Source organism: Coregonus clupeaformis, chromosome 9 (genome assembly GCF_020615455.1).
Source record: "Coregonus clupeaformis isolate EN_2021a chromosome 9, ASM2061545v1, whole genome shotgun sequence".
Taxonomy (NCBI): Eukaryota; Metazoa; Chordata; class Actinopteri; order Salmoniformes; family Salmonidae; genus Coregonus; species Coregonus clupeaformis.
This window is the reverse complement of record NC_059200.1, coordinates 14,514,452-14,658,630: the sequence shown is the minus strand read 5'-3', so window position 1 is coordinate 14,658,630 and position 144,179 is coordinate 14,514,452. Positions and strand designations below refer to the sequence as shown.

Below are 144,179 nucleotides of genomic sequence, written 5' to 3'. Positions count from 1 at the left end.
ATTACAGACAGAAATACTCCTCAGTTTCATCAGCTGTCCGGGTGGCTGTTCTCAGATTATCCCACAGGTGAAGAAGCTGGATATGGAGGTCCTGGGCTGGCGTGGTTACACGTGGTCTGCTGTTGTGAGGCCGGTTGGACGCACTGCCAAATTCTCTTCAACAATGTTGGAGGCGGCTTATGGTAGTGAAATGAACATTACATTCTCTGGCAACAGCTCTGGTGGACATTCCTACAGTCAGCATGCCAATTGCACGCTCCCTCAAAACTTGAGACATCTGTGGCATTGTGTTGTTGTGACAAAACTGCACATTTTAGAGTGGCCTTTTATTGTATTTTATTTCAGCTCATGAAACATGGGACCAACACTTTACATGTTGCGTTTATATTTTTGTTCTTTATAGTTAGAAAATGGTTACATTTATTTTATGGAAAAGAGATGTTTAAAGTTTCTGGATGATGCACCATGCTGCCTTGTTGACAACACCACCGAGCGGTGCAGATTACTGTTCCATGCTGCCTTGTTGACAACACCACCGAGCGGTGCAGATGACTGTTCCATGCTGCCTTGTTGACAACACCACCGCTGGTGCAGATTACTGTTCCATGCTGCCTTGTTGACAACACCACCGAGCGGTGCAGATTACTGTTCCATGCTGCCTTGTTGACAACACCACCGAGCGGTGCAGATGACTGTTCCATGCTGCCTTGTTGACAACACCACCGCGCGGTGCAGATTACTGTTCCATGCTGCCTTGTTGACAACACCACCGAGCGGTGCAGATTACTGTTCCATGCTGCCTTGTTGACAACACCACCGAGCGGTGCAGATTACTGCTCCATGCTGCCTTGTTGACAACACCACCGAGCGGTGCAGATGACTGTTCCATGCTGCCTTGTTGACAACACCACCGAGCGGTGCAGATTACTGTTCCATGCTGCCTTGTTGACAACACCACCGAGCGGTGCAGATGACTGTTCCATGCTGCCTTGTTGACAACACCACCGCGCGGTGCAGATTACTGTTCCATGCTGCCTTGTTGACAACACCACCGAGCGGTGCAGATTACTGTTCCATGCTGCCTTGTTGACAACACCACCGAGCGGTGCAGATGACTGTTCCATGCTGCCTTGTTGACAACACCACCGCCGGTGCAGATTACTGTTCCATGCTGCCTTGTTGACAACACCACCGAGCGGTGCAGATTACTGTTCCATGCTGCCTTGTTGACAACACCACCGAGCGGTGCAGATTACTGTTCCATGCTGCCTTGTTGACAACACCACCGCGCGGTGCAGATTACTGTTCCATGCTGCCTTGTTGACAACACCACCGAGCGGTGCAGATTACTGTTCCATGCTGCCTTGTTGACAACACCACCGAGCGGTGCAGATTACTGCTCCATGCTGCCTTGTTGACAACACCACCGAGCGGTGCAGATGACTGTTCCATGCTGCCTTGTTGACAACACCACCGAAGCGGTGCAGATTACTGTTCCATGCTGCCTTGTTGACAACACCACCGAGCGGTGCAGATGACTGTTCCATGCTGCCTTGTTGACAACACCACCGCGCGGTGCAGATTACTGTTCCATGCTGCCTTGTTGACAACACCACCGAGCGGTGCAGATTACTGTTCCATGCTGCCTTGTTGACAACACCACCGGGCGGTGCAGATTACTGTTCCATGCTGCCTTGTTGACAACACCACCGAGCGGTGCAGATTACTGTTCCATGCTGCCTTGTTGACAACACCACCGGGCGGTGCAGATTACTGTTCCATGCTGCCTTGTTGACAACACCACCGAGCGGTGCAGATTACTGTTCCATGCTGCCTTGTTGACAACACCACCGAGCGGTGCAGATTACTGTTCCATGCTGCCTTGTTGACAACACCACCGAGCGGTGCAGATTGCTGGGGAAGAGCAACTGGAGAAACTTGCAGTCCTTTGATCACATGATTTTTGTGAAGTTCATGCAGTTGACACAGTGTTTTCCCCCTAACACCGGTATGTACACAGTGTTTGTTCCCCCCTAACACCGGTATGTACACAGTGTTTCCCCCCTAACACCGGTATGTACACAGTGTTTCCCCCCTAACACCGGTATGTACACAGTGTTTTCCCCCTAACACCGGTATGTACACAGTGTTTGTTCCCCCCTAACACCGGTATGTACACAGTGTTTTCCCCCTAACACCGGTATGTACACAGTGTTTGTTCCCCCCTAAAACCGGTATGTACACAGTGTTTTCCCCTAACACCGGTATGTACACAGTGTTTTCCCCCTAACACCGGTATGTACACAGTGTTTGTTCCCCCCTAACACCGGTATGTACACAGTGTTTGTTCCCCCTAACACCGGTATGTACACAGTGTTTGTTCCCCCTAACACCGGTATGTACACAGTGTTTGTTCCCCCCTAACACCGGTATGTACACAGTGTTTGTTCCCCCCTAACACCAGTATGTACACAGTGTTTGTTCCCCCCTAACACTCCCTCTCTGATTAATTATTATATTCCTGCACCTATCCATTGTATTGCTCAGCCAGTAACTATCCATTGTATTGCTCAGCCAGTAACTGTAGCAATTGTGGTGTATGTTTATTGTGTCAACGTCTGTCAATTTGATTTCCTTACATTGTCTAAAACGATGATCAATTGATGCGCCTGTTGAAAGTGCTCATTGGTTACGGTTTTTCTCCTAAATTGGGTGCGCCAGTTACGGTGGGTATATATGCCCATTCTTTGTCATAAGAGAGGACTGCTTTGAAGGTAGCGTGTTCATTCTCAGTTGTGTGTGCATCCTAGGCCTGGTGTTTTATAGGTGCTCTGCCATTTCTAGCCGTTTGGTTGCTACTTTGTGCGATTGTTTGGGCAATTTGACGTTTTGTCTTTTGTCGAATGCAATACCAGAAAGTTATTTTTGGACTCAACCATTTTGTAAATATCTTCACCTTCACTCTCTGCACTTGTAAATAAAACCTTAATTTTGCAACATATTTGTATGGGCTTGCTCTTTTGTGCTAAAAAATCCTGGTAAAGACTGCCGGATCCAGTTAGATCTTAACACCCGTACTGTAAGTTGTTGACAGTTTCACCAACTGAGTTACAAGGTGGTCACCCATCGTTAGGTTGTCGTACAGGAAGTGGTGTGTTTTACAGTCCGGAAAGGGGATACTATATCCCGTGGGTGACTGTGACCCGTGACACATGCATAGGCCATCGGATACCGCCATATTGGATTTCAGCCATCTCCCTCCACCAGGAAATTACTGTAGAATAGATTACTACAAACTGGGCCTCCATCCCCCAGGAAATGACTGTAGAACAGACGACTATAAACAAGGCTGTTCTTCTTCCCAGAGGATCAGGTGACTGTACTACGGGGCGGCAGGTAGCTTAGTGGTTAAGATTGTTGTGCCAGTAACCGAAAGGTCGCTGGTTCTAATCCCCGAGCCGACTAGGTGAAAAATCTGTCGATGTGCCCTTGAGCAAGGCACTTAACCCTAATTGCTCCTGTAAGTCGCTCTGGATAAGAGCGTCTGCTAAAATGACTAAAATGTAAAATGTTACTATAAACAGGGCATTTCTGGATCAGATGACTAATTTCCATCATTCTCTCTGTGCTTGTGAAGTGGTACGGTAGTTAGTTTTCTCCCTACATAGTGCACTACTTTTGACCAGGGCCCGTGGCCGGTAGTGGGCACTGTGTAGGGAACAGGCTACCATTTGGGAGGTAGGCTGCGCTTGAACAAGCGAAGTGGATACAGTGATATGCCTTTGGTCTTTAATACCGTTTTCTCTTCCTCAGGACAACTGTCCTTCTACAACGCTGAAACCAAGCAGTTGATCCACACGTTCAAGGCTAAGTTTAGCCAACCTGTTGTACCAGCCTTCATGGTAAGTTCTGTCAGTATCGTATCGTCGATACGCTTATCTAACGGCCAGTCCCTCATAACTGTATTTCGTACCGGAGAACTTGTCCTGTCATAAAGACCTAGATAAAACCAATAGGTAACAAAGTTACTTTGACTACATTATCCGTAACACATTTATAACACATCTATAAGCATATCATCATCATCATTATTAACGCATTCATGTTATGCTATGCAAGAGCTCATATTTAGGTGTCTTAATAGATGCACTATTACAATGACGTAGTGTCATCCTTCTGGCTGTTCTCAAAAGTGTGCTTCTGTCATGCCAGTGTTAGTGAATATGCCAAATGGCCAAACCACGTTTTTGAAATGATGCTGATATACTGTATAGCCTGTACCGGCCCCATTTCCCCCACCGGTCGGTATAGGCCAACGACTTACCTTCTCTTCTCACTGAGGTCAATGGTGCATGAAGATCCCCACAGGGCTGAGTCCTCAGGGTACATTTTACAGATCTGTCACTTGTTATTTTTCAATCTCTTGTATATTGGTCACATACACATGGTTAGCAGACGTTATTGTGTAGCGAAATGCTTGTGACACTACTATGTCATTGTAATAGTGCATCTATTAAGATACCAAAATATGAGCTCTTGCATAGCATAACATGAATGTGCTATGGATACTCTATTGATATACTTAATTAACCTTTAATAATGCGGTTGTGACCTGTTATAACGTTCATAAAATGCTTATTGATGTGTAATAAATGCGTAACTTATTATTATTATTTTTTTAAATTCAGACGCTCTTATCCAGAGCGACTTACAGTTAGTGAGCGCATACATTATTTTATTTTTCATACTGGCTTCATGAATGAAGTTGAATGAACATTGCAGAAAGGAAATTAATGGTATACTTCTGAGCCCAGAAGATCCAGCTAAACATGGTACAGTGGGGGAAAAAGTATTTAGTCAGCCACCAATTGTGCAAGTTCTCCCACTTAAAAAGATGAGAGAGGCCTGTAATTTTCATCATAGGTACACGTCAACTATGACAGACAAAATGAGAAAAAAATATCCTGAAAATCACATTGTAGGATTTTTAATGAATTTATTTGAAAATGATGGTGGAAAATAAGTATTTGGTCAATAACAAAAGTTTCTCAATACTTTGTTATATACCCTTTGTTGGCAATGACACAGGTCAAACGTTTTCTGTAAGTCTTCACAAGGTTTTCACACACTGTTGCTGGTATTTTGGCCCATTCCTCCATGCAGATCTCCTCTAGACCAGTGATGTTTTGGGGCTGTCGCTGGGCAACACGGACTTTCAACTCCCTCCGAAGATTTTCTATGGGGTTGAGATCTGGAGACTGGCTAGGCCACTCCAGGACCTTGAGATGCTTCTTACGAAGCCACTCCTTTGCTGCCCGGGCGGTGTGTTTGGGATCATTGTCATGCTGAAAGACCCAGCCACGTTTCATCTTCAATGCCCTTGCTGATGGAAGGAGGTTTTCACTCAAAATCTCACGATACATGGCCCCATTCATTCTTTCCTTTACACGTATCAGTCGTCCTGGTCCCTTTGCAGAAAAACAGCCCCAAAGCATGATGTTTCCACCCCCATGCTTCACAGTAGGTATGGTGTTCTTTGGATGCAACTCAGCATTCTTTGTCCTCCGAACACGACGAGTTGAGTTTTTACCAAAAAGTTATATTTTGGTTTAATCTGACCATATGACATTCTCCCAATCCTCTTCTGGATCATCCAAATGCACTCTAGCAAACTTCAGACGGGCCTGGATATGTACTGGCTTAAGCAGGGGGACACGTCTGGCACTGCAGGATTTGAGTCCCTGGCGGCGTAGTATGTTACTGATGGTAGGCTTTGTTACTTTGGTCCCAGCTCTCTGCAGGTCATTCACTAGGTCCCCCCGTGTGGTTCTGGGATTTTTGCTCACCGTTCTTGTGATCATTTTGACCCCACGGGTGAGATCTTGCGTGGAACCCCAGATCGAGGGAGATTATCAGTGGTCTTGTATGTCTTCCATTTCCTAATAATTGCTCCCACAGTTGATTTCTTCAAACCAAGCTGCTTACCTATTGCAGATTCAGTCTTCCCAGCCTGGTGCAGGTCTACAATTTTGTTTCTGGTGTCCTTTGACAGCTCTTTGGTCTTGGCCATAGTGGAGTTTGGAGTGTGACTGTTTGAGGTTGTGGACAGGTGTATTTTATACTGATAACAAGTTCAAACAGGTGCCTTTAATACAGGTAAGTTACAGGTCTGTGAGAGCCAGAAATCTTGCTTGTTTGTAGGTGACCAAATACTTATTGTCCACCATAATTTGCAAATAAATTCATTAAAAATCCTACAATGTGATTTTCTGGATTTTCTTTTCTCAATTTGTCTGTCATAGTTGACGTGTACATATGATGAAAATTACAGGCCTCTCTCATCTTTTTAAGTGGGAGAACTTGCACAATTGGTGACTAAATACTTTTTTTCCCCACTGTATATATTGATTGATTTTAAGATTATTCTACTGGTTTTTAAATCAATCCAAGATTGTGCACCCCAATATACGTTAGACATGCTTTTAAGTTATGTACCCAGTAGGTCCCTCAGGTCCTCTGGCACTGGCCTTTTAACTATCCCAAAGCCTAGGACCATGGAGAGGCAGCATGTCACACCCTGATCTGTTTCACCTGTCTTTGTGATTGTCTCCACCCCCCTCCAGGTGTCGCCCATCTTCCCCATTATCCCCAGTGTATTTATACCTGTGTTCTCTGTTTGTCTGTTGCCAGTTCGTTTTTCCCCTTGCTCCGGTCTTCCTCAAGTTCCTGTTTTCTAGTTTTGACCATTCAGCCTGCCCTGACCCTGAGCCTGCCTACCGTTCTGTACCTTGTCACACCACCCTGGATTATTGACCTCTGCCTGTCCTGTCCTGTCGTTTGCCTGCCCCTTGTTTTTGTTATTAACTTTTGTTACTTCAACACTGTCTGCATCTGGGTCTTCTCCTGAAACGTGATAGTACGAACTGGCCATGACTGACCCAGTAGACTCGGACCAGCTCCGCAACGCCATCTCCTCCCAAGGAGCCACCATTGGAAGGCACGAGGAGTTGCTTCGTGGTCTCATGGAAGGGTTCCAGACCTTGGCCGAACGCCATGACCGAGGATATAACACATTGCTGGAGCAATTCCGCGGGTTGTCTGTTAGGCAGCCTACCACGACGGTAACCTCCCAGCCCCTCGGTAACCCGGCTGTTAGCAGCACGGCCTCCCCGGTTTCCCGAGAACCCTGCTTACCTACCCCGGAATGCTTCGCTGGAGAGTTGGGAACCTGTCGGGCATTTCTCGCTCAGTGTTCGCTCATCATCGAGCTGCAGCCCTCTAAGATAGCGTACCTCATCACGCTGATGTCCAGGAGGGATCTCGCCTGGGATACGGCGGTGTGGGAACAACAGTCGGCCGTATGCTTCAGTCTGGAGGTGTTCGTGCAGGAGGTAAAGAAGGTTTTCGATTCTCCATTTTCTGGGAGAGAGGCTGCCTGGAAGTTACTCCAACTTCGGCAAGAATCCTGCAGTGTGGCAGACTATGCAGTGGATTTCCGCACGTTGGCAGCTGAGTGTGCCTGGAACCCGGAAGCGCTGTTCGACACGTTCCTGCACGGAGTATCGGAGGATGTAAAGGACGAGCTTGCAGCTCGGGAACTACCGACGGATCTTGACTCGCTCATTGCCTTGACCTTTCGGATCGATGGGCGACTACGGGAACGAAGGAAAGAGAAGAAGTCCGGTTCCCCCTCGCCTCCGAGGCCTCTCGGAAGTCCCCGACGGCTCCGTTGCCGAGAGAACCCGAGGCAACCCGAGGTCCCCCGAGAGTCTCCGAAGTCTGCCGATTCATCTCTTCCCGAGCCGATGCAACTAGGCAGCCGAATGGCAATACAGGCTTCACACAAAGAATTGCCTGTATTGCAGGACTACTGGTCATTTTGTGTCCACCTGTCCACTAAAAGACCAGGCTCACCGGTAGGAGCGAGTACTCTGGTGGGCCATACGGATAACTTTTCCTCTCCCCTTACTCGTACTTCCTTTCATGCCATCTTGCTGTGGGGGAACCAGTCAAAATCTCTCCGGGTACTCATCGACTCTGGGGCCGATGAGAGCTTAATGGACGCTACCCTGGCGTCCGAGCTAGGCATCCCCACTCAGCCCCTCTCCGTTAGAGTACTGGACGGGCGCTCTATAGGCCGGGTCACTCTCAATACCACCCCCATCAACCTACGAGTGTCAGGGAACCACAGCGAGACGATCCAATTCCTGCTAATTAAGTCTCCTCAGGTTCCCGTGGTTTTGGGTTTCTCTTGGCTCCAGCGACACAACCCCTTTATTGACTGTTCTACTGGTGCCATCATGGGCTGGAGCCCGTTCTGCCACGCTCATTGCCTGAAGTCAGTGCAGCCTGCCCCGGGACGTCTTCCTGGGGGCTCGGAAGTTGCCTCGGACCTCTCCGCCATTCCCGCGGAGTACCAGGACCTCCAGGAGGTGTTCAGTAAGGCCCGGGCCACTTCGCTTCCGCCGCACCGACCTTACGACTGTTGAATCGACCTTCTCCCAGGCACCACTCCGCCCCGGGGATGACTGAACTCGCTGTCGGGTCCAGAGACCAAGGCTATGGAGACCTACATTGAGGACTCCCTAGCTGCCGGGTTCATCTGTACTTCTGCCTCCCGCGCCGGCGCAGGGTTGTTCTTTGTGGAGAAGAATGACAAAACCCTGCACCCGTACATCGACTACCGGGGCCTCAACGACATCACGGTGAAGAACCGCTACCCGCTACAACTCATCTCCTCGGCCTTCGAGCCGCTCCAGGGGGCCAACGTATTCTCCAAGCTGGACCTACGGAACACCTACCACCTGGTGCGGATACGGGAGGGAGACGAGTGGAAGACTGCCTTCAACACGGCCAGCGGTCACTATGAGTATCTGGTCATGCCATCTGGCCTTACCAATGCTCCAGCTGTGTACCAGGCCCTGGTTAATGATGTTCTCCGCGACATGTTGAACCGGTTCGTCGTCGTCTACCTCGCGGACATCCTCGTCTTCTCCTGCTCCGCCCAAGAACATGTGCTCCACGTCCGACAAGTCCTCCAACGCCTCCTGGAGAACCAGCTTTTTGTGAAAGCGGAGAAATGCGAATTCCATCGCTCCACCATCCCCTTTCTGGGCTACATCATCGCAGCAGGGAGTGTACAGATGGATCACGGGAAGCTGAGAGCAGTGGTGGATTGGCCCCAGCCTATGTCCAGAGTGCAGCTGCAACGTTTCCTGCAACGTTTCCTGGGATTCGCCAACTGCTGTCCCCAGCTGCTGACCGGGCGTTCCGGGACCTCAAACACCATTTCACCACTGCTCCCATCTTGGTTCATCCTGACCCGTCCTGCCCGTTCGTGGTGGAGGCCGATGCTTCGGATGTCGGAGTGGGGGCGGTCCTGTCCCAGCGTTCAGCCCCGGACCTTAAGTTACATCCCTGCGCCGCCTTCTCCCATCGCCTCAACACCACGGAGAGGATTTATGATGTGGGGAATCGTGAGCTTCTCACGGTGAAGATGTGGAGGCACTGGCTGGAGGGGGCCGAACATCCGTTCATTGTGTGGACAGACCACAAGAACTTGGAATATCTCCGCACCGCCAAGCGTCTCAATTCCAGGCAAGCTAGGTGGGCCCTGCTTTTCACCCGGTTCAACTTCTCCCTCTCATACCGACCGGGATCCAAGAATGTCAACCAGGTGGCGCCCCTGATCTGTTTCACCTGTCTTTGTGATTGTCTCCACCCCCCTCCATGTGTCGCCCATCTTCCCCATTATCCCCAGTGTATTTCTACCTGTGTTCTCTGTTTGTCTGTTGCCAGTTCGTTTTATTTCGTCAAGCCTACCAGCGTTTTTCCCCTTGCTCCCGTCTTCCTCAAGTTCCTGTTTTCTAGTTTTCCCGGTTTTGACCATTCTGCCTGCCCTGACCCTGAGACTGCCTGCCGTTCTGTACCTTGTCACACCACCCTGGATTATTGACCTCTGCCTTCCCTGACCCTGAGACTGCCTGCTGTTCTGTACCTTTTGGACTCTGATCTGGATTACTGACCTGTGCCTGCCCCTGACCTGTCGTTTGCCTGCCCCTTGTTTTTGTTATAAACGTTTGTTACTTCAACACTGTCTGCATCTGTGTCTTCTCCTGAAACTTGATACAGCCTTTAGTTACTATGCCCCCCTGCCTCTGGAATAGCCTGCCAGAGAACCTGAGGGGGGCTGAAACTGTAGACATACAGTACTAGTCAAAGGTTTGGACACACCTACTCATTCCAGGGTGTTTCTTTATTTTTACTATTTTCTACATTGTAGAATAATAGTGAAGACATCAAAACTATGAAATAACACACATCGAATCATGTAGTAACCAAAAAAGTGTTAAACAAATCCAAATATATTTTATACTTCAGATTCTTCAAAGTAGCCACCCTTTGCCTTGATGACAGCTTTGCACACTCTTGGCATTCTCTCAACCAGCTTCATGAGGTAGTCACCTGGAATGCATTTCAATTAACAGGTTTGCCTTCTTAAAAGTTAATTTGTGGAATTTCTTTCCTTCTTAATGCATTTGAGCCAATCAGTTGTGTTGTGACAAGGTAGGGGTGGTATACAGAAGATAGCCCTATTTGGTAAAATACCAAGTCCATATTATGGCGAGAACAGCTCAAATAAGCAAAGAGAAATGACAATCCATCATTACTTTAAGACAAAGGTCAGTCAATCCAGAACATTTCAAGAACTTTGACAGTTTCTTCAAGTGCAGTCGCAAAAACCATCAAGTGCTATAATGAAACTGGCTCTCATGAGGACCGCCACAGGAAAGGAAGACCCAGAGTTACCTCTGCTGCAGAGGATAAGTTCATTAGAGTTACCAGCCTCAGAAATTGTAGCCCAAATAAATGCTTCACAGAGTTCAAGTAACAGACACATCTCAACATCAACTGTTCAGAGGAGACTGCGTGAATCAGGCCTTTATGGTCGAATTTCTGCAAAGAAACCACTACTAAAGGACACCAATAAGAAGAAGAGACTTGCTTGGGCAAAGAAACAAAAGCAATTGACATTAGACTGGTGGAAATCTGTCCTTTGGTCTGGTGAGACCAAATTTGAGATTTTTGGTTCCAACCGCTGTGTCTTTGTGAGACGCAGAGTAGGTGAACGGATGATCTCCGCATGTGTGGTTCCCACCATGAAGCATGGAGGAGGAGGTGTGATGGTGTGGGGGTGCTTTGCTGGTGACACTGTCTGTGATTTATTTAGAATTCAAGGCACACTTAACCAGCATGACTACCACAGCATTCTGCGGCGATACGCCATCCCATCTGGTTTGCGCTTAGTGGGACTATCATTTGTTTTTCAACAGGACAATGACCCAACACACCTCCAGGCTGTGTAAGTGCTATTTGACCAAGAAGGAGAGTGATGGAGTGCTGCATCAGATGACCTGGCCTCCACAATCACCCGACCTCAACCCAATTGAGATGGTTCGGGATGAGTCGGACCGCAGAGTGAAGGAAAAGCAGCCAACAAGTGCTCAGCATATGTGGGAACTCCTTCGAGACTGTCGGAAAAGCATTCCAGGTGACGCTGGTTGAGAGAATGCCAAGAGTGTGCAAAGCTGTCATAAAGGCAAAGGGTGGCTACTTTGAAGAATCTCAAATATATTTTGCCATCATGTTTTCAGTGTTCAGGCAAGTGGCTTCCTTGACCTACCAAGAGGGAGGAATACTGGTTTAAGTTCAGTCCATAGCCCTGTTCACAATGCCATAAAGTGGCAGCAGTTCCCTAGCCTGTGTCTCATAACTCCTCAGTGTCTCAGATCATGACGATGATAGTGTTCTTACAATGTGTGTTGTGTTGTTCCAGGTATGGTGTGGAGGACTGAGCCTCAGTACAGGGATGCAGGTCCCCAGTGCAGTCAAGAGTTTCCAGAAGACCGAGAACGGCCTGGGAGGATCCAACAGCAGCCTCAACAGCATGGCCCAGTAGCCCACACTCACTGTCTGAAACCGCACCTTATTCCCTATGCAGTTTCTGGTCTAAAGTAGTGCACTATGAAGGGAATAGGGTGCAGTTTCTGACGCAAACCAATGATGAACTGAACTCGCACCTCTGACTTCCTGGTTCCTTTTGCAAGTACCACCCCTTCCTGTTTCTGATCTGTCAGTCAAACCGAGCTGCCCGCCGCAGAGGAAACACTGAGCCTTGGAGGAACATAACCAGCCTTTAACCAAGCAGCTCCAGACCCTGAATCATCAAGCATCAAGCTCTTAGGGGCAGGGCTCTCCAAGCCTGTTCCTGGAGAGCTGCCGTCCTGTAGGTTTCCTTAGGGGCAGGGCTCTCCAAGCCTGTTCCTGGAGAGCTGCCGTCCTGTAGGTTTCCTTAGGGGCACGGCTCTCCAAGCCTGTTCCTGGAGAGCTGCCGTCCTGTAGGTTTCCTTAGGGGCAGGGCTCTCCAAGCCTGTTCCTGGAGAGCTGCCGTCCTGTAGGTTTCCATAGGGGCAGGGCTCTCCAAGCCTAGCTCTTCAGTAGCAACAATAACCCAGCTGCAGCATTAAGGGTTAGTGGTACCCTCTTAACCATGTTCCAGATCTCTTAGGGGATGGAACACCCATAGGATTCTCATTCTGTATCAGGAATGCTAGACGTTTAATCAGGGAATAGACGAGTGCACTTTTGTTCTTTTTTTTTTAGTTAGAATGCTGAGTTTTAAATCATTCTGTCTCTCTCTCTGAAGTGTGAAGGTGTGTTTTGGCATGACGAGAAACCCTGTTGATTACTTACCAGCTCTATATTGACTCCTATATTTCTGTGTGTGTGTGTTTTTATGTTGTGTATGACCATGGCAGTGTCAGTGAATGGATTAGAACCCCTTCCTCTCTCGTAGAGGCTTCGTTTTGGTTTGAACCCCCCGAACAATATCTTGTCAGAACAAAAAACTGCAGGTTTGCACAAAAAAAAAATACAGTACGTGAAAGTAGGGTTGACTTAAATGATGGAGGACTGTTGCAACAGGGCATGATACTGTATGATGTAGTTCTGATGTTTTCTTATTCTGCTGACATGTTCTGTTAGTCGTTGGACCAGGCTGAGTGCAGGCGTCCCAAATCACACTCTATTAGCTATATATAGCGCACAACTTTAGACCAGAGCCCTACGCGCCCACTATATAAAGACTAGGGTGGCAATTGGGATTCAGCCTGTCAACCTGGACGTCGGAGCGTGTTTGATCTGTGTCATCGGGAATTGTGTGTTCTTATTCATGTCTTCTGCTTCCCCAAATGGTACCCTATTCCCTTGATAGTGCACTAGTGCCCTAGGGAAAAGGGTGGCATTAAGGACACTTCTATTACTGTACCCCTTTATAAAGTGTTTAGAATTTCATCTCATGACTCATGGCTTCACAAACGCAAAACGGCAGTTCTTAAATGAGGTACCTTTTTTGAAAAGGGTGATATACAGTGTGAAAAATGTATGCGCTCACTAACTGTAAGTCGCTCTGGATAAGAGCGTCTGCTAAATGACAAAAAAATTTAACTACACACTGAGTGTACAAAACATTAAGAACACCTTCCTAATGTTGAGTTGCAGCCTCCTTTTGCCCTCAGAACAGCCTCAATCCGTGGGGGCATGGACACGGTGTCGAAAGCGTTCCATAAGGATGCTGTCCAAGTTAACTCCAATAATTCCCACAGATGAGTCAAGTTGGCTGGATGTCCTTTGGGTGGTGGACCATTCTTGATACACACGGGAAACGGTTGAGCGTGAAAACCCCAGCAGCGTTGCAGTTCTTTACACAAACCGGTGCGTCTGGCACCTACTACCATACCCCGTTCAAAGGCACTTAAATATTTTGTCTTGCCCGTTCACCCTCTGAATGGCACACATACACAATCCATGTCTCAAGACTTAAACATCCTTCTTTAACCTGTCTCTTCCCCTTCATCTACACAGATTGAAGTGGATTTAACAAGTGACATCAATAAGGGATCATAGCTTTCACCTGGATTCACCTGGTCAGTCTATGTCATGGAAAGAGCAGGTGTTCCTAATGTTTTGTACACTCCGTGTATACATGATTATATTGATACATACGGTCATCATCAGTTGGAATGAGATGTCTGTCTAATTGTGTCAAAACCACCACCCAATATTGTTTTTAGTGAGGTGAAATTGAAATGGGGAATACTTTATATTCTGTCTCCTGGTGTCTGGATGATGTCACTGCAATAATTCAGCCAGACAGATCTCTTTTTTTCATACATTACATTTCATACTTTAATTAGTTTTGGATTTTGTTTTTAAATAATCTCAGTGGTCTCGTTGCTGAATTATGTCACATTTACCTGGATTATTAGAGCTAGACTGAGAACTGACCCTTTTCTGTGTGTCGTTATCACGTTATGTGTACTGGTCGAACTCTTTTCAATGTTTGGTTAGTTCATTTTCTACCATGCTGTTGTTCTGTTCTGTGTTGGGCCCTGGAGGGGCATTTCCTGATGTTTTCATGTGGGCCAACCTTTTCAGTAATATTCACACTTTACATATTTTTTTGTGATATTTGACCACTCTTTAGATATCTCCTCCTCTCCGTTGAACACCAGATAAACTGTTTCCACCCCTGGCAACCTGGCAATGTGTTGCTTTATCATTCTAATAAACTGTTTTCACCCCTGGCAAAGTGTTGCTTTATCATTCTAATAAACTGTTTTCACCCCTGGCAAAGTGTTGCTTTATCATTCTAATAAACTGTTTTCACCCCTGGCAACCTGGCAATGTGTTGCTTTATCATTCTAATAAACTGTTTTCACCCCTGGCAAAGTGTTGCTTTATCATTCTAATAAACTGTTTTCACCCCTGGCAAAGTGTTGCTTTATCATTCTAATAAACTGTTTTCACCCCTGGCAACCTGGCAACGTGTTGCTTTATCATTCTAATAAACTGTTTTCACCCCTGGCAACCTGGCAAAGTGTTGCTTTATCATTCTAATAAACTGTTTTCACCCCTGGCAAAGTGTTGCTTTATCATTCTAATAAACTGTTTTCACCCCTGGCAACCTGGCAAAGTGTTGCTTTATCATTCTAATAAACTGTTTTCACCCCTGGCAACCTGGCAACGTGTTGCTTTATCATTCTAATAAACTGTTTTCACCCCTGGCCCTGGCAAAGTGTTGCTTTATCATTCTAATAAACTGTTTTCACCCCTGGCAACCTGGCAAAGTGTTGCTTTATCATTCTAATAAACTGTTTTCACCCCTGGCAACAGTGTTGCTTATCATTCTAATAAACTGTTTTCACCCCTGGCAACCTGGCAAAGTGTTGCTTTATCATTCTAATAAACTTTTTTCACCCCTGGCAACCTGGCAACGTGTTGCTTTATCATTCTAATAAACTGTTTTCACCCCTGGCAACCTGGCAAAGTGTTGCTTTATCATTCTAATAAACTTTTTTTCACCCCTGGCAACCTGCAAGTGTTGCTTTATCATTCTAATAAACTGTTTTCACCCCTGGCAACCTGGCAAAGTGTTGCTTTATCATTCTAATAAACTGTTTTCACCCCTGGCAAAGTGTTGCTTTATCATTCTAATAAACTGTTTTCACCCCTGGCAACCTGGCAAAGTGTTGCTTTATCATTCTAATAAACAGTTTTCACCCCTGGCAACCTGGCAAAGTGTTGCTTTATCATTCTAATAAACTGTTTTCACCCCTGGCAACCTGGCAAAGTGTTGCTTTATCATTCTAATAAACTGTTTTCACCCCTGGCAACCTGGCAAAGTGTTGCTTTATCATTCTAATAAACTGTTTTCACCCCTGGCAACCTGGCAAAGTGTTGCTTTATCATTCTAATAAACAGTTTTCACCCCTGGCAAAGTGTTGCTTTATCATTCTAATAAACTGTTTTCACCCCTGGCAACCTGGCAACGTGTTGCTTTATCTTTCTAATAAACTGTTTTCACCCCTGGCAACCTGGCAAAGTGTTGCTTTATCATTCTAATAAACTGTTTTCACCCCTGGCAAAGTGTTGCTTTATCATTCTAATAAACTGTTTTCACCCCTGGCAACCTGGCAAAGTGTTGCTTTATCATTCTAATAAACTGTTTTCACCCCTGGCAACCTGGCAAAGTGTTGCTTTATCATTCTAATAAACTGTTTTCACCCCTGGCAACCTGGCAAAGTGTTGCTTTATCATTCTAATAAACTGTTTTCACCCTTGGCAACCTGGCAACGTTTTGCTTTATCATTCTAATAAACAGTTTTCACCCCTGGCAACCTGGCAAAGTGTTGCTTTATCATTCTAATAAACTGTTTTCACCCCTGGCAACCTGGCAAAGTGTTGCTTTATCATTCTAATAAACTGTTTTCACCCCTGGCAACCTGGCAAAGTGTTGCTTTATCATTCTAATAAACTGTTTTCACCCCTGGCAACCTGGCAAAGTGTTGCTTTATCATTCTAATAAACTGTTTTCACCCCCTGGCAAAGTGTTGCTTTATCATTCTAATAAACTGTTTTCACCCCTGGCAACCTGGCAAAGTGTTGCTTTATCATTCTAATAAACTGTTTTCACCCCCTGGCAACCTGGCAAAGTGTTGCTTTATCATTCTAATAAACTGTTTTCACCCCCTGGCAACCTGGCAAAGTGTTGCTTTATCATTCTAATAAACAGTTTTCACCCCTGGCAAAGTGTTGCTTTATCATTCTAATAAACTGTTTTCACCCCTGGCAACCTGGCAACGTGTTGCTTTATCTTTCTAATAAACTGTTTTCACCCCTGGCAACCTGGCAAAGTGTTGCTTTATCATTCTAATAAACTGTTTTCACCCCTGGCAAAGTGTTGCTTTATCATTCTAATAAACTGTTTTCACCCCCTGGCAACCTGGCAAAGTGTTGCTTTATCATTCTAATAAACTGTTTTCACCCCTGGCAACCTGGCAAAGTGTTGCTTTATCATTCTAATAAACTGTTTTCACCCCTGGCAACCTGGCAAAGTGTTGCTTTATCATTCTAATAAACTGTTTTCACCCCTTGGCAACCTGGCAACGTTTTGCTTTATCATTCTAATAAACAGTTTTCACCCCTGGCAACCTGGCAAAGTGTTGCTTTATCATTCTAATAAACTGTTTTCACCCCTGGCAACCTGGCAAAGTGTTGCTTTATCATTCTAATAAACTGTTTTCACCCCTGGCAACCTGGCAAAGTGTTGCTTTATCATTCTAATAAACTGTTTTCACCCCTGGCAACCTGGCAAAGTGTTGCTTTATCATTCTAATAAACTGTTTTCACCCCTGGCAAAGTGTTGCTTTATCATTCTAATAAACTGTTTCCACCCCTGGCAACCTGGCAAAGAGTTGCTTTATCATTCTAATAAACTGTTTTCACCCCTGGCAACCTGGCAAAGTGTTGCTTTATCATTCTAATAAACTGTTTTCACCCCTGGCAACCTGGCAAAGTGTTGCTTTATCATTCTAATAAACTGTTTTCACCCCTGGCAAAGTGTTGCTTTATCATTCTAATAAACTGTTTTCACCCCTGGCAAAGTGTTGCTTTATCATTCTAATAAACTGTTTTCACCCCTGGCAACCTGGCAAAGTGTTGCTTTATCATTCTAATAAACTGTTTTCACCCCTGGCAACCTGGCAAAGTGTTGCTTTATCATTCTAATAAACTGTTTTCACCCCTGGCAAAGTGTTGCTTTATCATTCTAATAAACTGTTTTCACCCCTGGCAACCTGGCAAAGTGTTGCTTTATCATTCTAATAAACTGTTTTCACCCCTGGCAACCTGGCAACGTGTTGCTTTATCATTCTAATAAACAGTTTTCACCCCTGGCAACCTGGCAAAGTGTTGCTTTATCATTCTAATAAACTGTTTTCACCCCTGGCAACCTGGCAAAGTGTTGCTTTATCATTCTAATAAACTGTTTTCACCCCTGGCAAAGTGTTGCTTTATCATTCTAATAAACTGTTTTCACCCCTGGCAAAGTGTTGCTTTATCATTCTAATAAACTGTTTTCACCCCTGGCAACCTGGCAAAGTGTTGCTTTATCATTCTAATAAACTGTTTTCACCCCTGGCAACCTGGCAAAGTGTTGCTTTATCTTTCTCATTGACTCTGTAATCTATGAAGCGTAATGAAGCAGGGTTGATTGAAACGTGAATCAATTCTCTGTGTCTGTGTTTTAGCTTACGAACATGTTGAAATGCAATGATTTTTCTAACTGATATGTTTTCCACATGGTAGAGTTATTGAATTCGCTGTATGTCCATGTGGCATTATGAGTCACTCGCCTTGCTGCATGCCTACTACTGCCATTACATTTAATCACAGAATGCCATTTACACTCCAGCCCAGCAGGTGGCAATGTGACATCATAGTGACTGATGGTAAACGACTTCACTGACAGAGAGGAAGCTACAAAGATAAAACTGCCTTCGGTAAATTAAAATGCCATTCACTTATGTTCGATCTATGACCATAATTATCCAGCTAGCTTTCTTTTTCATCTCGTTATAAAAGTGTTCTAAGACTCTGTTAATTCCATGAATGCTGTGCTGAGCCCATGCTACACTATATATATAGCAGTATGTGGACACTCCTTCACATTAGTAGATTCTAATTCAGCCACACCCGTTGATGACAGGTGTGTAACATTCGAGCTCACAGCCATGCAATCTCCATAGACAAACGATGGCAGTAGAATGGCCTTACTGAAGAGCTCAGTGACTTTCAACTTGGCACCGTCATAGGATGCCACCTTTCCAACAAGTTAGTTTGTCAAATGTCTGCCCTGCTAGAGCTGCCCCGGTCAACTGTAAGTGCTGTTATTGTGAAGTGGAAACGTCTAGGAGCAACAACGGCTCAGCCGCGAAGTGGTATGCCACACAAGCTCACAGAACGGGACGGCCGAGTGCTGAAGCGTGTAAAAATCGTGTGTCCTCGGTTGTAACACTCACTACCAAGTTCCAAACTGCTTCTGGAAGCAGCGTCAGCACAATAACTGTTCGTCAGAAGCTTCATGAAATGGGTTTCCATTGCCAAGCAGCCGCACACAAGCCTAAGATCACCATGCTCAATGCCAAGCGTCGGCTGGAGTGGTGTACAGCTCTCCACCATTGGACTCTGGAGCAGTGGAAACGCGTTCTCTGGAGTGATGAATCCCGCTTCACCATCTGGCAGTCCAACGGACTAATCTGGGTTTGGCGGATGCCATGAGAACGCTACCTGCGCCAATGCATAGTGCCAACTGTAAAGTTTGGTGGAGGAGGAACAATGGTCTGGGGCTGTTTTTCATGGTTCAGGCTAGGGCCCTTAGTTCCAGAGAAGGGAAATCTTAACGCTACAGCATACAATGACATTCTAAACGATTCTGTGCTTCCAACTTTGTGGCAACAGTTTGGGGAAGGCCCTTTCCTGTTTCAGCATGACAATGCCCCCATGCACAAAGCGAGGTCCATACAGAAATGATATGTTGAGATCGGTGTGGAAGAACTTGACTGGCCTGCACAGAGCCCTGACCTCAACCCCATCGAACACCTTTGAAATGAATTTGAACGCCGACTGCGAGCCAGGCCTAATCGCCCAACATCAGTGCCCGACCTCACTAATGCTGTTGTGGCTGAATGGAAGTAAGTCCCTGCAGCAATGTTCCAACATCTAGTGGAAAGCCTTCCCAGAAGAGTGGAGGCTGTTATAGCAGCAAAGGGGGGACCAACTCCATATTAATGCCCATGATTTTGGAATGAGATGCTCGTCGAGCAGGTGTCCACATAATTTTGGTCATTTTGTATATGATCCAGAAGTTAGCTAGCTAGATTTGTTTTGTCCGAATAATTTCAGGGCAATTGTAATATTTCTCTTAATTACACTAAATGTAGCTACTTCTAAGGTCGAAGTTACCATCAGTGTGTCTAACATGAAATACAATGCTGCGTTTGTGCAGTAGAGATGGGAGATGGAGCCTAAGTGCAATTGATCATAAATGAAAAATAATCTAACATCAGTGTTTCCCTTATATTAATGTATCAGTGGCGGGCTGCACAGCATCACTACTACTGCTCTACCACAGTAGTGGACCACCTCAGCATCAGCATCACTACTACTGCTCTACCACAGTAGTGGACCACCTCAGCATCAGCATCACTACTACTGCTCTACCACAGTAGTGGACCACCTCAGCATCAGCATCACTACTACTGCTCTACCACAGTAGTGGACCACCTCAGCATCAGCATCACTACTACTGCTCTACCACAGTAGTGGGCCACCTCAGCATCACTACTACTGCTCTACCACAGTAGTGGACCACCACAGCATCACTACTACTGCTCTACCACAGTAGTGGACCGCCTCAGCATCACTACTACTGCACTACCACAGTAGTGGACCACCTCAGCATCACTACTACTGCTCTACCACAGTAGTGGACCACCTCAGCCTCACTACTACTGCTCTACCACAGTAGTGGACCACCTCAGCCTCACTACTACTGCTCTACCACAGTAGTGGACCACCTCAGCATCACTACTACTGCTCTACCACAGTAGTGGACCACCTCAGCCTCAGCATCACTACTACTGCTCTACCACAGTAGTGGACCGCCTCAGCATCACTACTACTGCTCTACCACAGTAGTGGACCACCTCAGCCTCAGCATCACTACTACTGCTCTACCACAGTAGTGGACCACCTCAGCCTCAGCATCACTACTACTGCTCTACCACAGTAGTGGACCACCTCAGCCTCAGCATCACTACTACTGCTCTACCACAGTAGTGGACCACCTCAGCCTCAGCATCACTACTACTGCTCTACCACAGTAGTGGACCACCTCAGCATCACTACTACTGCTCTACCACAGTAGTGGACCACCTCAGCCTCAGCATCACTACTACTGCTCTACCACAGTAGTGGACCACCTCAGCATCACTACTACTGCTCTACCACAGTAGTGGACCACCTCAGCCTCAGCATCACTACTACTGCTCTACCACAGTAGTGGACCACCTCAGCATCAGCATCACTACTACTGCTCTACCACAGTAGTGGACCACCACAGCATCACTACTACTGCTCTACCACAGTAGTGGACCACCTCAGCATCACTACTACTGCACTACCACAGTAGTGGACCACATCAGCCTCAGCATCACTACTACTGCTCTACCACAGTAGTGGACCACCTCAGCATCACTACTACTGCTCTACCACAGTAGTGGACCACCTCAGCCTCAGCATCACTACTACTGCTCTACCACAGTAGTGGACCACCTCAGCATCACTACTACTGCTCTACCACAGTAGTGGACCACCTCAGCATCACTACTACTGCTCTACCACAGTAGTGGACCACCTCAGCATCAGCATCACTACTACTGCTCTACCACAGTAGTGGACCACCTCAGCATCAGCATCACTACTACTGCTCTACCACAGTAGTGGACCACCTCAGCATCACTACTACTGCTCTACCACAGTAGTGGACCACCTCAGCATCACTACTACTGCTCTACCACAGTAGTGGACCACCTCAGCATCACTACTACTGCTCTACCACAGTAGTGGACCACCTCAGCCTCAGCATCACTACTACTGCTCTACCACAGTAGTGGACCACCTCAGCATCACTACTACTGCTCTACCACAGTAGTGGACCACCTCAGCATCAGCATCACTACTACTGCTCTACCACAGTAGTGGACCACCTCAGCCTCAGCATCACTACTACTGCTCTACCACAGTAGTGGACCACCTCAGCATCACTACTACTGCTCTACCACAGTAGTGGACCACCTCAGCATCACTACTACTGCTCTACCACAGTAGTGGACCACCTCAGCATCACTACTACTGCTCTACCACAGTAGTGGACCACCTCAGCATCACTACTACTGCTCTACCACAGTAGTGGACCACCTTAGCATCACTACTACTGCTCTACCACAGTAGTGGACCACCTCAGCATCACTACTACTGCTCTACCACAGTAGTGGACCACCTCAGCATCACTACTACTGCTCTACCACAGTAGTGGACCACCTCAGCATCACTACTACTGCACTACCACAGTAGTGGACCACCTCAGCCTCAGCATCACTACTACTGCTCTACCACAGTAGTGGACCACCTCAGCCTCAGCATCACTACTACTGCTCTACCACAGTAGTGGACCACCTCAGCCTCAGCATCACTACTACTGCTCTACAACAGTAGTGGACCACCTCAGCATCACTACTACTGCTCTACCACAGTAGTGGACCACCTCAGCCTCAGCATCACTACTACTGCTCTACCACAGTAGTGGACCACCTCAGCATCACTACTACTGCTCTACCACAGTAGTGGACCACCTCAGCATCACTACTACTGCTCTACCACAGTAGTGGACCACCTCAGCATCACTACTACTGCTCTACCACAGTAGTGGACCACCTCAGCATCACTACTACTGCTCTACCACAGTAGTGGACCACCTCAGCATCACTACTACTGCTCTACCACAGTAGTGGACCACCTCAGCCTCAGCATCACTACTACTGCTCTACCACAGTAGTGGACCACCTCAGCATCAGCATCACTACTACTGCTCTACCACAGTAGTGGACCACCTCAGCATCACTACTACTGCTCTACCACAGTAGTGGACCACCTCAGCATCACTACTACTGCTCTACCACAGTAGTGGACCACCTCAGCATCACTACTACTGCTCTACCACAGTAGTGGACCACCTCAGCATCACTACTGCTGCTCTACCACAGTAGTGGACCACCTCAGCATCACTACTACTGCTCTACCACAGTAGTGGACCACCTCAGCCTCAGCATCACTACTACTGCTCTACCACAGTAGTGGACCACCTCAGCATCAGCATCACTACTACTGCTCTACCACAGTAGTGGACCACCTCAGCATCACTACTACTGCTCTACCACAGTAGTGGACCACCTCAGCCTCAGCATCACTACTACTGCTCTACCACAGTAGTGGACCACCTCAGCATCACTACTACTGCTCTACCACAGTAGTGGACCAACTCAGCATCACTACTACTGCTCTACCACAGTAGTGGACCACCTCAGCATCACTACTACTGCTCTACCACAGTAGTGGACCACCTCAGCATCACTACTACTGCACTACCACAGTAGTGGACCACCTCAGCATCACTACTACTGCTCTACCACAGTAGTGGACCACCTCAGTATCAGCATCACTACTACTGCTCTACCACAGTAGTGGACCACCTCAGCATCACTACTACTGCTCTACCACAGTAGTGGACCACCTCAGCATCACTACTACTGCTCTACCACAGTAGTGGACCACCTCAGCATCACTACTACTGCTCTACCACAGTAGTGGACCACCTCAGCATCACTACTACTGCTCTACCACAGTAGTGGACCACATCAGCCTCAGCATCACTACTACTGCTCTACCACAGTAGTGGACCACCTCAGCATCACTACTACTGCTCTACCACAGTAGTGGACCACCTCAGCATCACTACTACTGCTCTACCACAGTAGTGGACCACCTCAGCATCACTACTACTGCTCTACCACAGTAGTGGACCACCTCAGCATCACTACTACTGCTCTACCACAGTAGTGGACCACCTCAGCATCACTACTACTGCTCTACCACAGTAGTGGACCACCTCAGCATCACTACTACTGCTCTACCACAGTAGTGGACCACCTCAGCATCACTACTACTGCACTACCACAGTAGTGGACCACCTCAGCCTCAGCATCACTACTACTGCTCTACCACAGTAGTGGACCACCTCAGCCTCAGCATCACTACTACTGCTCTACCACAGTAGTGGACCACCTCAGCCTCAGCATCACTACTACTGCTCTACCACAGTAGTGGACCACCTCAGCATCACTACTACTGCTCTACCACAGTAGTGGACCACCTCAGCCTCAGCATCACTACTACTGCTCTATCACAGTAGTGGACCACCTCAGCATCACTACTACTGCTCTACCACAGTAGTGGACCACCTCAGCATCACTACTACTGCTCTACCACAGTAGTGGACCACCCTCAGCATCACTACTACTGCTCTACCACAGTAGTGGACCACCTCAGCATCACTACTACTGCTCTACCACAGTAGTGGACCACCTCAGCATCACTACTACTGCTCTACCACAGTAGTGGACCACCTCAGCCTCAGCATCACTACTACTGCTCTACCACAGTAGTGGACCACCTCAGCATCAGCATCACTACTACTGCTCTACCACAGTAGTGGACCACCTCAGCATCACTACTACTGCTCTACCACAGTAGTGGACCACCTCAGCATCACTACTACTGCTCTACCACAGTAGTGGACCACCTCAGCATCACTACTACTGCTCTACCACAGTAGTGGACCACCTCAGCATCACTACTACTGCTCTACCACAGTAGTGGACCACCTCAGCATCACTACTACTGCTCTACCACAGTAGTGGACCACCTCAGCCTCAGCATCACTACTACTGCTCTACCACAGTAGTGGACCACCTCAGCATCACTACTACTGCTCTACCACAGTAGTGGACCACCTCAGCATCACTACTACTGCTCTACCACAGTAGTGGACCACCTCAGCATCACTACTACTGCTCTACCACAGTAGTGGACCAACTCAGCATCACTACTACTGCTCTACCACAGTAGTGGACCACCTCAGCATCACTACTACTGCTCTACCACAGTAGTGGACCACCTCAGCATCACTACTACTGCACTACCACAGTAGTGGACCACCCTCAGCATCACTACTACTGCTCTACCACAGTAGTGGACCACCTCAGCATCAGCATCACTACTACTGCTCTACCACAGTAGTGGACCACCTCAGCATCACTACTACTGCTCTACCACAGTAGTGGACCACCTCAGCATCACTACTACTGCTCTACCACAGTAGTGGACCACCTCAGCATCACTACTACTGCTCTACCACAGTAGTGGACCACCTCAGCATCACTACTACTGCTCTACCACAGTAGTGGACCACATCAGCCTCAGCATCACTACTACTGCTCTACCACAGTAGTGGACCACCTCAGCATCACTACTACTGCTCTACCACAGTAGTGGACCACCTCAGCATCACTACTACTGCTCTACCACAGTAGTGGACCACCTCAGCCTCAGCATCACTACTACTGCTCTACCACAGTAGTGGACCACCTCAGCCTCAGCATCACTACTACTGCTCTACCACAGTAGTGGACCACCTCAGCATCACTACTACTGCTCTACCACAGTAGTGGACCACCTCAGCATCAGCATCACTACTACTGCTCTACCACAGTAGTGGACCACCTCAGCATCACTACTACTGCTCTACCACAGTAGTGGACCACCTCAGCATCACTACTGCTGCTCTACCACAGTAGTGGACCACCTCAGCATCACTACTACTGCTCTACCACAGTAGTGGACCACCTCAGCATCACTACTACTGCTCTACCACAGTAGTGGACCACCACAGCATCACTACTACTGCTCTACCACAGTAGTGGACCACCTCAGCATCACTACTACTGCACTACCACAGTAGTGGACCACCTCAGCCTCAGCATCACTACTACTGCACTACCACAGTAGTGGACCACCTCAGCATCACTACTACTGCTCTACCACAGTAGTGGACCACCTCAGCATCACTACTACTGCTCTACCACAGTAGTGGACCACCTCAGCATCACTACTACTGCTCTACCACAGTAGTGGACCACCTCAGCATCACTACTACTGCTCTACCACAGTAGTGGACCACCTCAGCCTCAGCATCACTACTACTGCACTACCACAGTAGTGGACCACCTCAGCATCACTACTACTGCTCTACCACAGTAGTGGACCACCTCAGCATCACTACTACTGCACTACCACAGTAGTGGACCACCTCAGCCTCAGCATCACTACTACTGCACTACCACAGTAGTGGACCACCTCAGCATCACTACTACTGCTCTACCACAGTAGTGGACCACCTCAGCATCACTACTACTGCTCTACCACAGTAGTGGACCACCTCAGCCTCAGCATCACTATTACTGCTCTACCACAGTAGTGGACCACCTCAGCATCACTACTACTGCTCTACCACAGTAGTGGACCACCTCAGCATCACTAATACTGCTCTACCACAGTAGTTTTAAGTATGCTCTCTCTAATTCTCTCGTTCTCTCTTTCTCTCTGAGAACCTGAGCCCTAGGACCATACGTCAGGACTACCGGGCATGATGACACCTTGCTGTCCCCAGTCCGCCTGGCCTTGCTGCTATTCCAGTTTCAACTGTTCTGCCTGCGGTTACGAAACCCCTACCTGTCCCAGACCTGCTGTTTTCAACTCTTAATGATCGGCTATGAAAAGCCAACTGAGAGACCTGAGCCCTAGGACCATACGTCGGGACTACCGGCCGTGGTGACTCCTTGCTGTCCCCAGTCCGCCTGGCCTTGCTGCTATTCCAGTTTCAACTGTTCTGCCTGCGGTTATGGAACCCCTACCTGTCCCAGACCTGCTGTTTTCAACTCTTAATGATCGGCTATGAAAAGCCAACTGAGATTTATTCCTGATTATTATTTGACCATGCTTGTCACTTATGAACATTTTTGAACATCTTGGCATGGTTCTGTTATAATCTTCACCCGGCACAGCCAGAAGAGGACTGGCCACCCCTCATAGCCTGGTTCCTCTCTAGGTTTCTTCCTAGGTTTTTGCCTTTCTAGGGAGTTTTTCCTAGCCACCGTGCTTCTACACCTGCATTACTAGCTGTTTGGGGTTTTAGGCTGGGTTTCTGTACAGCACTTCGAGATATTAGCTGATGTAAGAAGGGCTATATAAAATAAAATTGATTGAAATTGATTGATAGTGGACCACCTCAGCATCAGCATCACTACTACTGCTCTACCACAGTAGTGGACCACCTCAGCATCACTACTACTGCTCTACCACAGTAGTGGACCACCTCAGCCTCAGTATCACTACTACTGCTCTACCACAGTAGTGGACCACCTCAGCCTCAGCATCACTACTACTGCTCTACCACAGTAGTGGACCACCTCAGCATCACTACTACTGCTCTACCACAGTAGTGGACCACCTCAGCATCACTACTACTGCTCTACCACAGTAGAGATTTTTGGTTCCAACCGCCGTGTCTTTGTGAGACGTGGTGTGGGTGAACGAATGATCTCCGCATGTGTAGTTCCCACCGTAAAGCATGGAGGAGGAGGTGTTATGGTTGTAAAGCATGGAGGAGGAGGTGTTATGGTGTGGGGGTGCTTTGCTGGTGACACTGTGATTTACATGTACTGTATATCCGCCTGTCACACCTACACTGAAACTCTTGCACACACACACACACACACACACACACACACACACTTCGCTCACACACTCACTCACACACACACACACACACACACACCAACCATGCCAAGAGTGTGCAAATTCCACAAATTAACTTTTAAGAAGGCACACCTGTTAACTGAAATGCATTCCAGGTGACTACCTCATTAAGCTGGTTGAGAGAATGCCAAGAGTGTGCCAAGCTGTCATCAAGGCAAAGGGTGGCTATTTGAAGAATCTCAAATATAAAATATATTTTGATTTGTTTAACACTTTTCTGCTTACTACATGATTCCATATGTGTTATTTCATTTAGTGATCCAACTGACATTTTAGTCATTTAGCAGACGCTCTTATCCAGAGCGACTTACAATTAGTGAGTGCATACATTTTTCATACATAGTTTTGATGTCTTCACTATTATTCTACAATGTAGAAAATAGTAAAAATAAAGAAAAACCCTGGAATGAGTAGGTGTGTCCAAACTTTTAAAATATATTTTCCTTTATTATTTTCCCCTAACCCTATCATCCCTCCTCTAATTGGAGTAAACTATTGGACAGCAACACTTAGGCTTCTACTTCCAGCTTATACATACTATATACAGTGGGGGAAAAAAGTATTTAGTCAGCCACCAATTGTGCAAGTTCTCCCACTTAAAAAGATGAGAGAGGCCTGTAATTTTCATCATAGGTACACGTCAACTATGACAGACAAATTGAGGAAAAAAAAAATCCCAGAACCACACGGGGGGACCTAGTGAATGACCTGCAGAGAGCTGGGACCAAAGTAACAAAGCCTACCATCAGTAACACACTACGCTGCCAGGGACTAAAATCCTGCAGTGCAAGACGTGTCCCCTGCTTAAGCCAGTACATGTCCAGGCCCGTCTGAAGTTTGCTAGAGTGCATTTGGATGATCCAGAAGAGGATTGGGAGAATGTCATATGGTCAGATGAAACCAAAATAGAACTTTTTGGTAAAAACTCAACTCGTCGTGTTTGGAGGACAAAGAATGCTGAGTTGCATCCAAAGAACGCCATACCTACTGTGAAGCATGGGGGTGGAAACATCATGCTTTGGGGCTGTTTTTCTGCAAAGGGACCAGGACGACTGATCCGTGTAAAGGAAAGAATGAATGGGGCCATGTATCGTGAGATTTTGAGTGAAAACCTCCTTCCATCAGCAAGGGCATTGAAGATGAAACGTGGCTGGGTCTTTCAGCATGACAATGATCCCAAACACACCGCCCGGGACTAGGGATTGCCTAAAATAGGTACCTGCCCTGACGTGGGCATGTTTTCAACACAGACTCCTTGTGCTCCACTCCGGAGCCAGAGCAGTCCGCTCCACCGGTGCCTGATCCAGCTCCGGTCAGCTGCTCCACTCCGGAGCCAGAGCAGTCCGCTCCACCGGTGCCTGATCCAGCTCCGGTCAGCTGCTCCACTCCGGAGCCAGAGCAGTCCGCTCCACCGGTGCCTGATCCAGCTCCGGTCAGCTGCTCCACTCCGGAGCCAGAGCAGTCTGCTCCATATAAGGCATCCAGACCCTATGAAAGTTACACAGTATACCCTTAATCTTAAACAAATCTAGTGATACTGTACATAACTTGACATTTCTTCCATACATTGTGGAAGGATAACCAACCTTCAATTAATGGCAATGCATTTATTAGCCGCTATAAATGCTAGGTTTACACAGTTTCTTCTGATAACAGTTTCCAGTATCAACATTTCCGAGCAAACAAAAACAGGGAGATGGGAGAATCTGTAGACATGCTGAAATAAAAGAACATACTCTTTGCCAGAATTCAGCCAGCCTTCACAAGACCACAACATATGCACATATGTCCCCTTTTGTGCTTTACACCTCCAGCAGAATAATACCATTTCTGAGTGCGTGATATTCAGTTACACTGGCATATAGTACGTTCTATGGATGGTCTTAAACTGCAGTAATTTATGTCTGAGATTATACGATACAGTTTGGAAATCAACTTTGGAGGTTTGTCAGACTGCCTTTAAAATAGCATCTGGCTTGTCCAGTGTTTTCTGCACAGAGAGAATAAAGTGTTGTATCTGCAAGAATTCACCTCACTGACTGGTCTTCCCTGGCAACTTTCAGGATGAATCAAACCACTGTATTTTTAATTCACCAATATATTATATATATTAAACCTGTTTTTCATTATTATTCATAAATCATTTACTTATTTATTTTTTACTACGTTTTTATTTGTTTTGTCATTTTTGTTGGGGGAATTACAGGGACATTATCAATTTCAATGTATGCGTTTATGAAACGTGTACAGTTGAAGTCGGAGGTTTACATACACTTAGGTTGGAGTCATTAAAACTCGTTTTTTCAACCACTCCACAAATTTCTTGTTAACAAACTATAGTTTTGGCAAGTCGGTTATGACATCTACTTTGTGCATGACACAAGTAATTTTTCCAACAATTGTTTACAGACAGATTATTTCACTTATAATTCACTGTATCACAATTCCAGTGGGTCAGAAGTTTACATACACTAAGTTGACTGTGCCTTTAAACAGCTTGGAAAATTCAAAAAAATGATGTCATGGCTTTAGAAGCTTCTAATAAGCTAATTGACATCATTTGAGTCAATTGGAGGTGTACCTGTGGATGTATTTCAAGGCCTACCTTCAAACTCAGTGCCTCTTTGCTTGACATCATGGGAAAATCAAAAGAAATCAGCCAAGACCTCAGAAGAAAAGTTGTAGACCTCCACAAGTCTTGTTCATCCTTGGGAGCAATTTTCAAATGCCTGAAGGTACCATGTTCATCTGTACAAACAATAGTATGCAAGTATAAACACCTTGGGACCACGCAGCCGTCATACCGCTCAGGAAGGAGACGCGTTCTGTCTCCTAGAGATTAACGTACTTTGGTGCGAAAAGTGCAAATCGATCCCAGAACAACAGCAAAGGACCTTGTGAAGATGCTGGAGGAAACAGGTACAAAAGTATCTATATCCACAGTAAAACGAGTCCTATATCGACATAACCTGAAAGGCCGCTCAGCAAGGAAGAAGCCACTGCTCAAAACCGCCATAAAAAAGCCAGACTACGGTTTGTAACTGCACATGGGGACAAAGATCGTACTTTTTGGAGAAATGTCCTCTGGTCTGATGAAACAAAAATATAACTGTTTGTCCATAATGACTATCGTTATGTTTGGAGGAAAAGGGGGTGGCTTGCAAGCCGAAGAACACCATCCCAACCATGAAGCACGGGGGTGGCAGCATCATTCTGTGGGGGTGCTTTGCTGCAGGAGGGACTGGTGCACTTCACAAAATAGATGGCATCATGAGGATGGAAAATTATGTGGATATATTGAAGCAACATCTCAAGACTTCAGTCAGGAAGTTAAAGCACGGTCGCAAATGGGTCTTCCAAATGGACAATGACCCCAAGCATACTTCCAAAGTTGTGGCAAAATGGCTTAAGGACAACAAAGTCAAGGTATTGGAGTGGCCATCACAAAGCCCTGACCTCAATCCTATAGAACATTTGTGGGCAGAACTGAAAAAGCGTGTGCGAGCAAGGAGGCCTACAAACATGACTCAGTTACACCATCTCTGTCAGGAGGAATGGGCCAAAATTCACCCAATTTATTGTGGGAAGCTTGTGGAAGGCTACCCAAAACGTTTGACCCAAGTTAAACAATTTAAAGGCAATGCTACCAAATACTAATTGAGTGTATGTAAACTTCTGACCCACTGGGAATGTGATGAAATAAATAAAAGCTGAAATAAATCATTCTCTCTACTATTATTCTGACATTTCACATTCTTAAAATAAAGTGGTGATCCTAACTGACCTAAGACAGGGAATTTTTGCTAGGTTTAAATGTCAGAAATTGTGAAAAACTAAGTTTAAAAGTATTTGGCTAAGGTGTATGTAAACTTCCAACTTCAACTGTACCCATAGGCTGCCAGTCAAAAGAAAAACAAATGTAAGAAAAAAGTTTAAGTGATAATAAATTCAATATTAACAGGAAAGGCCTCTATCCAACCTCCCATCCCATCCCCCAACCCCACCCAGCCAACATGTCTCCATGCATCTCCCATCCCATCCCCCAACCCCCACCCAGCCAACATGTCTCCATCCAACCTCCCATCCCATCCCCCAACCCCACCCAGCCAACATGTCTCCATCCCATCCCATCCCATTCCCCTAACCCCACCCAGCCAACATGTCTCCATCCATCTCCCATCCCATCCCCCAACCCCACCCAGCCAACATGTCTCCATCCATCTCCCATCCCATCCCCCAACCCCACCCAGCCAACATGTCTCCATCCCATCCCATCCCATTCCCCAACCCCACCCAGCCAACATGTCTCCATCCATCTCCCATCACATTCCCCAACCCCACCCAGCCAACATGTCTCCATCCACCTCCCATTCCATCCCCAACCCCACCCAGCCAACATGTCTCCATCCACCTTCCATCCCATCCCTCAACCCCACCCAGCCAACATGTCTCCATCCACCTCCCATCCCATTCCCCAACCCCACCGAGCCAACATGTCTCCATCCACCTCCCATCCCATCCTCCAACCCCACCCAGCCAACATGTCTCCATCCATCTCCCATCCCATCCCCCAACCCCACCCAGCCAACATGTCTCCATCCATCTCCCATCCCATCCCTCCAACCCCACCCAGCCAACATGTCTCCATCCAACCCTCCCATCCCATCCCCCAACCCCACCCAGCCAACATGTTCTCCATCCATCTCCCATCCCATTCCCTAACCCCACCCAGCTAACGTCTCCATCCAACCTCCCATCCCATCCCATCCTCCAACCCCACCCAGCCAACATGTCTCCATCCATCTCCCATCCCATCATCCAACCCCACCCAGCCAACATGTCTCCATCCATCTCCCATCCCATTCCCCAACCCCACCCAGCCAACGTCTCCATCCAACCTCCCATCCCATCCCATCCTCCAACCCCACCCAGCCAACATGTCTCCATCCATCTCCCATCCCATCCTCCAACCCCACCCAGCCAACATGTCTCCATCCATCTCCCATCCCATCCTCCAACCCCACCCAGCCAACATGTCTCCATCCATCTCCCATCCCATTCCCCAACCCCACCCAGCCAACGTCTCCATCCAACCTCCCATCCCATCCCATCCTCCAACCCCACCCAGCCAACATGTCTCCATCTCCCATCCCATCCCCCAACCCCACCCAGCCAACATGTCTCCATCCACCTCCCATCCCATCCCCCAACCCCACCGAGCCAACATGTCTCCATCCACCTCCCATCCCATCCTCCAACCCCACCCAGCCAACATGTCTCCATCCAACCTCCCATCCCATCCCCCAACCCCACCCAGCCAACATGTCTCCATCCAACCTCCCATCCCATCCTCCAACCCCACCCAGCCAACATGTCTCCATCCAACCTCCCATCCCATCCCCCAACCCCACCCAGCCAACATGTCTCCATCTCCCATCCCATTCCCCAACCCCACCCAGCCAACATGTCTCCATCTCCCATCCCATTCCCCAACCCCACCCAGCCAACATGTCTCCATCCACCTCCCATCCCATCCCCCAACCCCACCCAGCCAACATGTCTCCATCCATCTCCCATCCCATCCTCCAACCCCACCCAGCCAACATGTCTCCATCTCCCATCCCATCCCCAACCCCACCCAGCCAACATGTCTCCATCCACCTCCCATCCCAGCCCCCAACCCCACCCAGCCAACATGTCTCCATCCATCTCCCATCCCATCCCCCTAACCCCCACCCAGCCAACATGTCTCCATCCAACCTCCCATCCCATCCCACAACCCCACCCAGCCAACATGTCTCCATCTCCCATCCCATTCCCCCAACCCCCACCCAGCCAACATGTCTCCATCTCCCATCCCATCCCCCAACCCCACCCAGCCAACGTCTCCATCCAACCTCCCATCCCATCCCATCCCCCAACCCCACCCAGCCAACATGTCTCCATCCACCTCCCATCCCATCCCCCAACCCCACCCAGCCAACATGTCTCCATCCATCTCCCATCCCATCCCCCAACCCCACCCAGCCAACATGTCTCCATCCAACCTCCCATCCCATCCCCCAACCCCACCCAGCCAACATGTCTTCATCCATCTCCCATCCCATCCCCCAACCCCACCCAGCCAATGTCTCCATCCAACCTCCCATCCCATCCCATCCCCCAACCCCACCCAGCCAACATGTCTCCATCCACCTCCCATCCCATCCCCAACCCCCACCCAGCCAACATGTCTCCATCCATCTCCCATCCCATCCCCCAACCCCACCCAGCCAACATGTCTCCATCCAACCTCCCATCCCATCCCCAACCCCACCCAGCCAACATGTCTCCATCCATCTCTCATCCCATCCTCCAACCCCACCCAGCCAACATGTCTCCATCCATCTCCCATCCCATCCCATCCCCAACCCCACCCAGCCAACATGTCTCCATCCAACCTCCCATCCCATCCCCCAACCCCACCCAGCCAACATGTCTCCATCCAACCTCCCAGCCCATCCCCAACCCCACCCAGCCAACATGTCTCCATCCACCTCCCATCCCATCCCCCAACCCCACCCAGCCAACATGTCTCCATCCATCTCCCATCCCATCCCCCAACCCCACCCAGCCAACATGTTCTCCATCCCATCCCTCCAACCCCACCCAGCCAACGTCTCCATCCAACCTCCCATCCATCCCCAACCCCACCCAGCCAACATGTCTCCATCCATCTCCCATCCCATCCTCCAACCCCACCCAGCCAACATGTCTCCATCCATCTCCCATCCCATCCTCCAACCCCACCCAGCCAACATGTCTCCATCCATCTCCCATCCCATTCCTCCAACCCCACCCAGCCAACGTCTCCATCCAACCTCCCATCCCATCCCCCAACCCCACCCAGCCAACATGTCTCCATCCATCTCCCATCCCATCCTCCAACCCCACCCAGCCAACATGTCTCCATCCATCTCCCATCCCATCCCCCAACCCCACCCAGCCAACATGTCTCCATCCATCTCCCATCCCATCCCTCCAACCCCACCCAGCCAACATGTCTCCATCCATCCACCTCCCATCCCATCCCCCAACCCCACCCAGCCAACATGTCTCCATCCAACCTCCCATCCCATCCCCCAACCCCACCCAGCCAACATGTCTCCATCCAACCTCCCATCCCATCCCCCAACCCCACCCAGCCAACATGTCTCCATCCAACCTCCCATCCCATCCCCAACCCCACCCAGCCAACATGTCTCCATCCATCTCCCCATCCCATCCTCCAACCCCACCCAGCCAACATGTCTCCATCCATCTCCCATCCCATTCCTCCAACCCCACCCAGCCAACATGTCTCCATCCACCTCCCATCCCATCCCCCAACCCCACCCAGCCAACATGTCTCCATCCAACCTCCCATCCCATCCCCAACCCCACCCAGCCAACATGTCTCCATCCATCTCCCATCCCATCCTCCAACCCCACCCAGCCAACATGTCTCCATCCATCTCCCATCCCATTCCTCCAACCCCACCCAGCCAACATGTCTCCATCCACCTCCCATCCCATCCCATCCTCCAACCCCACCCAGCCAACATGTCTCCATCCCATCCCATCCCATCCCCAACCCCACCCAGCCAACATGTCTCCATCCCATCCCATCCCATCCCCCAACCCCACCCAGCCAACATGTCTCCATCCACCTCCCATCCCATTCCCCAACCCCACCCAGCCAACATGTCTCCATCCAACCTCCCATCCCATCCCATTCCCCAACCCCACCCAGCCAACATGTCTCCATCCACTTCCCATTCCATTCCCCAACCCCCACCCAGCCAACATGTCTCCATCTCCCATCCCATTCCCCAACCCCACCCAGCCAACATGTCTCCATCCATCTCCCATCCCATTCCCCAAACCCACCCAGCCAACATGTCTCCATCCATCTCCCATCCCATCCCCCAACCCCACCCAGCCAACATGTCTCCATTCAACCTCCCATCCCATCCCCCAACCCCACCCAGCCAACATGTCTCCATCCATCTCCCATCCCATCCCCCAACCCCACCCAGCCAACATGTCTCCACCTCCCATCCCATCCCATCCCCCCAACCCCACCCAGCCAACATGTCTCCATTCAACCTCCCATCCCATCCCCAACCCCACCCAGCCAACATGTCTCCATCCAACCTCCCATCCCATCCCCCAACCCCACCCTAGCCAACATGTCTCCATCCACCTCCCATCCCATCCCCCAACCCCACCCAGCCAACATGTCTCCACCTCCCATCCCATCCCATCCCCCAACCCCACCCAGCCAACATGTCTCCATCCAACCTCCCATCCCATCCCATCCCCCAACCCCACCCAGCCAACATGTCTCCATCCACCTCCCATCCCATCCCCAACCCCACCCAGCCAACATGTCTCCATCCATCTCCCATCCCATCCCCCCAACCCCACCCAGCCAACATGTCTCCATCCAACCTCCCATCCCATCCCCCAACCCCACCCAGCCAACATGTCTCCATCCATCTCCATCCCATCCCCCAACCCCACCCAGCCAACGTCTCCATCCAACCTCCCATCCCATCCCATCCCCCAACCCCACCCAGCCAACATGTCTCCATCCACCTCCCATCCCATCCCCCAACCCCACCCAGCCAACATGTCTCCATCCATCTCCCATCCATCCCCCAACCCCACCCAGCCAACATGTCTCCATCCAACCTCCCATCCCATCCCCCAACCCCCACCCAGCCAACATGTCTCCATCCATCTCTCATCCCATCCTCCAACCCCACCCAGCCAACATGTCTCCATCCATCTCCCATCCCATCCCATCCCCCAACCCCACCCAGCCAACATGTCTCCATCCAACCTCCCATCCCATCCCCCAACCCCACCCAGCCAACATGTCTCCATCCAACCTCCCAGCCCATCCCCCAACCCCACCCAGCCAACATGTCTCCATCCACCTCCCATCCCATCCCCAACCCCACCCAGCCAACATGTCTCCATCCATCTCCCATCCCATCCCCCAACCCCACCCAGCCAACATGTCTCCATCCCATCCCTCCAACCCCCACCCAGCCAACGTCTCCATCCAACCTCCCATCCCATCCCCAACCCCACCCAGCCAACATGTCTCCATCCATCTCCCATCCCATCCTCCAACCCCACCCAGCCAACATGTCTCCATCCATCTCCCATCCCATCCTCCAACCCCACCCAGCCAACATGTCTCCATCCATCTCCCATCCCATTCCTCCAACCCCACCCAGCCAACGTCTCCATCCAACCTCCCATCCCATCCCCCCAACCCCACCCAGCCAACATGTCTCTATCCATCTCCCATCCCATCCTCCAACCCCACCCAGCCAACATGTCTCCATCCATCTCCCATCCCATCCCCCAACCCCACCCAGCCAACATGTCTCCATCCATCTCCCCATCCCATCCCTCCAACCCCACCCAGCCAACATGTCTCCATCCATCCACCTCCCATCCCATCCCCCAACCCCACCCAGCCAACATGTCTCCATCCAACCTCCCATCCCATCCCCCAACCCCACCCAGCCAACATGTCTCCATCCAACCTCCCATCCCATCCCCAACCCCACCCAGCCAACATGTCTCCATCCAACCTCCCATCCCATCCCCAACCCCACCCAGCCAACATGTCTCCATCCATCTCCCATCCCATCCTCCAACCCCACCCCAGCCAACATGTCTCCATCCATCTCCCATCCCATTCCTCCAACCCCACCCAGCCAACATGTCTCCATCCACCTCCCATCCCATCCCCCAACCCCACCCAGCCAACATGTCTCCATCCAACCTCCCATCCCATCCCCCAACCCCACCCAGCCAACATGTCTCCATCCATCTCCGATCCCATCCTCCAACCCCACCCAGCCAACATGTCTCCATCCATCTCCCATCCCATTCCTCCAACCCCACCCAGCCAACATGTCTCCATCCACCTCCCATCCCATCCCATCCTCCAACCCCACCCAGCCAACATGTCTCCATCCCATCCCATCCCATCCCCCAACCCCACCCAGCCAACATGTCTCCATCCCATCCCATCCCCCAACCCCACCCAGCCAACATGTCTCCATCCACCTCCCATCCCATTCCCAACCCCCACCCAGCCAACATGTCTCCATCCAACCTCCCATCCCATCCCATTCCCCAACCCCACCCAGCCAACATGTCTCCATCCACTTCCCATTCCATTCCCCAACCCCACCCAGCCAACATGTCTCCATCTCCCATCCCATTCCCCAACCCCACCCAGCCAACATGTCTCCATCCATCTCCCATCCCATTCCCAAACCCACCCAGCCAACATGTCTCCATCCATCTCCCATCCCATCCCCAACCCCACCCAGCCAACATGTCTCCATTCAACCTCCCATCCCATCCCCAACCCCACCCAGCCAACATGTCTCCATCCATCTCCCATCCCATCCCCAACCCCACCCAGCCAACATGTCTCCACCTCCCATCCCATCCCATCCCCAACCCCACCCAGCCAACATGTCTCCATTCAACCTCCCATCCCATCCCCCAACCCCACCCAGCCAACATGTCTCCATCCAACCTCCCATCCCATCCCCCAACCCCACCCAGCCAACATGTCTCCATCCACCTCCCATCCCATCCCCAACCCCACCCAGCCAACATGTCTCCACCTCCCATCCCATCCCATCCCCCAACCCCACCCAGCCAACATGTCTCCATCCAACCTCCCATCCCATCCCCAACCCCACCCAGCCAACATGTCTCCATCCATCTCCCATCCCATTCCCCAACCCCCCCCAGCCAACATGTCTCCATCCAACCTCCCATCCCATCCCCCAACCCCACCCAGCCAACATGTCTCCATTCAACCTCCCATCCCATCCCCCAACCCCACCCAGCCAACATGTCTCCATCCAACCTCCCATCCCATCCCCCAACCCCACCCAGCCAACATGTCTCCATCCAACCTCCCACCCCATCCCCAACCCCACCCAGCCAACATGTCTCCATCCAACCTCCCATCCCATCCCATCCCATCCCTCCAACCCCACCCAGCCAACATGTCTCCATCCACCTCCCATCCCATCCTCCAACCCCACCCAGCCAACATGTCTCCATCCAACCTCCCATCCCATCCCATCCCCCAACCCCACCCAGCCAACATGTCTCCATCCAACCTCCCATCCCATCCCATCCCCCAACCCCACCCAGCCAACATGTCTCCATCCATCTCCCATCCCATCCCCAAACCCCACCCAGCCAACATGTCTCCATCCAACCTCCCATCCCATCCCCCAACCCCACCCAGCCAACATGTCTCCATCTCCCATCCCATTCCCCAACCCCACCGAGCCAACATGTCTCCATCCATCTCCCATCCCATCCCCAACCCCACCCAGCCAACATGTCTCCATCCATCTCCCATCCCATCCCCAACCCCACCCAGCCAACATGTCTCCATCCAACCTCCCATCCCATCCCTCCAACCCCACCCAGCCAACATGTCTCCATCCATCTCCCATCCCATCCCCCCAACCCCACCCAGCCAACATGTCTCCATCTCCCATCCCATTCCCCAACCCCACCCAGCCAACATGTCTCCATCCATCTCCCATCCCATCCCATCCCATCCCATCCCATTCCCCAACCCCACCCAGCCAACATGTCTCCATCCACCTCCCATCCCATCCCTCCAACCCCACCCAGCCAACATGTCTCCATCCAACCTCCCATCCCATCCCATCCCATCCCATTCCCCAACCCCACCCAGCCAACATGTCTCCATCCACCTCCCATCCCATTCCTCCAACCCCCACCCACCCAACGTCTCCATCCAACCTCCCATCCCATCCCCCAACCCCACCCAGCCAACGTCTCCATCCAACCTCCCATCCCATCCCCCAACCCCACCCAGCCAACATGTCTCCATCCATCTCCCATCCCATCCTCCAACCCCACCCAGCCAACATGTCTCCATCCATCTCCCATCCCATCCCCAACCCCACCCAGCCAACATGTCTCCCTCCATCTCCCATCCCATCCCTCCAACCCCACCCAGCCAACATGTCTCCATCCACCTCCCATCCCATCCCCAACCCCACCCAGCTAACATGTCTCCATCCAACCTCCCATCCCATCCCCCAACCCCACCCAGCCAACATGTCTCCATCCACCTCCCATCCCATTCCCCAACCCCACCCAGCCAACATGTCTCCATCCATCTCCCATCCCATCCCCCAACCCCACCCAGCCAACATGTCTCCATCCACCTCCCATCCCATTCCCCAACCCCACCCAGCCAACATGTCTCCATCCATCTCCCATCCCATCCCCCAACCCCACCCAGCCAACATGTCTCCATTCAACCTCCCATCCCATCCTCCAACCCCACCCAGCCAACATGTCTCCATCCAACCTCCCATCCCATCCCCCAACCCCACCCAGCCAACATGTCTCCATCCATCTCCCATCCCATCCCCCAACCCCACCCAGCCAACATGTCTCCACCTACCATCCCATCCCATCCCCCCAACCCCACCCAGCCAACATGTCTCCATCCAACCTCCCATCCCATCCCCCAACCCCACCCAGCCAACATGTCTCCATCCATCTCCCATCCCATTCCCCAACCCCACCCAGCCAACATGTCTCCATCCAACCTCCCATCCCATCCCCCAACCCCACCCAGCCAACATGTCTCCATTCAACCTCCCATCCCATTCCCCCAACCCCACCCAGCCAACATGTCTCCATCCAACCGCCATCCCATCCCCCAACCCCCCCCAGCCAACATGTCTCCATCCAACCTCCCATCCCATCCCTCCAACCCCACCCAGCCAACATGTCTCCATCCACCTCCCATCCCATCCCCCAACCCCACCCAGCCAACATGTCTCCATCCAACCTCCCATCCCATCCCCCAACCCCACCCAGCCAACATGTCTCCATCCATCTCCCATTCCATCCCCCAACCCCACCCAGCCAACATGTCTCCATCCACCTCCCATCCCATCCCCCAACCCCACCCAGCCAACATGTCTCCATCCATCCAACCTCCCATCCCATCCCCCAACCCCACCCAGCCAACATGTCTCCATCCATCTCCCATCCCATCCCATCCCCCAACCCCACCCAGCCAACATGTCTCCATCCAACCTCCCATCCCATCCCCCAACCCCACCCAGCCAACATGTCTCCATCCAACCTCCCATCCCATCCCATCCCATCCCCCAACCCCACCCAGCCAACATGTCTCCATCCAACCTCCCATCCGATTCCCCAACCCCACCCAGCCAACATGTCTCCATCTCCCATCCCATTCCCCAACCCCACCCAGCCAACATGTCTCCATCCACCTCCCATCCCATTCCCCAACCCCACCCAGCCAACATGTCTCCATCCATCTCCCATCCCATCCCCCAACCCCACCCAGCCAACATGTCTCCATCCATCTCCCATCCCATCCCCCAACCCCACCCAGCCAACATGTCTCCATCCAACCTCCCATCCCATCCCTCCAACCCCACCCAGCCAACATGTCTCCATCCAACCTCCCATCCCATCCCATCCCATCCCATTCCCCAACCCCACCCAGCCAACATGTCTCCATCCACCTCCCATCCCATCCCTCCAACCCCACCCAGCCAACATGTCTCCATCCATCTCCCATCCCATCCCCAACCCCACCCAGCCAACATGTCTCCATCCAACCTCCCATCCCATTCCCCAACCCCACCCAGCCAACATGTCTCCATCTCCCATCCCATCCCCAACCCCACCCAGCCAACATGTCTCCATCCACCTCCCATCCAATCCCCCCACCCCCCACTCCCAGAAACCATGTCATAAATACTTTCCTATCCCTAAATAAATACTAATTAAAGGTACACCATATTTGGGTTTTCAGCAGTTTAATTAAATTTATTCAGTGTGCGCAAAGGAACCACGCCTACAAAGCCTGTTACGCACCTGCATAAGGTACGTCTGAATACCAACTACTGAGAAGTGCGTAGGAAAGACATACATTTCCTAAGTCTGAATCGGGCCCTATGTGCGTAGGAAAGACATACATTTCCTAAGTCTGAATCGGGCCCTATGTGCGTAGGAAAGACATACATTTCCTAAGTCTGAATCGGGCCCTATGTGCGTAGGAAAGACATACATTTCCTAAGTCTGAATCGGGCCCTATGTGCGTAGGAAAGACATACATTTCCTAAGTCTGAATCGGGCCATATGTGCGTAGGAAATACATATATTTCCTAAGTCTGAATCGGGCCCTATGTGCGTAGGAAAGACATACATTTCCTAAGTCTGAATCGGGCCCTACGTGCGTAGTTGGAGCATGTGTCAATGCTGACATGACCGAAAGAAAGGCAGCGCTGCTCTCTAATCAGCTTTCTCCATTCAAATCTTATCTTAACATTATAATTATTTTACAATACTGACGACAGATCAGCTCCTAGAGAGATATTATCACGGCTGCAAATATTGAGGCAGCTTATTCTGTTTACACTATAATAATGCACTCAATCACAGATTCATACATGTTGTTACATATCATGAAGTATACAGTGCATTCGGAAAGTATTCAGACCCCTTGATTTTTTCCACATTACAGTATTATTCTAAAATGGATTAAATAGTTTTTTCCCCTCATCAATCTACACACAATACCCCATAATGACAAAGCAAAAACAGGTTTTTAGATATTTTTGCAAATGTATAAAAAAAATAAAAAATTGAAATATTAAATTTACATAAGTATTCAGACCCTTTATTCAGTACTTTGTTGAAGCACCTTTGGCAGCGATTACAGCCTTGAGTCTTCTTGGGTATGACGCTACAAGCTTGGCACACCTGTATTTGGGGAGTTTCTCCCATTCCTCTCTGCAGATCCTCTCAAGCTCTGTCAGGTTGGATGGGGAGTGTTGCTGCACAGCTATTTTCAGGTCTCTCTAAATCCAGGCTCTGGCTGGGCCACTCAAGGACATTCAGAGACTTGTCCCGAAGCCACTCTTGCATTGTCTTGGCTGTGTGCTTAGGGTCGTTGTCCTGTTGGAAGGTGAACCTTTGCCCCAGTCTGAGGTCCTGAGTGCTCTGGAGCAGGTTATCATCAAGGATCTCTCTGTACTTTGCTCCGTTAATCTTTGCCTCGATCCTGACTAGTCTCCCAGTCCCTACCGCTGAAAAACATCCCCACAGCATGATGCTGACACCACCATGCTTCACCGTAGGGATGGTGCCAGGTTTCCTCCAGACGTGACGCTTGGCATTCAGGCCAAATAGTTCAATCTTGGTTTCATCAGACCAGAGAATCTTGTTTCTCATGGTCTGAGAGTCTTTAGGTGCCTTTTGGCGAACTCCAAGCGGGATGTCATGTGCCTTTTACTGAGGAGAGGCTTCGTTCCCAAGTTATCAGAGGTCATCGACAGACAGATAAACAGCTTGATTATTTACATTTATGTCATTTAGCAGACAATCTTATCCAGAGCGACGTACAGTTAGTGAGTGCATACATTATTATAATTTTTTCATACTGGCCCCCTGTTGGAATCGAACCCACAACCCTGGCGTTGCAAGCGCCATGCTTTACCAACTGAGCTACACGGGGCTATATGTTTAGCGGAGATCTTCTGTGTATAAAGTGACGTGGAAAGGCAAAAAAACATCTAACGATGTTGCTGTTCTACAAGTGGTCTGAGGCAGTCGGTAGATAATGAGCGTTTTCAAGTGCAACTTTCCTAACAATGTTTTTTGGGGAAACTGCTTTGAGATTTAATGATGCTCCTACGAAGGTTCTAACGATGAATTTAGCGTTAAGATGTTTTTGGGAAACCGGGCAAACGTCAGAAATGAACAGAAGTGGCTCTACCTTTTGTGGGAATACCGTGAAATTCAAGCTCTTCTCACAGTAGGGCATTGTAATGATGTCAGGGAATAATATCGTGAGGATCGAGGTAGAGTTACGGGATAATTAGTTTGGGGCCTTGAAGTCTACATTCCATTATGTCAAAGGAGATTAGTGATGTTTGGTGTAGTATGATTGATGGACGGGATATAATGACCTGGGCAAAGGGCAATAACAACAGAGAAAGGGAGTGCCTACGATGGTTGCCAGATGTATGTGAAAGGAAGGAGAACCAAGAGTATAAAGGAGGTTAGATTTGTGTGTGTGTGGGCAGTTGAAATGACAAAGGGCAGAGCTACGTCCGTTTTGTTAGATGAACCCACGAGCTCGTGATCCGATAAATACTTGGTATAAAATCTCCACAGAATGTCTTGGAACTTCCCAGTACCAGAAACTCGTCATAACAGGCATGTGTTTGGGTTTTTTGCGCACTTTTACCTAATCGAAAAAGAGTTGGCTAAGGTTCAGGAGTTACACAACGGTTAATTATCATAAGACCGTCTGACCAATAGGCTTTGTAACTGCACCGAATACTCCCTCTTTTACAGTGTCGTTTTGATCTCACACATACGTATGCGAGTCAAAACCTGCTGGTTATTTTTTTTAAGGCTTTGTGGCTTTATTCGCTTATTCCTCTCTGGGTGTGTGTGGCCGCCTTGAAAGGCGTCAATCTCCACTCCGGTCTCCTATCTACTTAGTCTGGCCGGAAAATCCTTCCGAATCTCATCTCGTTGACTCGGAGGTCTGGGTGTCAGAGGTCTCCAGAGGATGGTTTCTGTGAGGCTGCTGCTGCTGTCGGCGGCCCCCCTCCTGCTCGGTGGGTGTCTGGGCACACAGGGTGGCAACGTGCTGGTCCTTCCCGGAGAGCACAGTCACTGGCTCAACATGCGAGTGATCCTGGAGGAGCTAGCGGAGAGGAACCATAGTGTTACAGTGCTGGTGTTCACCGCCTCGCCTTCCATCGACTACTCCAAACCAGAGAGGTTCGGCTTCAAGGTTTACGACGTACCCTTTGAAAAACAAGACTGGCTGGCTGTCAATGATGACTTCATAAAGTGGTGGATGTACGAGTCTCAGAACGCGTCCATGTTGGAGGTGGGGCTGTGGATCAGAGACCTTATGCAGAAAATGAATGTTCTAACGCTCAACACGTGTAAATCTATGTTCAATAACGAAGAGCTCTTGGAGTCACTGAGACAGTCCAAGTTCGACGCGCTCCTTTCTGATCCGATGTCCCCGTGCAGTGACTTGATGGCGGATGCTCTTGGTTTGCCTCTGATTTTCTCCCTGAGGTTCTCCTTTGGCATGGTGCTGGAGAGGCAATGTGCACAGATGCCTGCACCTTCCTCTTATGTCCCTTCCCCCGAATTGGCATATACAGACCAAATGACTTTCTTTGAGCGGGTGCACAATTTTGTCATGTATACTTTTCTTGATGTCTTAACGAATGTACACTTCCTAACGACCATGGACCCTTTGTACAGTGAGATTAAGGGTAAGTTGATCAGAATTTGCGGTATGTCCCAAATAGCACCCCTATTCCCATATAGTACACTACTTTTCACCATACCGTCTGGTCAGAAGTAGTAAGTGAACTATGCAGGGAATAGGGTGCCATTTGGGATGTAGAGACTTGGCAAAAAGATTGCAAGAGTCCTTTCCTCAGAGGGTAAATCTACAGGTTTTTTTTTTTTTTTTTTAGATCAATTTTAATATCTACCAATAGAGTACTTCATGTCTTAACTTGGTTTATCATGACATTCTTCTTAATTTATTTAGTTTATCTGTGTCTGAATTGTCTGAGTGTATTCAGTCTAAATTCAGATTGAAGCTGTACATTATACCTATATCATGGCTTTCCAGTACAGTAACTGTTACATACAGATTAACTCTGACAATACAGCAGGGTGGTTCAGCAAGTGTCACGATCGTTGACACATGATGAAGCGGACCAAGGCGCAGCGTGATAAGCGTACATTATTTTAATGAGTACACACGAACAAAACAATACGTGACATCCTAGGGGTTTAAACACAAACCTTACGGATCAAGATCCCACAATTAACTGTGCCAAACAGGCTGCCTAAGTATGGTTCCCAATCATTTTACATTTACGTCATTTAGCAGACGCTCTTATCCAGAGCGACTTACAGGAGCAATTAGGGTTAAGTGCCTTGCTTAAGGGCACATCGACAGATTTTTCACCTAGTCAGCTCGGGGATTAGAACCAGCGACCTTTCGGTTACTGGCACAACGCTCTTACCCACTAAGCTACCTGCCGCCCTACCAATCAGAGACAACGAGCAACAGATGCCTCTGATCGGGAACCACCCTGGCCAACATAGAACTAAACGATCTAGAATAAACACATAGAAACTATAACATAGAAACTAACACCCTGGCTCAACATTAAAGAGTCCCCAGAGCCAGGGCGTGACAGCAAGCCATAACACCCACCATATCAGATTGTTCTGAAATCGTTTCTGTAGTTAGAAACAGATAAGATTAGCATTCCTGCAACATTGTTTTGTTGAAATAGAATTTGATCTCTGAGATTAAGCTAATTGAAATCACCCAAATTTGAGATTTTAATACTCCAATAAATACAGTGCATTCGGAAAGTATTCAGACCCCTTGACTTTTTCCACATTTTGTTACGTTACAGCCTTATTCTAAAATAGATTAAATTGTTTTTTCCCCTCATCAATCTACACACAATAACCCCATAATGACAAAGCAAAAACTGTTATTTTTTAATTTGTTGCTAATTTATTAAGAATTAAAAACGGAAATATCACATTTACATAAGTATTCAGACCTTTTACTCAGTACTTTGTTGAAGCACCTTTGGCAGCGATTACAGCCCTGAGTCTTGGTTCTTGGTTGGATGGGGAGCGTCGCTGCACAGCTATTTTCGGGTCTCTCCAGAGATGTTCGATCGGGTTCAAGTCCGGGCTCTGGCTGGGCCACTCAAGGACATTCAGAGACTTGTCCTGAAGCCACTTTTGCATCGTTGTCCTGTTGGAAGGTGAACCTTCGCCCCAGTCTGAGGTCCTGAGCGCTCTGGAGCAGGTTTTCATCAAGGATCGCTCTGTACTTTGCTCCGTTCATCTTTCCCTCGATCATGACTGGTCTCCCAGTCCCTGCCACTGAAAGACATCCCCACAGCATGATGCTGCCACCCCCATGCTTCACCGTAGGGATGGTGCCAGGTTTCCTCCAGACGTGACACTTGGCATTCAGGCCAAATTGTTCAATCTTGGTTTCATCATACAAGAGAATCTTGTTTCTCATGGTCTGAGAGTCCTTTAGGTGCCTTTTGGAAAACTCCAAGCGGGCTGTCATGTTTTATTTTTTATTTATTTATTTATTTCACCTTTATTTAACCAGGTAAGCCAGTTGAGAACAAGTTCTCATTTACAACTGCGACCTGGCCAAGATAAAGCATGTGCCTTTTACTGAGGAGTAGCTTCCATCTGGCCACTCTACCATAAAGGCCTGATTGGTGGAGTGCTGCAGAGATGGTTGTCATTCTGGAAGGTTCTCCCATCTCCACAGAGGAACTCTGGAGCTCTGTCAGAGTGACCATCGGGTTCTTGGTCACCTCCCTGACCAAGGCCCTTCTCCCCCGATTGCTCAGTTTGGCAGGGCAGCCAGCTCTAGGAAGAGTCTTGGTGGTTCCAAACTTCTTCCATTTAAGAATGATGAAGGCCACTGTATTCTTGGGGACCTTCAATGCTGCAGAAATGTTTTAGTTCCCTTCCCCAGATCTGTGCCTCGACACATTCCTGTCTCGGAGCTCTACGGACAATTCCTTCGACCTCATGGCTTGGTTTTTGCTCTGACATACACTGTCAACTGTGAGACCTTATATAGACAGGTGTGTGCCTTTCCAAATCATGTCTAATCAAGTTGTAGAAACATCTCAAGGATGATCAATGGAAACAGGATGCATCTGAGCTCAATTTCGAGTCTCATAGCAAAGGGTCTGAATACTTATGTAAATAAGGTATTTCAGTTTTTTATTTTTAATACATTTGCAAACATTTCTAAAAACCTGTTTTCGCATTGTCATTATGGGGTATTGTGTGTAGATTGATGAGGATTTTGTATTTATTTAATCCATTTTAGAATAAGGCTGTAACTTAACAAAATGTGGAAAAAGGGAAGGGGTCTGAATATTTCCCGAATGCACTGTATACACTCAGCCAGTTTATTAGGTATACCACCCGGTTCACAAAAATGGTTCGCTCCTACAGACAGTGCGTCACATAGCTGTAGCTTGCTATATAAAGTAGGCAGACAGGCATCAAGGCATTCAGTTACTGTTCTATTGAACGTTAGAATGGGCAAAACAAGTCATCTAAGCGACTGAGTGTGGTATGATCGTCGGTGCCAGGTACGCCGGTTCCAGTATCTCAGAAACGGCCGGCCTACTGGACTTTTCACGCACAACAGTGTCTAGGGTTTACAAACAAATGGGGGGACAAACAAAAAACATCCAGTCAGCGGCAGTCCTGTAGGTGAAAACAGCTCGTTGATGAGATGTCGAAGGAGAATGGCAAGAATCATGCAAGCTAACAGGCGGGCCACAAACAGGCAAATAACGGCACAGTACAACAGTGGTGTGCAGAACGGCATCTCGGAACGCACAACTCGTCGGTCCTTGTAATGGTGTGAGGAATGTTTTCCTGGCACACGTTAAGTCCCTTGATACCAATTGAGCAATGTTTCCATGCCCTGAAGAATTCAGGCTGGTCTGCAGGCAAAGGGGGGTCCAACCCGGTACTAGATGGGTATACCTAAACTGGCCACTAGGGGTAGTACCTAACATCCGATTTGGACCAAACTTTTTTTTTTTTTACAATGCGTAAGACATGAGGAATCCAAAGAAATTGTCAAAAGCCACCCACGGACCCCCACAACCCACGCCAAACCCACCCCAAAAAATGTGTATACAGTATCAATTCTCTATGTCTGACAAGTAGTATGGAGCTGCCGCTCTGAGTATTGTTTCTTCATCCTATGTAATATATTCTCAGTGAATTTGGTGATGTTTCTTCCCCCATTCAGAGAAATTTGTCACTGAAGTTGTTGGGTTTACTGTATGTCCCATCCTACATCCTGATAATACCAGGTTCTGACCACTAGATGGTGCTGTTCCTGCTATTAGGTGATTTCTACTTATTTGGTATGCTCTCCCTCCCCCCTCCCTCAATGTTAAAGGGGTAGTTCACCCAAATTACAAAATGACATATTGGTTTCCTCACCCTGTAAGCAGTATTCTGACGAGGCAACCAAAGCAAACCTGTGCTTCGGTTTTGTTTATCTGACCACTGTTTCAAATGCTATCTTTTGCATGTAAGTAAATGGTACCTATGTTAGCATCTTCACGCTTCATGTCCAAATAATCTATAAATAACATAATTGAGTTAATGGACACTGGACAGATGAAGACCTGGGGCAGTAACCACAAAGTGTCTCAGAGTAGGACTGGTGATCTAGGATCAGGTTCCCCCCGTCCATATATAAGTACTAAATCAGTCAGCTACCCTACCAACTAAACCAGGGCTAAAGGACACCATTCATAGAGCATCTCAGAGTAGGAGTGCCTATCTAGGATCAGGTTCCCCCTGTTCTTTCATTATAATCTAAAAGGCTAAACTGATATTAGATCAGCACTCCTACTATGAGATGCTTTGTGGATACTGGCCCTGGACTCAAATGCTAAATGGAGAATGTCCAATTAAAAAGGCTTTTTAGTTCAAGACTAGGCTTAATCTGTGTCCGGAAGACAGGCCCTAGCTACAGTACTATGGGGCGGCAGGTAGCTTAGTGGTTAAGAGCGTTGTGCCAGTAACCAAAAGGTCGCTGGTTCTAATCCCCGAGCCGACTAGGTGAAAAATCTGTCGATGTGCCCTTGAGCAAGGCACTTAACCCTAATTGCTCATGTAAGTCGCTCTGGATAAGAGCGTCTGCTAAAAATGTAAAATGTACATGTTTTGTGGACATGGCAATTTATTTAGCAGTACTGCGTCTCTATACAAAATATACAGAGACAGTATAGACAGAGGAATTTACATATAGTCAATACTGTATATATAACTGTGTAAAATCCTCTGTCTATATTATTGCTGTATATTTAGTCTATTGCTGGCAGCACCAGTGTGTAAATGTCCTTGGCGAATAAAGATTCTGATTCTGATTCTATTCTCTACATTTATCAGGAAGTCCGACCAGGTTCTGTGAGATCATGGGGAAGGCTGACATCTGGTTGATACGAACATACTGGGACTTTGAGTATCCTCGACCTTTCCTGCCAAACTTCAAATTCGTGGGAGGCCTTCACTGCAAACCTGCAAAGCCACTTTCAGAGGTAAGGCGTTTGCTTTGAAACGCTGTTGACAAGCAGTGCTGATGCTGATGTCCGAAATGGCTCCCCAATTCCCTCTAGTTGTGCACTAGGGGTACCATTACTGATGCAGACAGTCTATCAACTGTCTTAACAAGATACTGTTAAAAGTCAGGCATGAAGGCTGATATCACTGAATCACAATAAAGGAATATTTGGTACCATTGAGACACTGTGTCGTTGTTGGTTATCAGGCCATGGAGGAGTTTGTGCAGAGTTCAGGCGATGACGGCGTCGTGGTCTTTTCCCTGGGCTCCATGGTGAAGAACCTAACTAAAGAGAGGGGAAACACCATAGCCACTGCATTGGGACAGATACCACAGAAGGTTAGTCTGGTTCTATTTTGTGGTTAGGCTTTGTCCCAAATGGCCCTTTTTTTATGTGCACTATGCCCTATTTAGCGCACTACTCTGATCAAAAGTAGTGCACTAAATAGGGAATACTGGAATCGAGTGCCATTTGGGACTCTGCCTTTGTTATAATGCTATAAGCAGAGGTGTCATGCCCATTATAATGCTATAAGCAGAGGTGTCATGCCCATTATAATGCTATAAGCAGAGGTGTCATGCCCATTATAATGCTATAAGCAGAGGTGTCATGCCCATTATAATGCTATAAGCAGAGGTGTCATGCCCATTATAATGCTATAAGCAGAGGTGTCATGCCCATTATAATGCTATAAGCAGAGGTGTCATGCCCATTATAATGCTATAAGCAGAGGTGTCATGCCCATTATAATGCTATAAGCAGAGGTGTCATGCCCATTATAATGCTATAAGCAGAGGTGTCATGCCCATTATAATGCTATAAGCAGAGGTGTCATGCCCATTATAATGCTATAAGCAGAGGTGTCATGCCCATTATAATGCTATAAGCAGAGGTGTCATGCCCATTATAATGCTATAAGCAGAGGTGTCATGCCCATTATAATGCTATAAGCAGAGGTGTCATGCCCATTATAATGCTATAAGCAGAGGTGTCATGCCCATTATAATGCTATAAGCAGAGGTGTCATGCCCTTTATAATGCTATAAGCAGAGGTGTCATGCCCTTTATAATGCTATAAGCAGAGGTGTCATGCCCTTTATAATGCTATAAGCAGAGGTGTCATGCCCTTTATAATGCTATAAGCAGAGGTGTCATGCCCATTATAATGCTATAAGCAGAGGTGTCATGCCCATTATAATGCTATAAGCAGAGGTGTCATGCCCATTATAATGCTATAAGCAGAGGTGTCATGCCCATTATAATGCTATAAGCAGAGGTGTCATGCCCATTATAATGCTATAAGCAGAGGTGTCATGCCCATTATAATGCTATAAGCAGAGGTGTCATGCCCATTATAATGCTATAAGCAGAGGTGTCATGCCCATTATAATGCTATAAGCAGAGGTGTCATGCCCATTATAATGCTATAAGCAGAGGTGTCATGCCCATTATAATGCTATAAGCAGAGGTGTCATGCCCATTATAATGCTATAAGCAGAGGGTGTCATGCCCATTATAATGCTATAAGCAGAGGTGTCATGCCCATTATAATGCTATAAGCAGAGGTGTCATGCCCATTATAATGCTATAAGCAGAGGTGTCATGCCCTTTATAATGCTATAAGCAGAGGTGTCATGCCCTTTATAATGCTATAAGCAGAGGTGTCATGCCCATTATAATGCTATAAGCAGAGGTGTCATGCCCATTATAATGCTATAAGCAGAGGTGTCATGCCCATTATAATGCTATAAGCAGAGGTGTCATGCCCATTATAATGCTATAAGCAGAGGTGTCATGCCCATTATAATGCTATAAGCAGAGGTGTCATGCCCATTATAATGCTATAAGCAGAGGTGTCATGCCCATTATAATGCTATAAGCAGAGGTGTCATGCCCATTATAATGCTATAAGCAGAGGTGTCATGCCCATTATAATGCTATAAGCAGAGGTGTCATGCCCATTATAATGCTATAAGCAGAGGTGTCATGCCCATTATAATGCTATAAGCAGAGGTGTCATGCCCATTATAATGCTATAAGCAGAGGTGTCATGCCCTTTGTTATAATGCTATAAGCAGAGGTGTCATGCCCTTTGTTATAATGCTATAAGCAGAGGTGTCATGCCCTTTGTTATAATGCTATAAGCAGAGGTGTCATGCCCATTGAAACTAAGCAGGGAGCACATATGCCCCCTCAATCTGATCCATTTGTGGGATACAAATATACTGTTTTTGTTTTGTTTTTTTTACACAGAATTCATTCTGAGGTGTTGATGAATTTGGACATCAGGGCCCCTTCAAAAAAATATCATAGCTTCTAGTTCTGAGTACCGATTCATCGCCAGATTCTTATTCCTGTTTTCTCACCTTGTATAGGTGCTGTGGAGGTACAGTGGGGAGAAACCAGAGACCTTGGCTCCCAACACAAGAGTCTATAAGTGGATTCCACAGAATGACTTACTAGGTAATAACATGTCTTTCTTTGTGATCCTTGGCCCGCAGTAGTGCTGATCTGGGATCAGGTAGAAGATAACATCGGTTAAGACTACGATTCTGAGATCCCATAACTCTTTTGCATTACGACTGTCATGTGTGGTTGTCTCACCTGTCTATCTTAAAATGAATGCACTAATTTGTAAGTCGCGTCTGGGTTTAGAGCATCCTGCTAAATGACTAAAATGTAAGAATGCACAATAGAGGAAGAGTTCTAAGCAATGCTTTAACAACAGCACTGGTCCCATGACTCTGCTGATTTTTCAAATGCTTCTGCATGGGATTAGTAGCTTGTCCTAACCTGGGTATCTTCAACCTGTTCATTATAAGCTAAAAGTCTAAACTGATCCTAGATCAGCCCTCCTACTCTGAAACGCTTTATGAATACGGGCCCTGTAGGTCCTATACAGTGTTTGACCCTACAACCCTGCTCTCTCTGTCGTTGTGTTGTATCCAAAAGGTCACCCAAAGACCAAAGCCTTCATCACCCACGGTGGGACCAACGGACTGTATGAAGCCATCTACCATGGAGTTCCTATGGTGGGCATCCCTCTGTTCGCTGACCAGCCAGTCAACATCATGCACATGAAGACCAAGGGAGCGGCTGTCATGTTGGACTTCAACAAGATGACATCCAAAGATCTGGTGGATGGCCTTAACTCTGTGATCAATGATCCATCGTAAGTCATTTTCAGATTGAACAGACCAAAAACACAAATATTCGGTACGATTGGTTTCCTCACTTGCTGATTGGCTTATTTCAAAGCCAACAACCTGTGTCAGTAAGGTATTTCTTGACATTACTGTATTAAGGAGGAAATTATCATGTTTTAGTTGTTCTGTCAAGCCTGACTCCTCCTTAAATATGAGTTGTTCTGTCAAGCCTCACTCCTCCTTAAATATGAGTTGTTCTGTCAAGCTTCACTCCTCCTTAAATATTAGTTTACGAATTGACGGAGACAGATCCATAGTCCCCTCCCTGATTTCATTGTGGGGGACAATGATTACCGTAATGTATTGAGTGCTTTAGACATTAAGCCTGATCCCAGATCAAGCTTAATATGACAATGAGTGACAAGGAGTTGGTGTGATGTCATAAACAGACTGGACACTTCAGACTAAATAACTACATCCCTTCGTCTTTCACCAGGTACAAAGAAAACATGATGAGGCTTTCCAGTCTTCACCACGACCAGCCAATGAAGCCCCTGGATACAGCGGTGTTCTGGATTGAGTTTGTGATGCGCAACAAGGGGGCCAAGCACCTGAGGGTGGAGTCCCATAACCTGAGCTGGTACCAGTACCACTGTCTGGACGTGGCAGCTGCCCTGCTCTCCGTCGTGGCACTCATCATTATAGTCTCGGTTAAAACATGTACTTTCTGCTTCAGGAAAACTAAAGCAAGACAGAAGACGGAGTGACCCCCTGGTCTGGAATAATGTAATGTACTGAAACAATCACGGGCGACATTATCGTAGTGGGCATTATCGTCATGGGGGCGACGTTATCATAGCGCAAAAGGGTCTTTATAAACTAGGGTGTCAGTGAGGATTTCCTAAACTGAACATCTTGTTACAGCTGTAAAAGTCATCGATAATAATCTGCCCATTTTTTTCATGTCATTACATTAAGATATAAGGAGGGATCATAACTTATATTCAATAAAATTCACGAGGTGATTTAAAACCTAAGTTTAACCCTTTATCATGGTTGGTGTCTTGATGGATTGTCCAAAATCATGTGACATAAAACATTACTTTTCTGTCCTTCCATGTATGGCAGTGCAGGTTGTCATTATATTGTCATGAGCACTCTCTCTCCCTGGTAGCAACATTAATTGCATTCAATTATCTTCCACTCTGCTCACCTCCCTCTCTCTACTCAGCCTAACTAGCTCCACCTGCCCTGCTCTGCTCTTGTTACCTGGCCAGCTGCACTGCATTTCCCACTCACCATCCTCACCTTGCCTCACTCTGTTCTATTACTCTGCCAGCTGAACTGCATTTCCCCACTACCTCTCCCAGTATATCAAGCCCTGTTTTTCAGCCAAGCCCTGTCAGATCGTCTTCAAACCCGGACCAGTAACCTGCCTGTCTGCGCTCTGACTCCTGTTTGTGATACCGATCCTTTCTTGACTGCCTCCTTGTTCTACTGCCCCGTCTATCCCAACCTGCCTTCGGGACCTCGACTACTCTCCGATCTTCAGCCCCTCCGGTCTCCGACCACCAGATGAGCGTGCCCAGACGTTTCACCACCCTCAGCCCGATACGCCGCTCCATCACTGGGGAACACACACACTAAGCACTTGGACTGGACACCCCCGGACATTTGGTGACCCCCGGAGCACAGGTACCCACAGGAGGACCCTGAAAGACCCCTGACACCCCTGGGACTCCTCTTCCCGCCTGTAACCTTGAATAAAGAACTCTGAATTTGAACTTGCGCTCTTGGGTCCTCTTCTGTTCGTGACATATATCAGATATTAAACATTCATCAGTTAAATTAGATATTGAACTGGAACCTTGTAAGAATCCTGGATCTAGTTGTCGTACAATTTTTTTGTACAGAGATCTCAGAAATCCAGTGTAACTAGGTAACATTTAGTGTCTCCTTATGTTACGGGGTGGAAACTGTTTTCATGGGCACACAAATCCAAAATGATGGGATTGCAAAATGGAATGCTTCTAACTGGAAAAGTCACCTTACCTTGATACTTACAACCTAAATCGATACTGTCATTGACATGGATCGTCAATAATTATGCACTTGTTGGATGTGCATTTGGTGTCCAGCTGATTAGTTACTCAATGATATTTTCACACATCATCATAATCATCTGATCCAGGAAGGAATTTTCAGAATGACAGTCAAGTGATGAACAGCTGTTGTGATAGGGCATGGGATGCAACAACAACCCAAGTGCTGGAAAAAAAAAGGTGTTTGCGAGGAATGTCCAGAATATTTAGGTGTCTCGTTCGATACGCCAGAGAAGACAGTCGTGCCTGGATCCACGTTGGATCTAATATCCCTAGCGAATTGATTTTGATCATCTGTCGTTGCAGTGGCGATTTTAGCATGTAAATCTTGGTGGGGCAAAAAAAAAAAGTATTTTAGATGCATGCCAGCAAAAGCCACTACACAACACAATACTAAACAATACATTAATTGCACTATAACGGTGACAAACGGTGACCACAAACTGTTAGGGCCTCCATAAAGCTGTCCCAACAGCAGAGCTTTCCTTTCAGCACCATGGAGTGAATCCTTACCACCACTACACCTGGCTATCAGCGGAGCCTTGTCTGGCAGCGAAACAGTTCATTCAGCCTCATTTACTGACTTTTTAAAACCCATAGCTGATATGGCTGACTTGCTTAAACAAATGTGGTTTCTACTGACTCCTTGTGGATTTGTGTAAGTCAATAAGAACCGCATTGTCCTTCAATAATAACGAACGCCAACATGAGTTTTGACTTTTGAACCATACACAAACATTATTACATGAATGTTCAGTAAATTCATAATGTGTGTTCTTATATCGTTAACACTAAGCTCTGAGTATAATGAAGTGCGAGCCAACGAGCTGCGACGAGGAAGGCCTTCGTTCAGCACTTTCAAAATGGACACCGACATAAATTCAGATAGATGTTAGCTCAGATGAATTCAGCCTTAACTTGACTCTTCTTTAAGTCACCACACACAGAAAGAGAGCAAGATGCGGTTAGCCTACCATTTGAAGTATTTTATTAGGCATATGTTGTCTAAAAAGTCCAAATCCCCATCTCCATCCATGGCTAATTTAGGAAAGGGACAATTTTGGCTAGCCACCGGAGGACAATGACACAACGAGATGCAACAATTCAAGTTTTTTCTGTCAAAGATGTTTTGCTTTTGATGTGATGTGATTGGTGTGAAGCCAGATCCAAACTGGCTTCCCTTGACACTTTTTTTTTGGTGCGCCAGGACCATTTACAGTTTAGCTCACTCAGTTTAGCTCAACGCTGATTGGCTATTATTTTATCAAAACATTTATCAAGGGAGGCCAAATGCTCGCTGGCTTTCCTTGCATTCAATGCTAGGGGCGGCAACAATATCATACTCTTTTTGACCAGACAGCATCAGATAATGGACTACACTTACAGAGACAGTCAGATAATGGACTACACTTACAGAGACAGTCAGATAATGGACTACACTTACAGAGACAGTCAGATAATGGACTACACTTACAGAGACAGTCAGATAATGGACTACACTTACAGAGACAGTCAGATAATGGACTACACTTACAGAGACAGCATCAGATAATGGACTACACTTACAGAGACAGTCAGATAATGGACTACACTTACAGAGACAGTCAGATAATGGACTACACTTACAGAGACAGTCAGATAATGGACTACACTTACAGAGTGGCGCTGTTTCGCTCCCTCGAATGCTTTCTCCGGTTAGAGACATTCAGCCTCTTGCCAATTGAAGGAACATTTGGAAACACAGAGACGAAAGATAATGTATTTTATTTTTTTGGGATGCTTCCCTTGGCATCCATGAATACACACCACTGGTTAAAAGCTCAGAGTAATGAAACATTTTTCGTCACAATTTGGTAAAAGCCCCAAAGGCTTTCGAAAGCCTTGGTTTCCCATCACTACAGACAGCAGTAAGCCATAGCACCAGGTTGTAAACAGGAAGTAATGAGGCCGCACATGTAAATGTTTTGTAGGTGGTTCCAAATGAACTAAAGCCATGCATAGCGTATAGTCAGAAATACATGTATGTCATTTTATCATGAAACACAAGGCATAAACCGGAAAAATCTGAAGTTTAACTTCGGATATCCCTGTTCAAGCCCAAATACAGTGGGGGAAAAAAGTATTTAGTCAGCCACCAATTGTGCAAGTTCTCCCACTTAAAAAGATGAGAGAGGCCTGTAATTTTCATCATAGGTACACGTCAACTATGACAGACAAATTGAGGAAAAAAAATCCAGAAAATCACATTGTAGGATTTTTAATGATTTTATTTGCAAATTATGGTGGAAAATAAGTATTTGGTCACCTACAAACAAGCAAGATTTCTGGCTCAAACAGTCACACTCCAAACTCCACTATGGCCAAGACCAAAGAGCTGTCAAAGGACACCAGAAACAAAATTGTAGACCTGCACCAGGCTGGGAAGACTGAATCTGCAATAGGTAAGCAGCTTGGTTTAAAGAAATCAACTGTGGGAGCAATTATTAGGAAATGGAAGACATACAAGACCACTGATAATCTCCCTCGATCTGGGGCTCCACGCAAGATCTCACCCCGTGGGGTCAAAATGATCACAAGAACGGTGAGCAAAAATCCCAGAACCACACGGGGGGACCTAGTGAATGACCTGCAGAGAGCTGGGACCAAAGTAACAAAGCCTACCATCAGTAACACACTACGCCGCCAGGGACTCAAATCCTGCAGTGCCAGACGTGTCCCCCTGCTTAGGCCAGTACATGTCCAGGCCCGTCTGAAGTTTGCTAGAGTGCATTTGGATGATCCAGAAGAGGATTGGGAGAATGTCATATGGTCAGATGAAACCAAAATAGAACTTTTTGGTAAAAACTCAACTCATCGTGTTTGGAGGACAAAGAATGCTGAGTTGCATACAAAGAACACCATACCTACTGTGAAGCATGGGGGTGGAAACATCATGCTTTGGGGCTATTTTTCTGCAAAGGGACCAGGACGACTGATCCGTATAAAGGAAAGAATGAATGGGGCCATGTATCGTGAGATTTTGAGTGAAAACCTCCTTCCATCAGCAAGGGCATTGAAGATGAAACATGGCTGGGTCTTTCAGCATGACAATGATCCCAAACACACCGCCCGGGCAACGAAGGAGTGGCTTCGTAAGAAGCATTTCAAGGTCCTGGAGTGGCCTAGCCAGTCTCCAGATCTCAACCCCATAGAAAATCTTTGGAGGGAGTTGAAAGTCTGTGTTGCCCAGCGACAGCCCCAAAACATCACTGCTCTAGAGGAGATCTGCATGGAGGAATGGGCCAAAATACCAGCAACAGTGTGTGATAACCTTGTGAAGACTTAAAGAAAACGTTTGACCTGTGTCATTGCCAACAAAGGGTATATAACAAAGTATTGAGAAACTTTTGTTATTGACCAAATACTTATTTTCCACCATAATTTGCAAATAAATTCATAAAAAATCCTACAATGTGATTTTCTGGAGAAAAAAAAATCTCCTTTTGTCTGTCATAGTTGATGTGTACCTATGATGAAAATTACAGGCCTCTCTCATCTTTTTAAATGGGAGAACTTGCACAATTGGTGGCTGACTAAATACTTTTTTCCCCCACTGTATATCATACTTTAAGGATGACGTATTGACTTAAATCTTTGTGCAACATCACGGGTAAGCTCCGGGCATCGTCTTTCAGAGGAAAAATTTGGATTTCCGCTGGTGTGGGCGTTTAATAATACGATCCTTTAGTTAATTAGTCACAAATTCCCCCCGTCATAATGACCAACCATCCTGCTCACTAGCACAGTAAGTTGAAATAGAATTGTATTTAACTTCTGGCTTCCTGCGGACTGTTTTTGTGTAACCTAATACAATTGGGAGCAACGTTAGTGTATGTAAATACACATACGTTGCTAAAAGCAGCTACCTTGCCTTCTGCTGATTTCATGCCTTTACGACTGCTAAAAAGTCCCTATTTTACAATAACATAATTAAAATGTGTTGTAAACAAAACAATGAAAAGGTGTGTCTGGTAGCCTCAATAAATAGACAAAGATATGTAGTTGAACAAGTCATTGCATGAATATATTTATTTTTTACTTGACTTGACACTTGAAAGAATTGTGACTCGACTCACTCTTAGATTCACGACTTCGACTTGACTCGAGACTTGACCCGTTCTACTTGGGATTCGGACCTTGTGACTTGAGACTTGCTTGTGACTTGAATAATAGTGAGTTGAAAATAAAGAACTGTTACATCTGTCAAAGTCTCGGGAAGTGGAATTGTGTTGCTATTTTGTGCATCCTTCACCCATCCTTCGCACAAAAATAAAATAAAAAAATCCTTCACCCAGAGGCAGCGGGCACTCCGCATCGCGTTTCTGGGCTCAACCTGTGTCGTGCTTTGCTCTCCGGAGCAGGGCGCCGCTCAAAGGACTGATCAGTGGGGTGGCGTTGAGTATAGAGGTGGATAAGATGAGAAAGTGTATTCCTGGTGTTTGTGACGCCCGTCGTTTGGTGAGACGCAGACCCGGTGGAAATGGTGAGATGGAGGATACACTGTCTGTCTTGTTGAGCTTTGATATGGAGTTTCTACCTGATAAGGTCAGGCTAGGGTAAATTATCTATTTGGTGAGGGTGTTCGTTCGGAACCCGCTACGGTGCTATAGGTGCCAAGGATTTTGACATGTGGCAGCAGTATGTAGAAGAGGGATCCCATGATGTGGAACGTGTGTTGTAGGGCAGAGTCAAAGGGAGTGTGAAGTCGGGGTTAAAAAAGCACTGTGTGTAAACTGTGGGGGGCGCCCATGCAGCTGAGGATCCGAAGCGCCCTGTAAGAGAGAGACAAGTTGAGATTGCCAGAGTTCGTGTGGGGAAGAAGATTTCATATGCTGAGGCAGTAAGGAGTAGAGGATAGCCCAAGGGTGAGGGATTCGACTGGGAGCCCCCCAGTGAGTAGGCCTGAAGAGAGAGATCCTGAGAGGATGAGTTTTAGTAAGGTTGAATTTTTTGCGTTTATAGCCGTTTTAGTAAGGTTGAATTTTTTTTTGCGTTTATAGCCACGATGATCAACTGCACTGCACTGATGGAGCAGAAATCACAAAAGATAAATGTGGTAGTTGCAGCAGCAGAGAAATATTAGTGCAGAAGATCTACAGGGAGTTTTGAGAGAAGGGGTTCCATCGTTTAGGGCCAACGTAGTGGGATGTGTATAGGTGTAGGGTTAGATGGTGGTGCAATTGAAATGTTTCCCCTTTTTTGTTAGAAATGTGCAATCTGCACTCCGACCTGCGAAAGGCAGCAATATGCAACACACAGTCTAGAGTGCCGGAAATTAACACGAAGAAAAAGGAGGGTCGCAGTTCAGGCGCCATTTCAGCAGCTACGATGAGACCCACTTCCAGTAAACATTGAGAGGGGGGGGGGGCATCAATTTAACACATTTTTGCTAAATAAGTAGCTAGTTAGATATCGGGTAACCGTGAGAGGAGACAAAACGAGTCCTCTAAAGGTTAGAGGAAAGGGGCGGAAGATGGCGGTCGACAGACGAGACGAGAAAGGTACGTAACGTAGCGTTCATCGCAGTGGTTAGCGACGCAACAAGCTGTCTCAGAGAGGAAGAGGCGAAGCGAGAGGTTTCACTCGCCAAAATAACCCCCATGCGTTTCTATGGGCTTATTTTGGACCTAAGTTTGTCGCCATCCTTCCCGACTTTGGGACGATTCCCATTGTTTGGGTGTAGACATGAGCATCTCGTCATTATATACACATCTCTGGCTGTCTTGCTAACGTTAGCTAGCTTACTAACCATTGTGGCCCTATTCCTTTGTCAACGATGCTAGCTAGTCCAGTTTCTCACAACTGGCTTTTAGAATGGCCAGTCAGTGATGCTAATATTAATTTACACACAGCCGGGTTAACGTTACCACGTCTTGATAGCTAGATAACGAGTTATCATACTCGTTTGTTTACTAAATACTAGTGTTAATGTTAAAGCTAACTAGCAAAGATAACAGCACCACAGTTTCTAAACCCGAGACGCGAGACTTCCGGGAACGCTGGCCAAGCAGAGCAGGCCAATAGTGTGCATCTACAGTCCGCAATTCGGGGTGACCCCTCGACTATCCTATTGGTTCCTTCATGAACACCCCCCCGCTCCCCCCCCGAGTATCCCATTGGTTCCCGTGAGAAAAATAATGAAAATGTATGTACTCATTACTGTAAATCGCTCTGGATGAGTGTCTACTAAATGACTAAAATCTATATACACCCCATTGGTTCCTGCATGAACGTCCCCTCACTGTTGTTAACAGAACCGGGGGCAAAGGCAGGCGGGAAGCTGGGGGGACACCATGTGCTAGCTAACTTGTTAGCGACACCGTGTGTTAGTTAGCCAGCACAGTGTCTGCTGGAAAACAGTGCCTGACAGGCAAGGACGATGGACACTGTCTATCCGTGTACGACTTGCTACTGTTTTCGCCCCCGCTCCTTCTTCTGTGGGGTTTATCGGCAGCTGGTGTCCAACGTTATTGTGCATTAAAGCCACCTACTGTAGTGGAACGCCTCCCGCCTGTACTAGCTTAAAGATTGACCAATACAAGTATAAAGAGGGGTTCCTGCAGATGCAGGAATGCCCCGAATTGCAGGCCTCAATTGCACCCTTCTCGACCAGGCCGGGGTTTAGGGTTTTAGTGAAAGTTAAAAATTATTCCTTAGTGGTTAATTTTCTCGAAATGTAAAGGCACAACCTAGATTCGAGTCAGTGTCTTAAGGAGTTGAAAGTGTTATTATTCCAACCTCGTGAAAGTGACGAACTGTACATTTTGTCAAAAATAACTTTATATCTAAGGAGTGCCTTTGATTTGACTGCCTGCGCATGCGCAGTTCGGCGCGAGACGACCAGCATGAGTTTAGGTAGCCAAAGTCATCATGACATCGCCTACAAGCAGTTTCCGCCCATCTTCATACAGATAGAACAAGATGCCAGATGTTATACCCTGATGTATAAATCTAAAGCATTCGTTTGGAATTTCCACTCCCCACTAAATATGGTGAGGAGAGGAAAGCCAAATGGCCGGTTTCAGTCAAGTATGGGCAAATAAATTAGAAAAGGAAGAGATAAGAATCCCAGCGGGAAATTACTGGAGAAACGTATAACGCTCCGCCCAGCAGACTGTTGACCAATCGTGTTCACGTTGTTATGCAGCGTCACGCGGTTGCTAAGAAAATGATCACGCAATCCATTCTAATAGTCAGGGTGTGAGTCGAAGAAGCTGCTCTCTTCAAAAGTATCTCTGGTGTGGGTAGCTGCAGCCCAATATGGCGACCGGACTATGGGCGAGTAGGCGTGTGGAAAGGAGTGGGTGTACGGAAAGCGAATCAGCTAATTGGGCAGATTTGTTGCCACTCAAGACCGTTTCGAGTGGCTGATTGGGATGCACAAACATTCCAAAAGAGATGTCCACATGGCTACAGTAGGCTAGCCAAGACGAATGCTAAAGTGTATTTTGCTCACTATCAACAGTAGCCTGCATATTGCTAGTATGTTCTCTATTGAATGTTTTACATTTGTAAATCACTTTCTCTGAAATAAATAAGCTCAGTGAGTAGATTGATGGGCTCTTATCTTCTCAGCCTTGTATAACCACCATCAAGATGTAGACCGAAGAGCGCGTCCTGTTTAGTCTTAGTTCCGTAACATACTTAGGCCTAGATTTCAATATAAATATAGGCTACTGTATCAATCAATCATTCATTCGTTCATGCCATCACACAGCATATGATACATTCATGCTTTGAAATGCAATCAAGCATTTTAGTTTTAAAATTGACCAAAGGACACATTTCCACCGGTCTAATGTCCATTGCTCGTGTTTCTTGGACCAAGCAAGTCTCTTCTTCTTATTGGTGTCCTTTAGTAGTGGTCTCTTGGCAGCAATTCGACCATGAAGGCCTGATTCCCACATTCTCCTCACAGTTGATGTTGAGATGTGTCTGTTACTTGAACTCTGCGAAGCATTTATTTGGGCTGCAATTTCTGAGGCTGGTAACTCTAATGAACTTTCCTCTGCAGCAGAGGTAACTCTGGGTCTTCCTTTCCTGTGGTGGTCCTCATGAGGGCCAGTTTCATCATAGCGCTTGATGGATTTTGCGACAGCACTCGAAGAAACTTTCAAAGTTCTTTGACCACTTTCGTGGTCCTCTGTAGCTCAATTGGTAGAGCATGGCGCTTGTAACGCCAGGGTAGTGGGTTCGATCCCTGGGACCACCCATACGTAAAAATGTATGCACACATGACTGTAAGTCGCTTCGGATAAAAGCGTCTGCTAAATGGCTTATTATTATTATTATAAATGTTCCGTATTGACTGACCTTCATGTCTTAAAGTAATGATTGACTGTCGTTTCTCTTGCTTATTTGAGCTGTTCTCGCCATAATATGGACTTGGTCTTTTACCAAATAGGGCTACCTTCTGTTTACCACCCCTACCTTGTCACAACACAACTGATTGGCTCAAACGCATTAAGAAGGAAATCAATTCCACAAATTAACTTTTAAGGCACACCTGTTAATTGAAATGGTGACTACCCCATGAAGCTGGTTGAGAGAATGCCAAGCGTGTGCAAAGCTGTCATCAAGGCAAAGGGTGACTATTTGAAGAATCTGAAATATAAAATATATTTTGATTTGTTTAACACTTTTTTGGTTACTACATGATTCCATATGTGTCATTTCATAGTTTTGATGTCTTCAATATTATTCTACAATGTAGAAAATAGTAAAAGTAACGAAAAACCCTTGAATGAGTAGGTGTGTCCAAACTTTTGACCGGTAGTGTATATATGTTTTTAGTCTGCTGTAATAAAGGCTTATATATATATATATATATATATATATATATATACAAATCTCGTTAGAACAGACTCTCTGGTACACTTATTTATTTATTGTTGTTTACACTGTTCCAAATGGTCAGAAAAATTATATTGTAATCTAACACAAACGTTTTGGCACACATAATATTCACGCAACGCTTGCTTAAATATACCCTCCTTTTTCTTGATCTCCAGTAGTTTCCACAACTAAGTCAAATGTCTTTCCACAGACCTGACTTTCCCTTTCCCTCCTGAGCAACCAGTAAATATTCGCCCGTTTTGAGTTTATTTTCCACGTCCTCCGAAACCCATTTTGCTGTCACGCGTTACTGTGTTCGAAGTTTGTTATAACCAATTTATTGATGAGATTATGATAGGCTATAGGTCAGGCCCTATTGGTCACATCAGTGTTTCCGCTGCGCTCATTTTTGCTTTGGTGCTGCGCCACGGCAAAAATCATTGCCGCCACGCAACAACAAAAAATATGGAACATGGAAAAAATATTACTGCTGAGGCGAATTCGGAAGATGCTAGAACATTCCACATGTACTTTTCCTCTGCAAACAAAATGAGTAAATAATAGAAAAATCTAACAACCACTTAGTAGAATAGTTGATCTATTTACCTAGTTGGCTTGTTGTGTTCTATGCTAGATAAATATTCAGCTCGTGGAGTATTCATGTTATAATTGCCATAGGGAGGGAAACATGCATTCTGACAATCATTCAATGCACAACAATTCTTGCAATCGCGAAAACAGCAGTTTTAATGTTTTTTTTTGTTAAAATGAGGGGAATCCCAGCTTTCCATTACTACTTTATTTATTTCTCAACTCCTAAATATGCGCGAACTGTGCCATTTTAAACCCAGGGTTTTTAGCAGGAGCATGGTGAAACACTTTGACTGCTCCACAATTCGCATTAATATTTTTTGTTGAGCAAGAGTAGTGGAAACCAGGGAAAGTGTTGGGGGGAAAATTGTGACGTGAAATGGTTTCTGTGAGAAGTACAGGCAGGGGTATTTTACCCCGGTTGGCGAGTTACCCTAACAGGTAGGCCTACATTATATTCAGTGTTTATGAAAGTTTTTTGGGGACATAAAATTAATCAATATGGTAATAACTAGTTCAAAGATTACATTTAAGATCTGGCTAATGATTAGCCCAATAGGGTAAATGCAGATAGACAACCCCATGCTTCAGCCTATTTATTTGCACTTTGCTGCATCAGTTGGTCTAAAGGTGATAATGTTTATTGCTAATAGCTAATACCTGATAATATGGACCATGCAAAGGCTATCTATATACTGTACATGGCCCAAACCATTGATTAGCCCCGTGCACAGGCTACAATGCCAGTCCAAACTATTTCATCAGCTCGCTAGGCCAGAGGTGATCCCCTCTGTTCTGCGCACACACAGATTCCGCTAATTATAAAACGATAATGCTGGTTACGTCCCAAGTAGCATCCTATTTCCTACATCAGGGCTGCCCAATCCTGGTCCTGGAGGGCCGAAACACTTCTGCTTTTTGTTTCTACTGGTAGTTAATTGCACTCACCTGGTGTCCCAGGTCTGAATTAGTTCCTGATTAGAAAGAGAGCATGAAAACCGGCCCTCCAGGATCAGGATTGGGCTGCCCAGCTCTACACGGTGCACTATGTAAAGGAAGTGTTAGTTGAAATCTACTATGCCTAAGTGTGGTTCAATCTGTCCTCCAGAGGGAGAGCTCAGCGTGCTGGACGACATCCTCACCGAGGCCCCTGATCAGGATGACGAGCTCTACAACCCGGAGAGTGAACACCACGTCAACCAGAAAAAAGGTACTTTTACCACACAGTTCTGTGAATCGACAGATTTAAAAGCCTACGGTATATTGTCTGAGTCTGTTCATGCTAAATCCACTCATTGTCATCATCCCGGTTTGCAGTAGAGTTGACGAGCACAAACCGATAGTTTAATAAGGGTGCACACGTTAAAAAAACAAGTTGTTTCTTTCTTCTTTTTTATTTGATTGTGTCGAAGCCAGTCCCAAACAGCCCAGGTTACATATTGGCCTTGATATTGAAGATTAAAATGACCTTTCCTCCTCCAGGGTCTAAGAGGAAGAACGACCGAGGGGATAACCACGAGCTGAAGCGTCTGCGGCCCTCGGCTCACACCACCACCAGACAGGCCACTAAGAGATCTGCCCCCTTGGCTGGAGCCAGCGGGAAGAAGCCTGTCAACCCCAGGCGGGGACGGCATCCCTCCGAGTACAGGACTGAAGATTACTACGAGGACAGGAAGACCCATCCTATGAGAGATCCTCCCAAAACAGCCCACCCGGACAAGCCCCTGGGCCACAGGAGAGAGCCAGACAGACAGAGGATCAAGCCCCTCATGCCTGAGCTCACCACAGAGGTAGGAGCAGCTTTATTAAAGATCACAGGGGGAAATCACTTTAGCTATAGCTGCAGGGCTGTTCAAATCTGGTCCTGGTGGGCATGAATTAGATATTTACAGTCACCTGGTGTCCCCGGTGTGAGGGAGAGGATGAAAGCTTTGTCACTCCAGGATTGCCGTTGAACAGCACATGGTATGTAACTTAATCCAAGGCACGTATTGTTTCGTGGCTAGGTTAGGCTTGGGCGGTATACCGTATACCGGGGTATTTTGAAATAGCCACAGGGTAGTTTTTCAATACCGTTAACTATTCCTTTGAAGTTTTTCAATACGTTTTTAATATTTGTAGCAAATAGTTTTAAGTAAATACCTGCAGTTAACTTGTTCAATACGTCAGGAGATGAAGCAGATCGCGTTCTTCATTTCACCCGTCACATTATTTTACATTATGAAGCTTACGTAGTTCCCCAGAACAGCTGAGCCAGTCAGGTGTTGGTTTGTAAATGAAACAACAGGAGAAAACGGGAGCAAGGTGAGTGCAGCTGTGTGGTCGCGTTTTATATTGAAAGTCAAGTGTTTTTTTTTGCGTCAACAGAGTGATCAGGGACGTGCAACTACAGTTTTCCTTCACAGAAAATACATTAATGCAACACATTCGTCAGAAAATAGCTTCATTTTCATCAGATGACAACAGAGGTGCAATGCTATTTGGCTAGCAGCCACACGAGTAAATGGGCTTAAAATGAAAAAATGCAAGGTATTTTTGGCAAAAACTATGCATGGCCATCATATTTCTAATGTTTAGGCCTATCATAGAAAGAATGTAGCCAGCTACATGTCCCAATGTTTTGCTTAAAGTTAATCTTGCATTTTACTGTAGTCTGGCTACACCAAGAAAAGTACTGGAGAAAAGTAGTCTGGCTACACCAAGAAAAGTACTGGAGAAAAGTAGTCTGGCTACACCAAGAAAAGTACTGGAGAAAAGTAGTCTGGCTACACCAAGAAAAGTACTGGAGAAAAGTAGTCTGGCTACACCAAGAAAAGTACTGGAGAAAAGTAGCTAGACATCAGTCAGAGCTGTCTGCTGATAAAACGACCATTCCTGAATTCTCATCTGAGTTCAGAAGTGCAACTGTAGCTCAGCTGGTAGAGCACGGCGCTTGTAACGCCAAGGTAGTGGGTTCGATCCCCGGGACCACCCATACACAAAAATGTATGCACACACGACTGTAAGTCGCTTTGGATAAAAGCGTCTGCTAAATGGCTTATTATTATTATTATTATTATTATTATTATTATTAACTGAAGCACAGAATTAGTCTGATGCCGAACATAAATGACAATAGGAAGCATTTTAGATCAACGTTTACGAAACGCAGCAAGATATTTCTTAGGTGTTTTTATATATTATTTTTTTCCTGCGTGAAAATATGTGTTAACACGACCCTCTAGTTTAACTTACTAAGTGGCTGAATTAAGAGGCACATCTGCTGCTCCCCCTCGACTGCTCCGCCCGTTGCCCTAGCGACTCCAGACTGCTCCGCCCGTTGCCCTAGCGACTCCAGACTGCTCCGCCCGTTGCCCTAGCGACTCCAGACTGCTCCGCCCGTTGCCCTAGCGACTCCAGACTCCACACAGACACGGCGTGTAGACATGCTGCTGGAGAGCCATTACTGCATGCTCCCGTTGCCCTAGCAACAGAGCCATTACTGCATGTGTCAAAACTTTGTTCATTTGCACAATGCCTCTAATTCACCTTCGCTTGTAAATGTCCAAACCCAAAATAACATTCGATAGCTTCTACCTAATATATGTATAACTTTATGAGCTGGATTGCCTGTCTTTGCAATTCGTTTATTTTCGTTTGCGTTCGTTAGCATATTTAGCTAGCAGCCTCCATGGAAATTCGCTGTTACTTGTGCTAATTATGTTAGCATTCTGATAATAGACAGCCAATGGGCTTTTTTGTTGTTGTTGCATTTTCTGGCGCCCCCTTGTGTACTAAGCAGGTAATACCGTCAATCCCGTATGACGATATGAAAATCTGGAGACCGCCCAACCCTAGTCTAGGCCTACTTGTATCAAGTATATTCCTAAATTGTGTGCAGGATTGGGGAGTAACGTATTACAAAAAAAACAACCTGTAATCCGTTATGTTACCATCTAAAATATTGTAATCAGATTAGATACTTTTGAAAAACTAGATGATTACTTCAGAAAGGATGTTTGCGTAAAAAAATATTAGTTTTCTCAATGACATTCAAATCAACATTGAAACAAGTTTTAAGTTTGTTCTGCCAGAGCGAGTCTGACCACAAGTCAGAGACCACTATGATGACACACCAAATGATGACCACCAATCAGAGACCACTATGATGACACACCAAATGATGACCACCAATCAGAGACCACTATGATGACACACCAAATGCGTTTGATGGATTGCAGGAAAAGAGCAGGAATAGGCTTTGTAGGCTACAGACCAAGCTATGTATTCTAGTGGTGTGACTGCTGTCGGCATCTAAAGATTATACATCAAACTTGGATAAACGCATGGAGCTAAGTTTTAATGTCACATGCACAAGTACAGTGAAATGCCTTTCTTGCAAGCTGTAATCAATAACAATGTAGTATTACAAATAACAAGATAGAACAAAAACACACGAGAAATAAGAAGAATATGAGAAAGTAAGAATCTATATACAGGGTCAGGTGACTATACAGGGTCAGGTGACTATATACAGGGTCAGTTCCATATTAACAATGTGCAGGGATACTGGAGTGATGGAGGTAGATATGTATAGGGGTAAGGTGACTATATACAGGGTCAGTTCCAATACCATATTAACAATGTGCAGGGGTAAGGTGACTAGGATTCAGGATGTATGATAAACAGAGTAGCAGCAGCGTGTATGATGATTGTATGTGAGTGGGTGTGCGTGTGTATAGAATCAGTATAAATGTACGAGCATACAGTGGCTTGCGAAAGTATTCACCCCCTTGGTATTTTTCTTATTTTGTTGTCTTACAACCTGGAATGAAAATGTTTGTATCATTTGATTTACACTACATGCCTACCACTTTGAAGTTGCAAAATATTTTTTTTGGGGCGAAACAAACTAGAAATAAGACAAAAAAACGGAACTTGAGCGTGCATAACTATTCACCTTTTGCAGCAATTACAGCTGCAAGTCTCTTGGGGTAGGTCTCTATAAGCTTGTGCCAGACATAGCGTTTTCCTTGATGGCAAAAAAGCTCAATTTTAGTCTCATCTCACCAGAGATGTACCTTCTTCCATATGTTTGGGGAGTCTCCCACTTGCCTTTTGGCGAACACCAAATGTGTGGAGCTTTGCAGCTCCTTCAGGGTTATCTTTGGTGTCTTTGTTGCCTCTGATTAATGCCCTCCTTGCCTGGTCCATGAGTTTTGGTGGACGGCCCTCTCTTGGCAGGTTTGTTGTGGTGCCATATTCTTTCAATTTTTTTAATAATGGATTTTAGATGGTGCTCCGTGGGATGTTCACATTTTCAGATATTTTTTTATTACCCAACCCTGATCTGTACTTCTCCACAACTTTGTCCCTGACCTGTTTGGAGAGCTCCTTGATCTTCATGGTGCCGCTTGCTTGGTGGTGCCCCTTGCTTAGTGGTGTTGCAGACTCTGGGGCCTTTCAGAACAGGTGTGTATGTGACAGATCATGTGACACTTAGATTGCACACAGGTGGACTTTATTTAACTAATTATGTGACTTCTGAAGGTAATTGGTTGCACCAGATCTTGTGAATACCTACGCACGCACCACTTTTCCGTTATTAGTTATTTAGAATTTGTTTAAGTAATTTTTTTCATTCCACTTCACCAATTTGGACTATTTTGTGTATGTCCATTACATGAAATCCAAATAAAAAATAATAAATAAAAACCCATTTAAATTACAGGTTGTAATGCAACAAAATAGGAAAAACGCCAAGGGGGATGAATACTTTTGCAAGGCACTGTATTATGTGTGTGTATGCGCGAATGATGGAGTAAGTGTGTGTCGGGGTGTGAATCTGTAGGGCCCTGCGTTACAGTGCATAAAGACAGTGCAAAAATGGTCAACTCAGTCTGTTTAGCCATTTAGTTAGCTATTTAGCAGTCTTATGAAGCAAATGCTAAATGGCATATTATATTATTTATGGCTTGGGGATAGAAGCTGTTCAGGAGCCTGTTGGTGTCAGACTTGATGCACCGCTTGCGAAAGAAGAGAACAGTCTATGACATGGGAGGCTGGAGTCTTAACAATTCTCTGGGCCTTATTTTCACACAACCTGATGGGAGGGAGCTCGGCTGCAGTGATGTACTGGTCTGTTCAGCACCAACCTCTGTAGCGCCATGCGATAGAGGGCGGTGCTGTTGCCATACCAGGCGGTGATGCAGCCAGTCGAGATGCTCTCAAAGGTGCAGCTGTATAACTTTTTTGAGGGCCCAAACCTTTTCAACCTTCTGAGTGGGGAAGAGGCGCCGTGTGTGGACCATTTTTAAGTCCTTAGTGATTTGGACACCGAGGAACTTGAAGCTCTCGACCTGCTCCACTGCAGCCCCGTCGACGTGGATGGGGGCGTGCTTGCCCCCCCCCCCGTTTCCTGTAGTCCAATCAGCTCCTTGGTCTTACTGACGTTGAGGGAGAGGTTGTTGCTCCAGCTCCCTGTAGGCCAGCGTTTCAAATAATCAAAGCTTGATGATTAGTTGATTTTTATTTGAATCAGCTGTGTAGTGCTAAGGCAAAAAACCAAAACGTGCACCCCTTGAGGTCCCCAGGACAGAGTTTTGGGAAATGCTGCTGTAGGCTGTCTCATCGTTGTTGGTGATCAGGCCTACCACTGTTGTGTCGTCAGCAAACTTGATGGTGTTGGAGTCATGCGCGGCCACGCAGTCGCGGGTGAACAGGGAGTACAGGAGGTGACTGAGCACACACCCCATTTGTATTTATTAAGGATCCCCATTAGCTGCTGCCAAGTCAGCAGCTACTCTTCCTGGGGTCCAGCAAAATTAAGGCAGTTCATACAATTTTAGTACAATACATTCACAGATTTCACAACACATTGTGTGCCCTCAGGCCCATACTCCACTACCACATATCTACAGTACAAAATCATGTGTACATATGTGTATAGTGCGTATGTTATCGTGTGTGTGTGTGTGTCTGCATGTGTCTGTGTCTATGTTTGTGTTGCTTCACAGTCCCCTCGGTTCCATAAGGTGTTTTCTTTGATGTTTTATGATGTGGAATAGAGTTCCATGTAGTCATGGCTCTATGTAGTACTGTGCGCCTCTCATAGTCTGTTCTGGACTTGGGGACTGTGAAGAGACCTCTGGTGGCATGTCTTGTGGGGTATGCATGGGTGTCTGAGCTGTGTGCCAGTAGTTTAAACAGACAGCTCGGTGCATTCAACATGTTAATACCTCTCATAAATACAAGTAGTGATGAAGTCAATCTCTCCTCCACTTTGAGCCAGGAGAGATTGACATGCATATTATTAATATTAGCTCTCTGTGTACATCCATGGGCCAGCCGTGCTGCCCTGTTCTGAGCCAATTGCAATTTTCCTAAGTCCTTTTTTGTGGCACCTGACCACACAACTGAACAGTAGTCCAGGTGCGACAAAACTAGGGCCTGTAGGACCTGCGTTGTTGATAGTGCTGTTAAGAAGGTAGAGCAGCGCTTTATTATGGACAGACTTCTCCCCATCTTAGCTACTGTTGTGTCAATAGGTTTTGACCATGAAAGTTTACAATCCAGGGTTACTCCAATCAGTTTAGACACCTTAAAACATGTTTTTCAGCCACTCCACAAATTTCTTGTTAACAGACTATAGTTTTGGCAAGTGCATGACACAAGTAATTTTTCCAACAATTGTTTACAGACAGAGTATTTCACTTATAATTCACTGTATTACAATTCCAGTGGGTCTGAAGTTTACATACACTAAGTTAACTGTGCCTTTAAACAGCTTGGAAAATTCCAGAAAATTATGTCATGGCTTTAGAAGCTTCTGATAGGCTAATTGACATCATTTGAGTCAATTGGAGGTGTACCTGTGGATGTATTTCAAGGCCTACCTTCAAACTCAGTGCCTCTTTGCTTGACATCATGGGAAAATCAAAAGAAATCAGCCAAGACCTCAGAAAAAAATGGTAGACCTCCACAAGTCTGGTTCATCCTTGGGAGCAATTTCCAAACGCCTGAAGGGACCACGTTCATCTGTACAAACAATAGTACGCAAGTATAAACATCATGGGACCACGCAGCCGTCATACCGCTCAGAAAGGAGACGCGTTCTGTCTCCTAGAGATGAACGTACTTTGGTGCAAAAAGTGCAAATCAATCCCAGAACAACAGCAAAGGACCTTGTGAAGATGCTGGAGGAAACAGGTACAAAAGTATCTATATTCACAGTAAAACGAGTCCTATATCGACATAAACCTGAATGGCCGCTCAGCAAGGAAGAAGCCACTGCTCCAAAACCGCCATAAAAAAGCCAGACTACGGTTTGCAACTGCACATGGGGACAAAGATCATACTTTTTGGACAAATGTCCTCTGGTCTGATGAAACAAAAGTAGAACCTTTTGGCCATAATGACCATCGTTATGTTTGGAGGAAAAAGGGGTGGCTTGCAAGCCGAAGAACACCATCCCAACCGTGAAGCACGGGGGTGGCAGTATCATGCTGTGGGGGTGCTTTGCTGCAGGAAGGACTGGTGAACTTCACAAAATTGATGGCATCATGAGGAAGGAAAATTATGTGGATATATTGAAGCAACATCTCAAGACATCAGTCAGGAAGTTAAAGCTGGGTCGCAAATGGGTCTTCCAAATAGACAACGACCCCAAGCATACTTCCAAAGTTGTGGCAAAATGGCTTAAGGACAACAAAGTCAAGGTATTGGAGTGGCCATCACAAAGCCCTGACCTCAATCCTATAGAACATTTGTGGGCAGAACTGAAAAAGTGTGTGCGAGCAAGGAGGCCTACAAACCTGACTCAGTTACACCAGCTCTGTCAGGAGGAATGGGCCAAAATTCACCCAACTTATTGTGGGAAGCTTGTGGAAGGCTACCCAAAACGTTTGACCCAAGTTAAACAATTTAAAAGCAATGCTACGAAATACTAATTGAGTGTATGTAAACTTCTGACCCACTGGGAATGTGATGAAAGAAATAAAAGCTGAAATAAATCATTCTCTCTACTATTATTCTGACATTTCACATTCTTAAAATAAAGTGGTGATCCTAACTGACCTAAGAAAGGGATTTTTTTTATTACTAGGATTAATATAATAATAATAATAATATGCCATTTAGCAGACGCTTTTATCCAAAGCGACTTACAGTCGTGCGTGCATAATTATTTTTTTTTTGTGTATGGGTGGTCCCGGGATCGAACCCACTACCTTAGCGTTACAAGCGCCGTGCTCTACCAGCTGAGCTACAGAGGACCACAATGTCAGGAATTGTGAAAAACTAAGTTTAAATGTATTTGGCTATATGTATGTACATTTCCGACTTCAACTGTGTATGTATGTATGTATGTATGTATGTATGTATGTATGTATGTATGTATGTATGTATGTATGTATGTATGTATGTATGTATGTATGTATGTATGTATGTATGTATGTATGTATGTATGTATGTATGTATGTATGTATGTATGTATGTATGTATGTATGTATGTATGTATGTATGTATGTATGTATGTATGTATGTATGTATGTATGTATGTATGTATGTATGTATGTATGTATGTATGTATGTATGTATGTATGTATGTATGTATGTATGTATGTATGTATGTATGTATGTATGTATGTATGTATGTATGTATGTATGTATGTATGTATGTATGTATGTATGTATGTATGTATGGTATGTATGTATGTATGTATGTATGTATGTATGTATGTATGTATGTATGTATGTATGTATGTATGTATGTATGTATGTATGTATGTATGTATGTATGTATGTATGTATGTATGTATGTATGTATGTATGTATGTATGTATGTATGTATGTATGTATGTATGTATGTATGTATGTATGTATGTATGTATGTATGTATGTATGTATGTATGTATGTATGTATGTATGTATGTATGTATGTATGTATGTATGTATGTATGTATGTATGTATGTATGTATGTATGTATGTATGTATGTATGTATGTATGTATGTATGTATGTATGTATGTATGTATGTATGTATGTATGTATGTATGTATGTATGTATGTATGTATGTATGTATGTATGTATGTATGTATGTATGTATGTATGTATGTATGTATGTATGTATGTATGTATGTATGTATGTATGTATGTATGTATGTATGTATGTATGTATGTATGTATGTATGTATGTATGTATGTATGTATGTATGTATGTATGTATGTATGTATGTATGTATGTATGTATGTATGTATGTATGTATGTATGTATGTATATGTATGTATGTATGTATGTATGTATGTATGTATGTATGTATGTATGTATGTATGTATGTATGTATGTATGTATGTATGTATGTATGTATGTATGTATGTATGTATGTATGTATGTATGTATGTATGTATGTATGTATGTATGTATGTATGTATGTATGTATGTATGTATGTATGTATGTATGTATGTATGTATGTATGTATGTATGTATGTATGTATGTATGTATGTATGTATGTATGTATGTATGTATGTATGTATGTATGTATGTATGTATGTATGTATGTATGTATGTATGTATGTATGTATGTATGTATGTATGTATGTATGTATGTATGTATGTATGTATGTATGTATGTATGTATGTATGTATGTATGTATGTATGTATGTATGTATGTATGTATGTATGTATGTATGTATGTATGTATGTATGTATGTATGTATGTATGTATGTATGTATGTATGTATGTATGTATGTATGTATGTATGTATGTATGTATGTATGTATGTATGTATGAATGTATGTATGTATGTATGTATGTATGTATGTATGTATGTATGTATGTATGTATGTATGTATGTATGTATGTATGTATGTATGTATGTATGTATGTATGTATGTATGTATGTATGTGCTTGCTTGCTTGCTTGCGGGTAGAATAACAGTGGTCTAGGACTTTATGTATGTATGCTTGCTTGCTTGCTTGCTTGCTTGCTTGTGGGTAGAATAACAGTGGTCTAGGACTTTATCGCCCCTAGTGGCGAAGGAGACGTGTTGATAGAAATTCTGCATCAAAACAAATCAAATCAAATCAAATTTTATTGGTCACATGCGCCGAATACAACAGGTGCAGACATTACAGTGAAATGCTTACTTACAGCCCTTAACCAACAGTGCATTTATTTTAAACAAAAAAGTAAGAATAAAACAACAACAAAAAAGTGTTGAGAAAAAAAGAGCAGAAGTAAAAATAAAGTGACAGTAGGGAGGCTATATATACAATAGAATAAAGTGACAGTAGGGAGGCTATATATACAGGGGGGTACCGTTGCATAGTCAATGTGCGGGGGCACCGGCTAGTTGAGGTAGTTGAGGTAATATGTACATGTGGGTAGAGTTAAAGTGACTATGCATAAATACTTAACAGAGTAGCAGCAGCGTAAAAGTATGGGGTGGGGGGCAGTGCAAATAGTCCGGGTAGCCATGATTAGCTGTTCAGGAGTCTTATGGCTTGGGGGTAGAAGCTGTTGAGAAGTCTTTTGGACCTAGACTTGGCACTCCGGTACCGCTTGCCGTGGCGGTAGCAGAGAGAACAGTCTATGACTAGGGTGACTGGAGTCTTTGACAATTTTGAGGGCCTTCCTCTGACACCGCCTGGTATAGAGGTCCTGGATGGCAGGGAGCTTTGCCCCTGTGATGTACTGGGCCGTACGCACTACCCTCTGTAGTGCCTTGCGGTCAGAGGCCAAGCAGTTGCCATACCAGGCGGTGATGCAACCAGTCAGGATGCTCTCGATGGTGCAGCTGTAGAATTTTTTGAGGATCTGAGGACCCATGCCAAATCTTTTTAGTCTCCTGAGGGGGAATAGGCTTTGTCGTGCCCTCTTCACGACTGTCTTGGTGTGTTTGGACCATGATAGTTCGTTGGTGATGTGGACACCAAGGAACTTGAAGCTCTCAACCTGTTCCACTACAGCCCCGTCGATGAGAATGGGGGCGTGCTCAGTCCTCTTTTTTTTTCCTGTAGTCCACAATCATCTCCTTTGTCTTGGTCACGTTGAGGGAGAGGTTGTTGTCCTGGCACCACACGGCCAGATCTCTGACCTCCTCCCTATAGGCTGTCTCATCGTTGTCGGTGATCAGGCCTACCACTGTTGTGTCGTCGGCAAACTTAATGATGGTGTTGGAGTCGTGCCTGGCCATGCAGTCATGGGTGAACAGAGAGTACAGGAGGGGGACTGAGCACGCACCCCTGAGGGGCCCCCGTGTTGAGGATCAGTGTGGCAGATGTGTTGTTACCTACCCTTACCACCTGGGGCGGCCCGTCAGGAAGTCCAGGATCCAGTTGCAGAGGGAGGTGTTTAGTCCCAGGATCCTTAGCTTAGTGATGAGCTTTGAGGGCACTATGGTGTTGAATGCTGAGCTGTAGTCAATGAATAGCATTCTCACGTAGGTGTTCCTCTTGTCCAGGTGGGAAAGGGCAGTGTGGAGTGCGATAGAGATTGCATCATCTGTGGATCTGTTGGGGCGGTATGCAAATTGGAGTGGGTCTAGGGTTTCTGGGATTATGCTGTTGATGTGAGCCATGACCAGTCTTTCAAAGCACTTCATGGCTACAGACGTCAGTGCCACGGGTCGGTAGTCATTTAGGCAGGTTATCTTAGAGTTCTTGGGCACGGGGACTATGGTGGTCTGCTTGAAACATGTTGGTATTACAGACTCAGTCAGGGACATGTTGAAAATGTCAGTGAAGACACTTGCCAGTTGGTCAGCACATGCTCGGAGTACACGTCCTGGTAATCCGTCTGGCCCTGCGGCCTTGTGAATGTTGACCTGCTTAAAAGTGTTACTCACATCGGCTACGGAGAGCGTGATCACATAGTCGTCCGGAACAGCTGGTGCTCTCATGCATGCTTCAGTGTTGCTTGCCTCGAAGCGAGCATAGAAGTGGTTTAGCTCGTCTGGTAGGCTTGTGTCACTGGGCAGCTCGCGGCTGTGCTTCCCTTTGTAGTCTGTAATAGTTTTCAAGCCCTGCCACATCCGACGAGTGTCAGAGCCAGTGTAGTATGATTCAATCTTAGACCTGTATTGACTCTTTGCCTGTTTGATGGTTCGTCGGAGGTCATAGCGGGATTTCTTATAAGCGTCCGGGTTAGAGTCCCGTTCCTTGAAAGCGGCAGCTCTACCCTTTAGCTCAGTGCGGATGTTTCCTGTAATCCATGGCTTCTGGTTGGGGTATGTACGTACGGTCACTGTGGGGACGACATCATCGATGCACTTATTGATGAAGCCAGTGACTGATGTGGTGTACTCCTCAATGCTGTCTGAAGAATCCCGGAACATGTTCCAGTCTGTGCTAGCAAAACAGTCCTGTAGCTTAGCATCTGCGTCATCTGACCACTTTTTTATTAGCCGAATCACTGGTGCTTCCTGCTTCAGTTTTTGCTTATAAGCAGGAATCAGGAGGATAGAGTTATGGTCAGATTTGCCAAATGGAGGGCGAGGGAGAGCTTTGTATGCGTCTCTGTGTGTGGAGTAAAGGTGGTCTAGAGTTTTTCCCCTCTGGTTGCACATTTAACATGCTGGTAGAAATTAGGTAGAACGGATTTAAGTTTCCCTGCATTAAAGTCCCCTGCTACTAGGAGCGCTGCATCTGGATGAGCGTTTTCCTGTTGATTAATGGCCTTGTACAACTCATTCAGTGCAATCTTAATGCCAGCATTGGTTTGTGGTGGTAAATAGACAGCTATGAAAAATATAGATGAAAACTCTCTTGGTAAATAGTGTGGTCTACAGCTTATCATAAGATACTCTACCTCAGGCGAGCAAAACCTTGAGACTTCCTTAGTATTTGATTTTGTGCACCAGCTGTTGTTTACAAATATACAGAGACCGCCACCCCTCGTCTTACCCGAGTCTGCCGTTCTGTCCTGCCGATGTAGCGTATAGCCTGCTAGCTGAATGTTATCATTGTCGTCGTTCAGCCACGACTCCGTGAAACATAAGATATTACAGTTTTTAATGTCCCGTTGGTAGGATAACCGTAATCTTAAATCGTCCATTTTATTCTCCAAAGCTTGAACGTTGGCTAATAGGATTGATGGGAGAGGCAGTTTACTCGTTCGCCGTCGGATCCTTACAAGGCACCCGGATCTGCGTCCACGATATCTCCGTCTCTTCCTCACGCGAATGACGGGGATCTGGGCCTTGTCGGGAGTCTGTAGAATATCCTTCGCGAACGCCTCGTTGAAGAAAAAGTGTTCGTCCAACGCGAGGTGAGTAATCGCTGTCCTGATATCCAGAAGCTCTCTTTGGTTATAAGAGACGATGGCAGAAACATTATGTACAAAATAAATTACAAATAACGCGGAAAAACACACATAATAGTACAATTGGTTAGAGGGCTGTAAAACGGCAGCCATCTTCTTCCGGCGCTGTTCTTGAAAAAAAAAAAAAATGATGCAGAATTAAAATCACCGGCAACAAGGAAGTCAGCCTCTGGTACGTTTTCCTGCTTGTTTATAGCCTCGTACAGTTAATTAAGTGCCAGCTTGTTATATTTCTTGTCCTGAGGTGGAATGTGTGTGTGTATGTGTATATAGATATAGATATAGATATAGATATAGAACAGTCACGATAACAGCTGAAAACTCTCGAGGTAGAAGGGTCAGCATTTTACCATTGGGTATTCCAAGACGAGTGAACAATGGGTCGACACTTCCACCACGCTTGAGTCAGCACACTAGTTGTTGATGAAAAGTCAAAGTCAAAGTCCCCCTTCTCAATTTCCCTGACTCCACTGTCCTGTCTGCACGGTGAATGGGGAATCCATTGAGTTGGATAGCCATGAGGGGGGGTATATTGTCCGAGAGCCATGTTTCAGAAAAGCAGAGTCCCGTTGGTAGCAAATCCGTGCTCTGAGGTCATCCATCTTATTATCAAGTGACTGTACATTGGCCAGTAGAATGGCGGGAAGAGGTGGCTGGTTTTCCCTTCACCTTAAACTCGCCAGGATCCTCTCTTGCCTCTGTGACGCCGTTGTTTCCTCTTGGGTAGCCCAACAATTGGGTCAGAATTACAAAAAGAGTCCATTGCAGATGAAGCCAGAATTGAGGTAACTGCCAGATCAAAAGTTATTGTTGGTTGTAAGAAATTATATACATTTTGAATGAATAATGTCTGACAATACCTTTTTTTATTCTATACATTTTGCTAGAATTTTTGCATCGCCACACTGACGTGTAAGGGGCCTCCAATTTTTTTAATGGACTGGATCTTTATATTTCCCACTTGTATCCTGTTTCAGTAATAATGAAATCAGACCTTCTTCTTGAGTGTCAGATAATATACCATTTACATAGGAGTGGTTAAAACATGCTAATAACGGTCCTCTGAGTATATCAAAAAAGGTTTGGTATACCTCGACTGGTATGCCATCCAACCCTGGAGTTTTCCCGGAGGCGGCAGTTGATGTGTTCAGAGGGTCCCTGGTTCGAGCCCCAGGACGAGGAGAGGGACGGAAGCAACACAAACCAACAAGGCACTACAGTAATACTGCAAAAAAATGTGGCAACGCAATTAACACTTTGTATTCAGGACAGAAAGTTATGTTTGGGGCAAATCCAATACAACACATTACTGAGTTCCACTCTCCATATTTGCAAGCATAGTGGTGGCTGCATCATGTTATGGGTATGCTTGTAATCTTTATAGAACTGGGGAGTTTTGCAGGATAAAAAAAAAAAAAACGGAATGGAGCCAAGCACAGGCAAAATCCTAGAGGTAAACCTGGTTGTCTGCTTTCCACCAGACACTGGGAGACAAATTCACCTTTCAGCAGGACAATAATCTTAAAAAACAAGGTCAAATCTACACTAGCGTTGCTTACCAAGAAGACCGAGTTACAGTTTTGACTTAAATCTACTTGAAAACAAAACATAAAGTCAAAAAATACAACAGAAAATATATATACAGTGTGTGCAAATGTAGCAAGTTATGGAGGTAAGGCAATAAATAGGCTATAGTGCAAAATAATTACAATTAGTATTAAGTATTCACATTACGAGTTCGGGTAATTCAAAAGTTACGTTACTGATTACAATTTTGGACTGGTAATTAATAACTGTAACAGATTACATTTAGAAAGTAACCTACCCAACCCTGGTTGTGTAACTCTGAAGCCCTATGTCGTACATCCCAAGTGGCACCCTATTCCCTATGTAGTGCACTACTTTAGACCCAGTGCCCTATGACACCCTATTCCCTATGTAGTGCACTACTTTAGACCAGAGCACTATGGGCCATTTGGGATGCAACTAGGATATGCACAACAGAGTCAAAGGTAGAGGCCCTGGTCAAAGGTAGTGCACTATATATGGAATAGTGTGTCATTTGGGACGGGGGTTAAAAATAATTTCACTATTCGAGTAGTATCATAAAAAAAAAATTCCCCGGATATACATGTGTTTTTTTTAAAACCTGAGCACTACTGCGCGAGGGAGGGTACGCTGGTGTTCTCGCTGCAGATGAGGGGGCCGCTGCGTGTGAGATGGTAGCGAGCAGACAGTACGGCTAAGACTAGCTAGCATGTAGCAGGCCACAATGTTATTCATCATCCCATATAACAAGTGTCCATCTTGACTGGAGTAGCCTAGAGGAGCTAGCCAGGCTAATTGAGGCTACATGCTACGCCTTCTCCACCACCCCATTCAGATAAAACAACAGTCTACTTATTCCGTCTTTCATTGCATTTTAGTGAACTCTCACTCCACTTGCTACACGTTGAGCATCGGGTGCCGCTTTGATTGGACGACCTAACCAACAGGCTACGCACGTGAAGGCCACCAGTCAGCTACCGGGCTTTTTATGGAGTGCACGTCATAAAAACTATAGGCTGCATTGAAACGTTTGTTGTTTTTATTAAATTAATAGTTTGAAATGTCATGCTATGTCCTTGTGTGTAACAATGTCACATATTTTTAATTTAGAAATGCCTTTTCAGTGTTAAAATAGGCCTATAGGAAAGTTAGCCTACAAAGATGGAAGCTACCGGTATCTTAATAATATAATAATAATAATATGCCATTTAGCAGACGCTTTTATCCAAAGCGACTTACAGTCATGAGTGCATACATTTTTATTTTTATTTTTTTTACGTATAGGTGGTCCCGGGGATCGAACCCACTACCCTGGCGTTACAAGCGCCGTGCTCTACCAGCTGAGCTACAGAGGACCATCTTCTTGCATTTCATAGTGTTGTAGCCTGTAATTAACATTTTTGTTTTGCAAACAGTAATTAACAGTTTCAGCATTTCTACATGTCGTGTTGCATTATTCAAATGTGTTAACTTCTGTGCAGCATGAGTGGTGATGCAGACCAGCCTCCCAGTGAGTTCAGTTCTTCAGAACAGACTAGAGCCAGTATGAGTGGGGAGGTAACATGATGCAGCCCAGACTGCCAGTGAGTTCAGTTCCTCAGGACTGGCTAAGTGTAGCAGGCACAGAGGCCTGGCGCTTAGTATTAAGGGGACATCGGCTGTGCTGATAAACGGACTTAATCCCCATCAGTAGACGACGTGAGACACATTTGACCCAAAGTAACAATTTGAGTACCGAACCGTTTTTAATGTTCTAGTATCGGTACAGAAGTTTCGGTGTATATACCGTGCAACACTAGTCCTTCCTCTGTGTTCTGTAGAGACTGAGGGTTCGGTTACTGATGTCCTTCTGTTCTGTAGAGACTGAGGGTTCGGTTACTGATGTCCTTCTGTTCTGTAGAGACTGAGGGTTCGGTTACTGATGTCCTTCTGTTCTGTAGAGACTGAGGGTTCGGTTACTGATGTCCTTCTGTTCTGTAGAGACTGAGGGTTCGGTTACTGATGTCCTTCTGTTCTGTAGAGACTGAGGGTTCGGTTACTGATGTCCTTCTGTTCTGTAGAGACTGAGGGTTCGGTTACTGATGTCCTTCTATTCTGTAGAGACTGAGGGTTAGGTTACTGATGTCCTTCTGTTCTGTAGAGACTGAGGGTTAGGTTACTGATGTCCTTCTGTTCTGTAGAGACTGAGGGTTCGGTTACTGATGTCCTTCCTCTGTGTTCTGTAGAGACTGAGGGTTCGGTTACTGATGTCCTTCTGTTCTGTAGAGACTGAGGGTTCGGTTACTGATGTCCTTCTGTTCTGTTGTCTAGAAGCTGATGCGTCCCAGTGAGGAGAGCGTTGGCATGGTCAGCCCTTCCTCTAAGGAAGAGGCAGAAGAGGAGGCATCCGACCAGGAGACGGGCAGCACGGCCGAGTCCTCCGAGGGAAACCCTTCCAACATGGAGGAAGAGGAGGACGGAGAGAATGACCCAGAGGAAGATGAGGAGGAGGAGGAGGAAGAAGAGGAGGAAGAGTATGAGCAGGAGCAAGGGGATCGCAGAGCCAGGAATGCGCCAAATGATTACGACACTCGCAGTGAAGCCAGCGACTCCCAGTCTGAGTCGGTGTCCTTCTCTGAGGGGGAGTCGGTTCACTCTGGCTCTGGGTCTGACGCCTCAGGTAATAAACACCTGGACAACATGTCCCGATTTATCTGTCCCTCCTTCCAAGTGTGCACTTGTTCACTTCCCTTCATGGATTAAGAAGGACATTACTGGTATAAGAAAATGGTGGACATTCCGTCTAGCTTATGCCTACACCAATTCAATGTTTATACAGGAAGCAGTCAACGAATGCACACTTCAGGAGGAAGAAGAGATTATTGGGACTCTCTTTCCTTTCACTATCGTTGTCAGACTCTCTTTCCTTTCACTATCGTTGTCAGACTCTCTTTCCTTTCACTATCGTTGTCAGACTCTCTTTCCTTTCACTATCGTTGTCAGACTCTCTTTCCTTTCACTATCGTTGTCAGACTCTCTTTTAATCACCCACACGTTACACCCTCCTAGGTCACTGTCGTGGTAATACCGTGATCACGTTACACCCTCCTAGTCCACTGTTGTGGTAATACCGTGATCACGTTACACCCTCCTAGGTCACTGTCGTGGTAATACCATGATCGCGTTACACACAAAGTGGCTATTTGAAGAATCTCAAATATAAAATATATTTTGATTTGGTTATCAAATGCACTGACAGTTTTAAAGCAGAACTACCAATTAAAACAAACCTGTTTTAATGGAAAAGCCCCAATCAGCAGTTAAGATGTGCAATCAGCAAGATGTGAGTTGTGTCCACTCCGGTAGCCTACACACCTCTGCTGCTAAAACTCTTAATTTTCCACAGTACATTTGGTAACAATGACCCGGCAAATTACATTGGTTGTGCCTCAATTAATAAAGCCTATGATTCTTCCATGCAGATGTCGCCTACCAATGTTAGAACAGGGACCGGGTAGGTCTCCCTCTCGTTGGCGCCATCAGCTGTCGTCTTCCACACTGTGGATCGGTGTCATGCTCAGTTACATGCAGAAAAAGGTTTTAATGGGCTGAAGGAGAGTACGCAACAATTCAGTCACAACAGATTTAGAGGTATTTTCAGAATAAGGCGGGAAAAACATTTAGTCAACCGCCCGGTTCATAACATTGGAATCGATTTACTTACCGATGCTCCCTTTTGGATCGGTTTGGGCTCTCGCGGACCGATGCACTAGAATCTTAAACATTTGAACCGGGGACCGATGCGTATCTGTGGTGTAATATCCTGAAAGCTCACTGTCTGCTTTGCTGCACCTGTCCGTGTATGTCTTTCATTGCTTGAAGAATCAATGTATAGATTTAGCTCTTGTTCTGAGTTTTTTTTTGCAGCCATGGCATGTGCTACGAATAAGTTATTTGCATGCATTTGAAAACGGTGTGGCGTTCTCCAGGTTCTGAGAAGACGCGTGAGAAGCTGTCGTCGTCTGTCCGCGCCGTTCGCAAGGACCAGACCAGCAAGCTGAAGTACGTCCTACGAGACGCCCGCTTCTTCCTGATCAAGAGCAACAACCATGAGAACGTCTCCCTGGCCAAGGCTAAGGTGCACTCCTTCATCTTAAAGGGATACTGCGACATTCTGGCATTTAGTTTCTGAGTTAAAGGGATGCTTTGAAATTCTGGCATACATATACCTTTTGTTCTACTTCCCCCAGTGTCAGATGAACTTGTGGATACCATTTTTTCATGTCTCTGCGTGCCGTATAAAGGAAGTTAGCGATGCTACCGTATCTGTAGACTTCCAGTCATTTATAAGTCATACTAACGCTAGTTAGCATTGGCTCGCGAAACTACCACTGACTTCCGTTATACGGCACACAGAGACATTCAAAAAATGCTATCCACAAGTTCATCTGACACTGGGGGAAGTAGAACAAGGGCTTGTATGGCAGAATTTCACAGTATCACTTGAACTCAGAAGCTGTGTCGCACATGGCACCCTATTCCCTATGTAGTGCACTACTTTTGACCAGGACCCATAGGGCTCTGACCAAAACTAGTGCCATGGTTAAAAGTAGTGCACTACATAGTGAATAGGGTGCTATTTGGGACACAACCATAGTCTCTTAAGAAGACTGTACAAAACACTGGTTACGGCAGGTAGCTTAGTGGTTAAGAGCGTTGTGCCAGTAACCGAAAAGGTCGCTGGTTCTAATCCCCGAGCCGACTAGGTGAAAAATCTGTCGATGTGCCCTTGAGCAAGGCACTTAACCCTAATTGCTCCTGTAAGTCGCTCTGGATAAATGACTAAAATGTAAATGCCTTTACATACAAACAAAAGTTTGTATGAAAAATGTTTCCCGACGATGAACACAAGCAAAACAGTGTAATGTTGACTGCGTTATTTCCAGGGGGTGTGGTCCACTCTGCCCGTTAATGAGAAGAAGCTGAACGCTGCCTTCCATTCCGCTCGCAGCGTCGTCCTGGTCTTCTCAGTCAAGGAGAGTGGCAAGTTCCAAGGTCAATACAGAGCGATAGCTATTAGGCTGCTATTCCTGTGGTTAACTTAATAGCCCCATAGACAGTGGGGAGAACAAGTATTTGATACACTGCCGATTTTGCAGGTTTTCCTACTTACAAAGCATGTAGAGGTCTGTAATTTTTATCATAGGTACACTTCAACTGTGAGAGACGGAATCTAAAACAAAAATCCAGAAAATCACATTGTATGATTTTTAAGTAATTCATTTGCATTTTATTGCGTGACATAAGTATTTGATCACCTACCAACCAGTAAGAATTCCGGCTCTCACAGACCTGTTAGTTTTTCTTTAATAAGCCCTCCTGTTCTCCACTCATTACCTGTATTAACTGCACCTGTTTGAACTCGTTACCTGTATAAAAGACACCTGTCCACACACTCAATCAAACAGACTCCAACCTCTCCACAATGGCCAAGACCAGAGAGCTGTGTAAGGACATCAGGGATAAAATTGTAGACCTGTACCAGGCTGGGATGGGCTACAGGACAATAGGCAAGCAGCTTGGTGAGAAGGCAACAACTGTTGGTGCAATTATTAGAAAATGGAAGAAGTTCAAGATGACGGTCAATCACCCTCGGTCTGGGGCTCCATGCAAGATCTCACCTCGTGGGGCATCAATGATCATGAGGAAGGTGAGGGATCAGCCCAGAACTACACGGCAGGACCTGGTCAATGACCTGAAGAGAGCTGGGACCACAGTCTCAAAGAAAACCATTAGTAACACACTACGCCGTCATGGATTAAAATCCTGCAGCACACGCAAGGTCCCCCTGCTCAAGCCAGCGCATGTCCAGGCTGTCTGAAGTTTGCCAATGACCATCTGGATGATCCAGAGGACGAATGGGAGAAGGTCATGTGGTCTGATGAGACAAAAATAGAGCTTTTTGGTCTAAACTCCACTCGCTGTGTTTGGAGGAAGAAGAAGGATGAGTACAACCCCAAGAACACCATCCCAACCGTGAAGCATGGAGGTGGAAACATCATTCTTTGGGGATGCTTTTCTGCAAAGGGGACAGGACGACTGCACCGTATTGAGGGGCGGATGGATGGGGCCATGTATCGTGAGATCTTGGCCAACAACCTCCTTCCCTCAGTAAGAGCATTGAAGATGGGTCGTGGCTGGGTCTTCCAGCATGACAATGACCCGAAACACACAGCCAGGGCAACTAAGGAGTGGCTCCGTAAGAAGCATCTCAAGGTCCTGGAGTGGCCTAGCCAGTCTCCAGACCTGAACCCAATAGAAAATCTTTGGAGGGAGCTGAAAGTCTGTATTGCCCAGCGACAGCCCCGAAACCTGAAGGATCTGGAGGTCTGTATGGAGGAGTGGGCCAAAATCCCTGCTGCAGTGTGTGCAAACCTGGTCAAGACCTACAGGAAACGTATGATCTCTGTAATTGCAAACAAAGGTTTCTGTACCAAATATTAAGTTCTGCTTTTCTGATGTATCAAATACTTATGTCATGCAATAAAATGCAAATTAATTACTTAAAAATCATACAATGTGTTTTTCTGGATTTTTGTTTTAGATTCCGTCTCTCACAGTTGAAGGGTACCTATGATAAAAATTACAGACCTCTACATGCTTTGTAAGTAGGAAAACCTGCAAAGTCGGCAGTGTATCAAATACTTGTTCTCCCCGCTGTATATGTATTCAACTCCACCAGAAGTGTCAAAGCTCCCCCAGGACTGGAGTTGCCTTTCTTTCAGTGTTGTGTAAATGTTGATCGCCCTTTTTAACTCAAGAGCGCGAGACGACAGTCCTGAAATAAGGTTAATAAAAATGAGTGTGTCCTCCTCCAGGTTTTGCCAGGCTGTCCTCTGAGTCCCATCATGGAGGGTCTCCCATCCACTGGGTCCTGCCTGCTGGGATGAACGCCAAGATGCTGGGTGGGGTGTTCAGGATCGACTGGATCTGCAGGTAAGGCCTAAGCTATGTCTTTATAATGTGGTGGCTAGAATATAAATGGAAATTCAGACAGATTAATTACGGGACGATTTCCCCGGACACAGATATAAACCTAGTCCTAGACTAAAATGCAAACTCAATGGATAATCTCCATATAAAAGAGCTTTTTAGTCAAGGACTGGGGTAAATCTCTATCTGGGAAACCGCCCCTTAGTGTTTTGTCATCTCAGACCTGTTTTTAAGACTTCTGCATCCATGACCTTGTTTAAATTAAAGCTCTAAACCATTTTATTTTCAGACGGGAGTTGCCATTCACTAAAACGGCTCACCTCTCCAACCCATGGAATGAACGCAAGCCTGTAAAGATCGGCCGGGATGGACAGGTGAACATTCTCGATTTATAAATTCTATCCATGTGCCAGAGTCGGGTCCTGTTGTAGTGCTGCGGACTCCGGACCACGCATTGGCCCCCTGGAAATCGGTTCACAACCTGCCCTGTAACCTTCCAGTCTGTTTGTCCCCACATCTGTCTCCTCGTCTAATTCACCTCTATCTACACCACATGACCAAAAGTATGTGGCACCTGCTTGTCGAACATCTCATTCCAAAATCATGGGCAATAATATGGAGTTGGTCCCCCTTTGCTGCTATAACAGCCTCCACTCTTCTGGGAAGGCTTTCCACTAGATGTTGGAACATTGCTGCGGGGACTTGCTCCCATTCAGTCACAAGAGCATTATTGAGGTCGGGCACTGATGTTGGGCGATTAGGCCTGGCTCGCAGTCGGCGTTCAAATTTATTTCAAAGGTGTTTGATGGGGTTGATGTAAGGGCTCTGTGCAGGCCAGTCAAGTTCTTCCACACCGATCTCGACAAACCATTTCTGTATGGACCTCGCTTTGTTTACGGGGGCGTTGTCATGCTGAAACAGGAAAAGGCCTTCCCCAAACTGTTGCCACAAAGTTGGAAGCACAGAATGTCAATGTATGCTGTAGTGTTAAGATTAGGTTTAGCCCAAACCATGAAAAACAGCCCTAGACAATTATTCCTCCTCCACCAAACTTTACAGTTGGCATTCGGACAGGTAGCATTCTCCTGGCGTCCGCCAAACCCAGATTCGTCTGTCGGACTGCCAGATGGTGAAGCGTGATTCATCACTCCAGAGAACGCGTTTCCACTGCTCAAGAGTCCAATGGCGGCGAGCTTTACACCACCCCAGCCGACGCTTGGCATTGCGCATGGTGATCTTAGGCTTGTGTGCGGCTGCTCGGCCATGGAAACCCATTTCATGAACCTCCCGACGAACAGCACTCGGCGGTCCTGTTCTGTGAGCTTGTGTGGCCTACCACTTTGCGGCTGAGCCGTTGTTGCTCCTAGACGTTTCCACTTCACAATAACAGCACTTACAGTTGACCGGGGCAGCTCTAGCGGGGCAGAAATTTGACGAACTGACTTGTTGGAAAGGTGACATCCTATGATGGTGCCACATTGAAAGTCACTGAGCTCTTCAGTAAGGCCAGTGTTTGTCTATGGAGATTGCATGGCTGTGTGCTCGATTTTATACACCTGTCAGCAACGGGTGTGGCTGAAATGGCCGAATCCACTAATTTGTCACATGTATATATAGCTGTATCTATCTGTCTCCTCTAATTCACCTCTTTATACAGTGCCTTCAGAAAGTATTCACACCCCTTGACTTTTTCCACATTTTGATGTGTTAAAGCTTGAATTTATAATGGGGCCTACACACACACTACCCCATAATGTCTAAGTGGAATTATGTTTTTAGAAAATTCACATAATACAAGTCACATAATAAGATGCATGGACTCACTCTGTGTGCAATAATAGTGTTTAACATGATTTTTGAATGACTACCTCATCTCTGTACCCCACACATATAATTAATCTGTAAGGTCCCTCAGTCAAGCAGTGAATTTCAAACACAGATTCAACCACAAAGACCAGGGAGGTTTTCCAATGCCTCGCAAAGGAGGGCTCCTATTGGTAGATAATAAATAAAAAATAAAAAAGGAGACATTGAATATCCCTTTGACCATGGTGAAGTTATTAATTACACTTTGGATGGTGTATCAATACACTCAGTCACTACAAAGATACAGGCCTCCTTCCTAACTCAGTTGCTGGAGAGGAAGGAAACCACTCAGGGATTTCACCATGAGGCCAATTGTGACTTTAAAACAGTTACAGAGTTAAATGGCTGTGATAGGAGAAAACTGAGGATGGATCAACAACATTGTAGTTACTCCACAATACTAACCTAAATTACAGAGTGAAAATAAAACAGAATAAAAAATATTCCAAAATTGCATCCTGTTTGCAATAAGGCACTTATCATCGGCTTCTTGACCAAATCTTTTATTTCTGAGGCTCTGTATCTGTGAGTGAGCAAATTCTCACAGTTTCTCATAGGAATTTGGGACTTCACTCATTTTCTCATGCCGAAACCGGATTAGATGCATAGCTAGTTAAATCAGAGTTAAAATACAAAAATATAATATTCACAATGTCACTAAGCAAAAAACAAAGAACCAAAATGGCAATGGCCACTACAATGTCAAAACAAAGTTTAGTACCGTTTGCTTGATTTTGCAGACCCGAGACTGGTGTATGGTCATTAGCTAGCTAGCTAACGTTGGCATGCTAGCGATGCTAGTATTAGCTAGGTAGCTAGCACGCTCTAGTATAGTCCAATGGAAACCGATGCAACCCTGCTGGCTACGTGGCTAGCTGGATGACCGGTGGTGACAGGGAGGTGTAATAAGTGTGATCGTGCAGAAATAGCAAAAAAAATACTGTTTTGATGACCTAGCTAAGTTAACTAACAAGGTATACCAGTTATCAAAGAGGATGCTAGCTAGCCTAGCATGCATGGCAGGACCAGCGATGTCAAAGATGGTAGACCGACTCTGGTGTTGTGTCAACATTAAAACCAGGATGCACAGATGCAGCTCTCATGAAATGATATTTTATTAGCTGTGGTTAAAAACAGTCACATACATTCACAATGCTATGAGCGAGTTGTAAACTCCTGAGTGGCGCAGTGGTCTAAGGCGCTGCATCGCAGTGCTAGCTGTGCCACTAGAGATCCTGGTTCGAATCCAGGCTCTGTCGCAGCCGGCCGCGGCCGGGAGACTCATGGGCGGCGCACAATTGGCCCAGCGTCGTCCAGGGTAGGGGAGGGAATGGCCGGCAGGGATGTAGCTCAGTTGATAGAGCATGGCGTTTGCAACGCCAGGGTTGTGGGTTAGATTCCCACGGGGGCCAGTATAAAAAATATATATATGTATTCACTAACTGTAAGTCGCTCTGGATAAGAGCGTCTGCTAAATGACTAAAATGTAAATGTAAACTAAAATAGTTTGCTAGATATCATCTAAAAAAAATGCATACGACAAAATATCTCTCAATACATTGCATATTGGTCCACAATTCCTCTGACATTTGGCTCGGAGTTGAAGAAAGAAGTGGAGACCAGATCACAGCAAACAGGAGAGGAATTGTAGCAATAGGCATTTTGACTTTGTGGCCGTGGTAACTAGTGATGACCTAGAATTGTCTTACATTTACATTTTACATTTTACATTTTTTTTGTCATTTAGCAGACGCTCTTATCCAGAGCGACTTACAGGAGCAATTAGGGTTAAGTGCCTTGCTCAAGGGCACATCGACAGATTTTTCACCTAGTCGGCTCGGCGATTAGAACCAGCGACCTTAAGGTTACTGGCACAACGCTCTTAACCACTAAGCTACCTGCCGCCCCGTACCTGCTGACCCAAATTACTGCCCTGATGACACAGACGGCTTCATCAACAACGGTAATGTGTGTTATGTGAGAAGTTGTATACCAAAAATAACCGGTTTGATAGTAGACCCAGTAGTAGTCATTTTGGTTGTGAAGCTTTGTTCTTTCTTTAGAACAACATTCATTTTACCACTTGGCTGTCTATTGCATCACGCTGTCACAGTCCCACCCAGTCAACACCACCTCAGTTACCGCGGTTTCCAAACTAGGGGGTCGCCATGTGTTGTCGCCTGATATGAAAATGGGGTCTCGGGAGAATTTCCAAAGTCCTGAAAGAAAGTTGTGTATGTGTGTGTATATATATATATATATATATATATATATATATATATATATATATATATATATAGATATATATATATATATATATATATAGTCTTTATCTCAATCATTGTAATGTGGTTAACCTTAAAAATCTCAATAAAAATTATTCTAATCCAATAGATTAAATTCAACCAGGTGATTGGTGGAAAAGGCTGCACTTGACCGTTGCACTTTAATCATTCCAACGCTACGCTATGAAACCACACACTCAAATCAAATTGTATTTGTCACATGCGCCGAATACAACAGGTGTGAAATGATTACTTACAAGCCCTTAACCAACAATGCAGTTTTAAGAAAATAGAGTTAAGTAAATATTTACTAAATAAACTAAAGTAAAAAATAAAAGAGCAACAATAAAATAACAATAACGAGGCTATATACAGGGGGGGGGTACCGGTACCGAGTCAATGTACGGGGGTACAGGTTAGTCAAGGTAATTGAGGTAATATGTACATGTAGGTAGGGGTAAAGTGACTATGCATAGATAATAAACAGCAAGTAGCGGCAGCGTAAAAAAAATGGCTTGGGGGTAGAAGCTGTTAAGTCTTTTGGACCTAGACTTGGCGCTCCGGTACTGCTTGAACAGTCTATGACTAGGGTGGATGGAGTCTGGCAATTTTTAGGGCCTTCCTCTGACACAGCCTGGTATAGAGGTCCTGGATGGCAGGAAGCTTGGCCCCAGTGAGGTGCTGGGCCGTACGCACTACCCTCTATAGTGCCTTGCGGTCGGAGGCCGAGCAGTTGCCACCAGTCAGGATGCTCTCGATGGTGCAGCTGTAGAACTTTTTGAGGATCTGAGGACCCATGCTTTTCAGTCTCCTGTGGAGAAATGGGCGTTGTCATGCCCTCTTCACGACTGTCTTGGTGTGTTTGGACCATGATAGTTTGTTGGTGATGTGGACACCAAGGAACTGGAAGCTCTTGACCCGCTCCACTAGAGCCCCGTCGATGTGGCTGGGGGCGTGCTCGGCCCTCCTTTTCCTGTAGTCCACGATCATCTCCTTTGTCTTGATCACGTTGAGGGAGAGGTTGTTGTCCTGGCACCACACGGCCAGGTCTCTGACCTCCTCCCTATAGGCTGTCTCATCGTTGTCGGTGATCAGGCCTACCACTGTTATGTCGTCAGCAAACTTAATGATGGTGTTGGAGTCGTGCCTGGCCATGCAGCCATGGGTGAACAGGGAGTACAGGAGGGGACTAAGCACGCACCCCTGAGGGGCCCCCGTGTTGAGGATCAGCGTGGCGGATGTGTTGTTACCTACCCTTACCACCTGGGGGCGGCCCGTCGAAGTCCAGGATCCAGTTGCAGATGGAGGTGTTTGGTCTCAGGGTCCTTAGCTTGGTGATGAGCTTTGAGGGCACTATGGTGTTGAACGCTGAGCTGTAGTCAATGAATAGCATTCTCACGTAGGTGTTCCTCTTGTCCAGGTGGGAAAGGGCAGTGTGGAGTGCAATAGAGATTGCGTCATCTGTGGATCTGTTGGGGCGGTATGCAAATTGGAGTGGGTCTAGGGATTCTGGGATGAAGGAGTTGATGTGAGCCATGACCAGCCTTTCAAAGCACTTCATGGATACAGACGTGAGTGCTACGGGTCAGTAGTCATTTAGGCAGGTTACCTTAGTGTTCTTGGGCACGGGCTATGGTGGTCTGCTTGAAACGTACACTACCAGTCAAAAGTTTGGACAGACCTACTCATTCAAGGGTTTTTCTTTATTAGTAAAAATTTTTACATTGTAGAATAATAGTGAAGACATCAAAACTATAAAATAACACATACGGAATCATGTAGTAACCAAAAAAGTGTTAAACAAATCATAATATATTTTATATTTGAGATTCTTCAAATAGCCACCCTTTGCATTGATGACAGCTTTGCACTCTCTTGCCGAGTTCCCAGTTGTCTTCAAAGCACCAAAAAGAAGAGACCTCTGGTGGCATGTCTTGTGGGGTATGCATGGGAGTCCGAGCTGTGTGCCAGTAGTTCAAACAGACAGCTTGGTGCATTCAACATGTCAATACCTCTCACAAATACAAGTAGTGATGAAGTCAATCTCTCCTCCACTTTGAGCCAGGAGAGATTGACATGCATATTATTATTGTTAGCGCTCTGTGTACATCCAAGGACCAGCCGTGCTGCCCTGTGCTGAGCCAATTGTAATTTTCCTAAGTCCCTCTTTGTGGCACCTGACCACACTACTGAACAGTAGTCCAGGAGTGACAAAACTAGGGCCTGTAGGACCTGCCTTGCTGATAGTGTTGTTAAGAAGGTAGAGCAGCACTTTATTATGGACAGACTTCTCCCCATCTTAGCTACTGTTGTATTAATATGTTTTGACCATGACAGTTTACAATCCAGGGTTACTCCAAGCAGTTTAGTCTCCTCAACTTGCTCAATTTCCACATTATTCATTACAAGATAACACGACAAAATGTGGAATAAGTCAAGGGGTATGAATACTTTCTGAAAGCACTATCTATCCAATAAAGAGAAAATACTATCCATCCTTTTCTCGCTAACTATTCACTCTCATGCAAATGACCCTATAGATTGACCGGCGGCTAACCAATTAACGGTTAACCGTTAATGTCCCTAAAGTGAATAGTTAGTTAAAGTAAATAGGTAAGACTAACTAACTATTCACTCTAAACTATTCACACTAACTTAGTTTGATTCACAGATATTCTATGGGTTGATCTACTAATCTGCCCCCCTCTCTCCCGTCCTCTTCCGGCCCTGCAGGAGATCGAGCCAGGGTGTGGGATGCAGCTGTGCATGCTGTTCCCCCAGGACGAGAGCATTGACTTGTATCAAGTTATTCATAAAATGCGACACAAGAGGAGGATGCCTTATGAGCCCCGCTCTCGAGGACGCCCGCCGCACAGAGAGCCCGCCCGAGGCGACCTGGGAAGGTTAGAAATGTTATTTGGACTGCTAGTGAGCTCTTTTGTCGACGTGATGATGGAGCGGTTCTGATATGACCATCTAACCGTCCTTCCCAGAGTGCTCTGCTCTCATCACATCCCAACGAAGAGGGAAACCTGAAATCCTCTGGGCTGCTGCCAAGGACCGCATACAGCCGCTCTGAGGAGGATAGATATATCTATGGCCCAGTGCTAACCACAGTATCTATGGCCCAGTGCTAACCACAGTATCTATGGCTCAGTGCTAACCACAGTATCTATGGCCCAGACAGTGCTAACCACAGTATCTATGGCCCAGTGCTAACCACAGTATCTATGGCCCAGTGCTAACCACAGTATCTATGGCCCAGTGCTAACCACAGTATCTATGGCCCAGTGCTAACCACAGTATCGTATATATAGGCCGGTGCTAACCACAGTATCTATGGCCCAGTGCTAACCACAGTATATATAGGCCGGTGCTAACCACAGTATCTATGGCCCAGTGCTAACCACAGTATATATAGGCCGGTGCCAACCACAGTATCTATGGCCCGGTGCTAACCACAGTATATATAGGCCGGTGCTAACCACAGTATATATAGGCCGGTGCTAACCACAGTATATATAGGCCGGTGCTAACCACAGTATATATAGGCCGGTGCTAACCACAGTATATATAGGCCGGTGCTAACCACAGTATATATAGGCCGGTGCTAACCACAGTATCTATAGGCCGGTGCTAACCTCAGTATATATAGGGTGGCCGGTGCTAACCACAGTATATATAGGCCGGTGCTAACCACAGTATATATAGGCCGGTGCTAACCACAGTATATATAGGCCGGTGCTAACCACAGTATATATAGGCCGGTGCTAACCACAGTATCTATAGGCCGGTGCTAACCTCAGTATATATAGGCCGGTGCTAACCACAGTATATATAGGCCGGTGCTAACCACATTGTATATATAGGCCGGTGCTAACCACAGTATATATAGGCCGGTGCTAACCACAGTATATATAGGCCGGTGCTAACCACAGTATATATAGGCCGGTGCTAACCACAGTATATATAGGCCGGTGCTAACCACAGTATATATAGGCCGGTGCTAACCACAGTATATATAGGCCGGTGCTAACCTCGTTACTAGTAGGCTGAGTCTGGCTTGTTTCTGTCTGCACGTGGTGGTGATGTATAATTCAGTGTAAAGAAACTGGGGTCTTGATATCTCCCTGAGTAATGAATGCAGTCTCGGTGTGAAAATGTATGCACTCACCAACTGTAAGTCGCTCTGGATAAGAGCGTCTGCTAAATGACTAAAATGTAAATGTACATTTGAACCATCGTACTAGCTACTTAAACCACCAACATTTTAGTTGTTTATACACACTTTTCAACAGTCATCAGGTTCACTGCTTGAATGAATTTTTCTAGGTAAGTTGTTTTAAATATGTTCCCAAAGTCTCTTCTTTCATGAGTATCCTGGGAAATAAACCTAATCATATATGGGACTTATAAACCTAATCATATATGGGGACTTATAAACCTAATCATATATGGGGACTTATAAACCTAATCATATATGGGGACTTATAAACCTAATCATATATGGGGACTTATAAACCTAATCATATATGGGGACTTATAAACCTAATCTCATATGGGGACTTATAAACCTAATCATATATGGGGACTTATAAACCTAATCATATATGGGGACTTATAAACCTAATCATATATGGGGACTTATAAACCTAATCATATATGGGGACTTATAAACCTAATCATATATGGGGACTTATAAACCTAATCATATATGGGGACTTATAAACCTAATCATATATGGGGACTTATAAACCTAATCATATATGGGGACTTATAAACCTAATCATATATGGGGACTTATAAATCTAATCATATATGGGGACTTATAAACCTAATCATATATGGGGACTTCTAAACCTAATCATATATGGGGACTTCTAAACCTAATCATATATGGGGACTTATAAACCTAATCATATATGGGGACTTATAAACCTAATCATATATGGGGACTTATAAACCTAATCATATATGGGGACTTATAAACCTAATCATATATGGGGACTTATAAACCTAATCATATATGGGGACTTATAAACCTAATCATATATGGGGACTTATAAACCTAATCATATATGGGGACTTATAAACCTAATCATATATGGGGACTTATAAACCTAATCATATATGGGACTTATAAACCTAATCATATATGGGGACTTATAAACCTAATCATATATGGGGACTTATAAACCTAATCATATATGGGGACTTATAAACCTAATCATATATGGGACTTATAAACCTAATCATATATGGGACTTATAAACCTAATCATATATGGGACTTATAAACCTAATCATATATGGGGACTTCTAAACCTAATCATATATGGACTTACAGTATGATATAATATAACGACAACCTGCACTGCCATAAATGGAAGGACAGAAAAGTAATGTTTTATGTCACATGATTTTGGACAAATCCGTCAAGACACCAAACATGATAAAAGGGTTAAACAGGTTTTAAATCAACTCGTGAATTTGATTTAATATTGCTATGACCCCCCTATTGTTGACCTATCAACAGCTGGAACAAGTTGTCCAGTGGAAGAAACCCTCAGTGGTACCCTAGTTTATAGAAAGACCCATATGGTACCCTAGTTTATAGAAAGACCCATATGGTACCCTAGTTTATAGAAAGACCCATATGGTACCCTAGTTTATAGAAAGACCCATATGGTACCCTAGTTTATAGAAAGACCCATATGGTACCCTAGTTTATAGAAAGACCCATATGGTACCCTAGTTTATAGAAAGACCCATATGGTACCCTAGTTTATAGAAAGACCCATATGGTACCCTAGTTTATAGAAAGACCCATATGGTACCCTAGTTTATAGAAAGACCCATATGGTACCCTAGTTTATAGAAAGACCCATATGGTACCCTAGTTTATAGAAAGACCCATATGGTACCCTAGTTTATAGAAAGACCCATATGGTACCCTAGTTTATAGAAAGACCCATATGGTACCCTAGTTTATAGAAAGACCCATATGTATCTTTACCCCTGGGGGGAGAGAGCCTGAGAGGAGGCAGTATGGTCTGAACTCTACAGTGGGGAAAAAAGTATTTAGTCAGCCACCAATTGTGCAAGTTCTCCCACTTAAAAAGATGAGAGAGGCCTGTAATTTTCATCATAGGTACACGTCAACTATGACAGACAAAATGAGAATTTTTTTCTCCAGAAAATCACATTGTAGGACTTTTAATGAATTTATTTGCAAATTGTGGTGGAAAATAAGTATTTTGTCAATAACAAAAGTTTCTCAATACTTTGTTATATACCCTTTGTTGGCAATGACACAGGTCAAACGTTTTCTGTAAGTCTTCACAAGGTTTTCACACACTGTTGCTGGTATTTTGGCCCATTCCTCCATGCAGATCTCCTCTAGAGCAGTGATGTTTTGGGGCTGTCGCTGGGCAACACAGACTTTCAACTCCCTCCAAAGATGTTCTATGGGGTTGAGATCTGGAGACTGGCTAGGCCACTCCAGGACCTTGAAGTGCTTCTTACGAAGCCACTCCTTCGTTGCCCGGGCGGTGTGTTTGGGATCATTGTCATGCTGAAAGACCCAGCCACGTTTCATCTTCAATGCCCTTGCTGATGAAAGGAGGTTTTCACTCAAAATCTCACGATACATGGCCCCATTCATTCTTTCCTTAACACGGATCAGTCATCCTGGTCCCTTTGCAGAAAAACAGCCCCAAAGCATGATGTTTCCACCCCCATGCTTCACAGTAGGTATGGTGTTCTTTGGATGCAACTCAGCATTCTTTGTCCTCTAAACACGACGAGTTGAGTTTTTACCAAAAAGTTCTATTTTGGTTTCATCTGACCATATGACATTCTCCCAATCCTCTTCAGGATCATCCAAATGCACTCTAGCAAACTTCAGACGGGCCTGGACATGTACTGGCTTAAGCAGGGGGGACACGTCTGGCACTGCAGGATTTGAGTCCCTGGCGGCGTAGTGTGTTACTGATGGTAGGCTTTGTTACTTTGGTCCCAGCTCTCTGCAGGTCATTCACTAGGTCCCCCTGTGTGGTTCTGGGATTTTTGCTCACCGTTCTTGTGATCATTTTGACCCCACGGGGTGAGATCTTGCGTGGAGCCCCAGATCGAGGGAGTTTATCAGTGGTCTTGTATGTCTTCCATTTCCTAATAATTGCTCCCACAGTTGATTTCTTCAAACCAAGCTGCTTACCTATTGCAGATTCAGTCTTCCCAGCCTGGTGCAGGTCTACAATTTTGTTTCTGGTGTCCTTTGACAGCTCTTTGGTCTTGGCCATAGTGGAGTTTGGAGTGTGACTGTTTGAGGTTGTGGACAGGTGTTTTTTATACTGATAACAAGTTCAAACAGGTGCCATTAATACAGGTAACGAGTGGAGGACAGAGGAGCCTCTTAAAGAAGAAGTTACAGGTCTGTGAGAGCCAGAAATCTTGCTTGTTTGTAGGTGACCAAATACTTATTTTCCACCATAATTTGCAAATAAATTCATAAAAAATCCTACAATGTGACTTCCTGGATTTTCTTTTCTCAATTTGTCTGTCATAGTTGACGTGTACCTATGATGAAAATTACAGGCCTCTCTCATCTTTTTAAGTGGGAGAACTTGCACAATTGGTGGCTGACTAAATACTTTTTTCCCCCACTGTACATACTGCCTCCTCTACCACTGGGAGGAGGCAGTATGATCTGAACTCTATACATCTACCACTGGGAGGAGGCAGTATGATCTGAACTCTATACATCTACCACTGGGAGGAGGCAGTATGATCTGACCTCTATACATCTACCACTGGGAGGAGGCAGTATGATCTGACCTCTATACATCTACCACTGGGAGCAGAGGAGGCAGTATGATCTGAACTCTATACATCTACCACTGGGAGCAGAGGAGGCAGTATGGCCGGGTTGATAAAACAAACGTCGTTCACTCACTCGCTCTTCAGCAGACGTTCCTTTAACCAAAGGATATCTGTTGAACTGAAATAATGATTATCCTATTGTTCACTTAAAACCACCCGCCCCTACACCCCCTCCGCAGGAAATCATATTGGCGTGATTTTGTTTTGTGTAGGTGGTTAGGGAAATCTAAAGGACTAGGTTAGGAGTGTTTCCTAAAGGACAGGAGTGTTTCCATACCCTAACCTAAAGGACTAGGTTAGGAGTGTTTCCTAAAGGACAGGAGTGTTTCCATACCCTAACCTAAAGGACTAGGTTAGGAGTGTTTCCTAAAGGACAGGAGTGTTTCCATACCCTAACCTAAAGGACTAGGTTAGGAGTGTTTCCTAAAGGACAGGAGTGTTTCCATACCCTAACCTAAAGGACTAGGTTAGGAGTGTTTCCTAAAGGACAGGAGTGTTTCCATACCCTAACCTAAAGGACTGAGAATAAGGTAGGAGGAGACCCACTGGCAGAATGTTACAAACCCACTCGTTTCCTTTTGAAGGCCTTAATGGACTGAGAATGACACCACAAGGAAGGGAAGTTCTAAGCCAAAGGGGGTCGGTCACCTTTTGGTTTATAAAATGGCCGGAGTGAAGCTAATCCTCTGGTGTTTTCTTTTTGATTGCAATGGACTGCATCAATCACACCAATCAATCACCCCTTCTTTGCCCTCCCAGCCCGGCCCCTTCCTTGTAATGTCTTTGTGGCTGTAGACCCTAAACCATAAGATGGACTGTCTATATGAACTTTTGATATCTTAATATCAACGGTGACAGTCACAAAACTACAAGAAAAAGCGGTATGTTACCATTTTAACCAGCTCTTTCTCATTTACCTGTAGACCGTTTATTTACAGCTGAGTTAACTATCTGGTTGATTTTAATTGAACATGGAAGGTGTGTGTTGTGTGGTATCAGTGATTTACATTGTTATATTGATGGCTGGTCAGAAGCAGTAACAATGTAAGGGATAATCAACTCGGGGCTCTGTGCGTTCTATAGAAAATAATGAACGACGTGACCTTTCCACAGAGTTGCATTATTATCCAGAGAACACGTAGAGCCCAGAGTTGATTATAACCCTTTATACCACGGTTATAATTTAACACATTTGCCCGCTAGAAATGTGTTTCATTTGCCGCTAGAAATGTGTTCAACGTCCACTGAAGTAGCTTGCTAGTTTACTACATGGCTACAGTAGTTGCCTTGGTAACCAAACAGACTTGCTAGTTTAGCTAACCAAACCATCAGTACTCGCTTGCTATTATGAAAATCTAATTCAACACTAATAATACTGTTTTCAATTAGACTTCTCCTTTCAAAAGCTGCTCAAACAAAACATGTAAAAATTAACTATAGCCATTTAATTCTACCATGCAAATATACTGTGCATTATAGGGAAATAATGCACGCTCTAGAATGCCCTTCAAGCCAATCAGAAAGGAGTATTCAGCAATGTCATGGTATAAATTGGTTTAATTGTTATATTGATTGCTAGTCAGAAGCAGTAACTATATTGGTTTAATGCAGGGATTACGGTCTCTAGCTCCTTATTGGATAACACAAGGGGGTAAATAACAGATGCCCCAAACATTTTATCTAACAATGATGCACTTCAACAGTTACAGTACTGTAAACATCCTGTTTTAGCTGCAGAATTGGCTGAACTGTTATGGAACTAAGCTGAACAAAAACTAACTGGTGAATTAACTGTCTACAAGCAGTAAGATCTCATTGAAAATTTAATGGTTGATCAAGCAGTAAGATGTCATTGAGAATATAATGGTTGATTTGATAGTCTGCTCAGTATAACTCTGTACATGTTTAGTGTTTTTAAATGACTACTAAGTGTGTTATGGTATAGTCTGTTCAGATTGCATCAGAAATGTTTGTATCTATGATGTTAAAGGGCTACTAGGATGTTGGGCTGTATCTATGATGTTAAAGGGTTACTAGGATGTTGGGCTGTATCTATGATGTTAAAGGGTTACTAGGATGTTGGGCTGTATCTAGGATGTTAAAGGGCTACTAGGATGTTGGGCTGTATCTATGATGTTAAAGGGCTACTAGGATGTTTGGCTGTATCTATGATGTTAAAGGGCTACTATGATGTTTTGCTGTATCTTGTGTATCCTGGCATTTGTCTCAATTGTTTACCTAATTCATGTAGGCATCGGCCAGAGGAAAATGCCATTCACAACAGGAAACGCCCGAGGATTGACTATCCAGCAGAGTTCCCACAGAGACCAGGTTACTATTACTAACATATGAATTGGTACAGTATGAAAATGATGGTGTGCATCCCAAATGGCACCCTATTCCCTACATAGTGCACTACTTTAGACCAGAGAATGGCACCCTATTCCCTATATAGTGCACTACTTTAGACCAGAGAATGGCACCCTATTCCCTATATAGTGCACTACTTTAGACCAGAGAATGGCACCCTATTCCCTATATAGTGCACTACTTTAGACCAGAGAATGGCACCCTATTCCCTATATAGTGCACTACTTTAGACCAGAGAATGGCACCCTATTCCCTATATAGTGCACTACTCTTGACCAGGGCCAGCCCACCATTTTGTCACATAACTACTTACAGTGAGGGAAAAAAGTATTTGATCCCCTGCTGATTTTGTACGTTTGCCCACTGACAAAGAAATTATCAGTCTATAATTTTAATGTTAGGTTTATTTGAACAGTGAGAGACAGAATAACAACAAATAAATCCAGAAAAACTAATGTCAAAAATGTTATAAATTGATTTACATTTTAATGAGGGAAATAAGTATTTGACCCCCTCTCAATCAGAAAGATTTCTGGCTCCCAGGTGTCTTTTTATACAGGTAACAAGCTGAGATTAGGAGCACACTCTTAAAGGGAGTGCTCCTAATCTCAGTTTGTTACCTGTATAAAAGACACCTGTCCACAGAAGCAATCAATCAATCAATCAGATTCCAAACTCTCCACCATGGCCGAGACCAAAGAGCTCTCCAAGGATGTCAGGGACAAGATTGTAGACCTACACAAGGCTGGAATGGGCTACAAGACCATCGCCAAGCAGCTTGGTGAGAAGGTGACAACAGTTGGTGCGATTATTCGCAAATGGAAGAAACACAAAATAACTGTCAATCTCCCTCGGTCTGGGGCTCCATGCAAGATCTCACCTCGTGGAGTTGCAATGATCATGAGAACAGTGAGGAATCAGCCCAGAACTACACGGGAGGATCTTGTCAATGATCTCAAGGCAGCTGGGACCATAGTCACCAAGAAAACAATTGGTAACACACTACGCCGTGAAGGACTGAAATCCTGCAGCGCCCGCAAGGTCCCCCTGCTCAAGAAAGCACATATACATGCCCGTCTGAAGTTTGCCAATGAACATCTGAATAATTCAGAGGAGAACTGGGTGAAAGTGTTGTGGTCAGATGAGACCAAAATCGAGCTCTTTGGTATCAACTCAACTCGCCATGTTTGAAGGAGGAGGAATGCTGCCTATGACCCCAAAAACACCATCCCCACCGTCAAACATGGAGGTGGAAACATTATGCTTTGGGGGTGTTTTTCTGCTAAGGGGACAGGACAACTTCACTGCATCAAAGGGACGATGGACGGGGCCATGTACCGTGAAATCTTGGTTGAGAACCTCCTTCCCCTCAGCCAGGGCATTGAAAATGGGTCGTGGATGGGTATTCCAGCATGACAATGACCCAAAACACATGGCAAAGGCGTGGAGTGGCTCAAGAAGAAGCACATTAAGGTCCTGGAGTGGCCTAGCCAGTCTCCAGACCTTAATCCCATAGAAAATCTGTGGAGGGAGCTAAAGGTTCGAGTTGCCAAACGTCAGCCTCGAAACCTTAATGACTTGGAGAAGATCTGCAAAGAGGTGTGGGACAAAATCCCTCCTGAGATGTGTGCAAACCTGGTGGCCAACTACAAGAACCGTCTGACCTCTGTGATTGCCAACAAGGGTTTTGCCACCAAATACTAAGTCATGTTTTGCAGAGGGGTCAAATACTTATTTCCCTCATTAAAATGCAAATCAATTTATATCATTTTTGACATGCGTTTTTCTGGATTTTGTTGTTGTTATTTTGTCTCTCACTGTTCAAATAAACCTACCATTAAAATTATAGACTGATCATTTCTTTGTCAGTGGGCAAACGTACAAAATCAGCAGGGGATCAAATACTTTTTACCCTCACCGTATGTAGTCAGCTGATATCACCGTATGTTATTGGTACAGTATGGACATTCTAGTTATTGCATTAGTACCGCATGTTGGTTATTATAAGGACATGAAAGAGCAACACGATGGTGAGCCATGCGCAGTAGATCGCCTGCTGGGTTATGAAGAAACGGTGGCAATAAAACATTTAAAGAATTTAAAGATGCCAGGGGCCTCATCTATCAACCACGCCTACATTTCATACTAAATTCTGGTACACGTGGAGATTTTAGGATTAGCCTGCGCCGCAAATTATTGGGATTTATCAAACTGTCGCACGCAACATACAAGTATGTTTTCATTTGATAAGTCAGAGCCATATTATATTTGTGCGGTCGTGAACGAGCGCTACGACCACGCCTGGAAAACTCTCCATTCACCTTCTATGGTAACAAAAAAATAACATTTGGAGGATGTTGGAACTGGGCCATGTCCATTTCAAAAATAATGTACAATGGCAAACTGTATTACATTTCTGTAGAGCTGTGGGCAGGATGTTGTAGTGTTTTTCAATTATTGTCTATTCAAACCATTTAAAGTAAATGCTACAGCCCATATAGTGCAAAATTACAATGATTGTTCAATATTTAGTTTATCAATAGATAGTGTTTCTATGTCCTGCCTTGGTGTAGGCTCTGAGATCAATAGATAGTGTTTCTATGTCCTGCCTTGGTGTAGGCTCTGAGATCAATAGATAGTGTTTCTATGTCCTGCCTTGGTGTAGGCTCTGAGATCAATAGATAGTGTTTCTATGTCCTGCCTTGGTGTAGGCTCTGAGATCAATAGATAGTGTTTATATGTCCTGCCTTGGTGTAGGCTCTGAGATCAATAGATAGTGTTTCTATGTCCTGCCTTGGTGTAGGCTCTGAGATCAATAGATAGTGTTTCTATGTCCTGCCTTGGTGTAGGCTCTGAGATCAATAGATAGTGTTTCTATGGCCTGCCTTGGTGTAGGCTCTGAGATCAATAGATAGTGTTTCTATGTCCTGCCTTGGTGTAGGCTCTGAGATCAATAGATAGTGTTTCTATGTCCTGCCTTGGTGTAGGCTCTGAGATCAATAGATAGTGTTTCTATGTCCTGCCTTGGTGTAGGCTCTGAGATCAATAGATAGTGTTTCTATGGCCTGCCTTGGTGTAGGCTCTGAGATCAATAGATAGTGTTTCTATGTCCTGCCTTGGTGTAGGCTCTGAGATCAATAGATAGTGTTTATATGTCATGCCTTGGTGTAGGCTCTGAGATCAATAGATAGTGTTTCTATGTCCTGCCTTGGTGTAGGCTCTGAGATCAATAGATAGTGTTTATATGTCATGCCTTGGTGTAGGCTCTGAGATCAATAGATAGTGTTTCTATGTCCTGCCTTGGTGTAGGCTCTGAGATCAATAGATAGTGTTTCTATGTCATGCCTTGGTGTAGGCTCTGAGATCAATAGATAGTGTTTCTATGTCCTGCCTTGGTGTAGGCTCTGAGATTAGATAGGCTATGATGTCACGCTCCCAATCCTATCTCACAGCAATACTGTAGCCTACCCAATACTGTAGCCTACCCAATACTGTAGCCTACCCAATACTGTAGCCTACCCAATACTGTAGCCTACCCAATACTGTAGCCTACCCAATACTGTAGCCTACCCAATACTGTAGCCTACCCAATACCGTAGCCTACCCAATACTGTAGCCTACCCAATACTGTAGCCTACCCAATACTGTAGCCTACCCAATACTGTAGCCTACCCAATACTGTAGCCTACCCAATACTGTAGCCTACCCAATACTGTAGCCTACCCCAATACTGTAGCCTACCCAATACTGTAGCCTACCCAATACCGTAGCCTACCCAATACTGTAGCGCTACCCAATACTGTAGCCTACCCAATACTGTAGCCTACCCAATACTGTAGCCTACCCAATACTGTAGCCTACCCAATACTGTAGCCTACCCAATACCGTAGCCTACCCAATACCGTTACATACTGCCAAAGCTACCGGTCTATTTAGTGTCCAGCATGGCTTGTATTTGTTGTGGAGCTGGATAATTTAAACCAGTTATGTCAGAAAAGGAGAGAAGTCCTGCAATATGATTATGATTTAGGCCTATTTAATAAAAGTGAAATAAACCTATTCGGCGACATGCTGCTATGTGAATTCCTTACCAATGGCAAATGCATCTGTTTTATCATTAGACCTACGTTTTTGAATGTTTTTAGTAGCTTACCATTATTATGATTCTGGTGCGTCAAACACCTCATATTTCCCCCAAACGAACAATAAGCCTATTTGCTTGCGATACAGTTGATCAGCCTTCTAGTATGGTAGACTATTATAATAATAATAATATGCCATTTAGCAGACGCTTTTATCCAAAGCGACTTACAGTCATGACTACAGGGGAGATCTCTCTAGTATGGTAGACTACAGGGGAGATCTCTCTAGTAAGGTAGACTACAAGGGAGATCTCTCTAGTATGGTAGACTACAAGGGAGATCTTTCTAGTATGGTAGACTACAAGGGAGATCTCTCTAGTAAGGTAGACTACAAGGGAGATCTCTCTAGTAAGGTAGACTACAAGGGAGATCTCTCTAGTAGTTTCTAAGGCAGGACAGGCAGACAGCAAGGCTTAAATTGACTCCCGCTGTACCAAACGAATCGCTAGACTGGAAGCCAGGGGAAATAACGTGAGAGTTGATAGTTCATGCGTACGCATGTTTTGAGATTTGCGTGGAGATACGCACACTTTCCCGTCAAGTTCGAAACGGATAAACACCAACCTTTTGTGGGAAAACTGGCGCACGCAAGGTTTTAGAGTATTTTTTTTGTGTGCGCGCACCTTTTGATAAATGAGGCCCCAGGAAATAAACAGAACATGACGGCCGATGTTCCGTGGTCAGAGGGGATGGGTCGGCCACCTGCCGCAGATGGCCAACGTTCATGTTGGTCTGTCTTGTCCTGTATTGGTACAGTATCTGAATTATAGAATGTGGTATAGAAAAACTACTCGAGTTTCAAATTTTAAAGCTCATTTCACCCATATATGCAACATATGAACAAAAGGTTAAAGCCAAATCCAGATGAACGTTGTCTTCCGTTACAGCTATGAGTTACTAGAGGTACAGGTGACTGCTGTCTGAATTGCATTTCATATTTCATATGACCGATGGTATTGTCATGTTTTCCACTGTTTGGGATGGTATTGATATGAATCAGACCATGGTTTACATCACACAGTGTCAAGTAGTGTATTATGTATTTATTTGAGGTGGGTGTTCATGAGTAAAGTACTGATTTTCAAGTTCTTATTGACTACTGATATGTGACTATATTAGGACTAAACATGTTGAAAGCGGAGCTAGTGTATCTGGGTAACTAGAGAGGCGTTCCGTAGGGACATTGTCAATCAGCTTTTCTCTCTTCGTACAGCCTTTACACCGGACCCACGCAACCCGCCAGTTGACCGGTAAGTACCTCACAACAGACTCACCCTTGACCCCAAATCTAAACCCATAGGCACTTGTATAGCTTGGAGGGGATTGGGTAGGTATACATTTCCACATGGCCTATCAGAGGGCAAGCTGAAGCTCGTGGCTATATTGCTTCCATCTAGCCAGGCCTCTTAGTGCTCCATAATTGAATAGGGGTTGATTTTAGGACCCTCTCCACCAATCCTTTCCTCTCTCCACCAATCCTTCCCTAGTCCTTCCTGTCTCCACCAATCCTTCCCTAGTCCTTCCTGTCTCCACCAATCCTTCCCTAGCCGTTCCTCTCTCCACCAATCCTTCCCTAGCCGTTCCTCTCTCCACCAATCCTTCCCTAGTCCTTCCTCTCTCCACCAATCCTTCCCTAGTCCTTCCTCTCTCCACCAACCCTTCCCTAGTCCTTCCTCTCTCTACCAATCCTTTCCTAGTCCTTCCTCTCTCCACCAATCCTTTCCTAGTCCTTCCTCTCTCCACCAATCCTTTCCTAGTCCTTCCTCTCTCCACCAATCCTTCCCTAGTCCTTCCTGTCTCCACCAATCCTTCCCTAGCCGTTCCTCTCTCCACCAATCCTTCCCTAGTCCTTCCTCTCTCCACCAATCCTTCCCTAGTCCTTCCTGTCTCCACCAATCCTTCCCTAGTCCTTCCTGTCTCCACCAATCCTTCCCTAGTCCTTCCTCTCTCCACCAATCCTTCCCTAGTCCTTCCTGTCTCCACCAATCCTTCCCTAGTCCTTCCTCTCTCCACCAATCCTTCCCTAGTCCTTCCTGTCTCCACCAATCCTTCCCTAGTCCTTCCTCTCTCCACCAATCCTTCCCTAGTCCTTCCTGTCTCCACCAATCCTACCCTAGTCCTTCCTCTCTCCACCAATCCTTCCCTAGTCCTTCCTCTCTCCACCAATCCTTCCCTAGTCCTTCCTCTCTCTACCAATCATTCCCAACCCCTTGCCCTCCCCCAAACAATAATCAGTAACTTAATTTCTCCAAAGGCGGTTCCCCACTGGAGTAAGACGAGATGTTTTTCTCAATGGGGTGAGTTCAGGCGTTTACCTGCTATTGATTTCAGCTGAAGTATATATTAAACGGTCATTAATATTAACATACGCTGAATTTGATCCACAGTTCTATTGATATTAACATGATGTGGTTCATTTCATCCCCAGTCCTACAACGATTACATGAGAGAGTTCCACCACACCATTGGGCCGCCTCCTCCTTGGCAAGGAATGGTATGTTAAAAATGATCTAGAATTTAGATGTTAAATGTTCTAGAATCTACAGCAGATGTTAAATGTTCTAGACTCTAGATGGTAAATGTTCTAGAATCAAGATGCTACATTTTCTAAAATGTAGATGGTAAATGTTCTAGAATCTAGATGGTAAATGTTCTAGAATCGGTCCTGGGGACCCCCCTGGGTGCACGTTAATGGTTTTTGCCCTAGCGCTACACAGCTGATTCAAATAACCAACTCCTCATCAAGCTTTGATTATTTGAATCAGCTATGTAGTGCTTGGGCAAAAACCAAAACGTGCCCCCAGGACCGAGTTTGGAAAACCTTCATATAGATGACGTCGCCATAGTCTAGGACCGAGGAACGCCGACTGAATAATCTGCTTTCTACTATTTGGTGAGAGGCAGAACCTACAGTGCTATGAAAAAGTATTTGCCCCCTTTCTAATTTTCTCTAATTGTGCATATCTGTGATACTGAATGTTATCAGATCTTCAACCAAAACCTAATATTAGATAAAGGGAACATAAGTGAACAAATAACACAACAATTACATATGTATTTCATAAACAAAGTTATGCAACACCCAATTCCCCTGTGTGAAAAAGTAATTGCCCCCTTACACTCAATAACTGGTTGTGCCACCTTTAGCTGCAATGACTCCAACCAAATGCTTCCTGTAGTTGTTGATCAGTCTCTCACGTCGCTGTGGAGGAATTTTGGCCCACTCTTCCATGCAGAACTGCTTTAACTCAGTGACGTGTGGGTTTTCAAGCATGAACTGCTCGTTTCAAGTCCTGCCACTACATCTCAACTAGGCCATTCCAAAACTTCAAAATTGTTGCTTTTTAGCCATTTAATGTAGACTTGATTTGTGTGTTTTGGATCATTGTCTTGCTGCATGACCCAGCTGCGCTTCAGCTTCAGCTCACAGACGGATGGTCTGACATTCTCCTGTAGAATTCTCTGATACAGAGCAGAATTCATGCTTCCTTCTATTAAGGCAAGTCGTCCAGGTCCTGAGGCAGCAAAGCATCCCCAAACCCTGGGGTGGTTGTCTTGATGATCATCCAGGTGCTTTTTGGCAATCTTGAGTCAACTTTTTGGACGAGATGGGTCCCATTAAGCCTGGCGAAAACCAAACACTGCATTCCACAGTAAGAACATCATACCAAAGGTCAAGCGTGGTGGTGGTGTGATGGTTTGGGGATGCTTTGCTGCCTCAGGACCTGGACGACTTGCCTTAATAGAAGGAACCATGCATCCTGTTTCCATTGATCATCTTTGAGATGTTTCTACATCTTGATTGAAGTCCACCTGTGATAAATTCAATTGATTGGACATGATTTGGAAAGGCACACACCTGTCTAGATAAGGTCCCACAGTTGACAGTGCATGTCAGAGCAAAAACCAAGCAATGAGCTCTGTAGAGCTCAGAGACAGGATTGTGTCGAGGCACAGATCTGGTGGAAGGGTACCAAAAAATATCTGCAGCATTGAAGGTCCCCAAGAACACAGTGGCCTCCATCATTGTTAAATAGAAGAAGTTTGGAACCACCATACACTTCCTAGAGCTTGCCGCTTGGCCAAACTGAGCAATCGGGGGAGAAGGGCCTTGGTCAGGGAGGTGACCAAGAACCCAATGGTCAATCTGACAGAGCTTCAAAGTTCCTCTGTGGAGATGGGAGAAACTTCCAGAAGGACAATCATCTCTGCAGCACTCCACCAATCAGGCCATTATGGTAGAGTGGCCAGATGGAAGCCACTCCTCAGTAAAAGGCATATAACAGCCCGCTTGGAGTTTGCCAAGAGGCACCTAAAGACTCAGACCATGAGAAACAAGATTCTCTGGTCTGATGAAACCAAGACTGAACTCTTTGGCCTGAATGCCAAGCGTCATGTCTGGAGGAAACCTGGCACCATCCCTACGGTGAAGCATGGTGGTGGCAGCATCATGCAGTGGGGATGTTTTTCAGTGGCAGGGACTGGGAGACCAGTCAGGATCGATGGAAAGATGAACGGAGCAAAGTACAGAGAGATCCTTGATGAAAACCTGCTCCAGAGTGCTCAGGACCTCAGACTGGGGCGAAGGGTCACCTTCCAACAGGACAATGACCCTAAGCACATAGCCAAGACAACACAGGGGTGGCTTTGGGACAAGTCTCTGAATGTCCTTGAGTGGCCCAGCCAAAGCCGGTCCCCATCCAACCTGACAGAGCTTGAGAGGATCTGCAGAGAAGAATGGAAGAAACTCCCCAAATGCAGGTGTGCCAAGCTTATAGCGTCATACCCAAGAAGACTTGAGGCTGTAATCGCTTCCTAAAGGTGCTTCAACAAAGTACTGATAAATAAATAAAGTGCACTTCACAAAGTAGATGGCATCATGAGGAAGGAAAATGATGTGGATATATTGAAGCAACATCTCAAGACATCAGTCAGGAAGTTGAAGCTTGGTCGCAAATGGGTCTTCCGAATGGACAAAGACCCCAAGCATACTTCCAAAGTTGTGGCAAATTGGCTTAAGGACAACAAAGTCAAGGTATTGGAGTGGCCATCACAAAGCCCTGACCTCAATCCTATAGAACATTTGTGGGCAGAACTGAAAAATCATGTGCGAGCAAGGAGGCCTACAAACCTGACTCAGTTACACCAGCTCTGTCAGGAGGAATGGGCCAAAATTCACCCAACTTATTGTGGGAAGCTTGTGGAAGGCTACCCAAAACGTTTGACCCAAGTTAAACAATTTAAAGGCAATGCTACCAAATACTAATTGAGTGTATGTAAACTTCAGACCCACTGGGAATGTGATGAAAGAAATAAAAGCTGAAATAAATCATTCTCTCTACTATTATTCTGACATTTCACATTCTTAAAATAAAGTGGTGATCCTAACTGACCTAAGACAGGGAGTTTTTACTAGGATTAAATGTCAGGAATTGTGAAAAACTGTGTTTAAATGTATTTGGTTAAGGTGTACGTAAACTTCAGACTTCAACTGTACATGCAACAAGTAGGTTACATGGGAGAGAGGCGTTGTGCTCTCTATGGGTTGATAAAGAAACATATCAAAAGTGAAATTGCCGTATGCGACCTTCTGTAATAAAATAGGCTGATCTGCTTCTACCTTTTTAATATATTTGTTGTAAATACTTTTGTGAATAGTGAACTTTATCTGCATCACACTGGCCACTTTGTCTACCTGTCATTTAGGGGACTTTTTTTCCCCCCACTGACCTCTTAATTAATTAATTAATTCATTGTATAAATCGAATACGATTTATTTTCATCTCTAGGAAGTCTCGAGGTTTTGCTCGCCTGAGGTAGAGTATCTTATGATAAGCTGTAGACCACACTATTTACCAAGAGAGTTTTCATCTATATTTTTCATAGCTGTCTATTTACCACCACAAACCAATGCTGGCATTAAGATTGCACTGAATGAGTTGTACAAGGCCATAAATCAACAGGAAAACGCTCATCCAGATGCAGCGCTCCTAGTGGCCGGGAAATTTAATGCAGGGAAACTTAAATCCGTTCTACCTAATTTCTACCAGCATGTTAAATGTGCAACCAGAGGGAAAAAAACTCTAGACCACCTTTACTCCACACACAGAGACACATACAAAGCTCTCCCTCGCCCTCCATTTGGAAAATCTGACCATAACTCTATCCTCCTGATTCCTGCTTATAAGCAAAAACTAAAGCAGGAAGCACCAGTGACTCGGTTAATAAAAAAGTGGTCAGATGACGCAGATGCTAAGCTACAGGACTGTTTTGCTAGCACAGACTGGAACATGTTCCGGGATTCTTCAGACAGCATTGAGGAGTACACCACATCAGTCACTGGCTTCATCAATAAGTGCATCGATGATGTCATCCCCACAGTAACCGTACGTACATACCCCAACCAGAAGCCATGGATTACAGGAAACATCCGCACTGAGCTAAAGGGTAGAGCTGCCGCTTTCAAGGAACGGGACTCTAACCCGGACGCTTATAAGAAATCCCGCTATGACCTCCGACTGAACCATCAAACAGGCAAAGAGTCAATACAGGACTAAGATTGAATCGTACTACACTGGCTCTGACGCTCGTCGGATGTGGCAGGGCTTGAAAACTATTACAGACTACAAAGGGAAGCACAGCCGCGAGCTGCCCAGTGACACAAGCCTACCAGACGAGCTAAACCACTTCTATGCTCGCTTCGAGGCAAGCAACACTGAAGCATTCATGAGAGCACCAGCTGTTCCGGATGACTATGTGATCACGCTCTCCGTAGCCGATGTGAGTAAGACTTTTAAGCAGGTCAACATTCACAAGGCCGCAGGGCCAGACGGATTACCAGGACGTGTACTCCGAGCATGTGCTGACCAACTGGCAAGTGTCTTCACTGACATTTTCAACATGTCCCTGACTGAGTCTGTAATACCAACATGTTTCAAGCAGACCACCATAGTCCCCGTGCCCAAGGACTCTAAGATAACCTGCCTAAATGACTACCGACCCGTAGCACTGACGTCTGTAGCCATGAAGTGCTTTGAAAGGCTGGTCATGGCTCACATCAACAGCATTATCCCAGAAACCCTAGACCCACTCCAATTTGCATACCGCCCCAACAGATCCACAGATGATGCAATCTCTATTGCACTCCACACTGCCCTTTCCCACCTGGACAAGAGGAACACCTACGTGAGAATGCTATTAATTGACTACAGCTCAGCATTCAACACCATAGTGCCCTCTAAGCTCATCACTAAGCTAGGGATCCTGGGACTAAACACCTCCCTCTGCAACTGGATCCTGGACTTCCTGACGGGCCGCCCCCAGGTGGTAAGGGTAGGTAACAACACATCTGCCACACTGATCCTCAACACGGGGGCCCCTCAGGGGTGCGTGCTCAGTCCCCTCCTGTACTCTCTGTTCACCCATGACTGCATGGCCAGGCACGACTCCAACACCATCATTAAGTTTGCCGACGACACAACAGTGGTAGGCCTGATCACCGACAACGATGAGACAGCCTATAGGGAGGAGGTCAGAGACCTGGCCGTGTGGTGCCAGGACAACAACCTCTCCCTCAACGTGACCAAGACAAAGGAGATGATTGTGGACTACAGGAAAAAAAGAGGACTGAGCACGCCCCCATTCTCATCGACGGGGCTGTAGTGGAACAGGTTGAGAGCTTCAAGTTCCTTGGTGTCCACATCACCAACGAACTATCATGGTCCAAACACACCAAGACAGTCGTGAAGAGGGCACGACAAAGCCTATTCCCCTCAGGAGACTGAAAAGATTTGGCATGGGTACTCAGATCCTCAAAAAATTCTACAGCTGCACCATCGAGAGCATCCTGACTGGTTGCATCACCGCCTGGTATGGCAACTGCTTGGCCTCCGACCGCAAGGCACTACAGAGGGTAGTGCGTACGGCCCAGTACATCACTGGGGCCAAGCTTCCTGCCATCCAGGACCTCTATACCAGGCGGTGTCAGAGGAAGGCCCTCAAAATTGTCAAAGACTCCAGCCACCCTAGTCATAGACTGTTCTCTCTGCTACCGCACGGCAAGCGGTACCGGAGTGCCAAGTCTAGGTCCAAAAGACTTCTCAACAGCTTCTACCCCCAAGCCATAAGACTCCTAAACAGCTAATCATGGCTACCCGGACTATTTGCACTGCCCCCCCACCCCATCCTTTTTACGCTGCTGCTACTCTGTTAATTATTTATGCATAGTCACTTTAACTCTACCCACATGTACATATTACCTCAACTACCTCAACTAGCCGGTGCCCCCGCACATTGACTCTGCACCGGTACCCCCCTGTATATATAGCCTCCCTACTGTCACTTTATTTTACTTCTGCTCTTTTTTTTCTCAACACTTTTTTTTGTTGTTTTATTTTTTTTATTTTTTTGTTAAAAATAAATGCACTGTTGGTTAAGGGCTGTAAGTAAGCATTTCACTGTAATGTCTGCACCTGTTGTATTCGGCGCATGTGACCAATACAATTTGATTTGATTTGATAGGCGCAGTACCCTGGGATGGAGCAGCCACCTCACCACCCGTTCTACCAGCACCACCCTCCTCCTCCCCAGGCGCACCCCCCCTACGCTGGGCACCACCCTGGGCACCACCCTGGGCACCACCCTGTACCACACGACGCCCGCTTCAGGGAGAAGAGAGTCGTCCGCTCCTTCAGCTCCAACCTGGTAAAAGTTCATTTCCTGTTTCCTGTCTGCTCTGATGGGATTACTTGTTTTGAAGAGGATAATTCATCAACTCTTGGAGGGCAGTGGAAGTTGATCAAAACGCAAAAAATAAACAACTGATGAAGAGGTTAAGGACCAAATTACTTTGGTTTTATCAATAAAGAAGCGTTTTTAGTCAACTTCCGCTGCCCTCCAAGAGTTGATGAATTTCCTCTTTACTTCAGTTTGCTACTCATGCACCTTGGTTGGGGAGCGAGAGAGCGTCAGTGTTCCCTTTTGCAGTGACTACTTGTTTTACCAGGCAGTCATACGACGTTACTGTGGCAATGTTTCGTTTAGTTACAATACGTTTTGCTCCGTTGAGCCCATACTTGATAGGTTGCCCACCTACCCCAACAGAAGGATTCTGCATCACCCATTCACACATGTTCACTTAAATGTGTTAATGCCCAGAGGGACTATAACTAGTTAGTAGTCTGAACACCACATCTCTCTCCCCCTTCTGCAGCATGACTATGACATGCGGGTGGATGACTTCCTGAGACGGACCCAGGCCGTGGTGACCGGTCGCCGCAGCCGTCCCCGGGAACGAGACCGGCAGAGGGAGCGAGAAAGGCCCCGGGACGCCCGCCGGGACCGGGACCGCGACAGGGAGAGAGACAGGATCAGGGACAGGGAGAAGGAGAGGGGGCGCTACAGGAGATAATCAGGGACATATTCAAATCAAACAGCAAGTCCTGCGGTAGTTTATCTTACCGTGTTTCCTTTTTTAAAATAAGCTGTACCTTTTTTTTAAGTGATTGTGTAATCTTTTTTACATTATGTTGTCAAGTCATCAGCTCATATCATGAATGCAGTGTAACTGAACAAAGGCAACAACAGGAGAAGGGGTTTGCAGATGTGATGTTAGGTTGTTTTTGTTTCTTAGAACCAGACAGACAGTGATGACTTTAAATGTTTAATGCCATATGGTCTTTATGTTGTTCATAATTGTACATGGTTCAAATGAAGATCTTGCTATTAAAAGGGGTATAATTGAGTTGTACTGAATCTGTTGTATCAAGTCTCTTTTGACTGGCCTTTTGGTTTTAAGCCATTTGTTTTTTTTATAGTGTTTGACCGGTCCAGAAGCAAAAAAGCAATATCGTCTGTCTAGATCTTTCCTTTCTGAAGTTTAAATCCGGACTCCAATCAGTGCTGTAAGGCTTAAAGTTTAGAAAACCTGCGATGATGGAGAGATGTTTGGTCGGGGGAGGGAAAAGGTATAATGTTTTGAAGGTCTGTTTTGTACAACAAAAATATACTGTGTTTTACTACTGCCGTCAGTTGATAAGTAAAAGACTGGTCTGGATTGATTCACTTTATAGAAAACTGGTTTTACTCAGAACTGAGTTTAGATTTTTAAGACATTCAAACCTTTATGAAACCAGTCATAACAACTTTGAGTGTTGAAGTATCATAAATAGCTTCATATCACATTAAACATGGGTCATAATCAATTATGTATATAGACTGATAGGGGGCACTGTGTACAATGCCCCCACCATTGTATAAAATCTTATTTTGTTTTTGCCACGTTAATTTTATTACAGACACGTGTAAGAGCGTGAAGTGACCCCAGACACATGTCCAGATAGCTTAGCGGTTAAGAACGTTGGGCCAGTAACAAAGGTTGCTGGTCTGAATCCTGGAGTCGGCTAGGTGGAAAAATCTGCCGTCCTGCCCTTGAGCAAGGCGGTTAACCTCAACAACAACTGCTCCCCAGGGACCGATGACGTGGATTAAGGCAGCCCCCGCACCTCTGATTCAGAGGGGTTGGGTTAAATGCTAAAGACGCATTTCAGTTGAATGCATTCAGTTGTACAACTGACTTGGTATCCCCTTTCCCCGTGTGTGACTGTGAGAGCGAAGTCTCTGCAGTGCTGCTCGTGGCAACGTCATTTCGCTGAGTCGACCTTTTAAAGTATATATATTTTTGAGATTACGAGATTACTAATGTTACTGTCCCCAACTGTCGTAGTAAATATATAATGTTATAGCTTGGTCTGACTAAAATCTTGTGCATGACCCATTTTGTGTTGGGCCTTTGTATTCAATACAATGGACAAAAGAGTCCTATCTTGTCAGCCTTGTCAGCAGGTGGCTAAGGACAACACCCACGCCATAGGTCTCTCAGTTCTTCCAACTCACGAGTTCTTGCTCTGAGGACACACACACACACACACACACACACACACACACACACACACACACACATCATCACTGATAAACACACACACACACACACACACACACACACACATCATCACTGATAACACACACACACACACACACACACACACACACACACATCATCACTGTTAAACACACACACACACACACAAAAATCCCCTTCTCTTAGGCTGAACATCTGAAGACAGAGAACCCGACTCAGAGCCAATGCAACAGTGATACTAACCTGGAGGGGACCTCGCCCAACTCATCAGGACCAATCAGAAGATCAGAACTACTAGATTCAACCTACTTCATTTTATTGTATAAAATGTCAGCACACAATGTTTCGGGGCTCTCTTCTGATAAACTCCCTACGAGTTTGACGAACGGGTCCGTGCACGCTATTCCAGATATCTTTACCTCTGAATAAACTGCCTTTATTATACCATATCCACCCTGTCCAAAGTCTCTACTTGGTCTCAGTTCTCCAGTAAACTTGTTTTATCAACACAACACATACCTGTAATTTTGGCCTTGAAACATTTAATTGAAATACTGTAGCGTTCCATTAATTCCTATAGCCGAGTTGGTTGTTTAGCAACAAAACCGACGCGTGCACAACTATGGGGCAAAACAGACAGGTTCGCTTTGATTGTTGACAACATGTAGGCCTTAACAATATTTCGTCTCCGAATGTTTATTGAAAACATAAATACATTTGCACCATGAGCACTTGTCTCTCAAATACATTGTTACAGTTGTTTGTTGGTTAGCACATTTTTGCCATTTTAGCATTGACAGGAAATCAATCAAAACAAGACACGCTATCAAGAACAAGGTAAAACTATCTGAAACGTGCCACCTATGATTCCCCACATGGCAGCTCGTCATTGTTGCTAGCCATCTGACCGTTCAGAATCGTAACAAAGCACGGCTTCCGGCTACATCATTTTCGTGACGTTATCAGCCAATGTGGGGTGCCAATGTGGCCTCTCAGTAACCAATACATAGCATCAGCAATCCAGGGTTTAAATACACTTTGTCGGGGCATGGACTCCTCTATAAGGTGTCAAGCGTTCCACAGGGATGCTGGCCCACGTTGACTCCAATGCTTCCCACAGTTGGTGTCAATTTGGCTGGATGTCGTTTGGGTGGTGGACCGTTCTTGATACACACGGGAAACTGTCGGGCGTGAAAAACCCAGCAGGTGCGTCTGGCACCTACTACCGTATCCCCTCAAAGCCACTTAAATCTTTTGTATTGCCCATTCACCCTCTGAATGGCACACATTTTTTACATTTTAGTCATTTAGCAGACCCTCTTATCCAGAGCGACTTACAGTTAGTGAGTGCATAAACTATTTTTTTTCATACACAGTCCATGTCTCAATTGTCTCAAGACTTAAACATCCTTCTTTAACCTGTCTCTTCCCCTTCATCTACACTGATGCAAAATTAAGGCAGTTATACAATTTTAAAAACATTACAATACATTCATAACAGATTTCACAACATACTAAGTGTGTGGCCTCAGGCCCCTACTCCACTACCACATATCTACAACAAAACATCCATGTGTGTGTATAGTGTGTATGTTATCATGTGTGTCTGCATGTGTCTGTGCCTGTGTTTGTGTCTCTTCCCTGCTGTTCCATAAGGTGGATTTTAATCTGTTTTTTCAAATCTGATTCTACTGCATCAGTTACCTAAAGTGGAATAGAGTTCCATGTAGTCATGGCTCTATGTAGTACTGTGCGCCTCCCACATTCTGTTTTGGACTTGGAGATTGTGAAGAGACCTCTGGTGGCATGTCTTGTGGGGTATGGATGGGTGTCTGAGCTGTGCGCTAGCCGTTTAAACAGACAGCTCGGTGCTTTCAACATGTCAATACCTCTCACAAATACAAGTAGTGATGCAGTCAATCTCTCCTCCACTTTGAGCCAGGAGAGACTGACAAGCATATTATTAATATTAGTTCTCTGTGTACATCCAAGGGCCAGCCGTGCTGCCCTGTTCTGAGCCAATTGCAATTTTCCTAAATCCCTCTTTGCGGCACCTGACCACACGACTGGGCAGCAGTCCAGGTGAGACAAAACTAGGGCCTGTAGGACCTGCCTTGTTGATAGTGTTGTTAAGAAGGCAGAGCAGCACTTTATTATGGACAGACTTCTCCCCATCTTAGCTACTGTTGTATCAATATGTTTTGACCATGACAGTTTACAATCCAGGGTTACTCCAAGCAGTTTAGTCACCTCAACTTGCTCAATTTCCACATAATTTATTACAATATTTAGTTGATGTTTAGGGTTTAATGAATGATTTGTCCCAAATACAATGCTTTTAGTTTTTGAAATATTTAGGACTAACTTATTCCCATTCTGAAACTAACTGTAGCTCTTTGTTAAGTGTTAGTAATTTCAGTCGCTGTAGTAGCTGATATGTATAGTGTTGAGTCATCTGCATACATAGACACACTGGCTTTACTCAAAGCCAGTGGAATGTCGTTAGTAAAGATTGAAAAAAGTAAGGGGCCTAGACAGCTGCCCTGGGGAATTCCTGATTCTACCTGGATTATGTTGGAGAGGCTTCCATTAAAGAACACCCTCTGTGTTCTGTTAGACAGGTAACTCTTTATCTACAGTCGTGGTCAAAAGTTTTGAGAATGACACAGTATTGGTCTTCACAAAGTTTACTGCTTCAGTGTTATGAGATATTTTTGTCAGATGTTACTATGGTATACTGAAGTATAATTACAACCATTCCATAAGTGTCAAAGGCTTTTATTGACAATTACATTAAGTTTATGCAAAGAGTCAATATTTGCAGTGTTGACCCTTCTTTTTCAAGACCTCTGCAATCCGCCCTGGCATGCTGTCAATTAACTTCTGGGCCACATCCTGACTGATGGCAGCCCATTCTTGCATAATCAATGCTTGGAGTTTGTCCGAATTTGTGGGGTTTTGTTTGTCCACCCGCCTCTTGAGGATTGACCACAAGTTCTCAATGGGATTAAGGTCTGGGGAGTTTCCTGGCCATGGACCCAAAATGTTGATGTTTTGTTCCCTGAGCCACTTAGTTATCACTTTTGCCTTATGGCAAGGTGCTCCATCATGCTGGAAAAGGCATTGTTTGTCACCAAACTGTTCTTGGATGGTTGGGAGAAGTTGCTCTCGGAGGATGTGTTGGTACCATTCTTTATTCATGGCTGTGTTCTTAGGCAAAATTGTGAGTGAGCCCACTCCCTTGGCTGAGAAGCAACCCCACACATGAATGGTCTCAGGATGCTTTACTGTTGGCATGACACAGGACTGATGGTAGCGCTCACCTTGTCTTCTCCGGACAAGCTTTTTTCTGGATGCCCCAAACAATCGGAAAGGGGATTCATCAGAGAAAATGACTTTACCCCAGTCCTCAGCAGTCCAATCCCTGTACCTTTTGCAGAATATCAGTCTGTCCCTGATGTTTTTCCTGGAGAGAAGTGGCTTCCTCGCTGCCCTTCTTGACACCAGGCCATCCTCCAAAGGTATTCGCCTCACTGTGCGTGCAGATGCACTCACACCTGCCTGTTGTCATTCCTGAGCAAGCTCTGCACTGGTGGTGCCCCGATCCCGCAGCTGAATCAACTTTAGGCGACGGTCCTGGCGCTTGCTGGACTTTCTTGGGCGCCCTGAAGCCTTCTTCACAACAATTGAACCTCTCTCCTTGAAGTTCTTGATGATCCGATAAATGGTTGATTTAAGTGCAATCTTACTAGCAGCAATATCCTTGCCTGTGAAGCCCTTTTTGTGCAAAGCAATGATGACGGCACGTGTTTCCTTGTAGGTAACCATGGTTAACAGAGGAAGAACAATGATTTCAAGCACCACCCTCCTTTTAAAGCTTCCAGTCTGTTATTCTAACTCAATCAGCATGACAGAGTTATCTCCAGCCGTGTCCTCGTCAACACTCTCACCTGTGCTAACGAGAGAATCACTGACATGATGGCAGCTGGTCCTTTTGTGGCAGGGCTGAAATGCAGTGGAAATGTTTTTGGGGGATTAAGTTCATTTTCATGGCAAAGAGGGACTTTGCAATTAATTGCAATTAATCAGATCACTCTTCATAACATTCTGGAGTATTTGCAAATTTCCATCATAAAAACTGAGGCAGCAGACTTTGTGAAAATTAATATTTGTGTCATTCTCAAAACCTTTGACCACGACTGTACAATATAGCAGGCAGTGTAAAGACATAACACAGACTATGATCGATAATGTCAAAAGTCTAACAAAACAAACCCCACAATATTTTTTATCAATTTCTCTCAGCCAATCATCAGTCATCTGTGTAAGTGCTGTGCTTGTTGAATGTCCAATTGAAGGTCCCCAAGAACACAGTGGCCTTCATCATTCTGTTATGAGGATTATTTAACAAACTATTTCAGTGTCTCTGTGCGTCTCCCAAAAGGTTGTAATGCTTTTGGATCAAAGAAACGGACAGAGTCCCAGTCTGCGTAGTCAGAGATGTTTATTCATTGAGAATTCTGCCGTCACAATTTCAGAGTCCATCTTTTATACTCACACGTCATACAAAAATCCCTCCCCTCTTTAGGCGGGCTGTAGTTTTCCACTTTAAAACTGCTCTCCTGACCATCAGTTCACACACACATGTTCTTATCATAGGCTGCATTCCTTAGTTATAGCCGTCCTCACAATATCCTGCACCATATTTCATACTCCTTAAAAAGCCTAACAGTTTCTCTCCTCCCTAAACTGGGAGGCCTCTTTATCTTGGTTTCTCAGTTGTCTGTAGACAGTTCTCCTTGTCCTTTGTTGTCTGGTCTAACTCCTACTCACATTGCTAAATAGTAGCTCAATGTCATAATCTTTACTGGTCCTACACTCACACATTCTAACACATTTCACACAGTTTCAGGGTGTAATAATTAGTCATTAATAATTATTCTATCACATTCTTAAATGGAAGAAGTTTGGAAACCACCAAGACTCTTCCTAGAGCTGGACGCCCGGCCAAACTGAGCAATCGGGGGAGAAGGGACTTGGTCAGGGAGGTGACCAAGAACCTGATGGTAACTCTGACAGAGCTCCAGATTTCCACTGTGGAGATGGGAGAAACTTCCAGAAGGACAACCGTCTCTACAGCACTCCACCAATCAGGCCATTATGGTAGAGTGGCCAGACAGAAGCCATTCCTCAGTAAAAGGCACATGACAGCCCGCTTGGAGTTTGCCAAAAGGCACCTAAAGGACTCTCAGTCCATGAGAAACAAGATTCTCTGGTTTGATGAAACCAAGACTGAACTCTTTGGCCTGAATGCCAAGCGTCACGTCTGGAGGAAACCTGGCACCATCCCTACGATGAAGCATGGTGGTGGCAGCATCATGCTGTGGGGATATTTTTCAGCGGCAGGGACTGGGAGACTAGTCAGGATATAGAGAGATCCTTGATGAAAACCTGCTCCAGAGCGCTCAGGACCTCAGACTGGGGCGAAGATTCACCTTCCAACAGGACAAAGACCCTAAGCACACAGCAAAGACAACGCAGCAGTGGCTTCGGGACAAGTCTCTGAATGTCCTTGAGTGGCCTGCCCGGACTTGAACTCGATCGAACATCTCTGGAGAGACCTGAAAATAGCTGTGCAGCGATGCTCCCCATCCAACCTGACAGAGCATGAGAGGATCTGCAGAGAAGAATGGTAGAATCTCATCAAATACAGGTGTGCCAAGCTTATAGCATCATACCCAAGAAGACTCAAGGCTGTAATCGCTGCCAAAGGTGCTTCAACAAAGTACTGCGTAAAGGGTCTGAGTACTTATGTAAATGTGATATTTCCGTTTTTTTATTTTTAATAAATTTGCATTAATGTCTAAACCTGTTTTTGCTTTGTAATTATGGGGTATTGTGTGTAGATTGAGGAGGGGGGGGGGGGCAATTCAATCCATTTTAGAATAAGGCTGTAATGTAACAAAATGTGGAAAAAGTCAAGGGGTCTGAATACTTTCCGAATGCACTGTATATAGACAGGGGTGTGCCTTTCTAAATCATGTCCAATCAGTTGAATTTACCACAGGTGGACTCCAATCAAGTTGTAAAACATCTCAAGGATAATCAATGGAAACAGGATGCACCTGAGCTCCATTTCGAGTCTCATAGCAAAGGGTCTGAATACTTATGTAAATAAGGTATTTCTGTTTTTGTTTTTTTATAAATTTGCAGAAATGTCAACCTGTTTTCGCTTTGTCATTATGGGGTATTGTGTATAGATTGATGAGGAAAATAATTTCATCCATTTTAGAATAAGACGTAACAAAATGTAGGAGAACTACCTGCCCGAATGCCAACTGTAACGTTTGGTGGAGGAGGAATAATGGTCTGGGGCTGTTTTTCATGGTTTGGGCTAGGCCCCTTAGTTCCAGTGAAGGGAAATCTTAACGCTACAACATACAATGACATTGTAGACGATTCTGTGCTTCCAACTTTGTGGCAACAGTTTGGGGAAGGCCCTTCCCTGTTTCAGCATGACAATGCCCCTGTGCACAAAGCGAGGTCCATACAGAAATGCTTTGTCAAGATCGGTGTGGAAGAACCTGACTGGCTTGCAGAGCCCTGACCTCAACCCCATCAAACACCTTTGGGATGAATTGGAACGTCGACTGCGAGCCAGGCCTAATCGCCCAACATCAGTGCCTGACCTCACTAATGGTCTTGTGGCTGAATGGAAGCAAGTCCCCACAGCAATGTTCCAACATCTAGTGGAAAGCCTTCCCAGAAGACTGGAGGCTGTTATAGCAGCAAAGGGGGGGGGGGACCAGCTCCATATTAATGGCCATGATTTGGGAATGAGATGTTGGTCAAGCAGGTGTCCACATACTTTTGGTCATGTAGTGTATATATGAAAAACAGAAACAGCACTCTGAACGTTTGGGGTATGAACACTTCTTCGGTGGTCAAGGCAATGGCAATCAATGTCACAACAACCAGACCTCACAGGTGGGCATCATGATACATTCCCAGTCAGTATTGGCCCAATCAAGAGATACCAGCAGAGGGCGCTGTGGGGGAACCATGACAACCAAATCACGATAGAAACACAATACAATTACATGATGTCATTCCCTAAATGTTTGGCCTATTTAGAACCTACTACAAACAACTAGAAAAAGAACATTCCTCATTGAGGCCTGCTGGGGCAAGAGTGTCCAATATGTCTGTCAATATACCCATCCAATACAGTGGGGGGGAAAAGTATTTAGTCAGCCACCAATTGTGCAAGTTCTCCCACTTAAAAAGATGAGAGAGGCCTGTAATTTTCATCATAGGTACATGTCAACTATGACAGACAAATTGAGGGGAAAAAATCCACAAAATCACATTGTAGGATTTTTTATGAATTTATTTGCAAATTATGGTGGAAAATAAGTATTTGGTCACCTACAAACAAGCAAGATTTCTGGCTCTCACAGACCTGTAACTTCTTCTTTAAGAGGCTCCTCTGTCCTCCACTCGTTACCTGTATTAATGGCACCTGTTTGAACTTGTTATCAGTATAAAAGACACCTGTCCACAACCTCAAACAGTCACACTCCAAACTCCACTATGGCCAAGACCAAAGAGCTGTCAAAGGACACCAGAAACAAAATTGTAGACCTGCACCAGGCTGGGAAGACTGAATCTGCAATATGTAAACAGCTTGGTTTGAAGAAATCAACTGTGGGAGCAATTATTAGGAAATGGAAGACATACAAGACCACTGATAATCTCCCCTCGATCTGGGGGCTCACGCAAGATCTCACCCCGTGGGGTCAAAATTATCACAAGAACGGTGAGCAAAAATCCCAGAACCACACGGGGGACCTAGTGAATGACCTGCAGAGAGCTGGGACCAAAGTAACAAAGCCTACCATCAGTAACACACTACGCCGCCAGGGACTCAAATCCTGCAGTGCCAGACGTGTCCCCCAGCTTAAGCCAGTACATGTCCAGGCCCGTCTGAAGTTTGCTAGAGTGCATTTGGATGATCCAGAAGAGGATTGGGAGAATGTCATATGGTCAGATGAAACCAAAATAGAACTTGTTGGTAAAAACTCAACTCGTCGTGTTTGGAGGACAAAGAATGCTGAGTTGCATCCAAAGAACACCATACCTACTGTAAAGCATGGGGGTGGAAACATCATGCTTTGGGGCTGTTTTTCTGCAAAGGGACCAGGACGACTGATCTGTGTAAAGGAAAGAATGAATGGGGCCATGTATCATGAGATTTTGAGTGAAAACCTCCTTCCATCAGCAAGGGCATTGACGATGAAACGTGGCTGGGTCTTTCAGCATGACAATGATCCCAAACACACCGCCCGGGCAACGAAGGAGTGGCTTCGTAAGAAGCATTTCAAGGTCCTGGAGTGGCCTAGCCAGTCTCCAGATCTCAACCCCATAGAAAATCTTTGGAAGGAGTTGAAAGTCCATGTTGCCCAGCGACAGCCCCAAAACATCATTGCTCTAGAGGAGATCTGCATGGAGGAATGGGCCAAAATACCAGCAACAGTGTGTGAAAACCTTGTGAAGACTTACAGAAAACGTTTGACCTGTGTCATTGCCAACAAAGGGTATATAACAAAGTATTGAGAAACTTTTGTTATTGACCAAATACTTATTTTCCACCATAATTTGCAAATAAATTCATAAAAAATCCTACAATGTGATTTTCTGGATTTTTCTTTCTCATTTTGTCTGTCATAGTTGACGTGTACCTATGATGAAAATTACAGGCCTCTCTCATATTTTTAAGTGGGAGAACTTGCACAATTGGTGGCTGACTAAATACTTTTTTTCCCCCACTGTATACAGTGGGGAGAACAAGTATTTGATATACTGCCGATTATGCAGGTTTTCCTACTTACAAAGCATGTAGAGGTCTGTAATGTTTATCATAGATACACTTCAACTGTGAGAGGCGGAAAAAATCCAGAAAATCACATTGTATGATTTTTAAGTAATTAATTTGCATTTTATTGCATGACATAAGTATTTGATCACCTACCAACCAGTAAGAATTCCGGCTCTCACAGACCTGTTAGTTTTTCTTTAAGAAGCCCTCCTGTTCTCCACTCATTACCTGTATTAACTGCACCTGTTTGAACTCGTTATCTGTATAAAAGACACCTGTCCACACACTCAATCAAACAGACTCCAACCTCTCCGCAATGGCCAAGACCAGAGAGCTGTGTAAGGACATCAGGGATAAAATTGTAGACCTGCACAGGGCTGGGATGGGCTACAGGACAATAGGCAAGCAGCTTGGTGAGAAGGCAACAACTGTTGGCGCAATTATTAGAAAATGGAAGAAGTTCAAGCTGACGGTCAATCACCCTCGGTCTGGGGCTCCATGCAAGATCTCACCTCGTGGGGCATCAATGATCATGAGGAAGGTGAGGGATCAGCTCAGAACTACACGGCAGGATCTGGTCAATGACCTGAAGAGAGCTGGGACCACAGTCTCAAAGAAAACCATTAGTAACACACTACGCCATCATGGATTAAAATCCTGCAGCGCACGCAAGGTCCCCCTGCTCAAGCCAGCGCATGTCCAGGCCCGTCTGAAGTTTGCCAATGACCATCTGGATGATCCAGAGGAGAAATGGGAGAAGGTCATGTGGTCTGATGAGACAAAAATATAGCTTTTTGGTCTAAACTCCACTCGCAGTGTTTGGAGGAAGAAGAAGGATGAGTACAACCCCAAGAACACCATCCCAACCTTGAAGCATGGAGGTGGAACTATCATTCTTTGGGGATGCTTTTCTGCAAAGGGGACAGGACGACTGCACCGTATTGAGGGGAGGATGGATGGGGCCATGTATCGCGAGATCTTGGCCAACAACCTCCTTCCCTCAGTAAGTGCATTGAAGATGGGTCGTGGCTGGGTCTTCCAGCATGACAATGACCCGAAACACACAGCCAGGGCAACTAAGGAGTGGCTCCGTAAGAAGCATCTCATGGTCCTGGAGTGGCCTAGCCAGTCTCCAGACCTGAACCCAATAGAAAATCTTTGGAGGGAGCTGAAAGTCTGTATTGCCCAGCGACAGCCCCGAAACCTGAAGGATCTGGAGAAGGTCTGTATGGAGCACTGGGCCAAAATCCCTGCTGCAGTATGTGCAAACCTGGTCAAGACCTACAGGAAACGTATGATCTCTGTAATTGCAAACAAAGTTTTCTGTACCAAATATTAAGTTCTGCTTTTCTGATGTATCAAATATGTATGTCATGCAATAAAATGCAAATTAATTACTTAAATCATACAATGTGATTTTCTGGATTTTTGTTTTAGATTCCGTCTCTCACAGTTGAAGTGTACCTATGATAAAAATTACAGACCTCTACATGCTTTGTAAGTAGGAAAACCTGCATAATTGGCAGTGTATCAAATACTTGTTCTCCCCACTGTATATATATATATATATATATATATATATAATCTTTAATATTTGAATTACGTGTTGGGACATACTGAGCCATCTGCTGGTGGAATTCCTTCCTCAGGATCTCTGTTTGACAGCCAGACCTCTCACAACTCCTCTGTCAACTCAGTGTATGCCATACCTCTAGTGCTAGCGATGCTTTTCAATGCCAGGGATGCTTTCCAAATAGCACCCTATTCCCTAGACGGGGCACCAGTGTAGACATCATTGACAGCTAGCTACCTTTACTAGTTCCTATTTCTGCAATGATTCACACTCACTGGAGTGCCACAACCTAAAACAATGTTGGTCCCTTGCGATGCATAACCGCTTGCCCTCGCATTCAGGTGCTACACAAACAAACCACCTCCTATTTTTCCTGGAATGAAGCCAACAATTTCTAGAGTTGTCATCCAGTGCATCGAAGTTACACTTTTTCTGTTCTGACAATCAGCCAAATGTAAGAGTGGTCTTTGATCTATTTGTGCCAGATAGCCAACTCCTATGTATAGCCAACTCCTAGGGTAACTTGGCATGGCAACAATCATACTGTAGGAATTGGCAAAACAGCATACACAGATCTGAGATCAGGCTAGCCAAATGTCGATTCTCTGCACTCTTAGAAAAAAGGGTTCCAAAAGGGTTCTATGTGGAGGGATAGGGTTCTACCAAGAACCGGTTTGATCTAAAGAACCCTTTTTGGAAGAAAAAGGTTATTTGTAAGGCAAAGGGTTCTACCTAGAACTTTTAACATCCTAAGAACCATTTCTGGAAGAAAGGGTTCTTTGATGATTCTTTGGAAGGCGAGAAGGATTCTTTGGAAGGCAAGAAGCGTTCTTTGGAAGACAAGAAGGGTTCTTTGGAAGGCAAGAAGGGTTCTTTGGAAGGCAAGAAGGGTTCTTTGGAAGGCAAGAAGGATTCTTTGGAAGGCAAGAAGGGTTCTTTGGAAAGCAAGAAGGATTCTTTGGAAGGCAAGAAGGGTTCTTTGGAAGGCAAGAAGGATTCTTTGGAAGGCAAGAAGGGTTCTTTGGAAGGCAAGAAGGGTTCTTTGGAAGGCAAGAAGGGTTCTTTGGAAGGCAAGAAGGGTTCTTTGGAAGGCAAGAAGGGTTCTTTGGAAAGCAAGAAGGATTCTTTGGAAGGCAAGAAGGGTTCTTTGGAAGGCAAGAAGGATTCTTTGGAAGGCAAGAAGGGTTCTTTGGAAGGCAAGAAGGGTTCTTTGGAAGGCAAGAAGGGTTCTTTGGAAGGCAAGAAGGATTCTTTGGAAGGCAAGAAGGATTCTTTGGAAGGCAAGAAGGATTCTTTGGAAGGCAAGAAGGGTTCTTTGGAAAGCAAGAAGGATTATTTGGAAGGCAAGAAGGGTTCTTTGGAAGGCAAGAAGGATTCTTTGGAAGGCAATAATGGTTCTTTGGAAGGCAAGAAGGGTTCTACATAGAGCCATATAACACCTTTGAGATGAATTGGAACGCCGACTGCGAGCCAGGCCTAATTGCCCAACATCAGTGCCCAACCCCACTAATGCTCTTGTGGCTGAATGGAAGCAAGTTCCCGCAGAAATGTTCCAACATCTAGTGGAAAGCCTTCCCAGAACAGTGGAGGCTGTTATAGCAGCAAAGGGGAGACCAACTCTATATTAATGCCCATGATTTTGGAATGAGATGTTCGACGAGCAGTTGTCCACATATGTTTGGTCGTGTAGTGTATCTGCCACTATAAAGATACAAGACAAAGACAGACAACTGATAACTTAGCTCAGCTATACCTAAGAATGTGTCATGACCTCATGTTTTGCCATGCATAAATTACACGATTGTGATAATCAGATTCCATGTGAGGCTAAGTTATTCACCAGATTCATTCTTTCTCTCTCTCTCTCACACACACACTCGGATGGCTTCAACATAACAAGCTTATGAAACATCATTCAGTGGGTTAACATTAGCCCTTTTGTTTGCTATATAGCTAGCTAGCTACCTAGGTTGGCAAGAAAAGCTAAGTGGCCCGTCTGGTCAGCATCTAAAACAGCTAGCTAGCTAGATTTACGATCGACTTGAGTTTAGCTTGGCTAGCTAGCTAATGTTAGTGAGAGAGAGTGCTAGCTACCTAGCCACAATGTAGCTGAATTGAATGTAATCTATCTAACTAACTAGTTAGTTTAACTAGCTTCTGTTAGCGCATAGGTAGTTACAGTTAGCTCATTGGCTAGCTATCTAGCAATACCAACGAATTACAATGCTTAACCAACCAACCCAAACAATTAAGCAATTTTAGCAGCAGGTGATCACAACATCAGACCTCTTACCACAGATAGAACAACGAGACAGATATTTTATAAATAAACGTGAGGCCGGCAGTGGGAGAAGGTGGAACTAGATGGATTTTGGCCAACATTCTGTTAATTTACTCATCGATGAAACATTTGATCTCAATACAGTTTTCTGTTCCCAAAACTAGAATCTGTTACGAACAGAGTGGACTATGCTTTGTAGACTTTACCCTTTTTTTTTTTTTTTTCGTTGTTTAGGAGTGCAAAAGTGAATTGAGTTATCGCAAACTCGCACTTCACGAAGTAGGCGTTCCCCAACTGAAATATGCAAATATAAGATACAACACGCCAATAGGATCTCGCTAGCTCTTGCTTGGCTCTGCCCACCTCCTTGCTTGTTCTGCCAACTGTGGCTCATTTGTTCCCGTTTGAAACGACAGGCTGTCGTCTATCTTGGTGTAGTTATAAAAATCTTCGCTGTTCCCTTCCATTCCGTCTCCTGGATTACACTAGCTAGTCATTCCATATAACATAAGCTTCCACTCAACATCCCATAGTAGCTACACACTGTGCCCCACTACCCTCTCCCTCCCAGATCTCAACAATGATTGGAGAAGTGTTTAACATCAAAAGTAGGTTTAGGCTATCACATCCTTATGATATATATATATTTTCAAGGGCGCAACGTGACTGCAAGAGACAGGTCGGAATGTCTGACTGAAATACGACTTTAATTTTTTTATTTTGTGGTGTTTGAATTTGTTAATAAAATGCGGGACATGATTGATTGGTTGCGGGACCACAATCCTGGACATGTAGTCACACTAGTTTAGATGGCGGTGCAATTTCTACCCCCCACCCCCATTTCCTTTTTTTTGTGAACACATTTGCAATGTACGTTCCGGACTGTGAAAGGCAGCAATACGCAACATAACGTCTAGTCCGCCGGAAAAAGCCACACGAAGAAGAACTAGTGACGACAGTGAAATGGCTGCCCCCACGGAGAATGGGAGACACTTTGGTCAATGGATAGGCATTTTGTTATTTTTGGGGGGTTTCATACCCTCTGCCACGGCGCTCATCGAGGGACTTTATTGTGGCACCGAGATTTGTTACGATGTACTCGGAGTGTCGAGAGAAGCGGCCAAATCGGACATAGGTCGTGCTTACAGACAGCTAGCCAGAAAGTATCACCCGGATAGATTCTCAAGTCTTGCAGGCGAGACTCGTGAAAGTGCTCATCAAAAATTTCTGCTCATTGCAACTGCATATGAAACTCTGAAGGTAAGTGGAGGAAACCTCACAGATGATTCGTACCATAGCCCTCCGTTGCTTCAGCTCTCTGGCCAAGCTAGTTTTGCCGGCTCTTGCTGACGTCAACTTATGCTGTATGCCAATGTGGCACTTTTCTCAACTCCTGAATCAAAGGCCCTCAGTCAAATTGATCATTTTGTCTTGGTTTATAGTGGACCAATACTGTCAATTACCATTTACTCAATAGACCCGAAGAGGCTCACAGTAAAGTGATCAGTAATAGTCCCTTTTCACATAGCTACAGGAGTAGTAGCCAGAGAAAGGGTAGAGCAGGTATGTCCGTCCTGCTTCTCGGAGTAGGGGTGCTCTTCTAGGATCAGGCCCCCCCCATGGCCATTATCCTGCTTGTTTGCTGTAATCCAAAAGGCGAAACTGATCCTAAGTAAGAGCTTCTACTCTGAGACGCTTGATACATACTATGCACACGGCTCTAAACCATTCTGATAAAGGGGTTATCTTCTCGTAACTTGTACTTGTTACTAGGCCTGTTATCCAAGTAGTCGGAATAGTTTGATGTAGGAAGATTAAAATAAGACCCATTTTCCTCCTGCGTATCAGGATGAGGACTCCCGTAGAGATTACGACTACATGCTGGACCACCCGGAACAGTACTACAGCCACTACTACACCTACTACAGCAGACGGCTGGCACCTAAAGTCGACGTGCGGATTGTCATTCTGGTGACCGTGGTTGCTATATCAATCTTTCAGGTACAGTCGTATCTTCACACGCTCTGAATGTCTCTTGGCTTAAATGCAATATTTATTTCAACGCAAAACTGTTTTTACACGTTTAAGCCAAGAGTCCCACGTGGCAACCTATTTCAAATCCGACAGGGCTCTGGTCAAAAGCAGTGCACTGTATAGGGAATAGGGTGCCAATTTGGGAAACATCTTAACAGTTCTGATTTATTACTGTTTTTCTTCCTTCAGTACTACAGTTGGTGGGCCAGCTACACTGAAGCCATCAACTACCTATCAACAGTCCCCAAGTACCGTATCCAGGCGACAGAGATAGCCAAGCAGCTGGGTCTCCTGAACAAGACAAAAGAGAAGGGTAAAAACCGACGGTCCAAAGAGGAGATCAGGGAACAGGAAGAAGAGATCATCCGTGACATCATCAAGAACAAGATCGACATCAAGGGAGGCTACCAGAAGCCTAAAATCTTGGACATCCTGCTCTGTAAGATTGTCCTGTTCCCCTACTGCCTGTGTGCCTACGTGGTCTGGTACTGTAAGTGGATCTACAGGTTCACCATCTGCAGAGAGGAGTACGGAGACGAGGAGAAGCTGTACATCATCAGGAAGAATATGAAGATGTCTCAGTCTCAGTTTGACGGTCTGGAGGAGGAGCAGAGAGAGACCTTCCTGGAGAGGCAGCTCTGGATCAAAGACAACTATGAGGTCTGGAGTAACGAATGTAGCAGTAGTAGTAGTAGTAGTGGTGGCGGCGGCATAAGTAGTAGTAATAGTTGTAATAGTTGTAGTAGTAGTATAGTTGTAGTAGTAGTAGTAATAGTTGTAGTATAGTTGTAGTAGTAGTGTAGTTGTAGTAGCAGTAGTAATAGTTGTAGTATAGTTGTAGTAGCAGTAGTAATAGTTGTAGTAGTAGTATAGTTGTAGTAATATATGTAGTATAGCTGTAGTAGTAGTATAGTTGTAGTAGTAGTATAGTTGTTGTAGCAGTAGTAATAGTTGTAGTATAGTTGTAGTAGTAGTATAGTTGTAGTAGCAGTAGTAATAGATGTAGTATAGTTGTAGTAGTAGTATAGTTGTAGTAGCAGTAGTAATAGATGTAGTATAGTTGTAGTAGGAGTATAGTTGTAGTAGCAGTAGTAATAGATGTAGTATAGTTGTAGTAGTAGTATAGTTGTAGTAGCAGTAGTAATAGATGTAGTATAGTTGTAGTAGGAGTATAGTTGTAGTAGTAATAGTAACAGGAACAGTGTGAAGCATTGCACAATGTATTACAATGTTATTACAACAAATAGCTGTTTTGCCAACTCCTTGTCACTCATTGTCACGCCATGTTTGGCAAGAGAGCAGAAACAGACTGACACTGATGGGAAATGGTTCCAGATTTAAAACCCCAAATGATTTCAGAATGAGTTTGTACTATTTCTGTCTGTATTGCGTTATGTTGTTGAACAGGTGTACAAGGAGGAGCAGGAGGAAGAGATGAAGATGAAGATGGCCCTGGACCCCAGGTGGAAGAGGTACCGACGGTGGATGAAGAATGAAGGACCTGGACGACTCACTTTTATTGACGATTGACAACATGCATATCATATATTGCACCTGACTTGTGCCAGTTATACATTCACACTGTGTTTATACAGTCACACTGTTATACAGTCACATTGTGTTTATACAGTCACATTGTGTTTGCATACCTGTGTATTTGTGAATAAATCTACTGATGATGTGTATACAGACGATTGAAAATAATGCCTGTTTGTATGGATAATTATTTTCAGAGATATTGTATTGGGGCAGTATATAATGACGAGATGCTCGTGTCTCCGACCTAACAGCGGGAGTCGTTGTCCTGGCAGGCAACAGTCTTTGGTCTGCTTAAGCCCATAGAAACGCATTGGGCTTATTCTGGACAGAGTTTGGCGAGAGATAACCCTCTCGTTCGACTCTTCCTCTCTGATTGGAGACATTTCAGGTGAACGGTGTCATAATAACTTTAAGATATATGATTGGATGAAGTTGGCTTCAGCTAGCACATGCCCCCTCAGAATTGACCTGTAAAAGTTCGACCCTGGGCACACAAAAAAAACAGTCCAACTCAACCCCTTTCTCAATTTTCTAACAAAAATGGGGTATGCCTTTGGTGGTTCGACGATTTATCAATCATGTTATTTTTTTTTGCGTTTTTGCCCAAAGTCAACCTTAAAAAACAAACATATTGTTGTTGTTTTTCTGTGATACTGCTAGCTACCTAGCAATCGTATGAAGTTGGCTTTCGCTAGCCCAGATAGGTTCCCAATCTCCCAACCGCATAACTAGCTACCAATAAGCCATTTCAGGCTATAAATCAATTTAGAATAGCTAGCGTGTCTAAATCTGAGGGGGCTTGTGCATTTTACAGCACATTTTCCCTGCTGATATACAGTGGGGAAAAAAAGTATTTAGTCAGTCACCAATTGTGCAGGTTCTCCCACTTAAAAAGATGAGAGAGGCCTGTAATTTTCATCATAGGTACACGTCAACTATGACAGACAAATTGAGAAAAAAATATCCAGAAAATCAAATTGTAGGATTTGTAATGAATTTATTTGCATATTATGCTGGAAAATAAGTATTTGGTCACTTACAAACAAGCAAGATTTCTGGCTCTCACAGACCTGTAACTTCTTCTTTAAGAGGCTCCTCTGTCCTCCACTCGTTACCTGTATTAATGGCACCTGTTTGAACTTGTTATCAGTATAAAAGACACCTGTCCACAACCTCAAACAGTCACACTCCAAACTCCACTATGGCCAAGACCAAAGAGCTGTCAAAGGACACCAGAAACAAAATTGTAGACCTGCACCAGGCTGGGAAGACTGAATCTGCAATAGGTAAGCAGCTTGGTTTGAAGAAATCAACTGTGGGAGCAATTATTAGGAAATGGAAGACATACAAGACCACAGATAATCTCCCTCGATCTGGGGCTCCACGCAAGATCTCACCCCGTGGGGGTCAAAATGATCACAAGAACGGTGAGCAAAAATCCCAGAACCACACGGGGGGGACCTAGTGAATGACCTGCAGAGAGCTGGGACCAAAGTAACAAAGCCTACCATCAGTATCACACTACGCCGCCAGGGACTCAAATCCTGCAGTGCAAGACGTGTCCCCTTGCTTAAGCCAGTACATGTCCAGGCCCGTATGAAGTTTGCTAGAGTGCATTTGGATGATCCAGAAGAGGATTGGGAGAATGTCAGATGAAACCAAAATATAACTTTTTGGTAAAAACTCAACTCGTTGTGTTTGGAGGACAAAGAATGCTGAGTTGCCTCTAAAGAACACCATACCTACTGTGAAGCATGGGGGTGGAAACATCATGCTTTGGGGCTGTTTTTCTGCAAAGGGACCAGGACGACTGATCCGTGTAAAGGAAAGAATGAATGGGGCCATGTATCGTGAGATTTTGAGTGAAAACCTCCTTCCATCAGCAAGGGCATTGAAGATGAAACGTGGCTGGGTCTTTCAGCATGACAATGATCCCAAACACACCGCCCGGGCAACGAAGGAGTGGCTTCGTAAGAAGCATTTCAAGGTCCTGGAGTGGCCTAGCCAGTCTCCAGATCTCAACCCCATAGAAAATCTTTGGAGGGAGTTGAAAGTCTGTGTTGCCCAGCGACAGCCCCAAAACATCACTGCTCTAGAGGAGATCTGCATGGGCCAAAATACCAACAACAGTGTGTGAAAACCTTGTGAAGACTTACAGAAAACGTTTGACCTGTGTCATTGCCAACAAAGGGTATATAACAAAGTATTGAGAAACTTTTGTTATTGACCAAATACTTATTTTCCACCATAATTTGCAAATAAATTCATAAAAAATCCTACAATGTGATTTTCTGGATTTTTGTTTCTCATTTTGTCTGTCATAGTTGACATGTACCTATGATCAAAATTACAGGCCTCTCTCATCTTTTTAAGTGGGAGAACTTGCACAATTGGTGGCTGACTAAATACTTTTTTTCCCCACTGTATGTGCTGCCTTTCATAAAATGGTCTTTCAGCGTTCTGCCTGTAAAAGTTTAAAGGTGTGAAACAGGATGTATCAGAAACCTGCTGGAAGGAACTGCTCTCGTTTTACCATCCCAAATGGCACTCCTATTCCCTATATAGGGAACTACTTTTTAACCAGGGCCGGACACAACCCAAGGTTTACGCAAGGTTGTACTGTCCGTTGTAGCTGCTCTTCTGTCTCTGGCCTGAACCGTCATCCCGTCAGACCCAGATTGGGCCTACTTCTAGTCTCCGTTGGCTTCGTATGCACCATCTTACTTCGGGAAGGCTGTTTTCAAATCACAATTGAAAGTACCGGTACACAAAATTATACAAAGTATTCATAACCCCATAACCCTCTTAAAATATTAAAAAAGTATATATTTTAACTGTCTGGATATTTTTTTCTTTAACGTATACCCTGTCGGATGCAAAACGTGTCATTAAAAACGACATAAAGATGCCAATGCAAATGTAGTGCCAGCTGTGGGCCTCTGAGAGGCTGGTTTTATTTTTGGGGTCTTGAGATCCAGCAGCAGCTGAGCTCTTTACTTGGTCCTCAGTGGTCCTCCCTCAGAGGCGTCATTACCATAGGAGGCATGGGGGGCAAATCAGTGGTCCTCCCTCAGAGGCGTCATTACCATAGGGGGCACAGGGGCAAATCAGTGGTCCTCCCTCAGAGGCGTCATTACCATAGGGGGCACAGGGGAAAATGACCCCTCAGAATTGACCTGTAAAAGTTCGACCCTGGGCACAAAAAAAAAAAAAAACGGTCCAACTCAACCCCTTTCTCAATTTTCTAACAAAAATGGGGTATGCCTTTGGTGGTTCGTCGATTTGTCATTCATGTTATTTTTTTGCGTTTTTGCCCAAAGTCAACCTTAAAAAACAAAACATATTGTTGTTGTTTTTCTGTAATACTGCTAGCCACCTAGCAATTGTATGAAGTTGGCTTTAGCTAGCCCAGATAGGTTCCCAATCTCCCAACCGCATAACTAGCTACCAAGAAGCCATTTCAGGCTATAAATCAATTTAGAGTAGCTAGCTTGTCTAACTATATTAGCTGGCACGCCTGCTGGCAAGGTTGGTAGACTTTAGAAAAATAAGCAATATCTAAATGTACTGAATAAGACTCACATTCCTTTCAATCTTTTACCCTGATTTTAGCAGAGAAGCATATACATTTTCTTTAAAAAAAATAAAAAATAAACAGCAGTCAGGAGGATACAGACAACTCCAGAGGTATGCTTAGATATGCAGAAAAATACATATTTTTGACCTAGAATTAATATGCAGAAAAATACATATTTTTGACCTAGAATTAAGCATAATGATTATGGTTCTAGATTTCAGGAAAAAGCTGAGCCATCCTCATGTTCTTTGTCCCCACTCAGATTTTTGGGGTGCATGACACCCCTGCGAGGATGGCTGGGTGTGGTGAATTTTTAAGAATTTTGCATTTTTCAAACACCTGAAACAGCTTTTTCCTGCAATCTAGAGCCATAATCATTGATTAATTATATCTTAGCATACTTATTAAACAGTCTGTATCCTCCTGACTGGTGGTTCTTAAAAAAAGTAATATATATATATATATGCTTCTCTGTTAAAATCGGGGTAAAAGATTGAAAGGAATGGAGTCTCATTCAGTACATTTAGATATTGCTTACTTTTCTAATGTCTATGAACCTTGCCAGCAGGCATGCCAGCTAAGATAGTTAGACAAGCTAGCTACTCTAACTTGAAATGGCTTCTTGGTAGCTAGTTATGCGGTTGGGAGATTGGGAACCTATCTGGGCTAGCTAGCCAACTTCATACAATTGCTAGGTGGCTAGCAGTAAAGAAAGGGAACAAATCTGAGGGGGCTTGTGCCCCTGTGCCCCCAATGGGCACGACGCCTCTGCATCCTCACGTACTCTGTGCCCCCTCAGATTTCTGGGGTGCATGACGCCAATGGTCCTCCCCATCTGAGGATGTGGCTTCCGCTTCAAAAGTTTGGGAAGTGAAATATTTTTTTATTTTAACCTGTCCTGAAAGCGCCGTTTCTCGTCAATATTTCAAATAGACCTCAAACAATTTGACAAACAAACACGACATAAAAGAATAAAGCATCAACATGACGTCTAATTCCAACGTGTCCAACATGCGTCGCCTTGTAGAACAACTGAAACTGGAAGCCAGCGTGGAACGGATTAAGGTAAACAAAACCAACATCTTACAGAAAGACGGCAGAAGATTTTGCATAGGATAGATTTGGGGTGTATTTACTTCATGGCATTTCAAACGATGATTGTAAACGTGTGGGTGATGATGGCATTCCAGTTAGTCTACTGTATCAGCCAGCTCTTGTGTGATCCACTGTGATGTGACTGATGCTGTGAAAAAAAAAGTCGTTAATTCCGTTTAAAATGTAGTCAACCAAAATTGGCCTTGATACTTCCTAAATAGAAAGGAATTCACCATGGCATTATATAATTCATTAATTCATTGTCTGCAGTCTCATTAATTATACGATATTATTGCTTTATGATATTAAAAGGGCCACTGCAGGTCAAAAAAATGACAATTATAGCAATGATTTGGTGTCCATTTATGGTCTGGGCCCAAGTCAGCCTGTGCATGTTTCTATAATCTTAAACCAGCAACTATCAGGAAATAACACTGATCATATTTTTTCTTCTTCACACTTTTACAGTGTTAGTTTCATCAGCTGTTGTACACATATGATACAAAACACAGCAGAAACAGAATTGTGACTGCACAGGGCCTTTAAGCATTGAAACACTAGTTGTTCCCCCAGGTGTCTCAGGCAGCGGCTGAGCTCCAACAGTACTGCCTGCAGAATGCAGCTAAAGACGCCCTGCTGGTGGGGGTTCCGACAGGCTCCAACCCCTTCAGAGAACCACGATCCTGTAACCTGTTCTAAGGTACTTGTCTATGTTCCATCTCATTATGGCACCCTATTCCCTATATAGTGCACTACATTTCTCCAAGAGCTACAGGGTCTACGTGTCATTTGGCTCAGGTAGACCTGCTATGTTTAGTCGTTTTGGGTGATGCTGGGGCCTAGGCTGGGGGACCTATATGCAGGGGGCCTAGGCTGGGGGACCTATATGCAGGGGGCCTAGGCTGGGGGACCTATATGCTGGGGCCTAGGCTGGGGGACCTATATGCAGGGGGCCTAGGCTGGGGGACCTATATGCAGGGGGCCTAGGCTGGGGGACCTATATGCAGGGGGCCTAGGCTGGGGGACCTATATGCAGGGGGCCTAGGCTGGGGGACCTATATGCTGGGGCCTAGGCTGGGGGACCTATATGCTGGGGGCCTAGGCTCGGGGACCTATATGCTGGGGGCCTAGGCTCGGGGACCTATATGCAGGGGGCCTAGGCTGGGGGACCTATATGCTGGGGCCTAGGCTGGGGGACCTATATGCTGGGGCCTAGGCTGGGGGACCTATATGCAGGGGCCTAGGCTGGGGGACCTATATGCTGGGGCCTAGGCTGGGGGACCTATATGCAGGGGGCCTAGGCTGGGGGACCTATATGCAGGGGGCCTAGGCTGGGGGACCTATATGCAGGGGGCCTAGGCTGGGGGACCTATATGCAGGGGGCCTAGGCTGGGGACCTATATGCTGGGGCCTAGGCTGGGGGACCTATATGCTGGGGGCCTAGGCTGGGGGACCTATATGCAGGGGGCCTAGGCTCGGGGACCTATATGCAGGGGGCCTAGGCTGGGGGACCTATATGCTGGGGCCTAGGCTGGGGGACCTATATGCAGGGGCCTAGGCTGGGGGACCTATATGCAGGGGCCTAGGCTGGGGGACCTATATGCAGGGGCCTAGGCTGGGGGACCTATATGCAGGGGGCCTAGGCTCGGGGACCTATATGCAGGGGCCTAGGCTGGGGGACCTATATGCAGGGGGCCTAGGCTGGGGGACCTATATGCTGGGGCCTAGGCTGGGGGACCTATATGCAGGGGGCCTAGGCTCGGGGACCTATATGCAGGGGCCTAGGCTGGGGGACCTATATGCAGGGGGCCTAGGCTGGGGGACCTATATGCTGGGGCCTAGGCTGGGGGACCTATATGCAGGGGGCCTAGGCTCGGGGACCTATATGCTGGGGCCTAGGCTCGGGGACCTATATGCAGGGGGCCTAGGCTCGGGGACCTATATGCAGGGGGCCTAGGCTCGGGGACCTATATGCAGGGGCCTAGGCTCGGGGACCTATATGCAGGGGGCCTAGGCTCGGGGACCTATATGCAGGGGGCCTAGGCTCGGGGACCTATATGCTGGGGCCTAGGCTCGGGGACCTATATGCAGGGGGCCTAGGCTCGGGGACCTATATGCAGGGGGCCTAGGCTCGGGGACCTATATGCAGGGGGCCTAGGCTCGGGGACCTATATGCAGGGGGCCCTAGGCTCGGGGACCTATATGCAGGGGGCCCTAGGCTCGGGGACCTATATGCAGGGGGCCTAGGCTCGGGGACCTATATGCAGGGGGCCTAGGCTCGGGGACCTATATGCTGGGGCCTAGGCTCGGGGACCTATATGCAGGGGGCCCTAGGCTCGGGGACCTATATGCAGGGGGCCCTAGGCTCGGGGGACCTATATGCAGGGGGCCTAGGCTCGGGGACCTATATGCAGGGGGCCTAGGGCTCGGGGACCTATATGCAGGGGGCCTAGGCTCGGGGACCTATATGCAGGGGGCCTAGGGCTCGGGGACCTATATGCAGGGGGCCTAGGCTCGGGGACCTATATGCAGGGGGCCCTAGGCTCGGGGACCTATATGCAGGGGGCCCTAGGCTCGGGGACCTATGCAGGGGGCCTAGGCTCGGGGACCTATATGCAGGGGGCCTAGGCTCGGGGACCTATATGCAGGGGGCCTAGGCTCGGGGACCTATATGCAGGGGGCCTAGGCTCGGGGACCTATATGCAGGGGGCCTAGGCTCGGGGACCTATATGCAGGGGCCTAGGCTCGGGGACCTATATGCAGGGGGCCTAGGCTCGGGGACCTATATGCTGGGGGCCTAGGCTCGGGGACCTATATGCAGGGGGCCCTAGGCTCGGGGACCTATATGCAGGGGCCTAGGCTCGGGGACCTATATGCAGGGGGCCTAGGCTCGGGGACCTATATGCAGGGGGCCTAGGCTCGGGGACCTATATGCAGGGGGCCTAGGCTCGGGGACCTATATGCAGGGGGCCTAGGCTCGGGGACCTATATGCAGGGGGCCTAGGCTCGGGGACCTATATGCAGGGGGCCTAGGCTCGGGGACCTATATGCAGGGGCCTAGGCTCGGGGACCTATATGCAGGGGGCCTAGGCTCGGGGACCTATATGCAGGGGGCCTAGGCTCGGGGACCTATATGCAGGGGCCTAGGCTCGGGGACCTATATGCAGGGGGCCCTAGGCTCGGGGACCTATATGCAGGGGGCCTAGGCTCGGGGACCTATGTGCAGGGGGCCCTAGGCTCGGGGACCTATATGCAGGGGGCCTAGGCTCGGGGACCTATATGCAGGGGGCCTAGGCTCGGGGACCTATATGCAGGGGGCCTAGGCTCGGGGACCTATATGCAGGGGGCCCTAGGCTCGGGGACCTATATGCAGGGGGCCTAGGCTCGGGGACCTATATGCAGGGGGCCTAGGCTCGGGGACCTATATGCAGGGCCTAGGCTCGGGGACCTATATGCAGGGGGCCTAGGCTCGGGGACCTATATGCAGGGGGCCTAGGCTCGGGGACCTATATGCAGGGGGCCTAGGCTCGGGGACCTATATGCAGGGGGCCCTAGGCTCGGGGACCTATATGCTGGGGCCTAGGCTCGGGGACCTATATGCAGGGGCCCTGGGCTCGGGGACCTATATGCAGGGGGCCTAGGCTCGGGGACCTATATGCAGGGGGCCTAGGCTCGGGGACCTATATGCAGGGGCCCTAGGCTCGGGGACCTATATGCAGGGGGCCTAGGCTCGGGGACCTATATGCAGGGGGCCTAGGCTCGGGGACCTATATGCTGGGGCCTAGGCTCGGGGACCTATATGCAGGGGGCCTAGGCTCGGGGACCTATATGCAGGGGGCCTAGGCTCGGGGACCTATATGCAGGGGGCCTAGGCTCGGGGACCTATATGCAGGGGGCCTAGGCTCGGGGACCTATATGCTGGGGCCTAGGCTCGGGGACCTATATGCAGGGGGCCTAGGCTCGGGGACCTATATGCAGGGGGCCTAGGCTCGGGGACCTATATGCAGGGGGCCTAGGCTCGGGGACCTATATGCAGGGGCCTGTGGGTTCTTCAGAGATGGGGAATACAACTAAATATTATGAAGTGCCTTCTGCCTTGGTCCTTGTTTTTGATGACCAATGAACCCCTTAACCCGAGAGCACCTTCGATCTACAGGCTTCTAGGGCTTTCTATCCTTTTTTTAATTCTTCAAAACATATTATATTATTATATTATATTATTTTTTTTTTTTTTTGCAGGACAGGACACAAAAAACGGCAGAATCATGCAGAGGAAAACGTACGTTGGAATCCAAAAAACGATGAAAAAGTGATCTGGTTGCATTATTTTAGAGATAAATGTTTTCTCTCATGCCCACGTTGCTTTGTAATGATTCTTTAATAATATATGTTATATGGAGTAATAATATGTTTGTATATGAGCTCAATATTTGTTTCTTGGATGTTAGTATTTTAGTCCCAAAAGTTTTTTTTTAACGTTTGGTAACACATTTGATATTAATCTGATCTTACACAGTACCGGTATAGTAGGTCTAACGTTGTAGTTACAACGTTGTTACGTTGTGCTTTAGTAATTGCTTCGTATTGCATTTTTTATGGAGTTTAGTGGTTTTGGTAAAAGGAGAATCATCTTAAACTGAAGAGATGTTTATGTCGGAGAGCTCCAAACTGCCTCGGAATCGTAAAAAACTCCTTCCTTTCCTGTTGCTGAGACGTTGTTGCTTAATGGAAGCAGCTATGGTCAGAGACAGGAAGCTAGGCCTTCCTGTTTAAAACCACCAAAGTTACTTAAGAATTTACATGGAATTCCAGTTATTTTCAGTTACATTGTTACTTTCAGTTAATTCAAAACACACAAGATGTTGTGCTGAGACGGGAGACAGCCACGGTGGGAACTTAATTGGTTTCTTTTAGCGTCATGGAAAAGCTGTAACTGGTTCCAAGGACAGTACTTTCCTCCACCACCCAGTGTCAGTAGAGGCCTTGACCACAGGATGTTCCTGTGTTTTGTGACTTCCCTTTCCCTTCAACTTAGATTGTGTCCCAAATGGTACCTTATGGCCCATTATGGTTCTGGTCAAAAGTAGTGCACTATATAGGGAATAGGGTCCATTTGAGACATAACCTTAATGTGCCATATCCTGTCTGAAACAAGAGCTGCAGTCGTGATGTGGCATTATTGGGTTTATATTAACTTTCTTTTCACCGGGAGTCCAGGGACCAAAGTCTCTTTAGCAAGGGAGCCTAACATGCACACAATTGACAAAATACAAATATACAAAAACACACTCATTATTGCCATCGCCTCTTCCTGTGTCAGAGTGGAACAACTGCATCAGGATTCTAAATCTGGGATCGTTTGTATTTATCACTTTGTTTGTTATTCATTTTTGAGGGGGTAGATCAGCTTTAATATTGCAGATAGATTGTAACTTCCATCAATGTAATTGTCTGCATCACTTCCAATCCCCCATATATATTTTTTGCAAATATATATATATATATATATATATATATATATATATATATATATATATATATATATATATATATATATACACTACCATTCAAAAGTTTGGGGGTCACTTAGAAATGTCCTTGTTTTCCATGAAAACATACATTAAATGAGTTTGAATAGGAAATATAGCAAAATGCATAGGAAATGTAGTCATTGACAAGGTTAGAAATAATGATTTTTAATATAAATAATAATTGTGTCCTTCAAACTTTGCTTTTGTCAAAGAATCCTCCGTTACAGCCTTGCAGACCTTTGGCATTCTAGTTGTCAATTTGTTGAGGTAATCTGAATAGATTTCACCCCATGCTTCCTGAAGCACCTCCCACAAGTTGGATTGGCTTGATGGGCACTTCTTACGTACCATACGGTCAAGCTGCTCCCACAACAGCTCAATAGAGTTGAGATCCGGTGACTGTGCTGGCCACTCCATTATAGACAGAATACGAGGCTGACTGCTTCTTCCCTAAACAGTTCTTGCATAGTTTGGAGCTGTGCTTTGGGTCATTGTCCTGTTGTAGGAGGAAATTGGCTCCAATCAAGCACCATCCACAGGGTATGGCATGGCGTTGCAAAATGGAGTGATAGCCTTCCTTCTTCAAGATCCCTTTTACCCTGTACAAATCTCCCACTTTACCACCACCAAAGCACCCCCAGACCATCACATTGCCTCCACCATGCTTGACAGATGGCATCAAGCACTCCTCCAGCATCTTTTCATTTGGTCTGCATCTCACAAATGTACTTCTTTGTGATCCGAACACCTCAAACTTCGATTCGTCTGTCCATAACACTTTTTTCCAATCTTCCTCTGTCCAGTGTCTGTGTTCTTTTGCCCATCTTAATCTTTTCTTTTTATTGGCCAGTCTGAGATATGGCTTTTTCTTTGCAACTCTGCCTAGAAGGTCAGCATCCCGGAGTCTCCTCTTCACTGTTGCCGTTGAGACTGGTGTTTTGCGGGTACTATTTAATG

At 45.5% G+C, this 144,179-nt stretch overlaps 5 protein-coding genes and 1 long non-coding RNA gene across 11 annotated transcripts in view; 5 read left to right on the top strand and 1 right to left on the bottom strand.

The window, feature by feature from the left end:
• Nucleotides 1-13,504, top strand: part of LOC121573362 (FSD1-like protein) — a 75,588-nt gene extending 62,084 nt beyond the window's left edge. For 4 of the 5 annotated variants that reach the window (XM_041885271.2, XM_041885270.2, XM_041885269.2 and 1 more), the window contains 2 exons: nt 3,814-3,902; nt 11,837-13,504. In XM_041885271.2, coding sequence (XP_041741205.2) covers nt 3,814-3,902; nt 11,837-11,959 — 212 coding nt within the window. In that variant the 3' untranslated portion in view covers nt 11,960-13,504. The remainder of the gene's footprint in view (nt 1-3,813; nt 3,903-11,836) is intronic. The other variant, XR_006002029.2, reaches the window with a different exon arrangement.
• A 917-nt stretch (nt 13,505-14,421) lies between these two features.
• Nucleotides 14,422-15,121, bottom strand: LOC121573361. The gene is made up of 2 exons (XR_006661405.1): nt 15,027-15,121; nt 14,422-14,870 (listed from the first exon to the last, which is right to left on the bottom strand). It is a non-coding gene; the product is annotated as an uncharacterized LOC121573361 (long non-coding RNA).
• Nucleotides 15,122-43,972: 28,851 nt separating this feature from the next.
• Nucleotides 43,973-53,909, top strand: LOC121574286 (UDP-glucuronosyltransferase 2C1-like). Of its 2 annotated transcripts, XM_041886906.2 has the most exons (6): nt 43,973-44,810; nt 49,543-49,691; nt 49,922-50,053; nt 52,091-52,178; nt 52,668-52,887; nt 53,358-53,909. In XM_041886906.2, the coding sequence occupies exons 1-6, from the start codon at nt 44,084-44,086 to the stop codon at nt 53,626-53,628; spliced, it is 1,587 nt and encodes a 528-aa protein (XP_041742840.2). In that variant the 5' UTR covers nt 43,973-44,083; the 3' UTR covers nt 53,629-53,909. The 2 variants fall into 2 exon arrangements, with proteins under 2 accessions (XP_041742840.2, XP_045078646.1); XM_045222711.1 differs by lacking the exon at nt 49,922-50,053.
• A 6,299-nt stretch (nt 53,910-60,208) lies between these two features.
• Nucleotides 60,209-115,549, top strand: LOC121573360 (YTH domain-containing protein 1-like). The gene is made up of 15 exons (XM_041885267.2): nt 60,209-60,503; nt 65,537-65,638; nt 65,911-66,218; nt 82,592-82,940; nt 84,250-84,398; nt 85,207-85,315; nt 87,139-87,256; nt 87,543-87,627; nt 94,138-94,307; nt 101,536-101,615; nt 107,010-107,046; nt 108,051-108,093; nt 108,225-108,290; nt 114,317-114,499; nt 115,008-115,549. Exons 1-15 carry the CDS (start codon nt 60,476-60,478, stop codon nt 115,203-115,205), a joined length of 2,025 nt encoding a protein of 674 aa, XP_041741201.2. The 5' UTR covers nt 60,209-60,475; the 3' UTR covers nt 115,206-115,549.
• Nucleotides 115,550-130,301: 14,752 nt separating this feature from the next.
• On the top strand, nt 130,302-133,184 carry LOC121573358 (dnaJ homolog subfamily C member 25). Its single transcript, XM_041885264.1, has 4 exons — nt 130,302-130,706; nt 131,295-131,447; nt 131,670-132,140; nt 132,888-133,184. The coding sequence occupies exons 1-4, from the start codon at nt 130,410-130,412 to the stop codon at nt 133,008-133,010; spliced, it is 1,044 nt and encodes a 347-aa protein (XP_041741198.1). The 5' UTR covers nt 130,302-130,409; the 3' UTR covers nt 133,011-133,184.
• A 4,232-nt stretch (nt 133,185-137,416) lies between these two features.
• Nucleotides 137,417-143,156, top strand: gng10 (guanine nucleotide binding protein (G protein), gamma 10). The gene is made up of 3 exons (XM_041885266.2): nt 137,417-137,661; nt 138,265-138,391; nt 141,931-143,156. The coding sequence occupies exons 1-2, from the start codon at nt 137,581-137,583 to the stop codon at nt 138,388-138,390; spliced, it is 207 nt and encodes a 68-aa protein (XP_041741200.1). The 5' UTR covers nt 137,417-137,580; the 3' UTR covers nt 138,391; nt 141,931-143,156.
• The last annotated feature ends 1,023 nt before the right edge of the window (nt 143,157-144,179 follow it).

Bases quoted from the DNA above. Each gene is read 5' to 3' on its own strand.
- LOC121574286 (XM_041886906.2), top strand. From the start codon at position 44,084: ATGGTTTCTGTGAGGCTGCTGCTGCTGTCGGCGGCCCCCCTCCTGCTC. The intron at 50,054-52,090 runs GTTAGTCTGGTT...CACCTTGTATAG, and splicing joins TGGGACAGATACCACAGAAG to GTGCTGTGGAGGTACAGTGG. The intron at 52,179-52,667 runs GTAATAACATGT...TGTATCCAAAAG, and splicing joins TCCACAGAATGACTTACTAG to GTCACCCAAAGACCAAAGCC.
- LOC121573360 (XM_041885267.2), top strand. From the start codon at position 60,476: ATGGCGGTCGACAGACGAGACGAGAAAG. The intron at 66,219-82,591 runs GTAGGAGCAGCT...TCTGTTGTCTAG, and splicing joins TGCCTGAGCTCACCACAGAG to AAGCTGATGCGTCCCAGTGA. The intron at 114,500-115,007 runs GTAAAAGTTCAT...CCCCTTCTGCAG, and splicing joins GCTCCTTCAGCTCCAACCTG to CATGACTATGACATGCGGGT.
- LOC121573358 (XM_041885264.1), top strand. From the start codon at position 130,410: ATGGCTGCCCCCACGGAGAATGGGAGACACTTTGGTCAATGGATAGGC. The intron at 131,448-131,669 runs GTACAGTCGTAT...TTCTTCCTTCAG, and splicing joins TTGCTATATCAATCTTTCAG to TACTACAGTTGGTGGGCCAG. The intron at 132,141-132,887 runs GTCTGGAGTAAC...GTTGTTGAACAG, and splicing joins GGATCAAAGACAACTATGAG to GTGTACAAGGAGGAGCAGGA.
- gng10 (XM_041885266.2), top strand. From the start codon at position 137,581: ATGACGTCTAATTCCAACGTGTCCAACATGCGTCGCCTTGTAGAACAA. The intron at 137,662-138,264 runs GTAAACAAAACC...TTGTTCCCCCAG, and splicing joins CCAGCGTGGAACGGATTAAG to GTGTCTCAGGCAGCGGCTGA.